The following is a 144179-nucleotide window of genomic DNA, read 5'->3' as shown; positions in this document are numbered from 1 at the left end:
TTTCAGCAGGAATCAGCCAAAATCGCAATCCATCTATGGATATGCTGGTTGTACAGAAGTTGATCTCTCGATCGACTTCTGCACAACCAGCCTGTTGTTTTTTTTTTTCCCAATTAGTGCCGCCGGCTATAGCCAGCAACACTGATCATTGTATTCTGATGGCAGGGAAGGTTTGCCACCAAAAGAACACAATAGCACTGCGCGAATGGTTCCCCCATCCACCTCTAATGTGTGAATGGGGCAATAGGCACAGTTTTTTCCATTCAGCCTGCTGATTGAGCTAAAGAAAATGTATAATGTATAGTCTGCTTTAGGGAACACAGCCGTACGCTGTAAACAGTCTATCAACAACAGCTGAAGAACTAAGCTGGGTCAGGAGAAAGCTTTTCAACTGCCATGCAAGATGTAGATATCCTGAAAAATGATCTGCACAGAAAGGATATTTTAAGACCTTCTCAGTCTACATCTGTTGTTTTAAGTCATTCCACTAAAGTATCTTTATCCTTTGGTAGTTTCTGGGTGATATAAGAATTCACTAGACTACACTGATACCAGCAATTATTCGAAAGCTACATGCCAGCACCAGCGCAGCTCTTGTAGATATACATATTCCATCCTAGTCATTTAATATTGAAGGAGATATCTTTTAGCTTTATATGGTCAGTCCACCTAAAATGTATATCATTTGTGTGTGAACTGACCCTTTATGTCTGAAATATGTCTGTCTGGAGGTTAAATAACTGGGGATAAGGATGCATATATATAATAACTGTGTTGACACACATGTGTGGTTTTCAAATGATTGCTGTTATCCTCCACTAAATTACAAAATATATGGACACTTGGCATTTGGCAGGACTACCCGTATTTATTCTAATATTCAATTCTAACCAAATCTGTTGCAATCTGAGCTGCCCACCTTGAAGGAGAAGCCACGGCAACCTGTTTTGCCAGCGCATGAAAATATTTAACCTGATCCAAGCACCTTGCTTTAGCCAGAATTACACTATGATTACACTAGATATGAAAATGTTTCAGTATATAACCCATCAGGTTTTAACCATTTTCTTTTCAACATTTTGGAAGTCCAAAGATAATGCCAGAAAATCCAAGTTTAGATACAGCACCATAGTCTCAATTTAGTAATACCAGTAAGATGAAGGTTTATATTTAATAGAAACGTCCCTTCCATAATTTATTATGTTAATAATTTAATAATTGCTGGAAATATTCCAGCCAAGCTTGGCCGCTATCAAAGTCTTAGTAATAAACTCATCATTTCTTAATTAGTGGAAATTTGTGCAAGCCTGTTTGATGGAACATTTGGATAAAGAGGTGTTTACACTGGAGACACAGTGAGCAGAATTAGAGTTGCTGTGTTCTGCTAAGTTTTAGATTTAGCATCAATTCCCACTGCAGTTCCTATTTTTGAGGGGTGGGAAAAGGGACCTAATGCTAATTTACATAAAGGAATAATACATCTTTTACTAGAAATTAAAGTATCAGAAAAAAAGTTAAAGCGGTGTTCCAGCCAAAGAAAATAAATAAAAAGTCAGCAGCTACACATACTGCAGCTGCTGGCTTTTAATAATAGGACACTTACCTGCCCTGGAGTCCAGCGATGTTGGCACCGCAGCTGATGTTTCCATCAGCTGTGGGGTGCTGCTGCCGCCATTGCGGGTAAGGGTACCTGGCAGTGCTTCACGCTGGGAACCCTACTGAGCATGTGCGAGGCCCCGCTCCTCTCTCCTACTGGCCCCGCGACAGGGAGAGGAGGAGGGAGCCCCACGGTGATGTCACTGGCCACGGCCCGGACTTCCGGAAGTGGGAACAGGTTCCTGTCCCCCCTCCCCCCCGAAAGGTGCCAATTGAGGAACCGGAGGGGGAGAGGAGACAAATGAGCAGAAGTTCCACTTTTGGGTGGAACTCCGCTTTAAGTTATTTTATGTTGTGCCTCTCCTTAAGCTACGTTTTGTGCATTGCAGCGCAGCACAAAACATAGCACAGAAATAAGATGCTTTGCTTTGCACTGGCAGAAATTATACATGCTCATTTTTTGATGACTTGCCTTGATAAGTCCCCCCTCACTTGAGACTTCTCTTTCACTTCCATCTTTCCGCCTGTTCTTGTTCCCTAAAGAATTCGGTTTAAAACAACTATAACTTCAGGAAAGAATTTAGGTGGTGGATTTTAATAAGGGTAGAACAGGTAACTGGTCATTTGAATTCAGAGGGGGGCCAAAAAAAGTATAAAAAAAGCTGCCTCGCTGTTGTTTATAGTTAGTCAATTTCAGCTTTTTAAGCCTTTAGACTTTTTTCTTCAGAAGAAGCCATCATATTCTTCTCATTAAACGTTTCCTTAAAAAGGAACTGCAGTCTGCTCACATAATTTGTAATAAAAACATCTTTGCCAATCTGAAGCTTCCCTCCAACCACTTTGCATATTATTTTATAAGTATCTCACAAAAGTTAGTATACCCCTCACAATTTTGTAAATATTTTATTATATCTTGTCATGTGACAGCACTGATGAAATTACACTTTGCTACAATGTAAAGTAGTGAGTGTACAGCTTGTATAACAGTGTAAATTTGCTGTCCCCTCAAAATAACTCAACACACAGCCATTAATGTCTAAACTGCTGGCAACAAAAGTGAGTACACCCCTAAGTGAAAATGTCCAAATTGGGCCCAAAGTGTCAATATTTTGTGTGGCCACCATTTCTTTCCAGCACTGCCTTAACCCTCTTGGGCATGGAGTTCACCAGAGCTTCACAGGTTGCCACTGGATTCCTCTTTCACTCCTCCATGATGATATCACAGAGCTGGTGGAAGTTAGAGATCTTGCTCTCCTCCAATTTCTGTTTGAGGATGCCCCACAGATGCTCAGTAGGGTTTAGGTCTGGAGACATGCTTGGACAGTCCATCACCTTTACCTTCAGCTTCTTTAGCAAGACAGTGCTAAAGAAGCTGGAGGTGTGTTTGGGGTCATTATCATGTTGGAATACTGCCCTGTGGCCCAGACTCCAAAGAGAGGGTATCATGCTCTGCTTCAGTATGTCACAATACATTTTGGCTTTGATGGTTCCCTCAATAAACTGTAGCTCCCCAGTGCCAGCAGCACTCATGCAGCCCCAGACCATGACACTCCCACCACAATGCTTGAGTGTAAGCAAGACACACTTGTCTTTGTACTCCTCACCTGGTTGCCACCACACACGCTTGACACCATCTGAACCAAATAAGTTTATCTTGGTCTCATCAAACCACAGGAAATGGTTCCAGTAATCCATGTCCTTGGTCTGCTTGTCTTCAGCAAACTGTTTGTAGGCTTTCTGTGCATCATCTTTAGAAGAGGCTTCCTTCTGGGATGACAGCCATGCAGACCAATTTGATGCAGTGTGTGGCATATGGTCTGAGCACTGACAGGCTGACCCCCCACCCCTTCAACCTCTGCAGCAATGCTGGCAGCACTCATACATCTATTTCCCAAAGACAACCTCTGGATATGACACTGAGCACATGCACTCAACTTCTTTGGTCGACCATGGCAAGGCCTGTTCTGAGCGGGACCTGTCCTGTTAAACCGCTTTATGGTCTTGGCCACCATGCTGCAGCTCAGTTTCAGGGTCTTGGCAATCTTCTTATAGCCTAGGCCAACTTTATGTAGAGCAACAATTCTTTTTTTCAGATCCTCAGAGAGTTCTTTGCCATGTGGTGCCATGTTGAACTTTCAGTGACTAGTGTGAGAGAGTGAGAGCTATAACACCAAATTAAACACACCTGCTTCCCATTCACACCTGAGACCTTGTAACACTAATGAGTCACATGACATTGGGGTGGGAAAATGGCTAATTGGGCCCAATTTGGACATTTTCACTTAGGGTTGTACTCACTTTTGTTGCTAGCGGTTTAGACATTAATGGCTGTGTGTTGAGTTATTTTGAGGGGACGACAAATTTACACTGTTATACAAGCTGTACACACACTACTTTACATTGTAGCAAAGTGTAATTTCTTCAGTGTTGTCACATTAAAAGATATAATAAAATATTTACAAAAATGTGAGGGGTGTACTCACTTTTGTGAGATACTGTATATACTGTGATTCTGTACTTGCTGCAGAAATCTCCCTCCACTGAGTCTGGCTGCATCCATTTTAACTGTGGGCAGCTGAAGCTGCTGCCTGTTCACTTCCTGGATTTACACAGACACACAGAGGCACATCCCCAGCTCTGCAGCTCTCATTGGCCCTCTTATGACTTATTCCCCCTCCCTTCCTGGCAAACTCTCATGAGAGTGAGAGAGCTGTGCATTATGTCATAAGCCTAGGCCTTTTTACCAGACAAGAAACAGGAAGTGGGCTGTATAAGGTATTTACTGGCAGAGAACAAATGTTTTACTATCCAAAGTTAAAACAACAAGGGCAGAAGATTTAATAGATGGAAAGATGAAAAATGACTGAAGTTCCACTTTAAGGACAAATAAATGATCACACATTAAACGCATAGTAGCTTCCTTGTGCCTGGAGTCATCATATCAAAATATCGGTCACCGTAGCATGTGTGGTTTGCAAAGTGTTTATCGCTGCATAAGATTCAACTTGACATTTAAAGCCTGTAATAATGCTTCACAAATGCATGTCAGAGTCAAAACAATAGAACTTTATACACCAAGGTCTATGCATGTTCACATTATGCTGGCTGGAGGTCCAGGATCCTAAAGTTGAAATTATCCATTGCTCAAGCCAAACTTTTTTACTTTTTATTTTGGATACAGTAAGGGTTAAAAAAACAAAAAAAAAACAACATTTTTTGGTTGTCTTTGTACCATTGGGAAGATCTCTCTTCATTTCCTGTCTCATAAATATCACAGGCAATAAGAGGAAATGTCTCCAAAGTAATGGAACCCCACTCTAGACAATTGCCACTGGAACAAATGTTGCCTTTAAATGGTTTCCCCCATATTCCTGTTCCAGTGGCAATTAAAAAATCCCCATTAATGGGGACACAGAGAGCAATAAAAATCTGATGGAGATTCAAACCCTACCCTACTATACCCAGGTGAGAGCATGTCAGTGTACATGTGCTGTGCATAAGGTTGCCACCTCATCCAAGTGAGTTTAATTACCACCTTAATCAGCCACAGAACCTGTGTAATTAATATGTGTTTGGTTTTAAAGGGATGAGGTGGCAACCCTAGCTGTGCGGGCTTTCACAGTGGGCGTGGCTGCACTCTAGGCGGCAGTGCGCTCTAGGCAGCTGCCTAGTTCGCCTAGTGGTAGCGCCAGTCACCCAATGTAAGTTAGTGTCAGATTGCCCACTGCACTCATATCATAGTCCCACTATAAGTGTCTGATCATTGCCATTATTAGTATAAAAATAAATAAATAAAAATTCCAGTATATATACCATAGTTTGTAGACGCTATAACTTTCACACAAACCAATCAATATACACTTATTGGGATTTCTTTTACCAAAGACATGTAGCAGAATACATTTCGGCCTAAATCTATGATGGAAGCAGAAAGTAAAAAATAATGGGGGTTTTTTTCAGTCTTTTTTCATTTATATAATAAAAAAACCCAGTGGTGATCAAATACCACCTAAAGAAAGCCCTATTTGTGTGAAAAAAAAATCATTTGCGTGCAGCATTGCATAAACACGCAATTACCAGTTAAAGTAGCGTGGTGCTAAATAGCAAAATCATTAAGGGGGTAAAACCTTCCAGAGCTCAAGTGGGTAACCATTGTGTGTATAACTCAATTGTTAATAAATATTCTGATAAATTTCATTTAATTTCCACATTAGTGAACAACTAATATGTAAATAACAGCAAAGCAGATTGAAGCCTAAAGATTTTTTACCTTAATGTATTCCTTTCATTAAGGTTAAAAATGTTTAGGTATGAGCATCCCCCCTCAACCCCCCCCCTTTTACTTACCTGAGCCCTCATTTGATCCAGTGTCATGCACAACTGTAGCTCTTTTCTCCCCTCACTTCTTGGTCTCGCTGGCTTTGCTGGGGTACTGAGAGCCATTGGCTTCTAGTGCTGTCGATCAATGTCAGTGACAAGAGAGTGGGGGGCAAGGCTGAGTCCCGCTGTCTGTGTCAATGGACACAGCAGCTTGGCTCAGGTGAGAACAAGCATGAGTGCTCCCATGCCAAACGGCTTCCCATGGGGGCACTGGACAGAGGAGAGGGGCTAGGAGCGTCAGCAGGGAAGCCGAAAAGAGGAGGTTAGCACCCGCTCTGTGCAATTCCATTGCACAGAGCAGGTAAGTATAGACATGTTTGTTATTTAAAAGAAAACAAAAATGACCTTTACAATCACTTTATGTGTAATGAGGAAGATGACCAATGCTATAGAGCTGAAATCATTGCAATATCCAGTCCTCAAGAGGTTGACTCTAGTTAACCACTTGAGCCCCGGACCATTATGCTGCCTAAGGACCAGAGGTCTTTTTCCAATTTGGCACTGCGTCGCTTTAACTGCTAATTGCGCGGTTATGCAATGCTGTACCCAAACGAAATTTGCGTCCTTTTCTTCCCACAAATAGAGCTTTCTTTTGATGGTATTTGATCACCTCTGCAGTTTTTATTTTTTGCGCTATAAACGGAAAAAGACCGAAAATTTTGAAAAAAAATGATATTTTCTACTTTTTGTTATAAAAAAAATCCAATAAACTCAATTTTAGTCATACATTTAGGCCAAAATGTATTCGGCCACATGTCTTTGGTAAAAAAAATGTCAATAAGCGTATATTTATTGGTTTGCGCAAAAGTTATAGCGTCTACAAACTAGGGTACATTTTCTGGAATTTACACAGCTTTTAGTTTATGACTGCCTATGTCATTTCTTGAGGTGCTAAAATGGCAGGGCAGTACAAACCCCCCCCCAAATGACCCCATTTTGGAAAGTAGACACCCCAAGGAAATTGCTGATAGGCATGTTGAACCCATTGAATATTTATTTTTTTTGTCCCAAGTGATTGAATAATGACAAAAAAAAAAGAAAATATTTACAAAAAGTTGTCACTAAATGATATATTGCTCACACAGGCCATGGGCCTATGTGGAATTGCACCCCAAAATATATTCAGCTACTTCTCCTGAGTACGGGGATACCACATGTGTGGGACTTTTTGGTAGCCTAGCCGCGTATGGGACCCCGAAAACCAATCACCGCCTTCAGGATTTCTAAGGGTGTAACTTTTTGATTTCACTCTTCACTGCCTATCACAGTTTCGGAGGCCATGGAATGCCCAGGTGGCACAACCCCCCCCAAATGACCCCATTTTGGAAAGTAGACACCCCAAGCTATTTGCTGAGAGGCATATTGAGTCCATGGAATATTTTATATTTTGACACAAGTTGCGGGAAAGTGACACTTTTTTTTTTTTTTTTTTTTTTTTTTGCACAAAGTTGTCACTAAATGATATATTGCTCACACAGGCCATGGGCCTATGTGGAATTGCACCCCAAAATACATTTAGCTGCTTCTCCTGAGTATGGGGATACCACATGTGTGGGACTTTTTGGGAGCCTAGCCGCGTACGGGGCCCCGAAAACCAATCACTGCCTTCAGCGTTTTTAAGGGCGTGAATTTTTGATTTTACTCTTCACTGCCTAACACCGTTTCGGAGGCCATGGAATGCCCAGGTGGCACAAAACCCCCCCAAATGACCCCATTTTGGAAAGTAGACACCCCAAGCTATTTGCTGAGAGGCATGGTGAGTATTTTGCAGCTCTCATTTGTTTTTGAAAATGAAGAAAGACAAGAAAAAACTTTTTTTTTTTTTCTTTTTTCAAATTTCAAAACTTTGTGACAAAAAGTGAGGTCTGCAAAATACTCACTATACCTCTCAGCAAATAGCTTGGGGTGTCTACTTTCCAAAATGGGGTCATTTGGGGGGGTTTTGTGCCACCTGGGCATTCCATGGCCTCCGAAACTGTGATAGGCAGTGAAGAGTGAAATCAAAAATTCACGCCCCTTAGAAAGCCTGAAGGCGGTGCTTGGTTTTCGGGGTCCCGTACACGGCTAGGCTCCCAAAAAGTCCCACACATGTGGTATCCCCATACTCAGGAGAAGCAGCAGAATGTATTTTGGGGTGTAATTTCACATATTCCCATGGCATGTTTGAGCAATATATCATTTAGTGACAACTTTGTGCAAAAAAAAAAAAAAAAAATTTGTCTCTTTCCCGCAACTTGTGTCGCAATATAAAATATTCCATGGACTCGACATGCCTCTCAGCAAATAGCTTGGGGTGTCTACTTTCCAAAATGGGGTCATTTGGGGGGGTTTTGAACTGTCCTGGCATTTTATGCACAACATTTAGAAGCTTATGTCACACATCACCCACTCTTCTAACCACTTGAAGACAAAGCCCTTTCTGACACTTATTTTTTACATGAAAAAGTTTTTTTTTTTTTGCAAGAAAATTACTTTGAACCCCCAAACATTATATATTTTTTTTAAAGCAAATGCCCTACAGATTAAAATGGTGGGTGTTTCATTTTTTTTTTTCACACAGTATTTGCGCAGCGATTTTTCAAACGCATTTTTTGGGGAAAAAACACACTTTTTTAAATTTTAATGCACTAAAACACACTATATTGCCCAAATGTTTGATGAAATAAAAAAGATGATCTTAGACCGAGTACATGGATACCAAACATGACATGCTTTACAATTGCGCACAAACGTGCAGTGGCAACAAAATAAATACATTTTTAAAAGCCTTTAAAAGCCTTTACAGGTTACCACTTTAGATTTGCAGAGGAGGTCTACTGCAAAAATTACTGCCCTCGATCTGACCTTCGCGGCGATACCTCACATGCATGGTGCAATTGCTGTTTACGTTTGACGACAGACCGCCGCTTGCGTTCGCCTTAGCGCAAGAGCAGGGGGCGACAGGGGTGCTTTTTTTTTTTTTTTTTTTTTTCTTTATTATTTTTTTGCTTTTTTATCTTATTTTTAAACTGTTCCTTTCATTTTTTTTTTTTTAAATCATTTTTATTGTTATCTCGGGGAATGTAAATATCCCCTATGATAGCAATAGGTAGTGACAGGTACTCTTTTTTGAAAAAATTGGGGTCTATTAGACCCTAGATCTCTCCTCTGCCCTCAAAGCATCTGACCACACCAAGATCGGTGTGATAAAATGCTTCCCCAATTTCCCAATGGCGCTATTTACATCCGGCGAAATCTAAGTCATAAAATGCTCGTAGCTTCCGGTTTCTTAGGCCATAGAGATGTTTGGAGCCACTCTTGTCTCTGATCAGCTCTATGGTCAGCTGGCTGAATCACCGGCTGCATTCTCAGGTTCCCTGTTGAGACAGGAGAGCCAGAGAAAAACACGGAAGACGGTGGGGGGGGGGCATTCCCTCCCACGGCTTGTAAAGGCAGTCTAGAGGCTAATTAGCCGCTAGGATTGCTTTTACATGAAAGCCGACCGCTGGCTGAAAAGAATGATACCAAGATGATACCTAAACCTGCAGGCATCATTCTGGTATAACCACTCAAAGTTGTGAATGGCGTACCTGAAGACAAAAAAATGGTTAACAATAAAGCACAGTAAACAGTAAAGTATAAATAATTACATACCTGAAAAACAAACATGATAAAACATAATAACAATAACAATAACAATAAAACACTGCAGAATAGAATACAGTAAAAAAAGAGCAGAACAATAGAGAGAGAGAATAGAGAGAGAGAACAATAAAACGACAACTATTTTTTTTTAATTTATATATATATTTTTTTTTTTTTACACTTTTTTTGTAACTAACTTTTATAACTGTAACCGGTTCCAGGTTCGGGTCTCTCAAAATGCGATGTCATCTGGAGAGACCCTGTGAAAGTGTGCCTAGTCTGTGCAATGCTGTACCCTACGCTAATACTCAACTAGTGTATGGTAGCGTTCAAAACATTCACCAATGCAAAGACCAGGATTGTCAGGACAGGAGGGACAATAATAGCGGGTGTCACGCCTATATCCGCGCTTGCTGCAGACACAACATCTTTTTTGGGGGGAACGTTGGGTAGGGGTACTCGGGAGCACATAAAAATGCCTCTCATGCAGCCGACTGCATTTGGTTGGGGATGTGAATGGGGGAAGTACGGGCGCTGCAGAAGTGGTGGGTTCCCAATTAGGATTGGCGAATGCAGCAGGAAGGGCACTATGGGCACGACGGGCCTGTGTTTGTCTTTTTGGTGGCAGCGGGACACTACTTGTGCTTGCCACCTCACCAGCTTGAACTGCACTTATGGGACTCGCCACGTCACCACGTGTTACTGCAGCGCTGGTTTGACTACGACCGGGGTATACTAGGCCGCTGGTGCTTGCCAGTTCAATAAAAAGCTTCCAAAAAAACTGTTAGCGATCGCAGGGATCAGGCCTGACTCTGCGAACGCTGCAGTTATGCGTTTAGTGTTTTGTAAGTGTCAGTGATCGATCGATACTGCACTTGGGTGGGCTGGACTGGGCCGGGCGGAGGGGCAAAACGCAGGTGCTAGCAGGTATCTGGGTTGATCCCGCTAACACTGCATTTTTGGGAACCCTAAACTGCTGGGGACGCTAGTATAGATCTGATCGGATCAGATATTGATCCGTTCAGATACTATACCACTAAAGGAGGCGTATGCTGCGTGCGTGGGTGTTAGCGGTACTGGCGCTAACCTGACGCTGCCTGGGGCCGGTGCTTGCTAGTTCACCAAAATGCTACCAAAAAAACTGTTAGCGATCGCAGGGATCAGGCCTGACTCTGCGAACGCTGCAGTTATGCGTTTAGTGCCTTGTAAGTGTCAGTGATCGATCGATACTGCACTTGGGTGGGCTGGGCTGGGCCGGGCGGAGGGGCACAACGCAGGTGCTAGCAGGTATCTGGGCTGATCTCGCTAACACTGCGTTTTTGGGAACCCTAAACTGCTGGGGACGCTAGTATAGATCTGATCGGACCAGATATTGATCCGATCAGATACTATACCACTAAGGGAGGTGTACGGTGCGTGCGTGGGTGTTAGCGGTACTGGCGCTAACCTGACGCTGCCTGGTGCTTGCTTGCCAGTTCACCAAAATGCTACCAAAAAAACTGTTAGCGATCGCAGGGATCAGGCCTGACTCTGCGAACGCTGCAGTTATGCGTTTAGTGTTTTGTAAGTGACAGTGATCGATCGATACTGCACTTGGGTGGGCTGGGCGGAGGGGCAAAACGCAGGTGCTAGCGGGTATCTGGGCTGATCCCGCTAACACTGTGTTTTTGGGAACCCTAAACTGCTGGGGACGCTAGTATAGATCTGATCAGATCAGATATTGATCCGATCAGATACTATACCACTAAGGGAGGCGTATGCTGCGTGCGTGGGTGTTAGCGGTACTGGCGCTAATCTGACGCTGCCTGGGGCGACGCATATCACCGCCGGGCGATCAGGGGGCTAAACCTTTATTAGGTAATAAACGGCGGGTGCCCTGACACTATAAAAAATAAACGAACTAACCAGCGTCATCCGTAACGGTTATACGGTGATCAGTGGTGAAAGGGTTAACTAGGGGGCAATCAAGGGGTTAAAACATTTATTAGATAGTATATGGGGGTCCCTGTCACTATAAAACGCTGACGGCGAACCTAAATATTTACCTCACTAACTAGCGTCACCAGCGACACTAATACAGCGATCAGAAAAATGATCGCTTAGCGACACTGGTGAAAGGGGGTGATCAAGGGGTTAAAACTTTATTAGGGGGGGTTAGGGGGGTACCCTAGACCTAAAGGGGGGTAATACTCACTGTCCCAACACTGTAACTGTCACAAACTGACACCAATACAGTAATCAGAAAAAAAAAAAAAAAAAAAAACCTGCTGGTGTCAGTTTGTGACAGGGGGGGGGGGATGATTGGGGGGGGATCGGGGGGCGATCGGGGGGGGGATCGGGGTGTTTTGTGTGCCTGGCATGTTCTACTGTGTGTGTAGTGTGTTGTGCACTCACATTGATGTCTTCTCCCCTCGGCGCTGGAACGGAAACTACCGAGCCGAGGGGAGATGACATCATTTCCTTTGCTGCTGTTTAGCATACAGCAGCAAAGGAGTGTTCCCATTGGCCGGCGGCGATCGCGAGGGGGGGGCCACGAACGGATGGCCTCCCCCTCATCTCGGATCGCCGGGGAACAGAACGGGACCGCTTCGGGCACCGGGGGGGGGTCCGATCGGACCCCCCACCCGCTAGAGGCAAATCACGTACATGTACGTGATTTTGCCTGCCCGTGCCGCCTTGCCGACGTAAATCGGCGTTAGGCGGTCCTTAAGTGGTTAAGTTGACTTTATCAATGTTTCATTAAAAGCGGAGCTCCACCCAAAAGGGGAAGCTCCGCTTATCTGCCCCACCCCCCTCTGCTGCCACATTTGGCACCTTTCAGAGGGGAGCGGGTACCTGTTTTTGACAGGTACCCGCTCCACTTCTGGCTAAGTTCGGCTATGGTGGAAGTTTGCCCCCCACCCCCTTCCCCAGCTGCCAGCCCAGCGAGATTCGTACATGTGCAGTAGGGAACTGGCTGCAAGGCGTTTTAGCATATCCTAAAATAATAAACTGTAAATATTGTATTAATTAATGAGACTTCATTATGACTAAGAAGGTTGATACCCAACTGCGTAAATACAGAGTGAATAATGAGTTGAAAATGATTGTACAATATTCTTCCCAGGCCATAACCTTGCAACTGCATTTAATGCATCCTAATAAACACACACACAATCTACAGTGTTTTGAAAAAAATATTCATACCCCTTGAAATTTTCCACATTTTGTTATGTTACAACCAAAAACGTAAATGTATGTTATTGGGATTTTATGTGATAGACCAACACAAAGTGGCACATAATTGTGAAGTGGAAGGAAAATGATAAATGCTTTTCCACATTTTTACAAATAAATATATGAAAAGTGTGACGTGCATTTGTATTCAGCCCCCTTTACTCTAATGCCCCGTACACACGGTCGGATTTTCCGATGGAAAATGTCCGATCGGAGCGTGTTGTCGGAAATTCCGACTGTGTGTGGGCTCCATTGGACATTTTCCATCGGATTTTCCGACACACAAAGTTGGAGAGCAGGAGATAAAATTTTCCGACAACAAAATCCGTTGTCGGAAATTCCGATCGTGTGTACACAAATCCGACGGACAAAGTGCCACGCATGCTCAGAATAAATAAAGAGATGAAAGCTATTGGCCACTGCCCCGTTTATAGTCCCGACGTACGTGTTTTACGTCACCGCGTTTAGAACGATCGGATTTTCCGACAACTTTGTGTGACCGTGTGTATGCAAGACAAGTTTGAGCCAACATCCGTCGGAAAAAATCCTAGGATTTTGTTGTCGGAATGTCCGAACAAAGTCCGACCGTGTGTACGGGGCATAATACTGCAACTAAAATCTAGTGGAACCAATTGCTTTCAGAAGTCACCTAATTAGTAAACAGAGTCCACCTGTGTGTAATTTCATCTCAGTATAAATACAGCTACTGTGTGAAGCCCTCAGAGGTTTGTTAGAGAACCTTAGTGAACAAACAGCATCATGAAGGCCAAGGAACACACCAGACAGGTCAGGGATAAAGTTTTGTAAAAGTTTAAAGCAGGGTTAGGTTATAAGAAAACTATCCCAGGCTCATCTCACAGAGCACTGTTCAATCAATCAAATGAAAATGGAAAGAGTATGGCACTACTGCAAACCTACCAAGACATGGCCGTCCACCTAAACTGACATGCCGGGCAAGGAGAGCATTAATCAGAGAAGCAGCCAAGAGGCCCATGGTAACTCTGGAGGAGCTGCTGAGATCCACAGCTCAGGTGGGAGAATCTAAAAAGGAAAAGAAAGATGCCTCTAAGTGCAGTATGCAAAATTAAAAAAAATGTGCATGAAGGGTTAAAAGCACTTACAAGATGGTTGAGTGTTAAAAAACACGATAAAATCAGGAGTCCTCATCTGTGGCATGTGTCCATCCTCGGCACGCTGGTAGAGAGCAGTGTAGAGCCGTCCAGCAGCTGTAAAGCATTCTCGTACGTGCTGGAAAGAAGAGGCAGCAGGGAAGCCCGTGTTCACTGCAGGACACATGAGGCTGATGGCATCAGTGGTGAGAAAGGGACGGTAACGCATTTCAGAGCATGTGCAGCTCCTTCGTCAGACCTACGCCCATACTCCTCAAGCTGGGTTATGAATGGTGAGGGGGAGGAGTAAGGGGAGGAGTGTGGGTGGATGTTGGATACAAAATGATAAGGGAAGTGACAGGTGTATTACGAGGACGGCCAAGACAACCAGGCACCCGCAAATATACAGCCGTGTTACAAGGGCGGCCGAGCAGCTATACATCTATACACATGTGTTACGGGGACGGCCAGGTGTCTCTACACATGCAAATGAGGTAATAAATCTGTTAAAGGGGATTTTAAAAATAGGAATAAGCAATAGGCTGTAGTGGATGTTGTGTGAATTGTACTGATTATGGCTGTAACAATGATAGAACAATGCTGAATATTACTTGACTATGAATAAGTGTATAGAGGTGTTACAAGGGCGAACACCCTTGTGGAAAGTAGTGGATGCTTTTACAAATTGTACGAATTATCTCCTCTTAGGTGGGAGAATCTGTCCACAGGACAACTATCAGTCATGCACTCCACCAATCTGGCCTCTATGGAACAGTGGCAAGAAGAAAGCCATTGTTGATAGAAAGCCATCAGAGGTCCCATTTGCAGTTTGCGAGGAGCCATGTGGGGGACACAGCAAACATGTGGAAGAAGGTGCTCTGGTCAGATGAGACCAAAATTTTTACTTTTTTGGCCTAAAAGAAAAACGATATGTGTGGTGGAAAATTAACACTGCACATTACCCTGAACACACCATCTTCACCGTGAAACATGGTGGTGGCAGCATTATATTGTGGGGATGTTTTTCTTCAGGAGGGACAGGGAAGCTGGTCAGAGTTGATGGGAAGATGGATGGAGCCAAATACAGAGCAATCTTATGCCCCGTACACACGGTCGGACTTTGTTCGGACATTCCGACAACAAAATCCTCGGATTTTTTCCGATGGATGTTGGCTCAAACTTGTTTTGCCTACACACGGTCGCACAAAGTTGTCGGAATTTCCAATCGCCAAGAACGCGGTGACGTCAAGCACGTACGACGAGACTAGAAAAGGCCAGTTCAGAACCAAGCGAGGCACCCTTTGGGCTCCTTTTGCTAATCTCGTGTTAGTAAAAGTTTGGTGAGAGACGATTCGCACTTTTTCAGACTCGTGGCTTTCAGATCGTTTTCTGCCGTTCAGTTTGTGCTTGTGGGTTTGTATCTGCTCTTCAGTGCGTGCAGTCAGTTCGTATTGGAGTTTTCTGTGCGATCTTGTCTGCTCGTTGCTGTTTTTCAGGTCGCTCTTCACAGGCCTTGCTGTTCTTCAGTGCGTTCTGTTACTTCGTTCTGAGCAGCCGACCGTTTTCTAGCCATGTTGCGTATGCGTACTCCTCGTAGAGTTCGTGCTGTGCGGGGGCTTGGTGTTGGGGTCCTGACCTTGACACAAGTCCAGTCCATGAACAGGGTGGGGAGGAGTTCATGGACCAAGAATTGGTTGCTTCAGCGTGACCAGTTCTGTCATATGCCTTTGCTCCGTGAGATCCGTGAGAATAATCCTGATGATTTCAGGAACTTTCTCAGGATGACGGACCCCGTATTTCACCGTTTGTTGGCTTCGCTGACCCCCTATATCAGCAGGCAGGATACCTGCATGAGGCAAGCCATCACTCCGGGGCAGAGGTTGGTCGCTACCTTGCGGTATTTGGCCACAGGGAGAAGCCTGCAGGACCTCAAGTTCTCGACAGGCATCTCCCCCCAGGCTCTGGGGATCATTATCCCAGAGACCTGTTCTGCCATCATCCAGGTCCTACAGAAGGAGTATATGAAGGTAAGATTTTTATCCTTTTATATCACATTTTATTGTATTGAATGTTTGATAATATATTGTATTTCTTTCCTCATTCCCTAATTACCATGATTGTATTATGCTGTGAATGTCCCCTTTGTCCTCATGCATGCTGGATTTTTATGTAATTATTATTTTAGGTCCTTCATACATATTTGCCCTTCAATAACCTCCCCAGCATGGTGTCTCCTGCCCTATATTCACCTCATGTAGTTACTTAACAATGTATTTTATCAGCTCCATAGTAGTGCTTTACCCCAAACACCCCCTAAAATGTTTTGAAATGTTATTTTTGATTTAAATTCAGGCAGAGGGCCAGAGGCTTTTTTTTGTGGTGTCCCCAAATTTTTTGTAACCCTCCCTCCCCCAACTGCTAAGTCAGCTGATCCCAATTCTCTATCCTCAATCATCTATCTGCTGACTTTGCCAAACCCATACACACTATACCCATCTCTTTAGTGCTCAGATTTATGGATGAATTCCCCAAAGCATGTAGTGCAAGGGCCTGCCTGTATACTTTCCAATGGTACTGTTTAAAGTTCTTGTATCCTATTATGATCTTGATAGGTAATAGCAGAATGTCCAAATGTGCTCAAATGTGTACAATGTGTATTTATATCTTTGTATTATGACACTTCTTACCTGTCCAGTGGGCTGCCAATAGTGTAACTAAGGAGGGGCTGTTCCAAGTAATACCCTGTATTTAGGCATTCATCTCTCAATGAAGTGAAGAGGGTTACCTGTCCAAGAGTTTCCCCCCCCTATAATGTTAGAAATGGCCCATGAGAGGGGGGGGGGGAAATATGATAGGTGTACCTTATACTTTGTTGTTGTTAAATTCCCCTTAATAAATGCTATCTGGAGGTTGACCCATAATGTTTGTGTCTAATCTGCTTGCCAGGTTTCTGTGAAAAAATAGTAATGTTTATTGTTTTTTCCTCAACAGTTTCCTTCCACGCCACAGGAATGGCAGACTGTGGCCTCCCACTTTGCCCAGCGGTGGGACTTTCCTAACTGCGGAGGGGCAATTGATGGGAAACACGTCCACATCGTCCCACCACCCAACTCGGGGCGTACTATTATAATTACAAGGGGTTTAATAGTATAGTGATGTTGGCGGTGGTGTCGGCTAATTACGACTTCTTGTATGTGGACGTGGGGAAGAATGGCCAGATGTCCGATGGTGGAGTGATCGCCTAGACGGAGTTCTACAGGCGTCTCCAGAATGGCAGCTTGGACTTGCCACGTCCAGAGGACAATGTTGAAGGTCTCCCATTTGTGTTCGTTGCTGATGAAGCATTTGCGCTGGGGGACCACCTGATGCGGCCATTCCCGATGAGGACCCTCACCCCGGAACAGAGGGTTTTTAATTACCGGCTGGCCAGAGCCCGAAGAGTGGTGGAGAACACATTTGGAATCCTGGCCAGCCGGTTCCGATTATTTATGACACCCATCCATATGGCGGAGTATAAACTGAACCATATAATACTTGCCTGCTGTGTTCTCCATAATTTTCTACGAAAACATTCAGCCAACTATGCTGGCTCAGTTGGGCCTGAGGCCGGAATCCCAAATACATCAACAATGACGGCACTTGAAAGCGGCCGTCCTGGCTTGCCCTCCCTGAATGCCCGTGATGTCCGGTTACGATACCTGGAGTTCTTTGCGGGTAGGGGGGCTATCAATATGCCAGACAATATGTGACACCTTTTTCAAATAAAAAACAACCAAAAGAAATTCTTGGTGGACATTTACTGCTTGTGTTTGTTTTAGCTGACCCTGACAGAAATGTGTTGAGTGCAGAAAATGTCGTGATTGGGTAACCTTATAAAAAACAGTGTTGGCTGGTACTTCCTAAATGCAAAAACACATTTCACTACAAGTGCACTTGCAACTGCACTGAACCTGCACTTGTAGTGCAAAGAGGATTTGCCCTTAGGAAATAACCCCCATTTGTGCATAAAACAACAATTACATCACCCCAAAAGTGTTGTAGTGTTGAGACAATAATCCACATATTCTTGAGTAAGGCACTTTTTTATACCTGCACAATCACATGCGCATTTACCAAAGGTTTTTAAAACAAACCAACATGTTTGTTGTATAACAATGTTTGCAGTAGCATTATGAAAAATCAAAATATCCATTTCAGATAAAACAGGCCTGTGTAAAACCAACAAGAAAGCCAAAAAACTTACAAAGTTCACATTAGGTAAAACCTGAAGGCTATATCAGACATCAGTATTTAGGAACTGGGTTTGATATAGCGTTCAGATGGGGGGAAATCACCCCTGGAAAAGCCAAATTTGGAAGATGCACACCAATTTACAAATGTCCACATGTGCTATCTGCCATCATGGGGGATCAAGGGACGTGTTTGGGGGGAGCAAGCCCTTCCTCAACGCTACTTTATAATTGAGGAAGGGGTTGCCCCCCCAAAACGCGTCCATTGATCTCCCGTGATGGCAGATAGCACATGTTGGCACACTGTGTGCATCCTCCAAATTTGGCTTTTCTAAACATTGAAAAAAGTTTGGTACGATAAAACAGGTGATTTTGTGGGGTTTAAATTTGCCCCAAAACATCAATGATGTTATTATTTTTTTTAATAACATCACTGATTTGTTGATGTATGTTTTGCAATTGGAGATTACACCCCATGATCTCCCCGATGAGTATCTGGTGTAAAGCGTTCTGGATCCCTCACATCACGATCACCTAAAAAGAGATAAAGAACAAAAAAAAGGGTTCTCAAAAATCTGCCACCAGCCATCTCTTTTACCTGAGTCTGTGGTCGCAGACACTCACCTGTTGTGGTGCCAATCTCCACCACGTCTTCTTCTTCCTCCTGCTCAGCTTCTTGGGTTGGTATTTCCCCTTCTTCCAGAGAGGGGGGGTCTCTGGTCTCCTGGGATGAGGGGTGTCCGAGTCTTTTCTCCCCTATGTAAAACAAAAATGGTATACTTAGCACACAGATATTTGATGGCAGAACTATAGAAATAGGAAACATTGCTTGGAAGTGGGGTACAATTGTCTATTTTAGCCGAGTTCCAAGATGTATATTTTTTATTGCCCTTTGTCAAGCTGCAATACTTTACCTGTTTGGTACAAGCTTCACAGATGGAGACCCCCCTATAGTATACACTGGAGCACCTGTGTGGCCCCCTAATAAAAATGGTGTTCTTGTGTCCCACACTAGTGCTCCAGTGTCCAGATGTGAAAACAGCTGCTCAGTGTCCTCTCCTTACACACAATCTAGTTTGCATTTCATTCTAGTAACAAACCCATCTACACAAACAAATATTTGGCATCCAAGTAGGCCCCCAAAAATGTGTGAAAATGCATATGGCCTAAACAATGGTGTTCTAGAGGCCGAAAGGAAAATGTTTGATACGAACGAATAATGTGCCCATGAACATTAAAGTTGACCTTTGGAAACGTTACAACTAATCAAAGCATATGGAGCAGAACGAACGTAATAAAGACAGAAAGAATAGGAACACAGCACAACTACTTACTTTTTTGCAGCACTCTCCGGATCTTTCGGTACTGCTCTGGCTCTCTCAACTTCAGGTCCGACCACCGCTTCCTGAGCTGATCTTTAGACCTTCGTACCCCGAAATTCCGCTCTAGACTCCTGACCACTTTCGCCATGATTTTGGCCTTTCGGATATTGGGGTTGGGGTAAGGCCCATATTTTCCGTCATAGTCGGACTTCCTCATGATGTCGACCATCTCCAACATCTCCCCAAACGACATATTTGTGGCCTTAAAACGTCTCCTTCTGGATCGGGACGTGCCTGGATACGCCCTTTCCTCCTCCTCCTCCTCCTCGTTGCTACAATTAGCCCGCACCTGCTGTATGTCCGCCATCATGCTCTTCCCCCACTGCGCCGAACGAAAAGGGGCGGGGAATACACTAGAAAGAACGTCAGGGGCGGGCGGAGTTACACGCATGCACAGTGTATATAAAGCGTAACATGCGTGCGTATTACGTTTGATCTGTGAGCGGAGGAAGGAGCATTGAACGCGGCGATCGTAAGAACGAAGGTAAGAGACAAACTTGGGCCTATACTGCTTCTATAGATTGAGGCCTATATTGTAACAAGATTAGGAGAGTTTGGTGTGACATTAGGCTTTGTCTTGTGTTGTGTCTTGCAGTGAACATGGATATGGTACTGAAAGATCAGGACTTCATTTCAGTCTTCATAGAGATGCTAAGGGAGCTGCCCTGTCTGTGGGAGATTAAACACCCCCATTACAAGAACCAAGCAAAGAGGAAGGCAGCACTGGAGCAATTGTGTGAAATTGTGAAGCAGGTGATCCCCACGGCAGACATCACTTATTTAAAGATTTTCATTGGTGGCCTGAGGAGCGCATATCTGAGGGAGCGCAATAAAGTCCTGGATTCACAGAGATCCGGAGCAGCAGATGACATCTATGTCCCCAGGATGTTGTACTACGACAGGCTGCACTTTCTGGCAGGCCAGACTGAACCCAGGTCATCACTCTCCAGTCTTCCTTCCACGCTTCCTTCCCCCCCGGCTGAGGCTTCTGACGCCCAACCTGGGCCTTCCAGGCCACATGTGGAGGAGCCCAGATTGGGCCAGGTATAGCATTCCTCTAAATATTTCTGCTTGTCCAATCAATGATGTTAACTAGATGTTAGTTGGGAGTACTAATTTATGATTGTGATTGATGATGCAAAAACTAAAACCATGTCCCTTTTTCATACACAGGGAAGTCTCAGCCAGGAGGTGGCCGGGCCGAGCCGGCTGGCTGATCTGCAGGTCCCTCCACCCCCCCTGGAAACAGAAAGTGGCAGTAGGAGGAGTACCCTAGAGGAGGCTGCTATCAGATTTTTTTGTAGGGCTACAGAGGTCCTGGGAGCACCCCACACCAGGCAGGAGAACATTGCTGCATTCATAGCCTATAAAATGCAGAGGATGGAGGAGGGCCAAAAAGCCATGTGTGAGGCCCTCATATCAGAGGCTCTGGCGAAAGGTATGAGGGGCCAAATTACACCTCAAACACACCTTCGCGATGGTCCTCCTCCTCCTCCTGCAGGTCCTACTCCTCCTCCAGGTCCTACTCCTCCTCCTGCCACATCTCCAACTGCACAGCCACAGCCCGGAAGGAAGTGTGAAAGGAAGACCAGACAGTGAGGACCCTGGATCCAGTCTGGTCGGCCAAAAGATGCAGCCTCTTGTGGTACCACAGCCTGGGGACACTGATGTCATCTGCTGCTATCCGGATCTCTGTGAATCCCGGACCAGACTGCCCTCCCTTACATATGGACTCCTCAGGCCACCAATTTTGATGTTCAAGAATTGATGTCTGCCGTGGGGGTCCCAGGCTTCACTAATTTCTCCTGTTGATCCAGTGTTGCCTTCCTCTTTGTTTGGTTCTGAGCCCTTAATAAAGGATTTTTGTTTTGAATTATACTCTCCTATGTGTTTTACTTCAAAAATGATGGTTTGTTTGTGAGGATTCAGGTACATTTCTAATATACAATGTGAAATGAACAAGGGACACCAACAACAAAAAATCTCATGGAGATTAAATAATAAAAGATATCAATGGTGTTGGGGTAACTTGCCACACAAAACACACACAAAAATATTCTGGAGTAAAAATAAAAATAACATTGAACAAAGATCAGCCTTGGAAAAAATCCAAACATTAAAGAAAAAAAAAGGCTTAAAAACAAAAAAAAAAAAACATAAAAAATATAAAACTGTCAGATGTGACAACTAATAACAATATATTGAGGGAATCCCACTAAAAAAACACAAATAAAACTTTGTGAGAAGTGTGTGTGAATATGAGCATCAAAACTACTTAATTCTTGTCACATTATAAAGAAGAAGAGAGTGTGCTGTATTAAACCATTTTTTACATTGCAGCGTGACGAAAGTGCTGTATCCATTGCGAATGCTAAGTTTACCAGAACGAGCTGTCCCGTGTCGGAATTTCTTCTGAGCATGCGTGGCACTTTGTGCGTCGAAACAGGCCACACACGGTCGGAATTGACGCGATCGGATTTTGTTGTCGGAAAATTTTATCTCCTGCTGTCCAACTTTGTGTGTCGGAAAATCCGATGGAAAATGTCCGATGGCGCCCACACACGGTCGGAATTTCCGACAACACGCTCCGATCAGACAATGTCGATCGGAAAATCCGACCGTGTGTACGGGGCATTAGAAGAAAACCTGTTAGAGTCTGCAAAAGGCTTGAGACTGGGGCAGAGGTTCACCTTCCACCAGGACAACAACCCTAAACATACAGCAAGAGCTACAATGGAATGATTTAGATCAAAGCATATTCTCGTGTGTTAGAATGGCCCAGTCAAAGTCCAGACCTAAATCCAATTGAAAATCTGTGGAAAGATTCTTTAATTAACCCATTCATTTTAAAATAAAAAGGAGGTGGAAAAACCCAATGTTTTGGGATGCAAGAACCCCCTTTCTCAGAACCTCCTACCTAATTTACCATCGAAACACATGTTCCTTATATACAGTGGCTGCAACTAGCAGCAATACTTTTTCTGGTCAGCCATATGTGACATCACTTCTGGTTCCTAGTTCCAGGAATGACATCACTTCTGGCTCCTCCCTGCTCCCAAGACTTGCCAATTACAGCGTGGCTGGGCAAGGTGCCAACCAGCTTCTGATAAAAAGATGAATGTAATGTAATACAAATATTGCTTAGCCAGAACTCTGATGGGGAGTTTCAGGGAGCAGCTTTCAAAAGATGGTTTGTTGAAATTTAGGACACTGCATATGTAGCAGAGAGAGAACCCCTCTCTATAGCTGGACATACACCATGCAATCTGATCTGATAGCTGCACAATCCCCTAATAGGTTCATACAGACTGAGCATAATGTAGAATAGCTTATATAATACTAACAATTAGCAAGTATATGTGCAAAAAATCTGCGCTACAGGCGTAGCAATCTTCCTGGCAGTCCAATCGCCAGGAGTCCCAAATGTACAAATCTTCCACCTTAAACAACCCAAAATTGAACACTGTAAGCATCCACCCACTTGAACCACCAATATGTGCACTGGAGCCTTGCTGCCCTCTTCAATTCAGGGGAAAACTGGGGCTATAAACAAACATAAGAAGGAGGCTCACCAGCCTAGTGCATTACCGTATAACTATTTATTGAATAAGAATATATATACCAAAATACTCACAAAAGGAGAAATAACACAGGCGTAACATATACCAATCACCACCAGACGCATCACCAACAGATATGGCACAGTTTGCGCGTTTCGAGGGACAACCCCTCTTCCTCAGAGCTCAAGGAGCTCAGAATACACCGATCAGCATTTCAGGCTACAGCCTGCAGTGAGGAATATTCAAAAGATGGCTGTACAAAAGTCGAATTTTACATCGACTTCTATACAACCTCAGTGTCCAAAATTTGGCCAGTTCAGCATGTATGGCTGGCTTTACATATGAATGCATTAAAGTATCTTGAGTTAAAAATTGTAAAAAAAATATCTTCAATTAAACAGGAGGTTTTGAAACCCCTTATTTTACACAGAGAGGGCCATCACTAGAAGTTTAATTTATGATGGCATCTTTGATAAAGTTGCTTGTTCTTCTTCTGTTCTACAGAAAACATCTTCTTTAAAAATTAATCTAGAAAATAAAGTTAGCACACTCATGTAAATGTAAAATACATGATCCAGCATATCTGATTTTATTAGCTGCAAACTGGAGACAAGGCAGATATTTTTTAAACCATTTTTTGGATCCTTACATACATTAACTTTTCAGAATCTTCTAGAATTTAAACATTTAAAAAACATACAGCCATCCCAATACCATCGTCTGCTTCTTTGTATCATTGGAGGCATAGGATGCTCTTGTAAGATGTCACCAAACAGTTGAATAAAATGATGGGTATCTAAGCCAGTAGTAACAACATCTGAAAGTTATTGTAAAAGGGGTTAAAGGTCATTAAAGAGGAGCTCCAGGCACCTGCAGAAAAAATGTAAAGTCATCAGCTACAAATACTGTAGCTGCTGACTTTTTTAGTATTAGGACACTTAACTGTCCAGGAATCCAGCAGTGTCTTCACCCGAGCCGATTTTTCAATCAGATGCTGACGTCGCCATCTCCACTTTCACTCTGATGTTTCTGGTGATACCTCATATTTGTGGTGCAATCACCATTTACATATGTGTGCGGACCTACATGCTACGGACCTATGCTCATTACGTGGGGTGAGGGGGTCACTTTAATTGTTTCTTTTATTATTTATTTTCTTTATAAAAAAAAAAAAATCACTTTTTTGATTCAACTTTATTGCTAACACAAGGGATGAACATCCCTTGTGATAGCTTGGGCAGTGTCAGGTGCTCTTTATTGAGAGATGTGGGGTCTATAAGACCCCTGATCTCTCCTCTGCCCTCCAAGGCAGCCAATTAACCACTTCCCTACCCACATATAGTCATATGACGTCCTGGGATGGGATCTCCCATCCTGAGTGGACGTCATATGACGTCCTGGGATTCCTGGCCGTCTAGGGGGCACGCGCGCACCGCCGGGGGCGCGCGCGCCGCATTGCTCGGGACCCGGTGCGTGTGCCCGGCGGCCGCGGTGTCCGCCGGGCACACGCGATTGCCCATTAACCGGGCCGGACCGTGGATCTGTGTGTGTAAACACACAGATCCACAGCCTGTCAGGTGAGAGGAGAGCGATCTGTGTTCCCAGAACGGAGGAACTCTGATCGGTCTCCTCCCCTTGAGCGTCCCCTCCCCCTACAGTTAGAAGCATTCCCTAGGAAACATATTAACCCCTCCCCGCCCCCTAGTGGTTAACCCCTTCACTGCCTGTCACATTTACACAGTAATCAATGCAATTTTATAGCATTGATCGCTGTATAAATGTGAATGGTCCCAAAAATGTGTCAAAAGTGTCCGATGTGTCCGCCATAATGTCGCAGTCATGAAAAAAAATTGCGATCGCCGCTAAAAAAATAAATAAATATTTTTTTTTTTAAATGCCATAAATCTATCCCGTATTTTGTAGACGCTATAACTTTTGCACAGACCAATCAATATACACTTATTGCGATTTTTTTTACAAAAAATATGTAGAAGAATACGTATCGACTGAAACTGAGGAAAAAATTATTATTTTTTTTTTTAAATTGGGATATTTATTATAGCAAAAAGTAAAAAATATTGTGTTTTTTACAAAATTGTTGCTCTTCTTTTGTTTATAGCGCAAAAAATAAAAACCGCAGAGGCGATCAAATACCACCAAAAGAAAGCTCTATTTGTGGGGAAAAAAGGACGTAAATTTTTTTTGGGTACAACGTTGCACGACCGCGCAATTGTCGTTTAAAGTGCGACAGAGCTGAAAACTAAAAATTGGCCAGGGAAGGAAGGGGGTGAAAATGCCCTGTATTGAACCGGTTAAACAGAGATCGGTTTAATTGCCTGCTTCACTGGCCGGTACACGCCAAAAAAACAGAGAACCAAAATAGGACGTGGGCCTCATTCATCACAGAGGAGGGGGAGAATGGATGTTCCTCCTCCTCTGTTCTCAGATGACCAAATTGCTGTTCTTGGTCGACCTGCAGCACCATCTTGTACACATGGAGCTGTATACGGACAAATGAAACATCCCTTTGCCATCAGACCCTTTTTGAATGTGGTACTCTTGAGGGCAGTTATCCTCCAGTGGTACTATTTATGTAATTTTCTCTACAGGGTACATAGCAAGTGAGTAAAAACGTGTTTATGGAAACGAAAAATGCTGCAAGTAAGCATTAAAAATACTTTCTGTCCTTTTTGTGTTCAATGTTTAAGTTGGTGACGGAGTCTCTTCAGGTAGGACCATTTAATATCAGACACCTGATAATCTTTTCGAGAATTTAAACCACAACTTATACTAATAAGTTTAAACTATCAATTATATCTTTGATATAGTAATCCATTACATAGTACGCATGTTCCTCAATAATGAGGCAAATTATGAATTAGCCCTTCTAGAAAAAAAATGAAGCCTTTGTAAAGCCATCAGGAAAAGTATTGGAGCATCTGAAAAATATAAATCTGTTATACTAGCAACACAAATCTGATAATGAGCTTAAGAGCCAAAACAAAATATTACCTGCAATGTACAAAGCAAGGAAATACATTTGAGGCCTTTTTTATATTCTGTCACACCTGGGTTATTTGGGAGAACAAGGTTATGTTATCTACAGTTATATACTGTAGTTAACAATAAAAACACTCATGCTGAAGAACTAATCCTACTGTGATGGCAGCTGTGCATATTATTGATTTAGACTGTCTTCCTTTGTATTGCAGTCATGTACCCTCTGACTTTATTCCAGTGCTACAGGCTGAAAAAAATCACCTGTAACCTTATGTATTATCAAGTTATGTCCAACTCATCCCTAATTTTGTGGTTTTATTTTATGCAGAAGGGTTCACTGCTGGCTGGAATTTAATGCTAGACATACAGATGCTTTTCAGCACTGCAAGGAACAGTGCCGACGTACAGTGTGATGTGGTCCTTGAGTTCTATTGGCAGTGATGCTGTGGATTGCTCACTGCCATATGTTATTTTAGTGTACACCACCACAGCGCAGATTTGGAATGATAGAGAGCAAGGTTTTTGTCTTGTCTTGCATTGGGTTTCCCAGCACAATGCAAGTGCACCTGGTGTGAATGGGCCCTTGAGAATCTTGTGCCATGGAAGTACTACTGCAATGGTGAGTAGCTCCAAATAAACATTACCTCCAAACCTTTTTATTTGAGACTGACCATTTCTATCATCAAGCATCTCTAGGAGCTACAAATCCCCAGTATAAAATATTTAGTCCTCATTAAAAACATAAACGGCAAAATGCAAAATTACTGGTTTTGTGTGACTTTAGAAGGTATATGAAGTGTATCTCTATAATGTAACATTCTGTCTCACCAAGCCCAGTACAACCCAGTAAACCCAGTACAGAAGTACATTAAAATTTCCTTTTCTGAAAGGAAACAAAAAACATAAGCTCACAACTAGAGCCTAGACCAGTGGTCTCTAAACTGTGGCCCGGGGGCCAGATGCAGCCTTTTGCTTGCCTTTATCTGGCCTTTGGGGCACCATTCCATTCACTTACTCCAACAATAGGGCATTATACTTCCCACTGACACTAATGATGGGGCACTATTCCTCCCACTAATACCAATGATAAGGCACTATTCCTCCCACTAATACTAATGATAAGGCACTATTCCTCCCACTAATACTAATGATAAGGCACTATTCCTCCCACTGACACCAATGATGTGGCACTATTCCTTCCACTGATATGAATGATGGAGCACTATTTCTTTTACTGACACCAATAATGGGGCACTATTCCTTCCACTGACATGAATGATGGGGTACTATTTCTTCTACGATGCCAACAATGGGGCACTATTCCTTCCACTGATTTAAATGATGGAGCACTATTTTTTCCACTGACACTACCAATAGGGCACTGTTCCTCTCACTGACAACAGCAATGGCACACTGTTCCTCTCACTGACAACAACAATGGCACACTGTTCCTCTCACTGACAACAACAATGGCACACTGTTCCTCTCACTGACAACAACAATGGCACACTGTTCCTCTCACTGACAACAACAATGGCACACTGTTCCTCCCACTGACAACAACAATGGCACACTGTTCCTCCCACTGACAACAACAATGGCTCACTGTTCCTCTCACTGACAACAACAATGGCGCACTATTCTTCTCACTGACACCAATGATGGGGCCTATTCCTTCCACTAACACAAATGATGGGGCACTATTCCTCCCACTGACACCAACAACAGGACACTATTCCTCCCATAATACCAAAGATGAAGCATTTTTTGCTCCCACTAGCCACAGTGCGGCCCTTCTAAGGTCTGAAGGACAGTAAACTGGCCTTTTCTTTAGTAAGTTTTTAGAGACCCCTGGCCTAGACCATCTATGATTGAAACAAACTAAAAATGTGTGTGTATAAAAAATACTACCATAAGCCAGACATATAACAAGTCCCAAGAATATTTTACTATTTTTTTAGATGGTAGAAAAATGGTAGAAACGATAATTCTGCAAATCTTACACCTACTCACATACATACAGCTCTTTTGAAGATCAGAGTACTCTTTGGCTAACAATAAGTGGGTAAAAAGGGCGCAAACTAAAAAAAAAAAAAAAAGCTGTTGCTGTAATTGCTTAAAAAATATTATTCAGGGCTTGGTTGCAATTTGTTAGTGTAATTAAATCTGCTAGTACATCTAACACACACCCCAAATTGACAATACTTCTGTCCAAAGGTGCCCCTGTGTCCAAAGGTACCCCTGTTGCTGTAATTGCTTAAAAATATTATTCAGGGCTTTGTTATGCCGCGTACACACGGTCGGACTTTTCGTCTACAAAAGTCCGACGGACACCGACAGACTAAAGCCGGCTGACAATCCGATCGTGTGTGGGCTTCCCCGGACTTTCAGCGGACTTTTCCAGCCGCAAATCTGATGGACTTTAGATTTGAAACATGCTTCAAATCTTTACGTCGTAACTACGTCAGACCCAGAAATCCGCTCGTCTGTATGCTAGTCCGACGGACAAAAACCCACGCTAGGGCAGCTATTGGTTACTGGCTATCAACTTCCTTATTTTAGTCCGGTGTACGTCATCACGTACAAATCCGTCGGACTTTTGTGTGATCGTATGTAGGCAAGTCCATTCGTTAGAAAGTCTGCCGCAAGTCCGCCAAAAGTCCGCCAAATGTCCGTCGAAAGTCTGTCGGATGGGCTGTCGGACTTTTGTAGCCAAAAAGTCTGACCGTGTGTACGCGGCATTAGTGTAATTAAATCTGCTAGCACATCTAACACACACCCAAATTGACAATACTTCTGTCTAAAGGTGCCCCTGTGCCTCTTATTCATCCAGAGTGGGGGCACTGCAATACAGGAGGTGTGTTACTGGCCAGCTCACCAGGTGAAAACAGAGCAAAAAAAAGCCTAAAAAGAAAACCCAATGCAGCCACCACATTTCAGGATTGGTAAGCTGCAATATATTACATTTTTGGTTTGGGGTTTCTTATGCCGCGTACACACGAGCGGATTTTCCGTTGGAAAAACTTGGATGGTTTTTCCAACGGAATTCCGCTCAAGCTTGCTTTGCATACACACGGTCACACAAAAGTTCTCTGAACTTTCAATTGTCAAGAACGCAGTGACGTACAACGCTACGACAAGCCGAGAAAATGAAGTTCAATGCTTCCGAGCTTGCGTAGCAATTTCGTACGTCGGAATTTGTACAGACGATCGCATTTTCGGATAGGAACGCTTTCTGACCAAAAAATTGAGAACCTGCTCTCAATCTTTTGCTGGCGGGAATTCCGCCAGCAAAATCTGATGGAGCATACACACGGTCGCATTTTCCTACCAAAAGCTCTCATCGGTCTTTTGCTGGCCGAATTTCTGATCATGTGTACGGGGCATTACTGCTTTAAAAAATAGGTATGTGTACTTTTTAACTGATAGGTTTATTGAGTTTTTTACAATGTAAACCAAGAGAACACAAAAAACCTTAATGGCACACAAGGAGATTGGTCAGAAACCAATATAAGGTTACATGTCACAATTGCATAGAAGCCTACAGGCACAATTCTAGCTGTACAGTAACAAAGTGTAACAATTAATACAGTCATGTTCCACATGCTACAGTGACCCGGTGGCTGCCAGTAGTAGGCATATTAGCTCCTGTACCAGTTATTGGAGCTTCCAGTCAGTTAGCTAAGGGGGGAAAAACCAGAAACATTAGGACCAAAAGATAGAGACAGCCTGAGAGAAGTACAGGGGGGGAAAAAAAGACAAACAGGGCGGAAGGGGGTGGGGGAGTCTTCAAGGGAAAAGAGGGAAAGAATTGGATGGGAAGAAGAAGCAGAGGAAAGATAAATTAGGCACAAGAAGAGAACAGACAGCAGGCAACACTAAGTAAATAAACAAAAACACCAAGCGCAATAATGTTCTAGCATGACATATACAATCAAATAAGTGTAAAACAAATGTATGTGAATGCACGTGCAATTAATTAAATAAAAAAAATAATAAAATTTGTTGGATTGACAATGATATCAAGCTGCTATCAATTATATAGTGGTCAGAATCCCCTAAAAATTAAAGCATATCACATAGATTGATGCGCTCTGATACAAAGTTCAATCAATGTGAGAAAATAATTTTTTTGTGCTAAAAAACTAATGTGAAAAAAATTGCTACCAAATCACTAAAAAATTGCATATATATAAAATTGCAAATATATGAAAAAATCGCAAATATTTAAAAACAGTGTTCCTCCAGTTATACAAATCCACTGGAAGTGGTGCAATATCTCCAAAGCAAACTAAGCAACAATTGTGTATAAATATACTAAAAATGCGTTTACAAATAGTAATCAATCCAAATTAGTGCCAATAAATAAATAAATTAGATATATTCCCTGTGATAAGTGTTGAATCCTCCGTAATAAAAAATAAATAAATGATAAACTTATAAAGGTGCAATATATATACAATTGATGAGTATAAATAGATAAATAGTGCCAATAGAATCTGATTAAATATAGATGATTAAATTCATGAGATAGGATAAGTAACAGGCGACAGTTCAATCCTCAGTAATCTGGGATATCTGAATTTCTGCAGTACTTATTTGTTCATCCTCTGAGCTATTTCTTCCACAGCCACAATGAATGGTCATTTTCTCAGAATCAAGTGGTTTTATGTAAAATAAACAAAGAGAGAAAACAATGCGCAATATTGTTACAATAAAAGTTCACAGGCAAAACAGCACAGTGATACACTCACGTGTGCCTAACTTGTTTTAGGCATGCAGATAAGCAGATAGGCAGATCTCAGCTGGCTTGTAAGGACAAGGCTTGCTACGCAAGCTGCTGCTGCTTGATGCAATGTATTCAGCAGACTGTGTCCTAGGCTCCTCCCACGCGTTACATCACTGACACGTGACTTTCTCAAGGCCTGCCCACAGATAGGGCCATTCTACTGACTCAAAGGCCTTCTCTGCGTCCAGTGAGGCTATCACACCTATGGATGGCATAGACACGGAGGAGGCTAAAACAGTCAACAGCCTATGGAGTTTGATGTCCGTGCCCTTGCCAGGCATAAATCCCAACTTGTTTAATCCAGAAATCTCACCTTGCAATATTCCATTCCTTGATGTAATGATCACCAGATCTCAAGGTTCATTAACCACATCTCTATATACTAAACCTACGGACAGGAACACGCTACTACATTATCAAAGTGCGCATCCTAAGCACCTTCTCAATAGCCTTCCTATTTCTCAGTTCATGTGGGTTTCACGGATCTGTTCAGATCTGAATGATAGACAACAACAGCTGGATAGATTGTACAATACATTTTTAGAACGAGGATACCCTGTCAGGGTACTGGATCAGACATTGGCTAAGTCCATAGCCGGTCATACTAAAGCCACTAAACAAGCTGACTGACCGATGTTTATACACACATTCAATCTCAAGCCGGAACAGATAAGGAAGGCCATAACACATAATCAGCACATACTGCAAGCTGACAGCACTCTAACACCGAATCTCAAAAAGATGCCTCTGTTCGCGTATAAGCGTAGCAAGACGCTACGTGATTCTCTGGTACAGGCTGACACCTAGGTACAAGAACTCACAGACTCCACCCAGAATTTCTTGGAAAAAAGGCTGCTACAAATGTCATAACTGCAATATTTGCAACACACTTATCTGTGGTGAACACTTCACACACCCATACAAGGGTAAACAATACTGTATTAGAAAATATCTGAACTGCAACACTGAGTATTGCGTCTATATTCTTAAATGTCCTTGTGCACTCACATATGAGGGCAAAACCATTGAACCTGTTAAAAACCGATTTCAGAAAGACAGGAGTGACATCAGGGTGGCACTTACAAAAGCTAAGAATAATGAACAGATTGATATGAATAAACCAGTTGCTGTGCACTTTGTGGACCGCAAGCATCAGATACACGAATTGAGGGGCATAGCTATTGAACATGTTTAACAACAGATGAGAGGCGAAGATTATGACTGCCTCCTTCTGCAACGTGAGGTTATCTGGATTCACACCCTTGGTACAATACACCCCAGGTGACTAAAGACCAACCTATCTTTTTCATGTTTCCTAGACGAGAGGGGAACCAAACAGCAACTTTGAACGCTATATATGATTATTAGTATAATCAGGGCCAACTCTCTTACTTTTGTTTAACTGATAGCAGTAAAGGAATGCTATGTGTTTATCTTGGGACATTGACGGTGGTAATAGGGATAGAACCCCCCCCCCTCAAATTTTCCCTTCCCTCTTTTCCCTTTCCTCTCTCTACTCCCCTCCAATCCTGGGGATTTATAGTACAACCCCCCCCCCCAATGACCCCATTTTGGAAAGTAGACACCCCAATGAATTTGCTGAGAGGCATGTTGAGCACATTGAATATTTTATTTTTTTGTCACAAGTGATTGAAAAATGAAAAAAAAAATAATTTACACAAAGTTGTCACTAAAATTATATATTGCTCACACATGCCATGGGCATATGTGAAATTACACCCCAAAATACATTCTGCTGCTTCTCCTGAGTACAGGGATACCACATGTGTGAGACTTTTTGGGAGCCTAGCCGCGTACAGGACCGCAAAAGCCAATCACCACCTTCAGGCTTTCTCCTTGGCCATGATATGTCAAGATAGCACAACCCCCCCCCCCCTCCAAATGACCCCATTTTTTAAAGTAGACAACCCAAGCTATTTGCTGAGAGGCATGTTGAGTCTATGGAATATTTTATATTTTGCCACAAGTTTCGGGAAAATTCCAAAAACATTTTTTTTTCCAAAAAGTTGTCACTAAATGATATATTGCTCAAACATGCCATGGTCATATGTGGAATTACACCCCAAAATACATTCTGCTGCTTTTCCTGAGTACAGGGATAGCACATGTGTGAGACTTTTTGGGAGCCTAGCTGTGTACAGGATCCCGAAAACAAAGCAAAATAAAATTGTGATTTCACTCCTCACTACCTATCACAGTTTCAGAGGCCATGATATGCCAAGATAGCACAACCCCCCCCCCCCCCCCCATGACCCCATTTTAGAAAGTAGACACCCCAAGCTATTTGCTGAGAGACATGTTGAGTATTTTGCAGATCACACTTTTTGTCACAAAGTTTTGAAAATTGAAAAAAGAAAAAAAAATACATTTTCCTTTTTCTTCATTTTAAAAAACAAATGAGAGCTGCAAAATACTCCCCATGCCTTTTAGCAAATAGGGGTGTCTACTTTCCAAAATAGGGTCATTTGGGGGGGTTTGTGCCATCTTGACATTTCAGGGCCTCCGAAACTGTGATAGGTAATGAGGAGTAAAATCACTATTTTACGCCCTTGATAATCCTGAAGGCGGTAATTGGTTTTCGGGGTCCTGTACGCGGCTATGCTCCCAAAAAGTCCCACACCTGTGGTATCCCCATACTCATTAGAAGCATCAGAATGTATTTTTGTGTGAAATTCCACATATACCCATGTCATGTGTGAGCAATATATCATTTAGTGACAACTTTGTGTAAAAAAAAAAAAAAAATTATAATTTTCGCAAAACTTGTGGCAAAATATAAAATATTCCATGGACTCAACATGCCTATCAGAAAATAGCTTGGACTGTCTACTTTCCAAAAAGGGGTCATTTGGGGGGGGGTTGAACTGTCCTGGTATTTTATTCACAACAGTAGTAGCTTATGCCACACATCACCCACTCTTCTAACCACTTGAAGACAAAGCCTTTTCTGACACTTTTTGTTTACATGAAAACATATTTTTTTTTTGCTAGAAAATTACTTTCAACCCCCAAATATTATATATTTTTTTAAAGCAAAGGCCCTACAGATTAAAATGGTGGATGTTGCAATTTTTTTTTTCACACAGTTTTTTGCGCAGCGATTTTTCAAATGCAATTTTTTGGGGAAAAAAAACACTTTTTTAATTTAAATGCACTAAAACACACTATATTGCCCAAATGTTTGGTAAAATATGAAAGATAATCTTATGCCAGGTACATAGATACCAAAAACGACATGCTTTAAAATTGCGCACAACCGTGCAGTGGTGACACACTACATACATTTTTAAAAGCCTTTAAAAGCCTTTACAGGTTACCACTTTAGATGTATAGAGGAGGTCTACTTCTAGAATTACTGCCCTCGATCAGACATTTGCAGTGATACCTCACATGCATGGTGCAATTGCTGTTTACATATGACACGCGACAGATGCTTGCATTCGCCTTTGGGCGCGAGCATGGGGGGGGTGTAGGGGTGCTTTTTTAAAAAAATGTTATTATTATTTATTTTGCTTTTTTATTTTATTTTTACACGGTTCCTTTCATTTGTTTCCTTTATATTATTTTTATTGTTATCACAGGGAATGTAAATATCCCCTATGATAGCAATAAGTAGTGACAGGTACTCTTTAAAAAAAAACAATAATTGGGGTCTATTAGACTCTAGATCTCTCCACTGCTCTCAAAGTATCTGACCACACCAAGATCGGTTTGATAAGATGCTTTTTCAATTTCCCAATTGCGCTGTTTATATCCAGTGAAACCGAAGTCATGAAATGCTCATAGCTTCCTGTTTCTTAGGCCATAAAGATGATTGGAGCCATTCTGGTCTTCAATCAGCTCTATGGTCAGCTGGCGGAACCACCGACTGCATTCTCAGGTTCCCTGGTGGGACAGGAGAGCTAGAGATAACTATGGAAGATGGCGGGGGGAAGGAACATTCCCTCCCACTGCTTCTAAAAGCAGTCTAGTGGCTAATTGGCTGCTACAATTGCTTTTACATGAAAGCCGACCACTGACTGAAAAGAATGATACCAAGATGATACCTAAACCTGCAGGCATCATTCTGGTATAACCATTCAAAGTCCAGCAACATACCAGTACATTGCTGGTCCTTGTTGGGCATATATTGTAATGTTCTTTTTTTCATTCAGCCTGTGGGCTGAATGAAAAAAGAGATCGATTGGTGGGTATGCCCACCATTAGAATACCAGCCTGCATCTACCCACTTCCAATATGGGCATACATGCACCGTTTTTTTAACTGTGGTGGTGAAACCACCTCCTACAGCGATGGAGTCACTGATTTATGTATCGTGAGAGCAAATGCTGTCAAGATAAATAAATCAGTGCTGCAGCTGAATGGCGTACCTGAAAAGCAAACATTGGTAGCAATAAAACATTAACTCAATAAAACAACAACAATCTGTGCCAAAAAAGAGTAAAAAATATATGCAGAAGCATGGGGGCAATCCACCACTAATGTTAGGGGCAAATTTCCCCTCCATCCCTGACCCCATGCTTTGGCATATATGCTTTTTTTTTTAACTGTGGTGGTGAAATCACCTCCTACAGCACTGGAGTCGCTGACTTACGTATCGTGAGAGCAAACACTATTGCTGTCAAGATAAATAAATCAGTGCTGCAGCTGAATGGCGTACCTGAAAAGAAAATAATGGTTAACAATAAAACACAGTAAACAGTAAAGTATAAAAGAATTACATACCTGAAAAGCAAACATGATAAAACATAGTAACAATAAAACATTGCAGTTAAAAAATACAGTTAAACAAAGCAGAACAATAGAGAGAGAACAATAGAGAGAGAATAGAGAGAGAACAATAAAAAGACATCTATTTTTGGCTTTTTTATTTTATTTTTTTTTTACTTTTGCTTTTGTTTTTGTTTTATTTTTTTACACTTTTATTAACAGTAACTGTAACGGTTCCAGGTTCGGGTCTCTCAAAATGCGATGGCATCTTTGGAGACCCTGTGAAAGTGTGTCCTAGACTGTGCAGTTCTGTACCCTACGCTAATACTCCCCTAGTGCGTGGTAGTGTCTGAAACATTCACCAATGCAAAGACCAGGTTGGGCAGGACAGGAGGGACAATAATAGCAGGTGTCACGCATATATCCGCGCTTGCTACAGACACAACATCTTCTTTGGGGTGATCGTTGGGTAGGGGTACCAGGGAGGACATACGTAAAATGCCTCTCATGCAGCCGGCTCACTGCATTTGCATTGGGAAGTTGGGCCACAGCACCGTCTGGAAACAGAAGGGCTGTGATGATCTCTTCCTGGAATTTAAGGAAGGATCCAGTTCGTCCTGATGCTTTGTATAGCACATAAGCGTTCAGCAGAGCCAATTGAAATCGGTATACAGACAATTTTTTGTAACAGCATCTGGCCTTACAGGCAATTAAGTACGGCGCCATCAACTGGTCGTTAAGGTCCACCCCTCCAATATTAAGGTTGTATACTTGAACACAGAGGGGTTTCTCCACAACACCAGTCGCCGTTGGAATTTGGACTGTCGTATCTGTGTGAAGGGAGAACAGAACATAAACATTCCGATTATCCCTCCACTTCACTGCGAGCAAATTATTACACTTAAAGCAGGCTCTCTCCCCCAGTCTAAGTCAGGATAATACAAGCTCTTGGGGGAAGCCCCAGCGATAAGATCGCACCGTGCCACATGCGCCAATTCCATGATCAAACAAGTGACCAAAAAGTGGCACGCTCATGTAATAATTTCCCACGTACAGGTAGTACCCCTTTCAGAATAAGGGTGAAACCAAGTCCCAAACAATCTTTCCAATGCTCCCTATGTAGTCTGGGCCGTTCTCGGGCTCCACATGACTATCTCTTCCCTCGAAAATCATAAAACTATATGTATAGCCTGTTGCCCTGTCACAGAGCTTATACAACTTGACCCTATATCTGGCAGGCTTGCTGAGAAGATACTGTTTGAAAGACAAGTGGCCAGAAAACTTAATCAGGGACTCATCAACGCAGACAACTTGATCGGGAGTAAACAAGGCTGTGAACTGTTGGTTAAGTTGGTTTACGAGGGGGCGAATTTTGTGGAGCCGCTCAAATTCAGGGTCACTCCGAGAACCAAAGAGTTCATTGTCATTGAAATGCATGAACCGCAAGATCTGCTCCTATCGTGTCCTGGTCATGGAAGCAGAGAACACGAGCATATGGTGAATTGGGTCAGTGGACCAATATGACTGCAACTCACTTTTTTTAGTTATGCCCATAAGGAGGGATAGGCCCAGTAAGGTCTTAAATTCCGAAACCGTAATAGGTTTCCAATCTCTGTCAAGGGTCAACTGGGGATTAGCAGCGATGAATTGACCAGCATACAAATTGCTTTGGTCCACAATAGATCTATAGAGATCTTCCGTGAAAAACAGTGAATAAAAATCAAGTGATTTAAAATCAACTGTTTCCACCTGAATTCCAGGTTGGCCAGTGAATGGGAGAAGTACAGGTGCTGCAGAAGTGGTGGGCTCCCAATCAGGGTTGGCATATTCTGCAGGGACTCGCCACGTCACCATGTGATACTGCATTAATGTACGACCAGGATGTACGAGGTCGCTGGTGCTTGCCAGTTCATCAGAAGGATGAGCGGTACTAGTACTGGCTCTCTGCTCTATATACGAGAGCCCTGTGGTTTTTGCACCTCAACAACAGAAGAGCAGGGTCGGGTAAACCTGACCTTAGCAGGGACCACTACTCCATCGTCAGAGCTATCTGTCAGCATGCCGCTGCTGTCTACCGGTTTGTATACTGAGCCTGAATTTGACAGATGGGTGACTTCCCCTTCACTCTCATCTGTCATGCTCAGCAACGTGTAAGCCTCTTCACCAGTGTACCCCTGGACATTTTGGCCTTTAAATTTATAGGTACAACTAGTGCGACTCACGGGCAAAAAAAGCACCTGATTCTCAGAGTCTGCTTCAATTGCTATCAAAAAAACTGTTAGCAGTCGCAGGGATCAGGCCTGACTCTGCGAACGCTGCAGTTATGTGTGTTGTGTATTATAAGTGACAGTGATCAATTGATAATATACTTGGTTGGGCTGGGCGGAGGGGCTAAATGCAGGTGCTAGCAGGTGTCTGGGCTGATCTCGCTAACGCTGCATTTTTGGGAACCCTAAACTACTGGGGACACTAGTATAGATCTATAAAAGAAATTAGAATTGCGCGAAAAATTATAATTCTATAAATCAGTCCATCAGATATAGAAGCATAACATTTTTATAAACGTCCACCAGTGATTGTAACTAGGAGCCTTGATGATTCCTGATGATAGAAACCACCATCAGTCACCCTATGTGAAGAGTCCCCCACCAAATAGTAAGGTTTGCTTCTTTCCAGCACCAGGTGATCCCCCTGTTACAGGGTATCAAACAGCACATTTGGTTTATACCCAGCTTGGGTCTTTCTCCCAACTAAATCGTTCCCCTATTCACAGGGCGCCACTCACTCACTCATATGGATGGATGGATGGATGGATGGTTTTTAAACTCTAAAAGTCAAAAGCTCCATATGGCATAAAACCTTTTAAAAAGTTTATTCAAAAATAAAGTAATGCACTTACATGTTATAAGTATATTAAAAGCCTTAAGTCTGGTGTGCCGGGCGGCGCACAACCAGAACAAACCCATCCTTCCGGGACACAAGGGGATAGGTGACGTCATCACTTCGCTCCTCCCTAAGCATTTAATTAGAGATTACGTCGTCCAGGGGCACAGGTGGCGTGCTGCGTCACCTCCTTAAATAATAAACAAAATAACCAAGCCCCTATCTGAGCCGTGACTCGCTATTCCAATATCCACATCGGCGTGTACCAAGCCTCTTTTATGGACATCCTCCATGCCGATGCATTCTTTAAAGTTATTTTAATAACAAAAAAGAAAAAACATTCCTCTATTGGCCACATTTGTAAAAGAGAGCTCTGAGAGATAGCAGCATCAGAGACCTCCTCTCCCATAGCCACCAATTGCAAATGTTAACCTATTACACAAACTCCACCTTCCTGATCAAACTCACAGGAAATGGCAAAATTTGTACATTGGTGTCACAGACATGAAAACCCAACACAGTGACATCTAGCAGTTGAAAATAAGAATGTCACTGTTACAAAAATTCCCAATCCCAAAAAATATGTACTAGAAAAATTGACTAATGCCAAAACCTAAAAATGTATGGGTCTATATTCATATATAACTTTAGTTATTGAATTACAAGAAACTTAGTAATAGTTTTAAGATGATTACATATATATATATATATATACATATATATATATATATATATATATATATATATATATATATATATATATATATATATATATATATATATATATATATATATATATTTCGCGCCTTCCGTCTAGCCTTTAAAAGGTCAGACAATAGAGCAGGCCGGTGAACTTCGTTGAGGAACGTTAGTGGTCCTAGATCTTGAACAGGCTGTCGGCTTCCAGAACTATCTGAAAATTCAGAAGTTGAGGGGTTCCCTGGATTGAATGCTGAATTTATCCTGTATTGTAACATCTGTAATACATCTTTAATCAAAGCTAAGTAAATCTCTTTTATTACATTCTTTGTTTTGTGTGTTTTAATCATTGCATTTGCTGACCACATATCTAAAAGGGTAAATATATAAATGAATCTATGAATAAATGTAACACAGAATTTAACCCCTTGTTACATAATGGCGCTGTGAGCAGGATGCATTTAAAGTGGAAGACCCCCGCCACTGTCTCCTGAATCTTGACTTGTCTCGATATTAACAGAAAGCTGCATCTTTATTAGGATGGATATTTTTGCAGGCACTGAGACAAAAAGGGGGTAGATGGTCGAATGTTTCCACTCATTGTGTGCTTAGCGAACCCCCGGCAAGCTTTAGATTTTTTGAGATATAGAACAGATGAGCTGATGACCGCGTTAGGTGGACGAGTGGCCCTTTCGCTGGTGCTCACATAATTGTTCTTTGAGGTTTGAAAACGATGAGCAGAAAACAGGCAGGAAAAGGAAAAACATGACCTGTGTTGATGTTTAGATTGTGATTACTGCAGTAATATATGTGTTGAGTTTAAATGTTGAGCTCTTTTGTTGGTTGTTTAGCTAGCTATTGGTGAGGAAAATTTGTTGTATGGATGATATGTAAAAATGCATTTGGCTACTGATGTTTAAATGAGTTTTTTTAAGTTTAACTGAAAAGATCAGTAGTTAGCAGGAATGGCTGCAGCTTACAGCATCCACCTCCCCCCCGGACAATGGACAACAGTCCAGCATTTTGTGAAAAGAAGAGCTGCAGCTGTAGACTGTATTTGTGAGAGTCTGCTTGAATGAGACGATCCCTTAAGAGAGGGAGATTCCCCCTTAACCCCCCCCTTAAGAAAAGCTTGTGCCTGTGAAAAGCAGGACAGTGCTGAACATCTGAGAAATGTCTAATCATGTTGAATAAATAGCATCCTAGTTGAAATTGTTAGTTTTGTTAAAATCTAGGATTATTTGAAACAAAGAAAGTAAATGGCTGATTGATGTTAACACCCTTTAAAATCCTGAATAGCAGTCATGATTATTATAATTCTATTGGTGAATGTAATAGTGTCATCTTCTAGGATACAACACTAATGTTTTTTTCGTTAATGCAGAAGGAACCAGATCTATTCCTAGAAGTTTCGTAGATCTGTATGGTATTGAACAAGAGGTTGCAATAGAAACATCAATATGAGTTTGGTGATGTATAATGTTTGTGCACAAATGTAATGAACACCATATAATGTTCTTGTGAATTATTTCAACCATGGTTAATGACAACTTTGAATGGCTGTCCTTTAATGAAAATCCACGTGGTGATAATTAATTAAGTAATATGAGCTCAATTAATAAGGGTAATGAAAGTGCACTCATGAATAACAGAAATAATGGCCATATGTTTTGTTGTTTGTGGAAAGTGTTGGTTAAATGTGTTTGTTGCTAAATATTTGTTACTTTCTAGGAAGCAACTGTAATAACATCACACTAAATAACCTTTTTGTTTTGTTTAGTTCCTAGACAATATTAAACAGCATCAATCCACCTGTCTGATATGGTTTGATGTCCAAGAACTAAAGATGAAGATTACAGTCAAACTGAATCATTTATGTTGTTTTTGTTGTTATTTTTATGCAATATGCAAATGTACTGAAAGTTTTCATTGGAACTGATTGTAAACCAGAGCAGCTAATACTCTCGATGCTGCATAATAGATTTATAAGGGTTTCCTCTGATTGAGTTGAATATAAAATGATATAGAACAAATAATGTTTGAATATTGACAGCAAGATTGTTTTGATATCTGGAATTATATAATACTTGTAATGGTTTGAAGGGTGTAAGAATACCCAAACATTTACATATTGTTCTTTTCTGTGTATATGCAAGTTAAATTATGGCGGCATCTACTTCTGTATATTCTGCCATAATTATTTTGGTACCACTGTGGGAGTGTGCCTGGGGTTTTACATATAAAGTACATTTTTCTGCATGATTGACAGTTTAAATTTAAAGTAATCATTTTGTTTTTCAAGGAAAAAAAAGTACTTATGTCTACTTAAAACTGTACATTTAGGTTAATATTATTGCACTGAACACAATTTTTAAGTCTTTCAACATGAGGTGTTCTAGTGTTATATAGTCAGTTATATCTGACACTCAGTGATTCTTTGACTACCCTGTTCTATACACCTGGTTGAGTTTTCATAAAATTTTCTTGGTAAAGAAAAAGAGTTATAAAATAGGTTCTCAGGTTTTGTTTTCCTCAATTCTCCTTGATTGCTTGGGGTGAGGCTGGCATGTAGAATACAGTGACACATATGCATGGGCATATTATATGCACATATTGGGATCAGTGTAGACAAGAGCCAGTTAGCCTGCCAGAATGTCTTTAGAGTGTGGAAGGAGATCAAAGTGCTTAGAGGAAACACACATGAAGTAGTTTAAAGTTGGGCCTATAATTTGAGACAGAGTAGTGTATAGTTCAGGTGGGGGATGAGTAATATACCTGTAATAATATTTCACCTTTAATGTAGAAAGCTGAGTTTTTCAGTGTTAAGACAGGTCACTAATGATTATCGATTTGCCTGTTCAGAAATCTATAATGGGCTATATGGGCATTGTTGTTAATTAAGGAATGATGGACTGACATATTTGGTAACACACCTGTCATGATGTCAACTAGAAGCATATTGGAGAAAGAAGACAAACACTTTTGACAGCAGCAACGGTCTATAAAGTCTTTACCAATGATCAGCAGCTGAACTGTTGGTGCAAGTTCCACCTGTTCTGAGGGTCAAGTACCTGAACTGTTCCATCCGCTATCATGGTTAAGTACCTGAATCTGATGGTGAAGTACTTGAACTGTTTTATCTGCTCTGATGGTCATGTGCCTGAACTGTCTGTAGAAGTTCCAGCTACTATGTGGTTATGTGCCTGCACGTCTATGACTTGTGAGCTGCAATAGTCCGAAGGATATGGACATTGTATTCGACAGTTCTTTCAGTTCTACAGTGTTGCAAGTGTTATGCTGCAGCTGCGATCTGGTAACCGGATGTCTAAGACTCTGCTGTCCATCACCAGATATGGAGGACTTTGACAAGTATCTATGCGTTTAAACTCTTGGAAAGGAAATTTTGATGCTCATGCCTGTACTTTCAAAAGGAAGTTTGGTGTTATTCTGTTAGTCCAACATATAGTTGTTTTTATAAGCCTGGACATTTTTTATATTTTTCAGCCCTAACATAGCAGAATGAGATTTCCTGGACAGGTAAATCAGACAGAGAAAGTGGTTCAAGAGATAGAACTTTAGATAAATAAGACGAGGTGTGGAAGGATGTAAAACTGTTATACATTGATTTACATGTGGAAAATACCCAAGGGGTGGGATATATGGGACCATATTTAATAATGAGGAGTGTTTCGCATACATACTCATAATACTGGAAATGTGAAGGATGAAATTAATGAAGTCAGAATTGTTTATATTGGAGTACAAGTGAAAGGGCTACCTTGAGTAGAACATCTTGATATATCTATAAGTAATCTTGAGTATTATGAACTAAACTAAGAATCTTGTAAGTCAAGGGGTGGAATGTAGTATGGGTCTATATTCATATATAACTTTAGTTATTGAATTACAAGAAACTTAGTAATAGTTTTAAGATGATTACATATATATATATATATATATATATATATATATATATATATTTCTATATATGTATAATGTATGTTTCTGAGCTCACAGACGGTCATTCACAGATGGTCACATTGTCTTGGGCTTGGCTTTGTTAGTACCAGATAAAACCAGCTTTTTCGCGCCTTCCATCTAGCCTTTAAAAGGTCAGACAATAGAGCAGGCCGGTGAACTTCGTTGAGGGACGTTAGTGGTCCTAGATCTTGAACAGGCTGTCGGCTTCCAGAACTATCTGAAAATTCAGAAGTTGAGGGGTTCCCTGGATTGAATGCTGAATTTATCCTGTATTGTAACATCTGTAATACATCTTTAATCAAAGCTAAGTAAATCTCTTTTATTACATTCTTTGTTTTGTGTGTTTTAATCATTGCATTTGCTGACCACATATCTAAAAGGGTAAATATATAAATGAATCTATGAATAAATGTAACACAGAATTTAACCCCTTGTTACAATGTATTATATATACTATTGGCACAATAACAAATTAATCAAAAATTGATATTAAAAAATAGATAATAAAGATTAATGCTAAAAAATTAATTTGAACCGGATTGTCAAACAGAAGCAACTCAAGGCTCAGAACCAGGTACACACATTGAAATAATTAGACCTAAAAAACAGGGGGGGGGGGGGGTAACCCCTTAATCACAATCTCAAATCTACATACAGTAAACATAATTATTTACCCTAAGATTCATAGGCGTTACCCAGGCCCAATAAATATCCCATAATTGGTATACCAAAAAACCCATGATTGTCTAATAGTATTCCAGTATTCAGATCCACAGTGTTGCACACCAAATGGCATTCTTAAACAGTATTATCAGACCGTGTCATATAGAACAATTATTATTAAATACATAGGCACAGGGTATCTGAAATGTCCCTATCATACATCAAATCTTAGAACCTAAATGCATTCATCTAAGAGTTGTTAATGAATGCATTGACATCGGTGTCTACATTGAGGCCATAGGGGACGTAAGATTTGAACCTATATATCCAGGCCATCTCCTGTTTTGAAATCTCCCTCGCCAGAGAGCTTCCTCTCCAGTGGGGTCTATGGTTATCGATGCCCAAAAACAGGGTGTTTGAGGGGTCCCTGTCATGCATCAAGTCATAATGTCTTGATACGGAATGATTTTTAAAACCTTTTATAATATTATTTATGTTCTCATTGAGCCTCACCTGAAGGGCCCTCTTGGTCCTGCCCACATATTAGAGCCCACTGGGGCACTGCAGCATCTAATAAATGGCTCTATCTCGAATGACCGAGATGTGCTCGTTGACAAAGCCACAAATCTTCCTATCCTTACACTTATTAAGGGAGCATACCTGACATTTTTTACAGCGATAATATCCCGAAAGATTTTGGAAAAAACATCTGTTTTCTTTTGGTGGGTCCTGTACACTTAGGGTTATCCTATCTCTCAAGGAAGAGGCGCCCCTAAATACTATCTGTGGCTTCTTGGATAAGACTGTGCCAAGTACCTGGTCACTACCCAAAGCATGCCAATGTTTTTGTATTAGCCTCTTAATATTCCAATGTTGCACAAAAAAGGTAGTTATAAATGGAAGAGAGACCTTAGTATTAGTTACATCTGGCTGTTTTTCCACTAACAGCATCCTGTCTAACTCCCGTATAGACTTTATTGTGTCACGTAATGATTCTGAATTATACCCCTTCTCTATAAACCTATCAAAGAGGACAGCTTCCTGGGTGTCAAACTCATCTATCGCAGTACAATTACGCCTGAGGCGCATAAATTGACTCTGAGGTACCGATCTCAACCAAGGTTCATAATGGCAGCTGTCCAAAGCAATGTAAGAATTCCTATGGGTGGGTTTGAAGAAAATAGTCCTAACAAACTTCTCCACCTTCACCGAAATCTTAAGGTCCAAAAAATTAATTTCCTCCATGCTGGACTCAAAATTAAATTTGAAGCCCTTATTGTTATTATTAAGCATCTCCATAAATTCACAAAGTTTGGAGTTTCTACCCTCCCATAGGAGGAGGACATCAGCTATATATCTAGCCCATAAGACCACCTAGGGTCTTTGTTGAGCATAGATGACATCCTCCTCCCACTTAGCCATGAACAGGTTGGCTAGACTCGGGGCATATTTAGCCCCCATAGCCACCCTCCTGTCCTGGCGATAAAACTGGTGATCGAACCAGAAGAAATTATGGGTCGCATCATATTCTAATAGTTCCATAATGAATTCCAATTGGGATACCGCAAGACCAGATTCACCTAGTTAGATACAACCTAACCCCCTCCAAACCCAAAAAATGGGGAATGTACAATGAAGTTACACCAGCAGTAACTAACCACAAACCCTTTTGGGAATAATTCCAGACAGTAAATTAATAACATGCCTAGTATCTTTAATATACGACGGCCTCTTCTGCACTAGTGGCTGCAGGTAGTGGTCAATATACTTGCCCACCGGAACGTAACAGAGTCAATCCCACTCACTATAGGGCGTCCCGGGGGGCAAGTCTGATTTTTATGGACTTTTGGTAGATAATAAATAATAGGGGTGCGTGGGGCACTCGGCACCAAGAATAACTTCTCCTTCTTATTTATAATACCTCTCTTAAACCCTCTCTCTACAATACTCTCTAAATCTTACTTATATTTAACAACAGGGTCCCTTTTCAAAGGGGTAAACAGTTGTATGCAAAAGTTTAGGAACTCCTGACAATTTCCATGATTGTCATTTATAAATATTTGAGTGTTTGGATCAGCAATTTCATTTTAATCTATCAAATAACTGAAGGACACAGTAATATTTCAGTAGTGAAGTGAGGTTTATTGGATTAATGGATCAAAACGAAATTAGACAGGTGCATAAATTTGGGCACCCCAACAGAAAAATCATATTAATATTTAGTAGAGCCTCCTTTAGCAGAAATAACAGCCTCTAGATGCTTCCTATAGCCTATAATGAGTGTCTGGATTCTGGATGAATGTATTTTGGACCATTCCTCCTTACAAAACATCTCCAGTTCAGTTAGGTTTGATGGTTGCCGAGCATGGACAGCCCGCTTCAAATCACCCCATAGATATTCAATGATATTCAGGTCTGGGGACTGGGATGGCCATTCCAAAACATTGTACTTGTACCTCTGCATAAATGCCCGAGTAGATTTTGAGCAGTGTTTTGGGTCGTTGTCTTGTTGAAATATCCAGCCCGGGCATAACTTCAACTTTGTGACTGATTCCTCAACATTATTCTCAAGCATCTGCTGATACTGAGTGGAATTCATGCAACCCTCAACTTTAACCAGATTCCCAGTACTGGCACTGGCCACACAGCCCCACAGCATGATGGAACCTCCACCAAATTTTACTGTGGGTAGCAAGTGCTTTTCTTGGAATGCTGTGTTCTTTTGCCGCCATACATAACGCCTCTTGTTATGACCAAAAACTCAATATTTGTTTCATCAGTCCACAGCACCTTATTCCAAAATGGAGCTGGCTTGTCCAAATGTGCGTTTGCATACCTTCAACAACTCCGTTTGTGGCATGTGTGCAGAAAAGGCTTCTTTCGCATCACTCTCCCATACAGCTTCTCCCTATGCAAAGTGCACTGAATTGTTGAAGGGTGCACAGTGACACCATCTGCAGCAAGTTGATGTTGTAGTTCTTTGGAGGTGGTCCGTGGGCTGTTTTTGACCTTTCTCACCATCCTTCGCCTTTGCCTCTCCAATATTTTATGTGGCCTGCCTCTTCTGGCCTTAACAAGAACTGTACCTGTGGTCTTCCATTTCCTCACTATGTTCCTCACAGTGGACACTGACAGCTTATATCTCTGCGATAACTTTTTGTAGCCTTCCCCTAAACCATAATGTAGAACAATCTTTGTTTTCAGGTCATTTGAGAGTCGTTTTGAGGCCCCCATGTTGCCACTCTCAGAGGAGAGTCAAAGAGAACAACAACTTGCAAATGGCCACCTTAAATACCTTTTCTCATGATTGGATGCACCTGTCTATGAAGTTCAAGGCTTAATGAGGTCACCAAACCAATTGTGTGTTCCAATTATTCAGTGCTAAGTAGTTACAGGTATTTAAATCAACAAAATGACAAGGGTGCCCAAATGTATGCACCCGTCTAATTTTGTTTTGATGCATATTGCGCATTTTCTGTTAATCCAATAAACCTCATTTCACTACTGAAATATTACTGTGTCCTTCAGTGATTTGATAGACCAAAATGAAATTGCTTATCCAAACACCCAAATATTAATAAATTACATCTATGGAAATTGTCAGAGGTTCCTAAACTTTTGCATACAACTGTAGGTTTCACAGTCCCCCACTATATGATACATTTCCGTCAGGTAATCGCACTGGTCAAGCACAACTGTCCCCCCTCCCTTATCTGCCGGTCTTATGACTAGCGCTTTGTTGTTACACAGGGAATCCAATCCCATCTCTAAATCCCTCTGCATCTTAACATTCTTCACCCTAATCTGATCCAAGTCCCGTAGGACAAAATCCCTAAAAACCCTAATAGAGGGTGCTAGTGTGCCTGGGGGATTAAATAAAGAGGCATTAGAGAGATTGGAGTGCTGAAACTCCGATGATGTGACTGTATGATGTATTCTCTTTAATAGGATTGGACAACACGTATCGTTTGATATTGAGTTTTCACACGTACTTGTGTACATCCATATAGGTCTGGAATTTGCTCAGCTTCCTAGGTAGAGAAAACTTCAGACCCTTGTCCAAAAGTCTCTTTTCCGGGTCAGTTAAAGTTTGTCCTGTTAATCCGCTGTATGGTCTTGGCCACCATGCTGCAGCTCAGTTTCTTGGTCTTGGCAATCTTCTAATAGCCTAGGTCATCTTTATGTAGAGCAACAATTTTTTTTTTCAGATCCTCAGAGAGTTCTTTGCCATGAGGTGCCATGTTGAACTTCCAGTGACCAGTATGAGAGAGTGAGAGAAATTACCCCAAATTTAACACACCTGCTCCCCATTCACACCTGAGACCTTGTAACACTAACGAGTCACGTGACATTGGGGAGGGAAAATGGCTAATTGGGCCCAATTTGGACATTTACACTTAGGCTCGGTTCACACGGGGGCGACTTGTCAGGCGACCTAGCCGCCTGACAAGTCGCCTCCCGTTCTGTACAATGGAACCGTTCTAATCGGAGCGACGCAAGTCGCTCCGACTTAGAAGAAAGGTTCCTGTACTACTTTGGGGGCGACTTGCATAGACTTCTATACAGAAGTCCTCTTGCAAGTCGCCCCGGCAGTCGTGTGCAGGTCGCCTCGTTGAGGCGACCTGCAAGTCGTGCCGCGTCTAGTGTGAACCGGCACTTAGGGGTGTACTCACTTTTGTTGCCAGCGGTTTAGACATTAATAGCTGTGTGTTGAGTTATTTTGAGGGGACAGCACATTTACACTGTTATACAAGCTGTACACTCACTACTTTACGTTGTAGCAAAGTGTCATTTCTTTAGTGTTGTCACATGAAAAGATTTAATAAAATATTTACAAAAATGTGAGGGGTGTACTCCCTTTTGTGAGATACTGTATATACTTCTCTTTTAAGTGCTGTTTCCTGCAGGTAAGCTTAACCCTCGTGGGACCAGCGTCCCCGTAATCAAAGGGTGGAGGTTCTTTCCCAACCAAATGTCTCTCTGAATCTCCAAAATTCTGGTTTTCACATAGGAAATTGTTAATGCTGAAAGAACTTTGTCAGTCCTCTCCGTTAAGATTGAGCTGTCCCTGTTTTCCTGGAATTCAACTTTACTGGCAAAAAGAGCAACAATGGACCACAAAGAATTACTGAATATGACTTTAGTAAGCACAGCTTTCCATGCTAAGAGCTCAGTAAAGGCAGACACTTGGATCCGGTGTACTCTTACATCACAAACTCATCTGCAACGTCCTTGGGGACTGCTGACTGGGAATAAATATATACACCTGAGAATAGTGTCACAATCACAAGACATCAACGTGATTTATTTTTAGTTATTTGGCATAAGAAATTATGTCTTTCTAACCTCTTCCCTGATGGCTGTTTACTGACAAGCTTGAACACTTCGGAGGTTATGTTAGCTCAGTGTCAAGTATGGATTACCAGCTGCGTTCTTATCAATTTTCAAGGTTATGCAGAGATGTTCTATATAATATGGAAACAATACATGAATAAAACACACGTCTAGTAAAAGATAACAATGTAACAATGTGGTGCCCTTGTAAGCAGCTTAGTATTCTGTTTCATCGGTAGTTCAGAGCAGTTGGGGAGAATTACCATAAACTACTAGTATTTTTTTGGTTTAGAATGCATAGACAACACCTGAATATATAAATAATCTATTTTTTTTAGTACATAGTCCTCTAAATAATCATTATCATTATATTGAGTTAATTCAGTGCCAGCCTTTATATAAAGTACCAAAAGTAAATTACGCTGGTTTGATTTTAATAATCAGCAATACAGTTTGTACTTGTTCCCAGGGGCGGACTGACCCATTGTGCACTCGGGCACAGCCTGAGGGCCCGAGGCCATTGGGGGCCCGGACCCGGCCCCATGAGAGGCCACTTGAAGCGGCTGTAATAAAGCCGATAATAATACCGCTAACAGTGTGCTGCCCCTCCTACCCTCCCGTCCGTCCCTGGGGCTTGTACTGTATGCGTTGTGACATTACCTGGGACAGATGAGAAGAGAGGAGGGCCCGGCGGGGAGCAGCGCGCCGTTAGCGGTATTATTAGAGGCATCGGGTGAGTGAAGCTGAAACACCAGGGCCATCATTGGAGGAAGGGGGGGCGAGTACAGATGTATGGGGCCCGGGCCCCAACATGACCGCAGGAAGGCCCATGATACTCTCCTGGTCCACCCAGTGTCCCCCTGTGTGCTCTCCCTCCAGTGTCCCCTTGTGTGCTCTCCCTCCAGTGTCCCCCTGTGTGCTCCCTCCAGTACCCCCCTGTGTGCTCTCCCTCCAGTGCCCGCCCCATGTCCTCTCCCTCCAGTGTCCCCCTGTGTGCTCTCCCTCCAGTGTCCCCCTGTGTGCTCTCCCTCTAGTGTCCACCTATGTGCTCCCTCCAGCGTCCCCCCGTGTGCTCTTCCTCTCCAGTGTCCCCCCATGTGCTCTCCCTCCCCAGTGTCCCATCGTGTGCTCTCCCTCCCCAGTGTCCCCCCATGTGCTCTCCCTCCTCAGTGTCTCCCCATGTGCCCCCCAGTGTCCCCCTGTGTGCTCTCCCCCCCAGTGTCCCCCATTGTGTTCTCCCTCCTCCAGTGCCCCCCTGTGTGCTTCCCCCCCGTGTCTCCCTGTGCAGGTGTGACTTGAGTATGGGCGGGGACACAGGGGGCCCCATGATCTTCTATTGCCCGGGGGCCCCATGAGTTGTCAGTCCACCCCTGCTTGTTCCTCTACATTACATGTAAAAGCATACCTCTCAACCTCTACAGATGGTAAGAAACAGATATGTTAAGTCTCTTTCAACTTTTGAAAATTGGTGTTCCTGCTTGTGCTATGGGAGTTCTGGTGCCAGAAAGCACACATACTCAGGCCCAAAATACCTAGAAGGTGATAACTGGGGCCATTGAATGGTACACCTAGCTGATGACAGCCAGGGCCATTTAGGTGTATCCGTAGGAGGTGTTAACCAGGATTATTTAGAGGTACTTATAGGAGAAAAGAAGCCCTCCCCGCTTTACAAGTGCTCATGCTTACACTAAGGCTACTTTCACACTGGCTTTTTTGCACTAAAAAAAAAGCACCTGTAAAGTGCCTGAAAAGCACCTCTCAAGCCACCCCAGTGTGAAATCCGGAGTGTTTTCACACTGGGTCGGTGCATTTGCAGGACGAGAAAAAAAGTCCTGCAAGCAGTATCTTTGGGGCATTGCGTGAGTGGTGAATCCACCACTCCTAAAATGCCCCTGCCATTGAATCAATGGCCTGCAAAGCGCTTTTCGGCAGCGGCGCTTTGAGGGCACTTTTAACCCTTTGTTCAGCCACTAGCGGGGGTTAAAAGCGCCCCACTAGCAGCCGAAAAGCACAGCTAAAATTACGGTAAAGCGCCCCCTGCCCCAGTGTGAAAGAGTCTTTTAACCTGTTGTAAAATTACCATGCAACCCAGTTATTCCTTCCCTATTCTCAGGCAAGTCACACAATCACCCAAATCGCATTGGAGAGGGTGGTCAAATTTCTCCCCACTTATAGCTAAGGCTTATTTCTGGGATTATATGTTGGGGGTTATGTAATAAAGGCTAATTTTAGAGGATAGTTAGGTACTAAACAGGTGAAGGTTAGGTTAGGGATGTGCTTTAGGATGTGGGAAAATTCAAAATTTTAGGACACTTCAATAAAGTTGGTTTTTTTTTCCTTTCACTTTTTCAAGGCCTTAAAACAGTCAGAGGCACTCTGCCAACCCCCGAGTAGATTTATATGACTGGATCATAACAGCCTACAAAAAAAACCTTCTTTCTTGGTGCCTTGCTTTTCAGACCTGTTCTTGGGGTTATTGTGGTCACTGAAAATTACACTGAGTAGCCCCTGAAGATGCACGTTTGTGACGAAACGTCGGGTTACACAAGGGACGCGTGACGTAGCGCTGTGGACGAGAGAGTGGCCGCCATATCGTTGGTAGGAAGCGCTGGACGCTTTCCTATTACTTGTACCTTATCTTTTACATGTGAGTTTTAGATACAATTTTATACCAATAAATTGACCTTTCTGTCGGATGTCTGCACAATGAGAGTATTTCTTCAATTTTTCTACATATGTGGCCGCCGTGCTATACCTTTGGGAACATTCTGCTTAGCCAAGTGTTTGCTGAGATTGGGCTGATCACATCTGGTGGGTCAGTGGAAGGAGGACCTCTGTAATGCAGTGAGCCATGTGAAGTGTGGATCTGGCCAACTATACATCTTTACACTGTGTATATCCAATGCACTGGCGGTAAGAGTCAGTTATATTGTGTTGGTGACGGCTCTTCTTATTTCTGAATATTCCTGATAGATTTCTGAATTTTTCTGATAGACTATGCTTTCTATCAGTTTATTGAAAATTATATGTTTATGAACTTTTTGTTTATTACCACCACTCTTTAGGGCTACACCCCTTACCCCCTATTTTTTATTATTGCATCCAACAATATTGTGTCAGCAGCTATTTGTAATTCATTCATTTTTTAGTTTAGCGCAACAAATCCTCTTCTTTTGATGGAGTAGACTGCATCAGCTCTAGTTTCTTAATTATGGTTGAATTTATAAAATTTTTTAGTCAGTTTTTGAAAAGATCTTGCTGATCAACTTTGTTCTTATGTTAACTAGTTTGTGTCTTTGCATACAAGTTAGCAGATATAGCGAGGGTGTTTATGTGCTTCCAACTGTAATTTTGCATTGGAAACATTATATTCTAGGGTGTAAGTTATTAACTGCATTATCTTTTTGACTGTATAGGAGGAGTGTGTGTGTATAATGCCACTCATATCATTTACTATTTGCAGATTGAGCACCATAGGGGTTATGGCTACTTCACAACAGTGCTGCCTGAATCATCCTGAAGTATTTTGCTATATATTTATATATTGATTTTTTTCAAGAGTGAAGAATGGTGTACTGCATGTATGTTGTATCTCAAAAACTAGAGCTGATAGGGAAAAATTGGTGTCATTTTTGTAATCAGTGGGTCAAATATACCCAGGAACTGGTCTAACATTCAAGGCGCCAAAATGTGTGTTGGCCTGTGATAACTTATCAGGAAATCAAATTGACAATGAATAAGCTTATGTGTGACAACCCTTAAGAGTGCAATAAATATAACACATAGCATAAAGGGAACACCTCGCTATATGGCCTCTTTTCTGCTCTGAAACTGTACCTGTCTATCTGGGATATTCAGAACTGCATTGAGCTAAAATAAACTGACATTAGAGAAAAGCATAAGGATTTGAAAACAAAAAAAAAGGAAAATCACAGTATATTCATCATACAGTATAAAAAAGAGAATACAAAAGCAGGTGTTATGTTATAGAGAAACTGTATATAAATATAATTGTTATCTTATTGCTCACTTAAAAAATGTGTTTGCATACTTTGCATATTGTTTTGAGTTGTTCATAGAAATTGCTAGCTATTGTAATAATGAAAGTTTGCCACTAGATGGCTTTCTTTAGCAAAGAAACATTCCTAAACAGTTTCTACTTCAGATTACACAGCAACGAACAAAGGTTAGGTACTGCTATCCAATTTATTACCATGCATTTATGTAGATGGTGTTTAAATTACACATTTTGAAAAAAATATATCATTAGTAAAACTGAAAACTTTAATGAAGAGATTATTGTACTGGTACTTATCTCTGACATTTGCAACTTTTCACTTTACTTGGAATTCAAGAAATAAGAGACTGAAGGCAAGACATACATTTACACTCTAATAAATACACAGACACAAAGATAAATGTAACGACTTCAAAGACCATGATATTTTATAAAGGGTCAATCCATCAACAGCATAGCAAATGCATAAATAAAACCTTAAAAGTAATCAAATAGTGTAGCCTTTAAAACACAGGCTAACCAGAGCCGTCTTTAACGCAGGGCAAATGGAGCATCTGCCCAGGGCCCATTCATTGTTGGAGGGCCCCAAACACCGATAAGTCAAGTGCATTTGTTTTCTCCTCCTTTCTATCCAGCTCAGCATGGGTTAAGTGAAGTCACATCCCCGCAGTGTCTCTTCTACTGGCCCGTACCTTCCCCTTATCTCAGTCTGAATGGATTGAGTCTCTTCCCCCGCGATGTGCTGCATTCCGCCCCTCCCATCCCTCCTCTGCGGGCTGCCGGTGTCTTGCCGAATAAGTTCCTTCGGCGGATAGGTTCCCCCCTGTACTGCGCAGGCGCAGCGCCTGCGCAGTACGAACTACTAACAGCCGCCGGAGATAGCCGAAGCTCAAGATCGACAATCAACTGTACACGGCGCCTGCGCTCTGGGTCCAGGTTCCTTCCCTAATATCCAAGTGGACCTAGAGGGGGAATCTAAAAGAGCCGAGCGAAGCAAGGCCGTGCCCGAAGCGTGGCGAGCGAAGCGAGCCCGCGAGGGGCCCTCTTACAGGCGCCGTGTACAGCTGATTTTCATTCCGCTTCGGAGTAGAGGGGGGAACTTATCAGCCGAGCGGAACTTTCTCGGCAGAACACCGGACTACATCGCTCTTCACAGTGAGTATACTGTCTCCCTCGGAGACACTATGTGCAGTCCTGAGCCCGGCTCCCCCTCCCACCAGCTCTGATAACTTTTCAGGGAGTCTCAGCTGCTGCAAAACTTCTTCGGGAGGAGTGCAGGGTTGCTGTATGTTGTAGTGCAGGGCAGTGATTGGCTGCTGCTGCAGAACTTCTTGGAGGGGGGAGGGCAGGGTTGCTGGGTGTTGTAGTGCAGGGCAGTGCTTGACAGCTATGGGCTCAACAATAACCCCCCTCCCCGCTTCTTTACCCTCAATAATAACCCGCCTTCCCGCTTCTTCACCCTCAAAAATAACCCCCCTCCCCACTTCTCCACCCTTAGCAATAACTCCCTCCCGCTTCTCCACCCTCAACAATAACCCGCCTCCCTGCTTCTCCACCCTGAGCAATAACCCCCCTCATCACTTCTTCACCCATAGCAATAACCGCCCTCCTGCTTCTCCACCCTCAGCAATAACCCACCTCCCCGCTTCTCCACCCTCAACAATAACCCGCCTCCCCGCTTCTCCACCCTCAGCAATAACCCCCTCCCCGCTTCTCCACCCTCAACAATAACCCCCCTCTCCACTTCTCCACCCTCAGCAATAACCCCCTCCCCGCTTCTCCACCCTCAATAATTACCCCCTCTCCACTCCTCCACCTTCAACAATAACCCGCCTCTCCACCCTCAGCAATAACCCCCTCCTCGCTTCTCCACCCTCAATAATTGCCCCCCTCTCCACTTCTCCACCTTCAACAATAACCCGCCTCCCCACTTCACCTTCAACAATAACCCCGTCCCCGCTTCTCCACCCTCAACAATAACCCCCCTCTCCACTTCTCCACCCTCAACAATAACCCACCTCCCCGCTTCTCCACCCTCAACAATAATCCACCTCCCCGTTTCTCCACCCTCAACAATAACCCCCCTCCCCGCTTTTCCACCCTCAACAATAACCCACCTCCCCGCTTCTCCACCCTCAATAACAACCTCCTCCCCGCTTCTCCACCCTCAACAATAATCCCCCTCCCCGCTTCTCCACTTCTCCACCCTAAACAATAAACCCCTGAATAATAACCTCCCTCCCCGCTTCTCCACCCTCAACAATAACCCCTCTCCCCACATCTCTACCCTCAACAATAACCCCCCGCTTCTCCACCCTCAATAATAACCCCTCTCCTCACTCCTCCACCGTTAATAATAACCCCGCTTCTCCACCCTCAGCAATAACCCCCCTCCACGCTTCTCCACCATCAACAATAACCCGCCTCCCCACTTCTCCACCCTCAACAATAACCCCCATCTCCGCTTCTCCACCCTCAATAATAACCCCACTTCTCCACCCGCAACAATAACCCCCTCCCAGCTTCTCCACCCTCAACAATAACCCGCCTCCCCGCTTCTCCACCCTCAGCAATAACCCCCCGCTTCTCCACCTTCAATAATAACCCCCCTTCCCGCTTCTCCACCCTTAATATTAACCCCTCCTCCCTACTTCTCCTCCCCTAATAAAAAAAAATCCTCCCCTCTTCTCCACCCTGAGCAATAACCCGCCTCACTGCTTCTCCACCCTGAGCAATAACCCCCCTCCTCACTTCTTCACCCATAGCAATAACCCCCCTCCCGCTTCTCCACCCTCAACAATAACCCGCCTCCCTGCTTCTCCACCCTGAGCAATAACCCCCCTCCCCACTTCTTCACCCATAGCAATAACCCCCCTCCCGCTTCTCCACCCTCAAAAATAACCCGCCTCCCCGCTTCTCCACCCTCAGCAATAACCCCCTCCCCGCTTCTCCACCCTTAATAATAACCCCCCTCTCCACTTCTCCACCTTCAACAATAACCCGCCTCTCCACTTCTCCACCTTCAACAATAACCCCCTCCCCGCTTCTCCACCCTCAACAATAACCCCCCTCTCCGCTTCTCCACCCTCAACAATAACCTCCCTACCCACTTCTCCACCCTGAATAATAACCCCCCTCCCCGCTTTTCCACCCTCAACAATAACCCCCCTCTCTGCTTCTCCATCCTCAACAATAACCCCCCTCCCAGCTTCTCCACCCTCAACAATAACCCCCCTCCCCGCTTCTACACCCTCAACAATAACCCCCCTCCCCGCTTCTCCACCCTCAACAATAACCCACCTCCCCGCTTCTCCACCCTCAATAACAACCCCCTCCTCGCTTCTCCACCCTCAACAATAATCCCCCTCCCCGCTTCTCCACCCTCAAAAATAACCCCCCTCCCCACTTCTCCACCCTCAACAATAACCCCCCTCAATAATAACCCCCTTCCCCGCTTCTCCACCCTCAACAATAACCCCCCTCCCCACTTCTCTACCCTCAACAATAACCCCCCCGCTTCTCCACCCTCAATAATAACCCCGCTCCTCACTCCTCCACCGTTAATAATAACCCCCCTCCCCGCTTCTCCACCCTCAGCAATAACCCCCCCTCCCCGCTTCTCCACCCTCAACAACAACCCGCCTCCCCGCTTCTCCACCCTCAACAATAATCCCCTCTCCGCTTCTCCACCCTCAATAATAACCCCTCTCCCCACTTCTCCACCCGCAACAATAACCCCCTCCCAACTTCTCCACCCTCAACAATAACCCGCCTCCCCGCTTCTCCACCCTCAGCAATAACCCCCTCCCCGCTTTTACACCTTCAATAATAACTCCCCTCCCCGCTTCTCCACCCTTAATATTAACCCCTCCTCCCTACTTCTCCTCCCCTAATAAAAAAAACCTTCCCCGCTTCTCCACCCTCAGCAATAACACCCCTCCCCGCTTCTCCACCCTCAACAATAACCCCCTCTCCACTTCTCCACCCTCAACAATAACCCCCTCCCAGCTTCTCCACCCTCAACAATAACCCGCCTCCCCGCTTCTCCACCCTCAGCAATAACCCCCCACTTCTCCACCCTCAATAATAACCCTCTTCCCTCCCCAATTCTCTACCCTCAATAATAACCCGCCTCCCCGCTTCTTCACCCTCAACAATAACCCACCTCCCCACTTCTCCACCCTCAGCAATAACCCCCTCCCGCTTCTCCACCCTCAACAATAACCCGCCTCTCTGCTTCTCCACCCTGAGCAATAACCCCCCTCCCCACTTCTTCACCCATAACAATAATCCCCCTCCCGCTTCTCCACCCTCAACAATAACCCGCCTCCCTGCTTCTCCACCCTGAGCAATAACCCCCCTCCCCACTTCTTCACCCATAGCAATAACCCCCCTCCCGCTTCTCCACACTCAACAATAACCCGCCTCCCCGCTTCTCCACCCTCAGCAATAACCCCCTCCCCGCTTCTCCAACCTCAATAATAACGCCCCTCTCCACTTCTCCACCTTCAACAATAACCCCCTGCCCGCTTCTCCACCCTCAACAATAACCCCCCTCTCCGCTTCTCCACCCTGAATAATAACCCCTCTCCCCGCTTTTCCACCCTCAACAATAACCCCCCTCTCCGCTTCTCCACCCTCAACAATAACTTCCCTCCCAGCTTCTCCACCCTCAACAATAACCCCCCTCCCCGCTGCTCCACCCTCAACAATAACCCACCTCCCCGCTTCTCCACCCTCAACAATAACCCCCCTCCCCGCTTCTCCACCCTCAACAATAACCCACCTCCCCACTTCTCCACCCTCAATAACAACCCCATCCCCGCTTCTCCACCCTCAACAATAATCCCCCTCCCCGCTTCTCCACCCTCAAAAATAACCCCCCTCCCCACTTCTCCACCCTAAACAATAACCCCCTCAACAATAACCCCCTCCCCGCTTCTCCACCCTCAACAATAACCCCCCTCCCCACTTCCCTACCCCCAACAATAACCCACCCGCTTCTCCACCCTCAATAATAACCCCCCTCCTCACTCCTCCACCGCTAATAATAACCCCCCTCCCGCTTCTCCACCCTCAGCAATAACCCCCCTCCCCGCTTCTCCACCCTCACCAATAACCCGCCTCCCCGCATCTCCACCCTCAACAATAAACCCCCTCTCCGCTTCTCCACCCTCAATAATAACCCCCCTCCCCACTTCTCCACCCTCAACAATAACCCCCTCCCAGCTTCTCCACCCTCAACAATAACCCACCTCCCCGCTTCTCCACCCTCAGCAATAACCCCCTCCCCGCTTCTCCACCTTCAATAATAACCCCCTCCCCGCTTCTCCACCCTTAATATTAACCCCTCCTCCCTGCTTCTCCACCCTTAATAAAAAAAAACTCCCCACTTCTCCACCCTTAGCAATAACCCCCCTCCCCGCTTCTCCACCCTCAACATTAACCCCCCTCTCCGCTTCACCACTCTCAACAATAACACACCTCTCCGCTTCTCCACCCTTAATATTAACCCCTCCTCCCTGCTTCTCCACCTTTAATAAAAAAAACCGCTCCCCGCTTCTCCACCCTCAGCAATAACTCCTCTCCCCACTTCTCCACCCTCAACAATAACACCCCCTCTCCGCTTCTCCACCCTCAACAATAACCCCCCTCCCCGCTTTTACACCCTCAACAATAACCACCCTCCCCTCTTCACCCTCAACAATAACCCCCCTCCCCACTTCTCCAGCTTAACAATAACCCCCCTCTCCACTTCTCCACCCTCAACAATAACCCCCCTCCCTGCTTCTCCACCCTCAACAATAACCCCCTCTCTGCTTCTCCACCCTTAATAATAACCCTCCTCCCCGCTTCTCCACCCTCAACAATAACCCCCCTCCCCACTTCTCTACCCTCAACAATAACCCACCCGCTTCTCCACCCTCAATAATAACCCCCCTCCTCACTCCTCCACCGCTAATAATAACCTCCCTCCCGCTTCTCCACCCTCAGCAATAACCCCCCTCCCCGCTTCTCCACCCTCAACAATAACCCGCCTCCCCGCTTCTCCACCCTCAACAATAACCCCCCTCTCCGCTTCTCCACCCTCAATAATAACCCCCCTCCCCACTTCTCCACCCTCAACAATAACCCCCTCCCAGCTTCTCCACCCTCAACAATAACCCACCTCCCCGCTTCTCCACCCTCAGCAATAATCCCCTCCCCGCTTCTCCACCTTCAATAATAACCCCCCTCCCCGCTTCTCCACCTTTAATATTAACCCCTCCTCCCTGCTTCTCCACCCTTAATAAAAAAAAACCCTCCCCACTTCTCCACCCTTAGCAATAACCCCCCTCCCCGCTTCTCCACCCTCAACAATAACCCCCCTCTCCGCTTCACCACCCTCAACAATAACACACCTCTCCGCTTCTCCACCCTCAACAATAACCCCCTCTCTGCTTCTCCACCCTAAACAATAACCCCCTCTCTGCTTCTCCACCCTTAATAATAACCCTCCTCCCCGCTTCTCCACCCTCAACAATAACCCCCCTCCCCACTTCTCTACCCTCAACAATAACCCACCCGCTTCTCCACCCTCAATAATAACCCCCCTCCTCACTCCTCCACCGCTAATAATAACCTTCCTCCCGCTTCTCCACCCTCAGCAATAACCCCCCTCCCCGCTTCTCCACCCTCAACAATAACCCGCCTCCCCGCTTCTCCACCCTCAACAATAACCCCCCTCTCCGCTTCTCCACCCTCAATAATAACCCCCCTCCCCACTTCTCCACCCTCAGCAATAATCCCCTCCCCGCTTCACCACCTTCAATAATAACCCCCCTCCCCGCTTCTCCACCCTTAATATTAACCCCTCCTCCCTGTTTCTCCACCCTTAATAAAAAAAAACCCTCCCCACTTCTCCACCCTTAGCAATAACCCCCCTCCCCGCTTCTCCACCCTCAACAATAACCCCCCTCTCCGCTTCACCACCCTCAACAATAACACACCTCTCCGCTTCTCCACCCTTAATATTAATCCCTCCTCCCTGCTTCTCCACCTTTAATAAAAAAAAAACGCTCCCCGCTTCTCCACCCTCAGCAATAACTCCCCTCCCCACTTCTCCACCCTCAACAATAACACCCCCTCTTCGCTTCTCCACCCTCAACAATAACCCCCCTCCCCGTTTTTACACCCTCAACAATAACCACCCTCCCCGCTTCACCCTCAACAATAACCCCCCTCCCCACTTCTCCAGCTTAACAATAACCCCCCTCTCCACTTCTCCACCCTCAACAATAACCCCCCTCCCTGCTTCTCCACCCTCAACAATAACCCCCTCTCTGCTTCTCCACCCTTAATAATAACCCTCCTCCCTGCTTCTCCACCCTCAATAATAACCCGCCTCCCCACTTCTCCACCCTCATCAATAAGCCCCCTCACCGCTTCTCCACCCTCAACAATAAGCCCCCTCTCCACTTCTCCACCCTCAACAATAACCCCCCTCCCCACTTCTCCACCCTCAACAATAACCCCCTCTCAGCTTCTCCACCCTTAATAATAACCCTCTTTCCGCTTCTCCACCCTCAATAATAACCCGCCTCCCCGCTTCTCCACCCTCAGCAATAAGCCCCCTCGCGGCTTCACCACCCTCAACAATAACCCCCCTCCCCGCCTCTCCACCCTCAACAATAACCCCCTTTCCGCTTCTCCACCCACAACAATAACCCCCCTCCCCGCTTCACCCTCAACAATAACCCCCTCCCAGCTTCTCCACCCTCAACAATAACCCCCCTCTCCACTTCTCCACCCTCAACAATAACCCCCCTCCCTGCTTCTTCACCCTCAACAATAACCCCCTCTCTCAGCTTCTCCACCCTTAATAATAACCCTCCCCCCTGCTTCTCCACCCTCAATAATAACCCACCTCCCCGCTTCTCCACCCTCAGCAATAAGCCCCCTCCCCGCTTCTCCACCCTCAGCAATAAGCCCCCTCCCCGCTTCTCTACCCTCAAAAATAAGCCCCCTCCCCACTTCTCCACCCTCAACAATAACCCCCCTCCCCACTTCTCCACCCTCAACAATAACCCCCTCTCAGCTTCTCCACTCTTAATAACCCTCTTTCCGCTTCTCCACCCTCAATAATAACCCGCCTCCCCGCTTCTCCACCCTCAACAATAAGCCCCTTCGCGGCTTCTCCACCCTCAACAATAACCACCCTCAACAATAACCCCCCTCCCTGCTTCTCCACCCTCAACAATAACCCCCTCTCCACTTCTCCACCCACAACAATAACCCCCCTCCCCGCTTCTCCACCCTCAACAATAACCTCTCTCCGCTTCTCCACCCTTAATTATAACTCTCTCCCTGCTTCTCCACCCTCAATAATAACCCGCCTCCCTGCTTCTCCACCCTCAGCAATAAGCCCCCTCCCCACTTCTTCACTCTTAACAATAACCCCCGTCCCCGCTTCTCCACCCTCAGCAATAGCCCCCCCTCCCCGCTTTTCCACCCTCAACAATATCCCCCCTCCCTGCTTCTCCAACCTCAATAATAACCCGTCTCCCCGCTTCTCCACCCTCAGCAATAAGCCCCCTCCCCACTTCTCCACCCTCAACAATAACCCCCTCCCAGCTTCTCCACCCTCAACAATAACGCGCCTCCCCGCTTCTCCATCCTCAGCAATAACCCCCCCACTTCTCCATTCTCCACCCTCAATAATAACCCTCCTCCCTCCCCACTTCTCTACCCTCAGCAATAACCCCCTCCCGCTTCTCCACCCTCAACAATAACCCGCCTCCCTGCTTCTCCACCCTGAGCAATAACCCCCCTCCCCACTTCTTCACCCATAGCAATTACCCCCCCTTCCGCTTCTCCACCCTCAACAATAACCCACCTCCCCGCTTCTCCACCCTCAGCAATATCCCCCTCCCCGCTTCTCCACCCTCAATAATAACCCCCCTCTCTACTTCTCCACCTTCAACAATAACCCACCTCCCCACTTCTCCACCTTCAACAATAACCCCCTCCCCGCTTCTCCACCCTCAACAATAACCCCCCTCTACGCTTCTCCACCCTCAACAATAACCCCCCTCCCCACTTCTCCACCCTGAATAATAACCCCCTCCCGCTTTTCCACCCTCAACAATAACCCCTTTCTCTGCTTCTCCACCCTCAACAATAACTCCCCTCCCAGCTTCTCCACCCTCAACAATAACCCTCTTCCCCACTTCTCCACCCTCAACAATAACCCGCCTCCCCGCTTCTCCACCCTCAACAATAACCCCCCTCTCCGCTTCTCCACCCTCAATAATAACCCCCCCCACTTCTCCACCCTCAAAAATAACCCCCTCCCAGCTTCTCCACCCTCAACAATAACCCGCCTCCCCACTTCTCCACCCTCAGGAATAACCCCCTCCCTGCTTCTCTACCTTCAATAATAACCCCCCTCCCCGCTTCTCCACCCTTAATATTAACCCCTCCTCCCTGCTTCTCCACCCTTAATAAAAAAAACCCTCCCCGCTTCTCCACCCTCAGCAATAACCCCCCTCCCCGCTTTTCCCCTCTCAACAATAACCCCCCTCTCCGCTTCTCCACCCTCAATAATAACCGCCCTCCCCACTTCTCCACCCTCAGCAATAACCCCCCCCCCCACTTCTCCACCCTCAATAATAACCCTCCTCCCTCCCCACTTCTCTACTCTCAATAATAACCCGCCTCCCCGCTTCTTCACCCTCAACAATAACCCCCCTCCCCACTTCTCCACCCTCAGCAATAACCCCCTTCCGCTTCTCCACCCTCAACAATAACCCACCTCTCTGCTTCTCCACCCTGAGCAATAACCCCCCTCCCCACTTCTTCACCCATAGCAATAACCCCCCTCCCACTTCTCCACCCTCAACATTAACCCGCCTCCCCGCTTCTCCACCCTTAGCAATAACCCCTCCCCGCTTCTCCACCCTCAATAATAACCCCCCTCCCCACTTCTCCACCTTCAACAATAACCCCCTCCCCGCTTCTCCACCCTCAACAATAACCCCCCTCTCTGCTTCTCCACCCTCAACAATAACCCCCCTCCCCACTTCTCCACCCTGAATAATAACCCCCCTCCCCGCTTTTCCACCCTCAGCAATAACCCCCCTCCCCGCTTCTCCACCCTCAACAATAACCCGCCTCCCCGCTTCTCCACCCTCAACAATAACCCCCCTCTCCGCTTCTCCACCCTCAATAATAACCCCCTCCCCACTTCTCTACCCTCAACAATAACCCCCTCCCAGCTTCTCCACCCTCAACAATAACCCGCCTCCCCACTTCTCCACCCTCAGCAATAACCCCCTCCCCGCTTCTCTACCTTCAATAATAACCCCCCTCCCTGCTTCTCCGCCCTTAATATGAACCCCTCCTCCCTGCTTCTCCACCCTTAATAAAAAACCCCTCCCCGCTTCTCCACCCTCAGCAACAACCCCCCTCCCCGCTTCTCCACCCTCAACAATAACCCCCTCTCCGCTTTTCCACCCTCAATAATAACCCCCCTCCCCACTTCTCCACCCTCAGCAATAACCCCCCCTCCACTTCTCCACCCTCAATAATAACCCTCCTCCCTCCCCACTTCTCTACCCTCAATAATAACCCGCCTCCCCGCTTCTTCACCCTCAACAATAACCCCCCTCCCCACTTCTCCACCCTGAGCAATAACCCCCCTCCCCACTTCTTCACCCATAGCAATAACCCCCCTCCCGCTTCCCCACCCTCAACAATAACCCCCTCCCAGCTTCTCCACCCTCAACAATAACCCGCCTCCCCACTTCTCCACCCTCAGCAATAACCCCCTCCCCGCTTCTCCACCTTCAATAATAACCCCCCTCCCCACTTCTCCACCCTTAATAATAACCCCTCCTCCCTGCTTCTCCACCCTTAATAAAAAAAACCCCTCCCCGCTTCTCCACCCTCAGCAATAACTCCCCTCCCCGCTTCTCCACCCTCAACAATAACACCCCCTCTCCGCTTCTCCACCCTCAACAATAACCCCCCTCCCCGCTTCTACACCCTCAACAATAGCCACTCTCCCCACTTCACCCTCAACAATAACCCTCCTCCCCGCTTCTCCACCCTCAACAATAACCCCCCTCTCCACTTCTCCATCCTCAACAATAACCCCCCTCCCTGCTTCTCCACCCTCAACAATAACCCCCTCTCCGCTTCTCCACCCTTAATAATAACCCTCCTCCCTGCTTCTACACCCTCAATAATAACCTGCCTCCCTGCTTCTCCACCCTCAGCAATAAGCCCCCTCCCCGCTTCTCCACCTCCACCCTGAACAATAATCCCCCTCTCCACTTCTCCACCCTCAACAATAACCCCCCTCCCCACTTCTCCACCCTCAACAATAACCCCCTCTCAGCTTCTCCAACCTTAATAATAACCCTCTTTCCGCTTCTTCACCCTCAATAATAACCCACCTCCCCGCTTCTCCACCCTCAGCAATAAGCCCCCTCGCGGCTTCTCCACCCTCAACAATAACCACCCTCAACAATAACCCCCCTCCCCGCCTCTCCAACCTCAACAATTACCCCCTCTCCGCTTCTCCACCCACAACAATAACCCCCCTCCCCGCTTCACCCTCAACAATAACCCCCCTCCCAGCTTCTCCACCCTCAACAATAACCCCCCTCTCCACTTCTCCACCCTCAACAATAACCCCTTCTCCGCTTCTACACCCTTAATAATAACCCTCCCCCCTGCTTCTCCACCCTCAATAATAACCCGCCTCCCCGCTTCTCCACCCTCAGCAATAAGTCCCCTCCCCACTTCTCCACCCTCAGCAATAAGCCCCCTCCCCGCTTCTCCACCCTCAGCAATAAGCCACCTCCCCGCTTCTCCACCCTCAACAATAAGCCCCCTCTCCACTTCTCCACCCTCCACAATAACCCCCCTCCCCACTTCTCCACCCACAACAATAACCCCCTCTCAGCTTCTCCACCCTTAATAATAACCCGCCTCCCCCCTTCTCCACCCTCAGCAATAAGCCCCCTCGCGGCTTCTCCACCCTCAACAATAACCACCCTCAACAATAACCCCCCTCCCTGCTTCTCCACCCTCAACAATAACCCCCCTCTCCGCTTCTCCACCCACAACAATAACCCCCCTCCCCGCTTCTCCACCCTCAACAATAACCTCTCTCTGCTTCTCCACCCTCAATAATAACCCGCCTCCCTGCTTCTCCACCCTCAGCAATAAGCCCCCTCCCCACTTCTTCACTCTTAATAATAACCCCCGTCCCCGCTTCTCCAGCCTCAGCAATAGCCCCCCCTCCCCGCTTCTCCACCCTCAACAATAACCCCCCTCCCTGCTTCTCCAACCTCAATAATAACCCGTCTCCCCGCTTCTCCACCCTCTGCAATAAGCCCCCTCCCCACTTCTCCACCCTCAACAATAACCCCCCTCAACAATAACCCCCCCCCGCTTCTCCATCCTCAATAATAACCCCCCTCCCCGCTTCTCCACCCTTAATAATAACAAAAAGAACAACCACAGCTTAACATAATTAGGCCCATTTGCCCAGTTTTCAGGAAGCTCAGTATTACAAATATACCCTCTCACCTTAGGTTGTATTGTATAAACAGGGAATACCCTATTTTGTTTGTCTGTTGTGTACATACTTAAAGCAATCATATCAGCAAGATATATACATTGCATAGGCAACTTGCAGACATATAAAGCCCAGGCCAAATGTTGGGAGACATCAGCTGGTTCAAAAAAAACGTCCGACATTCAGACCGTGTGTATGCCACCCTGTCCAACAGAAGCCCGCTTCTGCCTGACATGTATACTGGAATGCCAGCAGCCGACCAGCTCCCGATCAACAATCTCCATAGAGTTGCCACCTCCTCCCTTTAAACCCAAACACATATTAATTAGACAGGTTCTGTGGGTGATAAAGGTGGTAATTAATCTTACTTGGTGACTTACCTGCATTAAATTAGCTTCAGAACCTGTGTAATTCATATGTGTTCGGGTTTATAGGGATGAGGTAGCAACCCTAGCTCTCCATCAATGGTGGAGAGCGCTGATTGGAGTGTTCCGCCCCCCTTCATCTGGGGAACCCTAGATGAAGTCACGAGCAGTGACGTAATGTGTAGGGAGTGGCCGTGGAGAGACGTAAACCGGAAGTCACGTGAGGAGGCACCCTAGATACCGCTGTATCTGTATTTTGCTTGTTTTTAATTGATTCCATGTAAGAGTACACCTTGAAGCCCTTAATAAATTCACATTTTATTACCTAATATACTACATTATTGGAGGCTTTCTTCCTTTTTTCCTCTTGTACCACCGGCCATTTGTGCCTCGGAGGTATATATTGTGACAGGCTAGTGAGCTGTACTGGGAGCTGAGAGGAAATTGTCTAAGCCGTGGTGAATGGATGAGGACCATCTGGGCTTCACTTTGACACTGTACACAGATCTACAATTTGATGCCAATAAGCAACGCTTGTTTTAATACACACTAAGGTGAGAGTTCTGAGAGACTGATGCTAACAGGAGATCATCTATGAAGACATACAAGAACTTTATGCAGTTTTTACTGTTTGAACTGAGCCTTTCACCTATTCATCTCTGATGTTTCACTTTTATTGCACAGATAGAGAGCACCTTTAATCTATATATTCATCCTTTATTTTATACATTTATTGTGATGTCATTAATTGCTATGCACTTTATATACGTATAAGTCACTTTATTATGTGTGAATAGATTTGATTGCGCAAGATCACTTTTATCTTACACCTGTTCAATTGCTTGGTAACACAAATTGCTAATCAGCCAATCAGATGGCAGCAACTCAATGCATTTAGGCATCTAGATGTGGTGAAGACGACTTGCTAAAGATCAAACTGAACATCAGAATGGGGAAGAAAGGCAATTTAAGTGACTTTGAACGTGGCATGGTTGTTGGTGCCAGACGCACTGGTCTAAATATCAAAAACTGCTGATCTACTGGGATTTTCACACACAATTATCTCTAGGGTTTACAGAGAATGGTCCGAAAAAGAGAAAATATCCAGTGAGCTGCAGTTTTTGGGACGAAAATGCCTTGTTGATGTCAGAGAAGAATGGGCAGACTGATTTGAGATGATAGAAAGGCAATAGTAACTAAAATAACCACTTGTTACAACCAAGGTATGCAGAATACCATCTCTGAATGCACAACAAATCAAACCTTGAAGCAGATGGGCTACAGCAGCAGAAGGCCACTCCTGTCAGCTAAGAACAGGAAACTTAGGCTACAATTCGCACAGGCTCACCAAAAGTGGACAATAGAGAAATGGAAAAATGTTGTCCGGTCTGATGAGTCTTGATTTCAGCTGCAACATTCAGATGGTAGGGTTAGAATTTGGCGTAAACAACATGAAAGCATGGATCCGTCCTGCCTTGGATTAACGGTTCAGGCTGGTGGTGGTGTAATGGTGTGGGGGATATTTTCTTGGCACGCTTTGGGCCCCTTACTACCAACTGAGCATCATTTAAAAGCCACGGCCTACCTGAATATTGTTTCTGACCATGTCCATCCCTTTATGACTACAGTGTACACATCTTCTGATGGCTACTTCCAGCAGGATAATTGCACCAAGTCACAAAGCTCAAATCATCTCACCACTGGTTTCTGGAACATGATAATGGGTTCATTGTACTCCAATGGCCTCCACAGACACCAGATCTCAATCCAATAGAGCACCTTTTGGGATGTGGTAGAACGGGAGATTCATATCATGAATGTGCAGCAACTGCGTGATGTTATCATGTCAATATAGACCAAAATCTCTGAGGAATGTCTCCAACACCTTGTTGAATCTATGACACGAAGAATTAGGTCAGTTCTGAAGGCAAAAGGGGGTCCAACCAGGTACTATCAAGGTGTACCTAATACAGTGGCCGGTGAGTGTATATATTTGAACTATGTGTCTAGCTGTGGGTCTGGAGCCTTGCATTTATTCTTAATGCAACTCCTTTAGGTTTATATATCACTGAAAAAGGTAAAAAGGATAATAATCATGACATCCAAGATGTGATTTGTATTGAGCTCTACAAACATCCTAACAACAGAATCGTTGTTTTGGTGGCACATATATTGCTTCTGTGGTGACAGTTTGTACAAGTACGTATTTATATTTAATAATTTATGTATATAATGAGTCACATTAATGGCTTAATTGCAATTTATTGTCATGACATGAGTATACAGTATAATACTTTATTTAACCTGATTATAATTCATTTGGAAACTTTTACATTTGTACATGTTTCTTGTATTATCTTTTTCAAGCACAATGGTACTAATATATATATACAGTATTTGTTGCTGGTGTTTATGTATAGTTTTAATAGCATTTGGGTATGTTTATTGTGTGTGATATATTTGACATTTTTCATTGCTTTTTTCATATTGTCAGCACATAGGGATTGCATTTTCCCTTTGTTACACAGGAACAGATTGCCAGCCTTTACTGCCAGGCACTTTTTTTTTAGCAGATTTATGTCAATGTCTGCTATCAGTGAGTACAAATAGTGTACAATGTGCTTGGGAAGAGTACAAGCATGTGTGCAGTCAGATAACCTTGCTCCCCTGAAATAAATAAAGTAAACATTTGGAAGCACAAATCCACAATGCACCACCTAATCAATTAAGTTAAAAAGCTTCTACATGCATTTTATTCTTAGCAGTTACTACTATAATTATTAATTGAAAAAAATAATGAAACTAAATTCTGATCCTCTAGAATAGATTGTAAGCTCTAAAGAGCAGAGCCCTCTGATTCCTCCTGTATTGATCTGTATTGTAAGTGTACTGTCTGCCCTCATGTTGTAAAGTGCTGCGCAAACTGTTGGCGCTATATAAATCCTGTTTATTAATAATAATAATATTAAAGCACAATTAAAGTCACAGAAATAGATATGCAGCCAAATAGACATTGGGGTTGATTTAATAAAACCGGACAGTGCAAATCAAAATCTGGTGCAGCTCTGCATAAAAACCAATCGGCTTCCAGATTTTTTTTTGTCAAAGCTTAATTGAACAAGCTGAAGATAGAAGCTGATTGTCTACCATACACAGCAGCACCAGATTTTGCACTCTTCAGTTTTATTAAATCAACCCCATTGCACCTCCATTTGTATAGCCTTCCCTGAGTTTTCTTAATATAGCAGCCAATTACTGTGCCTAAATACGAATGTGCAGCCCAACAGGCATTTAGTTAGACCCCATGCTCTTAGTAATTGTTTGCGGAGATAAAAGTTAAAGCAACTGTTATAATGCCAAAGTGTTACATGTGTTCATTTATTCAAATATGTAGTTGAGGCAGCAACAGCCTGCAATTCTGGATTTGTCCTCAACCAGCAAAAGATGGAAATAATGTTTGATGTAGATGGCTATCTATGAAGGCATTGTCAGAAGGATGCTTTAAGAACAGAACTGAGAGTCATTGGTGGATCAGGTACTCTGGAGGACAACTTTCCATAGAGGATGTAATGTCCCTCTCAGCACGGCAAGGCTTTAGTAATGAATTTAGTACACAGCCATCCATATTTTCTGAGGTATAAATTATGAAATTAAGGACAGGGGGAGATCTCGCCATAAGTCATTGTCAATAAATGATTTGCCAGGCTAAGGAAAGCCTTAGGTTATATTTCTTTTAAAAAATCGTACGGCCAAACAGTACTCTAATCACTAGTAAGAATTTTGGATGATAGGAAAGTGTGGTTTTGAACGCATTAACTCGTTATTCTGTCTGTGTGCTTCTAGATCTCACATATATGTTTCTATGTATAATAAATATCACCAAATACAGTAGTTCTTTCTTCACTCACAGTAAAAGACATAAGAACTGACCATTCCACTAATGATAACTAAGGTATGGCTTCCTACTGTTGAGCCTTATTTGAATGTCTCTCTTCTATTGCAAGCAAATTCACCTCAACTTCTTGCTGCTCACAGTAACAGTACAATTCTCAATTTGCTTTTCTTCCCTAGAAATTGAGATTCTTTCAGCCAGTGAGGGAGCAGCAACCATAGGTGACAGTTGTGTTTCGTTGATTTGTCCCCAGCTGGGGTGCCATCAGCAGCAGAATCACCAGTAAAATGATACTTTCTAACCTCTTTTAAGCTCCTATTGTACTGAGTAGATGGTGCAAAAAAAGTTACAGTATGTTGGCAATTCATACGATTTTATCCAAATTGTGTGGTCTTTAAGTCATCTTCTGCCAGACAATCTCGAATTATACCCAGATCTCAAGATTAGATCACATAATGTCAAAAACAAAGTGTCTGAAATAGAACTGTTAGTATACTGCTGGAGCAATACCTTGGAATAAAACCTACCCTGCAATAGAATATCTGGAGCAGGGGACATAAAGGAGGAACTGGTTTGCTTGGCACAGGGCAACAAAAAAATGTAAGGTGTATTTAAAGCCAAAAACTTTTTTCTAATTTTGGGTAGAGGGGGAAGGATTAGAACCTCTATAATTATGTTACTGTTTGTGACCCACTGGGGGAATCAACCCAATCAAGAGAAAATGTGAAGTCTACAATTTTACAGTTCCCAGAAAAGCAATAGAGAAAAAATCTTCCAGTGGGTATAACCGTCTAAAGCTGGTCATACCTGGTTCAGTTTGTTTTTCGTTCAGCCAGCGGACTGAACAAAAAAACTGAAACAATTCCCCCATCCACACATTGGAGGATGCTTTACTATAGTATTCTGACAGTGGGAAGACTCCCCTGCTATCAGAACACATAAATTACGATCCATCTTTGGCCAGCTTAAGAGGGGATTTTCCCTTACGTTTTAGAGACTTTCACTCACTTCCTGGCTCATCTTCATGACAGGATGTGAAGAAAAATCTCCCCAACAGGAGCCAGACAGCAAAAAACACACTAGAAGGGATTTCAACCCTTTGCTTCTCTATCCAAAACTGAAAAAAAGTTATGGGTAGTCATACACGTCAGTTGGGGTACTTTAATAAGTTAGTTTAAATAACTAATAACTTTTGCTGCTAGGTGTACAGAGTAAGTAAGTAATGACCAGCAATCCATCAATCTCTGTATATTGTCAGTATAGGGATGGCTTGTTCTTCTTTCCAGCAAAACATGACAGCCATGTGCAGATGAGCATAGCAACTGCTGCTCCACCTCCTGTACAATAATATGCCCAGCCAAGCTTGCAGGTGCCTGGAACATAAGACAAAATAAATGTGTTACATTTTATAATAAATACATTGGCTCACTAACCAATCAGGTAAACAGGCTTGACAGAATATATGAGACAAGTAAGCTCATTGTCTCATTTTTTCAGGTTCTCACTTTGCTATAAACCTGTTGTTTACAAAATTCAATAGCTCAAGCTAAAATGACACTAGTGCTTTCAGATTAAAAGTCACAATGGGTTGCACTGCTTGAAAAGTTTTGTCTTTGATTTGGTTTATCTCTACAGATAAATTGGAGATTGATTCTCGGCTTCTGAATGAGTTAATATTTCTTAATTTGTTTTACAACTAACCTAGGGACTTTTGCATGGCCAAGAACAGTTTGAGCTTGGAATTACATTAATGTACCAGCCCTAAGGGAATCATTGACAGTGTCCAGGGTGTTCCAGACTCTTTAGTAATTATGCAGATGAAGTTTAATGTCTTATAGAGGACAGGAATAATGTACCCGGGTGGTAAATGCAAGAATTAATTTTTAATGTTGTGTAATATAGCCTTCTACTTTACCTAAGCTTCCCTTCCACTTCATTGCTTGCATATATTATAATATTTATGTTCTCTGCTCTGCATCATTTTGATGCTTGAATCACCTATTCTTTTTTCCTTTTTTAGAATAGGCAAAGGCAATGTGCTATATATCCAGTTGAGAAATTTTCATTTCATACATCATTTACAGAGCAAATATACTGTGATTTAAAATTGTACACATAATGTTCACTTTGCAAGGGAAGTTGCACTTTGCAAGAGAGTTTTCCCTAAACCGAAGGGAATGTGGTAAATATTCACTATGCAAAGAATACCTAATCACATGCAAATATAAGTAAGATACAAAATTAAAAACAGCATTTTTGCTTGCACATGATCGGATGATGGACGTCAGCAGAGCTTCTCTTCAATCACTGAGCTCTGGGAAAACTTCCGTTGCAAAGTGAACAGCATATTTGCCTTTAGTAAATCAGCCGCAATGTCTTTTTGTAATAGTGTTATCTCAAAACCAAGGTTTTTTTTACTGATATGCAAAAGATAGACATTATGTTATCACCAGCCCCTAATGGATTTTTCTATGGAAATGTACAGGGGTTGCATTCTGGAAAAAGGAACTAAGTTCAAATCACAAGCACTTCTCGAGACAATGGAAGGAGATCTGCCTGCTATGTTCACCGACACCAAAAGGAAGGTCAAGGGAAAGGGGAGGAGGTAATCCCTGAAGCCACATGGGCATCCCCATGATTATTCTCAGAGGGGTGAAGCGAAACAGATTGGGGGCATGGCCTGGTTGGAGCCCAGGCTGAGGTTGCCACTCTGACACTAACCACAGGACGAGACGGATGTGCGGCTTCAGGAATTACCTCTTCCCTTTTCCTTTGAGCTACAGCAGGAGCCAGGATGAGCTCCATCCCTTACTGGTACTCCCAGCAGTTGCAAAATGACCATATACACTCCACAAAGAGCCTGAGCGGCACACCAGGATATCATAGGTCACCAAAAGAGAGGTGGTAGGTTGAACTCAGCATATTTTCTCCCAAATAAAAATAAAAAGGTTTTGCTTGCGTTCAAATGCAACTTCATACTAATGTGAACTACATGATACAGCAGATCTTCCAGGTACACAGATACTGAGCAGTAGTAGAAATGGTGCTAAAAGTCATATATAGCTAGATGGGGTTGTGGGGGGGCATTTTCCTCTTAACTGCTTAGGAACTCCAATATCAAATATGTGAAAGGACCACACTGGGTGGGGTGGGGGCAACATTAGAATAGCATAGGGGGCTTTAGAAATTATTTTGTTTCGAATGCACCACCATCCTGTCTTTCACTTTCAGCCTGCCAGCAAATTACATTTATGGTAAGATTCGGGAGCTTTGTGCTGAGCTAGATAAGAAATGCTATGCCCCAGAGCAGCAAGTGAGATGATGGGCCTGGAGCTGAAATCTCCTTGGTAATAGTGTCTACTTCCCATCAGCAATAATCTGCAGCTCCTAATTACTATTTTCATTACACAGAACCTGCCTGTTCTGGAGTTTAAAGCTGTATTAAACCCAAAAATAAAAATGTATTATATTGTAGTTTACCGATTGTAGATGTTATGATTGCATTATTTTTCTTTTGTTAGGCTTTATTTCTTTTATTTTCATCTGGTGGTCCAGCCAATAAGTTTGTTATTTTTCAGTTTCGAAAAACAGACCAAACTGTCAAGCAAACGTGTCAGTTAGAGGGCTGAAAGTAACCATTTACCACCATCAGGGGCCTTTACAATGGCCAGCATTTTTATGAGGAACCTTTATCCCAAAGGGAAAGAAACTGTTGCTGTAACTGCTTAAAAGGTGTAAACTGCAGGTTGGCTTTAATTTGTTAGCGGAGTCCATCTAAATCTTCTAGTACAGTTCAGCAGGGACCAGATTAATTTTGATCTGTATGTTGCCATCCTGGTTCAACAGAAGCCAATTATTAAAACGAGACAGCTGGAAAACCTTGTTCAATCAGCAGCTTTCAGCCAATCAGTTGCAGGGCTGATCAGTGTATTTTGACAGAGGGAAGTTCCAGTGGGGGGGATTCCTGCATCCATGTTACTTGTGTGAATGCAGGAATTTGTTAGATTGTCTTTTGTCAAACGGAACTGTTGGAAAACCTTATTCAAATGTATTCTAACAAGGAGTCCTGGGGGAGGGAGTGGATTCCTGCATCCATATAACTTGTGTGGATGCAGGAATCTGTTAGGCTGAATGAAAAAAACTGACAGCGTGTTTCCAGCTTAACAATACCCTCTCCCAAGATGGACAATGCTGTTATCCAATGGTGTCTCAGTTGCTCCTTCATCAAGAGTAGAGACACCATAAGACAGTAAATGCATTACTGGTAAGACCAATAAAGCAAAAAGTCCTAAATAAAATAATCAGGCTACAAATATACAGTTAATAAAATGTATATAGCTGCTTGTTAATGCAATTTTGACAGCTGTAGTAAAGACCAAAATGCTCACCCTGGATATCAGATGCACCGTAGATGTAAAACCCAGTGAACTGAAGGTCACAGAAAGTTCCCCCACAGGAGAGTGTGGGAGCAAGCAAAGAAAACCACCAAAGGCTATGTGAGTAAAATAACAATATTAATTTGGTGTCATATATAGTATGGTAGTAAGAAATACAAAAGAAAACTTTCTAAAATAGCATAGTGAGATGGACAGATATTCCATACATACCAAGTGCTAATGGTGGTAATTATCAATTATAAATAATTACATTTATTTAGAATGGCTGCTGATTGAGAAGCCTAAGCACAAGGTCAAGGCCTGGGATGAGTGAAATGTATGCAGAAAATAGAAGCCCCTGGAGCATCTCTGTGTTTTCTACAGCTGTCAATATACAAGTGTCTATATACATTTTATTCACTGTATATTTGTATATCTATATTCTATCTTTGTAGGATTACTGTCCCCCCATTTTTGAACTCCTGAGGAAGTGGTTCCAACTGCGAAACATGTTGAGTATGAGTATGCTAACTGTACATACCAACTAAACTATGTGTTGTGCTTTATAGTCTTGGTAAAAACATTATAGTTACAGTTAAGCCTCCTCAGTGGGTTACTTTTACCCTTGCTCTTATTGTACTGTAATTGTATGTTCTTTCATATGATATAATAAAGACTTTTGTTGATTTTATGTGACTGTTACGCTTTTGCTGGTACCAAGAAAAGCTTCTCTGCCCCCCCCCTCCCTCCCTTTCCTTCTCTTGGCCTTATGGCTTAAAAAAACAGCACCTGCAAATTTTCTCTGTGCAAGACTGAAGGTAAGGCTGGGGTTCAGCCTTAAGTACACTGCTGACAAAAACAAATTTCTTGGTTGCTATGGGATACTGTAGTATTAGCTGATGCATTGTTCCTGACACTGTAATACTAAAAAGTCTGTTAGTGATCAGCAGGGGATGAGTTAATTACATATTGAAGCCATGTAAATATTCTGTGTATCTTGTACTGTACAAATGGAAAGTCGGCTGTATTGATTTCAATCCCTCTCAGCTATAATGAGTTTTACTCTGATGCACAGCTAGTGCTCCTCGTATACACACTTTCACAGGCCACGATTGGTGATTGTGAGTCACTTGTTACCTAATTGGAACTGACTGGATGCGTTGCCACATGCCTGTTGGATTTCAGGGCTGTTCCACCCCAGTGGATACAGGGCACATCCGGAGCTAATGAGGAGTCCTACAGAGAATCACATAAGGAAAAAAGAGCATGTTTGTTTACTCAGTGTGAGCTACACAGCAATCTGCAATATTCATTACAACCAATTACACAGCTACATCTATGCAAAATGCTCTTTTCGAGGCATATTTGGCACTTGAGAAACAACAAATATTTCATTTAGTGGAAACAAAGCAAAAAAAAAAAAAAGGAAAACATTTAATATTAGAATTTTTTATTCCAGGAAATGCCACGCAATTGTAGAAATAGAATACTAGGCAGGTTAGTCAGGCTGAACAATTGATGTCACCTCAAGCAAAGATTAATAAGGCCACAGAACTGTTGCTGAGTTTAGACCGAATTCTTCCAATTCACCTAAAAACACATTTATATATGGACAGAGAAAAATGTTCAAAAGTTTTTAGGTTCCCCCCTTTTATCCTAATTATGAAAACTTTCTGGCATTCAGTTTTGGTGTTCAGCTATTGTGTTTGTTGCCACTGCTTGAAGTCCAGTTGAACCTCTTAGTGCTGACAGCACACAAATATGCAGCCTCTCGGCGGGTGGGCCTTGGCGCCAAGCGGCTGCATACTTGCGTGCAATATTGCAAAAACAACTGTGCCGAGAGCACACTTCCAGCACAGTTACAGATGGCTAAATGTGGTTACATGATCATAAACCCTGCTGCTCCTCCTGGCATCTTAAACCCCTTAAAGGGCCGGGAGGAGCCGGCATCAAGGCTTTAAATCAGTTAATAAATTCCAGATGCATAAAAAAAAAAAAAAAGAATATGTTCAATGTTTTGCAGTTTTCTTTCTTAAGCAGCCAGAGTTAAAAAAGCCTGTCCTCTGCCAGCAGCTCCAGAAAGCTGTAGTCTCATTTCAAAGGTGCAATGTGTCCCCTACTGTGCCAGACTTATAGCTTTGCAGTTGGCTCATGTTCAGCAGAGGGTGTCAAACCTCTTTGTAGAGATAATTTCTTCCCTACAGACAGCAAGGGTCCCACTCTGCAGCATGCTGGCAGGACACAGGCTTTTCTACTCAGGATATGACTTTCTGTGAGAAAACTAACTGTAATAGTTTGTGCACCTTTTGTTTTGTTTCCCTTGAAATGCATCTAGCTAACTTAAACTGAAAGTTTATTTGGGCTTTAAGAATGTGACTTAGACCTAGTATACTAAATGTATTTTAAGAATGCAAAATCAGTGGTGAATTTTTATCAAAATTTGGGATCTTCCTATCCCAAAAGCCCACAGACCTGGTGTACAAGTCTGGTAGATCTCTGTAAGGGTCCATTCATTGTATTGTCTTGTATTAACATATTGCCATGCATTGCAATGTGATGCATTACCAGAAATACAGCAGGCACAAGTGTGATTGAGAGTGTGAATAGGCCCTAAAAGGGGAATACAGTGCATTGTATTTGAAGTTACCGTGAATTTAACATAAATTCAATTATCATTGCTTAGTGCCATGGTAGTTTTCCAACAGCAGTTTCTGGCATCCTGATATAGAGAAAAGCAATGCTTAAACACAGTGCTTAAACACACCTTAAAACATTTCTATGGCAGTCACATGAACTTGCAGGCAGTGGGTGTATGCCTTCTGACTCTCTAAAAAAGTAGGATTTTCATACAGGTTTTTGAGGGATCCTAAGGTACAATGTACAGGAATTTTAGCAAGCCAGAGGTAAATGTGTAAATGTCGGGCGGTGCCTGCTATTATGCTTTAAAACTCACATTTATTACCTTTCTGCATACAAAGCTTAGGACTCATTCACGCAGGTCTATCTAAGCATATGTTTGTGCGAAGGGCCAGATATGTCTTTATAGGATGTACAAAAGTTTTGTGCATCTATGTGCAGGCAGTCCCATTCATTTTATTGTGACTCAGCAGCTGCACAGACACAGCTGATGGTCCCAAGTTGATGCATCTGTGCATGGTATCCAATCAGTTTCTAACTTCAGCTTGTCTAAATAGGCTTTGATATAAAAAAAAAAAAAAAACTGAAGCTAATTGGTTTCTACACACAGCGATTTTGCACTCTCCAGTTTTAGTAAATCAATCCCGCTGTTTGCTTTTGTGGACGTGCACCCACACCTACACAACTGTCAAATTTGGACCAGTGGCTGTGTCTGTGCAGCAACTGCATCCCAATAGACATGAACTGGACCGTCTGCACACTGATGGATGCATCACACACAGGCAAACACAGCCCTTCCACAGATACACCCTTGTGAATGAATCCTTACTACTTCTGTTTTTTATGTCAACTTTTATTTACTACAGTCATATAGCTGAACATTTCCATATTCTAATTTCACAGTTCTGTCCTAATAACCCAATTAAAAGGCAATGTATAAAAATATACCCTGTGACTATACACATTTAGAGGCTCAAAAGTGCTCAAGCATAAAATTTCCATCGCTTTCCAGCGCCTGGGAAGCCACAGGTGGCATGTACAGGTATATGGATGTCTGAACATGGCTATACTGGTATAAACCCTGATGCACCTGCACCTATAGCATATTCAGCGTTTGGAAACATTGGCCATATGTGCATTCCCAGGTATCATGTAAGGCTGCCTTCCTTGTAGGGCTGGCTGTGCACACTACCTGTTGCTCCATGGGCATGGGAATTTTATGTCTGAGTACTTTTAAGCATCTAAATATCTGTGTGCATGAGGCTTAAATTCATGTCAACTTTAACCACTTCCCAACCGGCGCACGCCGATGTACGTCGGCAAAATGGAACGGCTGGGCAAATGGGCGTACAGGTAAGTCCCATTGAATTTCCCACCGTGCCATTGCGTGCGCGCCGGCCGGGAGCTCCGTGAGACGGGTCGCGTGGACTAGATCGCCGCGGGGATACCTGCAATCGCCTCACGGAGAGGACGAACGGGGAGATGCTGATGTAAACAGCATCTCCCCGTTCTGCCTAGTGACAGTGTCACTGGATCTCTGCTCCCTGTCATCGGGAGCAGAGATCAGTGTTGTGTCACAGCTAGCCCATTCCTCTACAGTTAGAAAACACTCCCTAGTACTGACTTAACCCCTCCCCGCCCCCTAGTGGTTAACCCCTTCACTGCCAGTGTCATTTACACAGGAATCAGTGCATTTTTATAGCACTGATTGCTATATAAATGACAATGGTCCCAAAAATGTGTCAAAAATGTCCGACGTGTCCGCCATAATGTAGCAGTCACAATAAAAAAATCGCTGATCGCCGCCATTACTAGTAAAAAAAAAAATGATTAATAAAAATGCCATAAAACTATCCCCTATTTTGTAGACGCTATAACTTTTGCGCAAACCAATCAATAAACGCTTATTGCGATTTTTTTTTTAACAAAAATATGTAGAAGAATGTAGATCGGCCTAAACTGAGGAAAAAAATGTTTTTTAATTATTTTTTGGGGATATTTATTATCGCAAAAAGTAAAAAATAATGCGTTTTTTTCAAAATTGTCGCTATTTTTTTTGTTTATAGCGCAAAAAATAAAAACCGCAGAGGTGATCAAATACCACCAAAAGAAAGCTCTATTTGTGGGAAAAAAAGGACGTTAGTTTTGTTTGGGAGCCAAGTCGCACGACCGCGCAATTGTCGGTTAAAGCGACGCAGTGCCGAATCGCAAAAAAACGCTCTGGTCAGAAAGGGGGAAAATTCTTCCGGGGCTGAAGTGGTTGAAATAATACTTGTTTTTGTCAAGCAGATTATAACATTCAGGCATTTGGGACTAATTACTAAAGAAATTTTTTGGTGAAGTTAAACTTTGTTAATAAAAACCTCAAACAAGTGAAGAGGAAAATAAAAAGTACATTTCTAAAGATAAATGAATGTTGTAAACAAATAAAGATTCTTTTTACCCAGAATAAAAAGTGACTCATTCAGTAAATAACCCTTTTAATAAATCATTAGTATTAGAGAGGATATTAACATTTAATGGTCTATCATTATTGACCACACCCGGAACATTTGGACAGACAGTGGTTGTTCCTTAATGTGAAATACTCTTTGAAAACCTCACAAAGGGATTATGCAGAGTTCTCTCAACAAACTCAGATTGTTAATACCAATGCCTCACTCGTTATACACCACCCCCTCCCCCCCCCATTTCTTGTACAAGGAAAAGAAGTAAGGCTATATCTTCCCCACGGAGTCACAAACAGAAATAATAATAATAATATAATGTCTATAAGTTTAGGAAATATTTATTTGTTTTCCAGTGTAAAAACAACCCGACCAGGGCTGTTGTGTTGCACTTAGGAGAAGAAAAAAATCCATATAACTCCTGGGGAGTTTTGCTGTAGGTTGCACTTAGCACAGCACAGTGGGAAGGTAGGGCTGTGTGGAGTATTATCTCTTTGTATCCACTGGGGATTAGTGTGACACATACCTGGTGGAAGGTCCCTGCACATTCAGGAAATGCTGACTTTCTATGTGATCATGCAATAACGTAGAGCTTTGTTCTTTGAAACAAGCTTGTTGGTGTGCTAATGACTTATTTTTCACAGAAAATGATCCATGATTATGCATTGTTCATCACATACTAAGTTTGTAGCAGGTTTGTTTTGAAGCGCATGTAAGTGCAAAACTTTATTTCTTGTTTTAGATTAAGGTAGGGAAGGTAAGGGTTAAAGCCCCTATCAGTAGATTTTTTTCTCTGGTTGCTGCTGGGGAGATTTTCCTTAATTTCCTTCGTTTGGAGAGGCAACCGGAAGTAAGAGTGTAGGAGAAAATTTCCCTAATGTGATGAGCAGTTCTATCTTGAACAGTTGTTACTGGAATTGTTGTCCCCATTTGGAAAATTCCCCCTCTTGCCCTCATGACAACTCTAATATTTAAGATTTTTTTTCTCACTTTCTGTCTCAGTGACAATGGTCACAAGGTCATTTAAAGGAGTGAATCTCCCCACCAAGGACACAGACTGCAATAAATATTTGTCCGAGGCGTTAAACTTTCCATGCTCTATTCAAAACAAAAAAATCTTTTGCCTTTACATACACTAAATATATTATCAACCAATCTTCTTTTTATCTATCATCAATTTATAGCCACCAGAACAATGAAAGATAACTGTGTCATAGCTACAGGACAAACATTTTAATAGGCTTTAATTATACAAAACATTTCACAAGTCTTACCTCCAATGAATTGTATAGCACCATAAAACCTCCCAGTCATTCTGGAAATAAGATCACCAATACAGCAGCCTAATACAGAAGCTATGGACACTACGAGCAGTAAAGCACAGCCAATACCAGTCACCAGGGTGCAGATCTGCCAGGATAAGCTGGGGATGGAACTAAAGCTGGCATATCTTCCACACTCTTCCAACATCACCATGTTCCTTTCGTCCATTTGAACTGGGTAGGTGCACCTGCGAAAAGTGCTGAATGAAACCGGTTTTCCCATTTGGAAGCCATAGAGCCAGTAGGGCATGAAAAAGCTTGTACAGCTTGTGGCTGCTGAGAGAAATGACAGCAGTGCCCAGAGGGTACCAAGTACAGTCAAGCTGTTTGCCATCTTTTACACCTGTCCTTCACAGCTCAATGCTTTTACAAACAAACTCTACAAGGGTTTGTATAGTTATGCAACTCCATTAGCACTCATTTGTCTTTCCTTGCTCCTCCTGAGTCCTGAAGTAGCACAATGATCTTCTGCTGTGAGCTGGGTTAATCTTTTTCTTTCTTGCCCTAATGTCAAGTGTTAAAGTATATGCAGGTCTGTAGAGAAATCATCCTGAGGCATAATTGTCTTCATCCTCCACTGGCTGGCAGTTCTGTAGTCTCAGAGAAAATTAGCATCTCTTCTTTCCAGCATTGTTTTATAAAACTCTTTTTTTGTAACCACTAAAGCAGATTCTTCCTGTTGAGGGGCAACATAAGGACACTGGGTTAAATGACTCCATAGCAATTCAAAGAAAATTCACTGCAGGTGCAGAGTCTATAGGATCAGTCAAAGAGATGTACTCTATAGTCTTTCTTCGAGCTATAAATACAAATGCCATACAGCTGTCACCTGCCATAGATAACTATTACTTGTAAAGTATTTTTTTTTTCTATATTGAATGGATTGAAATAAACTGCAAGAAATAATGGAATACGATAAAGGGTCAGACCACCCAATTACAAGTTGTGCTTGATTGACTAAGATGGCCCCTTGGTTCATGTGTGTTTTGGATACTCCAATTTTAAGATTTCGGTGCTACAATTTCTTCCCCCATAAAGGCTGCAGCAGGTGTGCAGTCCTAGGAACGTGGAAGTATACTTATAGGCACCTCAAGGATCATAATAAACCTAAAATACAATGTTTTATTGAATACTATTGATAAAAACTTGGTCTTAAAAAATAGACATTCTGTCTTTATGGAAGGAAGTAATAGGAACTCATCATGTGTGATGTAACGTGTGATGCTGACTATTTACTCTGATAGCTGATGATAATTATTGACTCCTGATGCTGACTATTGTCACATACCTGGTAGGAGACTAAATTGATGAGATTGTCTTGTATCTCCAGCCCAGGCCCCCACTGAAGGTGGAACAGATGGTGCCCAGGGACAGGAGGAACACGAGTGGCAGCAGGGGTTGAAAGCAGAACTTTCAGCAAGAGATGCAGGCTTGAGAAGTCAGGCAGGAGCGCAGGCCAGTCCTTAAATGCCAGCCTTTAAATAGCCTGTCTGATGCCAGAAACTGTGGACACGCTCCCGTGTGCATGCATTTCTGCGCATGCACACATGTGCGCATCTATGCTCATTCCTATGAGCGATGCTATATGCATGCCCATATCAATGCACCAGCCTCCGTACTGGAATTCATTTACATTATTGACTTTAACAATTGATCCTGACACTTTATGCTGACTATTGACTCATACTCCTGAGTTTGATTGTTTACTAGATATTTCACTGCCCCAGGCACACTGGAATGTACCCTTTTGTATAATTTTCGCACTTTGTCGTGTGATCAAAACATTTTTATCTGAGGTAAATAAGGGTCTGTTTTATATGTGGGCAATGGCATTCTACTATTTAACTGTGTAGACTACCCAACAAGAGAAAGAAAAGATAGTTTCATGTGTCCAGAACTATAAGGAGCCTTGTGACTCCTCTTAGTATTCCCCAAACTCCTAACCCTATGTGTTGGAGTTATTTAGTTGCAAAACCTATGCCCTCATGTATTAGGAGCTTAATGTATTAGGGGGCATCTAGCCACCGTCTTGTTAAGGAACAATTTTGTTTCCAGTATACAGCTTATTTCATAGTTCAAATATGCTCTGCTAATTTACAACACACTTTTTTTTTTAACTCCTGAACTATTCATATTTCAAAATATTCCAAGTGACATGACAGTGGTTGCCTAAACTTCCTCAAATTTTCAAAGTAGAATTTCATTTTTTGATCTCTATCAGGCATTGGCAGACTAATACAAAATAGGTGTCAACTTACGTCAATTTATGGTAAAATTGTGTTTAGGAGATGGTTAACCTTCTAGCTTCTGGACGAATTGTATTTTTCTTTTTGGTTATTTTATTTATGATGTATTTTGTGCCTACCCAATGTGGGATGTAACTCATTATTTAAGCTAATGTACCTGCCTTATAATCTCATGTACCTTATATACTCGAGTATAAGTCATTCCGAGTATAAGTCGAGGCCCTAATTTACCACAAAAAAATGGGAAAACTTATTGACCCAAGTATAAGACGAGGGTGAGAAATGCACAGCTACTGTAAGTGGAAAAGAGGGTCAACAATGCCCATTTGCAGCCTCACTGTGCCCATTTGCATGCCTCACTGTGCCCATTTGCAGCCACAGGTCCCCCGAACTTCAAACTCGGTAGTTAAGGGTTCCTAGATGCCCCCTAGCTGCAGCCAAAATTTGGGGTCTCTGAACCCAAAGGGTCCCAAAATGACATTGCTGCAGATGGACACAGTTGACCGAATTTGGGGCCCCGTATCTTGGAGCCACTTAGTGCTAAGAACCCCAAATTTTGTGTGCAAACCCAGTGGAACTAGCACCATACAATATCCAAAGCTGGGGTTCCTAGCACTAAGTGGCCCTGAAATACAGGGCCCCAAAAATCAGTTCAGAAAATGTCAAGCACTTTTCTGTAGCAGAGAATGACATTTTCCGAACCGGCTTTGGGGCCCCGTATCTCGGGGCCACTTGGTGCTAGGAACGCCATCTGGTTGTGTTATGGTACCAGTTCCACTGGGTTTGCACACCAAATTTGGAGTTCCTAGCACTAAGTGGCCCTGAGATACGGGGCCCCGAAGTCGGTTCAGAAAATGAAATTTTTTGCTGCAGAAAAGTGCTTGACTCGAGTATATGTCGAGAGGGGCACTTTCAGCACGAAAAAATGTGCTGAAAAACTCGACTTATACTCGAGTATATACGGTACCTGCTGTAACAAACCAGAACAATTTCCCCTTTCTAATTGTTCTAATGCATGTGTTGAAATAAAGCATTGATCAAAAATGACAAGGGGTCTTTGGTCCCTGAAAGAAAAGAATGTGGTCTACTTTGCCAGGACACCTACAGTTCTCTGTCTGAATTTAGCCACATATGTCCAGAGGTGGACAAACAAGGAAAGTGATAGGGTTGAAATAATGACTTAGAGTTCCACTTAAATTGTGTACGTATCAATTGTTCTATTTAAATTGTTTGTGCTCCTTTCTTACCTGTGTACGTATCAATTGTTCTATTTAAATTGTTTGTGCTTTTCTCTTCTGTGTACGTATCAATCTGTATCTAGATGGAATTTGGAACTGCTGAATAATCATTACATGTTCGCTGATAAGAAACTCTTTGTACCTTAACCTCATTTGGTAATGCCGATAAGATTACTGCTTGTAGAGCTGCCTATAAAAGGCCTTTGAAAGAAGTAAAAGGGTGCAGTTCTCTCTTGCTCCGGACTGTGACACAGACTAATCTGACTCCGTGTCATTATTCTTATAGAAGCAATAATTTGACAAAGCAATATAAACTTAAAGCAACTTATTTAAGAGTTGCCCCTAACAAAAGCAAAACAAAGAAGGTGTTATCACAATCTGTGTGCCTTAAAGTGGTTGTAACCCTAAAAAAAAGAGAGATCTTGTTTCCTTATAGCAGGTTAAAAAGCACAGTGCTTGTGTTGTCTAACCTGCCACTCTGGAAGCTATAAAAAACCTGGCTGAACCTGCCTGTTTCTGCCCTCCTCTTTGTAAACTAACCACGGTTTATCATGGCTGCTGAGCCCTGATACCATGATCAGTTTACGTGCCTCTGTCATCCGCAGCTCTTCTCTCTGCTCTCCCCTATCCCCCCCCCCCGTCATCTTGGGAGTCTGTGTGAGGTGTCTCTGCTCCCCCCTGCCACTGTTAGTAGAAAACTAAAGTTTTAAAAGATTTCAAGGATCAAAGATCTTTAACAAACTGGCCCTTCGTTCTGCCTACAATCTCATTAGGATCAAAGCAGGAGACGAATGGAAGACCGCTTTCAATACTTGTACAGGGCATTATTTAAGAGTTGCCCCTAACATTTTGGCGCCCGAACAGGGACTCACCGATGATACTACAAGAGGTGGACGAACGCGGCTGAGGGAACAAAAAGGAATAGGCATTCCAGGAACCACAGATCAAAAACCTGGCCAGGTAAGAAACGCTTTATTTTTCTTATATTCTGTGCTCCCCTGATTTGTGCCTATCCGTTCTGTCAGTTACGGTTCTCCTGGTTTTAAAACACCAGCCTCTATAGTGGTGAGTCTAGAATTACTGCATATTTTGGTTTATATTGCTGGAATTATTTGTTTGTTTGTTTGTCTGTCTTGTTGAGAAAGTGAATGAGCCTTGCCAAGGTTGGTATGAATTGAAAGAATATCATCCCAATGAGCAACGGAATGCGCCCTTCCTGGGGGTCTGACGCTTAAGTTTGATATTCAATTTAGTTCATAAACCATAGACGGGTTGAGAGTATAAGCCCTGTCTGCTCCATAAAGCAGGGATAAGAGTGCATGAGAGGGATCCCAGATACGGGGAGGGAATAAGGTCTCCATAAAGTCCGGAGATCTAGTCGGATACCTGGCCACTTAAAGGAATGCTTGTATATGTTGTAGCCGCATTTTTGTATATGTTGTAGCCGCATTCTGGTTTGTTATTGGGCTAGCATATAAAGTAATTATTTGTTATTGGGCTAGCATATAAAGTAATTCGATTTCAGAAATCTCATTCCGGAGAGATTTTTAGTATTCTAGCACCCTAGGAGGAAGGCAACGAGGAACTAGTGTAACTTAGCTAAGTGTTTTATATTGTACACTAAGTGTCCCACACGCTACCTAGGCAGGACTGTTAGAATGGGCCAGAGGAACACAAAACCCCGTCAGGGAATTGTGGCGCACTATACGGTGCCACAGATAATTAAGGACATTTATGGGAAAACCGAAGCACAGGACTTAAAGGATGTTCTTCGTAAATTTAAGGTGAAAGGAGCAGCGGGCTTAGACCCGGATGTATGGAGTGAAATAAAAAGGGACAGACAAGGAGAGGTGTTAGAGAAGCAATGGATGTGTCAGGTTCAATGCTTAATTAAGGTCTCAAATAGAGCGAAAGAAGAGGGGTGGAAATATAATCCAGATTGTGATGGTTGGGATATGAAAGATAGAAGAACAAAAAATGTCGAGGCTCCCAGCTCAGCCATCCCACCCCCATACACTGACGTAGAACGCAAACCACACAAGATATATCCTGTACTTGAGGGGAGAGGATGGGTTTGTCAGGTTTGTGGAGCACAAAACCCAGAATGGGCAGTAGAATGTGTGCATTGTGGGGCACAAAAACCTCATCCAGAAACTGTAGCTCCTGTACGCACTGATACACGCATTGTTCAGGTAAACAATCCAGAATTTGGACAAGCAGCCCATCCAAATGCCCCGCCTACTGTCACTCGTAGAATGCAAATAAGGACTTGGGCACCATGGTCGGCAGACACCCTTATGGCATTAATACAGAGCGCCCCAGACCCGGTGGCAAAGCCAGCTGCTTTCTGTAGATTTGTGACACAGTTAATGAATACACATGAAGCGACCTGGCAGGATGGGGAGGATCTATGCAGACACAAAATGACTCTGACCCTGTTTAACCAGTTTATGACAGAAATAGGTCCACACAGACCTGCAGGACAAGTTGATGGGGATGGCAACCTGGAGGCAGGACATGTCAGACATATAGACTCAAGGGCCCCTTTTATTGCTAGATTAGAAGCTTTTTGTCAGGCAAAACAACAGGAGAGGGGGTCCATATCACCCATGAAGCAAATGCCAGGACAGACTGTATCGGAATTTTACTTATCTATAGAAAGTATGATGGCAGATGAGGGATTGGACTTGGCCCTGCCAGTCACAATCCGAGCCTTCAATAGACAATTTATGGAGGGATTAATTCCACAGATAAGTGAGAGACTGAAAGCCTGCACACCAGAGTGGAGGGCAACTAGAGAGAGGGACGTTGTTACAAAAAGCGCAAGGCATAGAGGCGGACTTAGCAGAAACCAAAGGGAGGAAATCTCATGCTATCAACGCACTCGGGGGTTCCCAAGAGCAAGGTAGAGGTTCCTTTCGCAAACCCCTTACCTGTCACTACTGTAACAAGATTGGTCACATCAGACGCAACTGTAGGAAAAGAATAAGGGATGAAGGAGAGGAAGGTGTTGATTCTCCAGTTAATCAGAGAAGGAACCAGCCCAGGGACAACAAAAATAGTCATATCAGGCAGCAGGGAGATGGTCCACGAGCATGACTCGCCCCGGTTTTAGAAAAATCCAAAACAACAATGCTTAAGACAAATATAACGGTTGGTAATAAGAAAATCTCTTGTTTAGTTGATACAGGAGCTTCACGCTCGTTACTTTCTGATTCTGAACTACTCCCTGGCCAAAAATCACCTGACACTTTACTAATAACTGGATATGATGGCATTTTAGCCGACGCCCCGCTTACAAAACCTGTGAAAGTTAAAGTAGGAAACCACATGTTCCTTTCACGCTTTCTGGTATCCAGAGGAGCCCCCACTAATTTGTTAGGAGCTGACATTTTGCAGAAAATAGGAGCTAACATTACCTATCACCCAGATGGCACTGTCACCTTAGCTATAGGGGATAATCAAGAACACATGGAGATGTGTAACCTGATACAATACCTAGAGGAGGAATCGGAATTGTCCGGCCCACCTCCTTCAGACTTAGATCAGATTTTGTCGTCCCTTCCAGGAGAACTATGGGAGAAACATCCAGCTGATGTTGGACTTTTGCCCATACCTCCGGTTACCCTACAGCTGATTCCAGGAGCAGTGCTTCCCCAACAAAAACAGTATCCACTCAGTGCACCCCAAGAGGCGGCCATAGAAATGCAGGTCCAATCCTTCTTAAAAAGTGGAGTTCTAAAAGAGGTAAAATCACCGGCAAACACTCCCTTGTACCCGGTTAAAAAGAAATCAGTAGCCGGTAGTCCGGTTAAGTATAGAATGGTCCAAGACCTTAGAGCGGTCAACAAAATACTAGCCCCGATGACACCTTTAGTACCCAATCCACATACATTACTGTCACAAATACCATCAACCAGTATGTACTTTACGGTTATAGATTTAGCGAACGCTTTCTTTTCCGTCCCGCTTGCTGAAGAATGCCAACTTTGGTTCGCATTTTCAATCAAAAATCGGCAACTAACCTGGACACGCCTACCTCAGGGTATGGCACATTCACCTACCTTGTATTCGCAAGCATTGCAAACGGTGTTGGGAGAATGGGTACCACCAGATTCCTGTGTATTGTTACAATATGTGGATGATTTATTGTTATGCTGCCCTGACAAGGAAACTTGTTTGGCCACCACCCTTAATTTGTTGCGATTTTTGGCAGAAAAAGGTTGCAAGGTTAATAAGAAAAAGTTGCAAGTGTGTCATGAAAAAGTTATCTTTTTGGGACATTGTATATCACAGGGTACGAGACATCTCACTGAGGAGAGGGTTCAAGTGATAAAGGGAATGTTACCCCCACGGAATTTCAAACAATTGCGTATGTTTTTAGGTATCGTGTCATATTGTAGACAGTGGATACCACATGCTAGCGCTTTGATGCAGCCATTATACAATTGTTTGAAAATTGTACCGTATATGTTTACAGAAGTAGCTTATGAATCGTTTGTCACTTTGAAAAAGTTGTTGATTTCTGCCCCGGCTATTGGTATACCAGATTACACCAAGATATTTAATCTGTACATTGCTGAGATCGCTGGACACGCCACAGGTGTTCTGACACAGGCACATGTAAAACAAAGACCAGTCGCTTACTTTTCAGCAGCATTAGATCCAGTATCTAGAGGTTCACCGTCTTGTGTACGGGCGGTAGCTGCAGTGTCAATTATCATAGATAAGTCATCAGAGATTGTTCTAGACAATCCAGTCGTAGTGCATACCACACATGACATACATGCAATCTTGTCTCAGGTACAGCCCAAACACATTTCAATGGCTAGGCAATTAAGGTTACAGTGTACTTTACTCTTACCTCCAAATGTCACTTTTCAGCGCTGTACAACCTTAAATTTGGCCACCTTTTTGCCTCTTCAGTCACCAGATTTGGCAAGGGGGAATGATAGTACTAATAGTACTAGTGAGAAAAGAAATGAGGACACTGACACTCTTTTGTTTAAAGAAGTAGATGAACACGATTGTTTTCAGCTCATGGAACAGGAGACAATGGGATTCCCACACGTTACAGATACACCAATTTTAAACGCTGAGTACACTTTGTATATAGATGGTAGCAGGTTTGCTGATGACAAAGGTAAATATCACACAGGGTATGCTGTAGTGACTGATACCCGGGTGATTGAAGCACAGCCTTTACCAGCCCACATGTCAGCACAGGAAGCAGAATTAAAAGCTTTAGAACAAGCCCTAGAATACTTAAAAGGACGAGAAGGGAATATTTACACTGACTCTGCCTACGCTTATGGTGTAGCGCACGATTATGGCCACATATGGAGGGCTAGAGGTTATCTGACAGCAGCAGGTACACCTGTAAAACATGGAGAAGGGATTAAGAGAGTCCTGAACAATCTTCAAAAGGTTAAACGAGTGGCCATCATGAAGATAGCGGCACAGACGAGCGCAAAAACAATTGAGGCAAAAGGAAATGCATTTGCAGATTTGACTGCAAAACAGGCAGCTCTAGGGGAAGGAAGCCCTGAGACCTTAGCAGCGGTAGAGGTGAGTATCCCAGAACCAACATGGCAGCAGCTGAGTAAATTACAGGAGCAAGCAGGGGAGAGCGAGAAAGATAAGTGGGTCAGGATGGGAGCAGCACCAGACCTTGACAATGTATGGAGGGAAGGAGGCAAAATATGCCTACCTGCCTCTCTGTACCCAGCAATGGCAGCGGCAGGTCACCTACCCACACACGTCAGTTCCAATTCCATGTATAGGATTGTCAACCAAGGATGGCTCGCCCCTGGATTCAGTAGCACTGCAAGAAACTACTGTGCAGCCTGCCAAATCTGTCTCCTGAATAACCCAGGGCAGAAAGTGAAAACCCCACGAAAACACCAGGTCCAGGCCCAATACCCCTTCCAGAGACTGCAAATTGATTACATACAAATGCCTAAGAGCGGCCCCTTTGAATTTGTCCTCGTGTGTATCGATTTATTCTCAGGTTGGCCCGAAAGTTATCCAGTAAAATCAGCTACAGCAAAAGCCACAGCCAAGAAACTGATCACTGAGTTAATACCTAGGTTTGGTCTTCCTGAAACCATAGAATCAGATAGGGGGACACACTTTACAGGAGAAATCATGCAGAATGTGATGACCATGTTAGGGGTTCAACAAAGTTTTCACACCCCTTACCACCCACAGAGTTCAGGATCAGTGGAGAGAGTAAATGGGACAATAAAGCTAAAAATACAAAAAGCCATGCAAGAGTTAAACAAGCCTTGGCCAGAATGCCTGCCTCTGGCTTTATTCTCTATAAGGTACACTCCAACAGGAAAAACAGGATTATCCCCATACGAAATACTTTTTGGGAATGCACCTAGATTAGGTTTATACTTTCCACAGAGTATGCAATTGCAATGTGATAGTTTGACTGCATATGTGATACAATTACAACAACGTCTAACTAAGATCCACAAAAGTGTGTATTCTTCTCTTCCAGACCCTAATTCAATAACAGGTACACATACGCTGCTCCAAAAGAAGAAGCAAAAAATACTCTTGCGCACAGGTGTATTGGCTAAAAAGTCCCGAGGGTTCAAGAAGGACTATGGATTTCGGCCTTGCTGCTCTCAAAGGATGGGATTGTCCTAGTGTTAAATGAAAAGAAGAAAAAGAGCGCACCAGCCTAGTGCATTATCCTTGACAGATTTATTAATTAAAAACAAGATAAAAACTACTCACAAAGGTCGAAGAAAAAAATCGCATGGTATATGGCACAGAGGCAATTATTCCAGTGGTAGCAGTTTTCCAGGTCCCAGGAAGGAGGCATACAGACTACTGCTGGCTAACGCGTTTCGAAGGTTACCCTTCTTCATCAGAGCCTTAGTAGTGTTGGTCTCATGCTGGCTTTTTATACACATGTCAAACTAAACCAGACTGGTCGGGTTGGTTCTAGGGCTCCTCCCTTAATTGATGGGCGGTCCTCTAGGGAGGGTGGGTCTTGGCTTGGTTGTCATTATTAAAGGGCCATAGTATATTGATTTATTTATTTATTTATTTAATTGGTTTTTATTATTATTATTATTATTGTTAATGAATTTCGTTGTGTATACTAGAATTTGGGTTATAGTTATAATTTCTAGTCCCTAATTCTAGCTCTAGTATTAATTTAAAATTGAAATTAAAATTGAACTTTAGTTTTTAAGTTTTTTTAAGGTTTTTTAAGTTTTTTGAGTTTTTAAGTTTTTAAGTTTTAAGTTTCTTCTCAAATATTTTTATATATGCATGTGTATGATCTGAAGTACAAACATCCCATAACAGGTAGGCTGAAAGGATAATGCCAATGGTTATCTATAGACAAGCCAAGGCATCCCAGAAGATCTGCTCATCTCCCCTCTCATCAATACATTACTAATAACAGAGAACGCTGAACACTGTTTAGGAGTTTAAAATCAGGGATGTACCTTATGGTGTATGGATCAGATGGCATCTCCTCTGCTCGAGTGCGTTGTCTCTGTGGGGGCTGTGACTGTGTGGGCTTCCATTGCTGACAGGTCCTGGCCAGTAGCACGTTCCTGTGCCCCGTAGGACCTGGTGAAACGCACGCCGCTACTTTACTTCCGGGTTGCGGTCCACAGGGCGGAAGTGCAGTCGTGATGTCATATCCCGTGCGCCCTTTGGTGCACGAGAATGACTCAATATGGTAAACAGTGGCCTCCATTTTGCCGTAGGCATAGATAGAGGCCAAAGTCAGACAGAAACCGTCTGACTTTAGGCTAGAAGGAGATGGACTGATGAACCAACTAATAGCTGGGCAACAATTTTTGACCAAAAAGGTTGCTACAAATGCGGTATTAAGAACTGTGGCACATGCATGTACATGTGGCATAGGAAAAAAACTGTAGTAGGGAGAGACGGGAGAATTCACCTAATCAAGCAATTCATTAACTGTGGAACAGAGTATGTGATCTACGGTATAGTATGTCCATGCGGGCGTCTATACGTAGGCCGTACACAACGCCCAATGCGAGTTAGAATTGGTGAGCATAAATGCGGTATCATAAACTTAAGAGACAAATACCCAGTCCCTCGACACTTTGTAGAGGCCCATCAAGGGGACCCCGCAGGCATGAAAGTATTTGGGATTGAGTTGATTGGAAGGGAGCTGGATACAGGAAGGAGATACCAGAGGCTTTGCAAAAGAGAAGCCTTCTGGATCTTTACCCTTGGTAGTCTCGCTCCAGGAGGCCTAAATGAGGACCCAGAAGTACATAAAATAGTATAATGCTGCCACTAAGCCACTGTGGAGGGCTAATCTTTTAATCAATTATTTAATTTTTTTTTTAATTTTTTTATATATTTATTCTATTATATGTATATTCAATTGATTAAATCTACTATTGCTGTGACAGTCATATATTACCTGGCCCTATATATCACTCTTTCTACGCTCCCGTAGACGTCCTAACGACGAAACGCGTAGGGCGTGGCCTAATCTGTGCTTCCCAAACATCACCTCCTGTACCAGCGCTGAAGGATATTAATGACGGTTTTGACGTTTTCACCATTTCGCTTGATTTTTACCGTAAAAGTGTGAGTACCCTTTCATTTTGTGTAATAAAACTTTTTTAAAGCAATTTTACGCTATGGGCACTCCCTCTCTTTTTATATATGATATACCACGATCCTGAGCCCGCCAGCGATCGCTGTACAGTGGCGATAAAACTGTAACTGCCTACTACCCCCGCAGGGGTGAAGTGATCTGGTGAGTGGCTGCACTTTTAGAGCAAAGAGATATTATAAGTGAAGGATTATCACCACAGCACAAGAATATGACACAAGAGACTTACTAAAGAATTTTGAAGCACGTTTGCACTTTTATCTTGTCACTGTTGCCTTTTGGATTGCACCAGCACATTTGCACTTTATTTTGTTATTGTAATTTTCCTTAGGAACAGATTTCCTACACCCCTCCCCACCTCCCTATCTCACTCCCTTCTCCCTTCCCCCCCCCCCTTTCTTCCCTCCCTAGCAATATTACTATGTAAGCATTTAAGTTATGTCTATGTATCACCTATGATTGCACAATATTGCAACAGAATATTTAATTGACACATGCACGGTATACTTGGGAATTCATATTGTTAATTTGTATTTAATATTTGATATATGCACGGTGCACCTAAGAATTTATTTTAATCTAGTAACCTATATGAAGGTAGGAAACTAAATAGGAACAGCGCCAAACCCTTCTATCATTTCTAATATATCTCAGCTGTCCCCATTTTAGGGGACATGTCCACTGCGCGGGTTCACCATCCCTTTACTAACCACGGTTTATCATGGCTGCTGAGCCCTGATACCATGATCAGTTTACGTGCCTCTGTCATCCGCAGCTCTTCTCTCTGCTCTCCCCTATCCCCCCCCCCCCCGTCATCTTGGGAGTCTGTGTGAGGTGTCTCTGCTCCCCCCTGCCACTGTTAGTAGAAAACTAAAGTTTTAAAAGATTTCAAGGATCAAAGATCTTTAACAAACTGGCCCTTCGTTCTGCCTACAATCTCATTAGGATCAAAGCAGGAGACGAATGGAAGACCGCTTTCAATACTTGTACAGGGCATTATGAGTGCCGTGTGATGCCATTTGGCATTTGCAACGCCCCCGCTGTATTCCAGGAGTTCATAAACAAGATTTTCAGAGATCTACTCGACACTTTTGTTGTATGCTTGGACGATATACTCATTCACTCTAAGGTTATACAGCATCATCGCTGCCATCTACGCACTGTTCTCCAACATTTAAGGGATCATAGGTTGTACGCCAAAAGTGCTCCTTTTAACTACCAGAAATACCCTTCCTGGGTTATATAATTTCATCCAATGTATTCCAAGAAGCTCAATGCCATCTTACTATGACCCAGACCTACTATTTTAAAAGAAATTTTTGTAAGAATAGCTTCTACCCTTTAGATGTCCTTCTCCGATCTCGGTGGATGACCATCAGGAATACAAAGTTAGTAAAATCCTGGATTCCCGACGCTGGGGTAGATAATTGCAGTATCTAGTGGACTGGAAGGGCTACTCCATTGCAGAAATGACTTGTAATGTTCATGCCCCTCGGCAGGTCAAGTCTTTCCACGATGCACCTGATCCACGGAAAAGAAGACTACCGGTCAGCAAACCAGAGGGACGGTTGGAGTCTCCTGGCAGACCTGACAAAAACAATATTCCTTTTTTTTTTAAATAAGCATTATAAAAGTATTTTTTTCTGAAATTTGTCCTGAAATTTCTGGCACCAAAACCCCTACGTCAAAAACAGCCAGTTTGCCAGGAGCTAAAAATTAACATAGCCCAGTGCTACCATTAAGTAAGAGATTCCAAAAGTATAGATTGCTCCAGGTTGCCAAAATTCAAACACTTTTAAACAGACTTACTTGATGTGTAAGGTTTTTTGGATATTGGGTTATAAGTTAACCTAGTATTGTAATGCTATGATGGTCATAGCACATTCTTTGCAAAAACCAACATCACAAAAGCTACTCATTTGGGACATGACTTTTCCATGTTCTGAGGAGCACCTTAGGCAAACGCATTGCTCTTAGGTTTTCTGGCTTGATTGTACTGTACTGGTGACTGGGCATATTATTCTATGTATACTTTATCTCATTAGGCAATCAGGAAAGCAACAAGGGCCCTGTGTATCAACACATTCTTCTTACTAAGAACTTCAGACATTTTCCCAGAGCCACGAATCAGCTTCAGACTTTTAGGTCAGGTCTGATGGCAGTGGGTGGTTTCTAAGGGGTAGCACCCATTTTTAGTAAAAAGTGATACAAAAAGTAATATGTGGGGGCGCATGCGCGGTGGCTCCATGAGTGGTCGCCCGTTCTGAGAGCTCCGCTCCGCTCCAGCCTAATTCCACCGCTACAGCTACCATCAGCGGAGGAATCAGTAGACCGGACCCCCTCCTTACTCCCCGGAGACCTGAGGAACCCCCTCGTATGACCGGTGGCTCTGCTAGACAGGATTTTTCCCGACTTCTTGATCCCGGCCCTCAGATCGCGACCTCAGCGAAAATGGCGACCGCCAGCGCGGCTCGAGGCCTCACACAGCAGCCAGAGGAATCCTTAGAAGATTTCCCACCATTGCCCTCACACAACGACAGGATGCAGCTCCAAACAGTGAGTAACCTCAGGATGGGCTTTTATCTCCCTCCACCTCAGACTCTATAAGCTGCAGTCCCATGGATGGTCCCCCCTCACTCAGATGGGTGATTGCTGTTATATCCCAGGCGCTCAAAATGGTTCCCCTGCCTCCATTCCCACAGACTTTTCATCATTAATGGAAACTTTCTCCAATATGCTTTCAAGGGGTCTTGCTCACGCCTCAGATGACGTCTTGATGACGAAACGCGTAAGGCGTGGCCTCGTGGTACGCATACGTCAACCTTTCGTTTTTGTTTACGAGCAGTTCCAGTTTCAGACAGGCGGGCGGTGGAACGCACGCTTCACCACGCTGCCCTCCAGGCTCTGAACCGGCTTGTGCAGCATTGCTAGCTCTTGTGTCTATGTTTCACTACTTTTTTGGATAATAAATTTATTTTTACGGACTCACGCTATGAGACATATCTTTTTTCTTGATGTACATGGATATTTAATACTGGGGATATCGTGACACCTTTGACACCATTGAAGGATACACTACAGTGGGCTGAGGACTTCTCTCCTGGATTCAACATCGCTGGAGTCTACCTACATGCCTTTTACCCCTGCAGGGGTTGGGCTGTCTGGTGAGTGAGAGCACGAGTGGGGGTGCGGTGGAAGACAGGGGACACCTGCAACATTAATTTCACAGTTTTTTCATACAAGGGACACATTTAAGAAGTCTTTTTTCATATAGAATAAAGTTTTTTCCTGGGATGTAAAATATTTTTTCTGAGACTTTTTTAAAAACTATATTTTTTTTTTTTTTTTTTTTTTTTTTGGGTTTGGACCATTGTTTTCACTTAGCACTTTTTATTCATCACTGGAGTTGCTATTTGGATTTTTTACTTATTTATGCTGGGGATTTCACAATATTGGTCTAATTAGTAGATCACCATTTGTTCCGTTTTGTATTGTTTACGCATTTTGGGTACGCATATGCATATTCATATTTATATAACTTTCAGCACATTGCACTTTTATTGTATAGCACTGGGTGGACGAGCCCTTTTTGCACTATACCACGGCTATCTATGAGCACATTGGATATACTCACATACAATTGTGTCATATTTGTGTTGTATATATGTTTTCTATGAATTACATTCTATGCACATTTAGTAGAACAGCGCCAATTCCCCTTCTCCTAAGACATTTTCTTGCTCACACTGCCTCACAAATCACCACCACTATTCAGGCTGACCTACAGCATCTGGGTGCAAGAATTGAAGCGATTGAAGCTAAGACCGATCAAACTGCTGCAGCTGCCAATCAGAATACGGATAGGATCCATGATTTACATGAACAACTAGATATGGCGTACTCAAAACTCGATGACCTCAAAAATCGCGCAGATATAACTTCAGATTGAGAGGCCTGCCTGAATCGTTCAAGGACACAGACAAAATCGTTCGCTCTTTTATCAAAAATCTTTCTGACATACCAGATTATAGACTGGAACTAGATCGAGCGCACAGGGCTCTACAACCCCCCCGCCAAGACGGTCTTCCCAGAGACATAGTGGTGAAACCCCACTTCTTCAGAGTTAAAGAGGAAGTCATGCACAAAGCTAGGGAAACGGAACACCTCTCCATCCAAGGACACCCCATCCAAATTTTTGCAGATCTCTCCCCCTTCACGATTCAACGACGGAGATCTTTAAAACCACTCCTGCTCATCCTGTCGCAAAATTCGATCTCTTACAGATGGTCGTTTCCATTTCGCCTCAATTTTGCTTATTTAAACAAATCCTACAGCTTCACGAACTTTGGTGATGGGGAACGCTTGTTGCTTCAACTGGGTCTTATTTCCCACTCCCCAGCATCAGCCGCTGCTCTGGACCCCAGAACACCTCAATCTGCGAAAAGACCACCTCCAATGAGCCCCATCCAACCCTTATGGCACAAACATCAAGCTAAGAGATCCAAAGATGGACGCCCACCTTAATGAGAAGTCTGCAATCAACATTGTTTTTTTTTCCCCACGTTCTTTTGCTGTTATCTCCTGACATTGGGACACTGACTTTCCAAGCCCCCATTTCCCTTCTGGCAGGGTTTGGGCCTGATTTACAACTGATGCTGAGACGCTTCTGTTTTGCCTCTAATTTTCACCGGTCTCTTTTAATTTTGTTTTTCTGATTCTATATTCGTTTTTTTCTGGCGGTATGGCTGGAGCGGCTGCACTTCGCCTCCACCAGTTTCAGAGTGGTATTTTCCCCCACTCAGAGACGACTCCATAACCCACTTATTTGGGGTTTTGCTCCTTGGGAAAAACTTGCGGGGGGTGGCGCAGAGCCCCCTCCTCCTGCAAGTGAACTTAGATTGTTCTTAGGCTACATGACGAATGTATGGTTTGTTACAGTTATTTTTTACATTGTTCTTAACATGTCCTGTCTCTTCTTCTCAGGGATGACCTTTCCCCACTGCCTCCTTCCCCCCTCTTGCCTATCCTCAGGGTTACTCAGACGCCCGACAACACAACTACAATATAGATTCCGAAACTCCCCGGCTATGGAGGCTTGGACGTGTACCCAAATCTTGAAATCTCAGGTAAGCATTTATTATGTGATGCGCATATCCCCCCTCTGATCCATGCAATCTGACACCATCACTCCTCCTCCCCTCCTCTGTATAGCTACGCACAATGTGCAAGGGATGAATTCTCCGGTCAAAAGACGTAAACTATTTAATCACTACAAATCACAAGAAATCGCAGTCCTTTTATTACAAGAAACACACTTCCCGTCCTCTTACAACCCCTCCTTCATACCTGGGAACTACCCTCAGTTTTTTCTCTCCAAAGCTGACAATAAAACTAAGGGGGTTGCCATCTGTTTTGCAAAACACCTTCATTTTTCCCCCTCCGAAGTCATTAAAGACCACGCGGGCAGGTTTATTTTAGTAAAAGGTACGATTGAGGGTACATCGTACTCCTTTATTTCTTATTATGCCCCAAACAAGGGTCAGGCTTCCTTTTTTTCCGCTATGATGTCCACACTAGGTCCGCAACTGGAAGGAAAAATAATAATGGGTGGAGATACAAATCTCCCTTTTGATTTTTCACTAGACAAATTGGGGCCTGGCCCCTCTCGGTCTAGGAAACCTCCAAAACAGAGTACTAAGATAGCCTCCACACTGTGTTCCCTAGGCCTTGTGGACATTTGGAGAGAAATGAATCCCAGATCCAAAGATTACACACACTATTCGGCCCCCCATAACCTCTACACCAGAATTGATCATATCTTTATTCAATCCCACAATATCCCCTCGGCTACTAAAGTGGGCATCAGGGACACCACCATCTCGGATCACTCTTTGGTCCTTTTATATATGCAACAATCTCCCAACCCAGGCAAAAAATTCATATGGCGCCTCAACGAAGGGCTTTTAAGCGACCCAATCCAATGCACGATACTAGCGAAGGAAATACAGGAATACTCCGATTAAACAATACTGGGGAGGTCTCTCCAGAAACATTGTGGGCAGCCCACAAAGCAGTACTCAGAGGAAAGATCATTCGTTGGTCAGGAGCCCGCTTCTACTATCAAACTGATAAAATAGGAGCTAAATTGGCAGCCAAATTGTCTCCCAGACCGCTATCCTTCACCTTCCCCAAAATTCGCACTCGAAGGGGAGAACTCTCTCAAAACCCTCGACACATTATGGAAGCATTTCATGATTTCTATACCTCCCTATATAAAAAAGAGCAAGCAGCACCTAGCCACCCCATCTCGGATTTCCTGAACAGCCTCCCTCTTCCCAAACTATCCCCTGAACATTCAGAGCTCCTAGATGAACCGATTTCGGAATCGGAAGTTCTCAGGGTGATTAAGCAACTTAAACAAAACTCAGCCCCGGGACCAGACGGTTTTTCCGTCGGGTATTACAAAAAATGTGGCCCTATATTAACCCCGTACCTGGTCAGGTTATTCAACTCTCTCAGGTCTGGTTCTCCCCTGGATAAAGCCCTAAACCTTGCATTCATATCGGTCATCCCGAAACCAGGTAAAGATACCTCTTTGGTCTCCAATTACCGTCCTATCTCTTTAATCAACAACGATCTAAAAATTTTGACAAAAGTTCTATCCAATAGACTAGCGTCTTGCATAGCTCTTTACATTCATAAGGACCAGGTGGGCTTCATCCCGGGGAGACAAGGACCTGACCAGATTAGAAGAGCAGTTGACATCATCTCCCTTCTCAATTCTCAATGGGATGGGGGCCCCCAACAAAACGGTTATTTGTTATCGATCGACTTGCAAAAAGCTTTTGACACGGTAACCTGGCCATATCTATTCAGTGTCTTAGAACGCTGGGGTTTTGGTCCACGTTTCCTGGGCATACTACGTGCCCTGTACTCTGACCCAAGTGCACAGGTCAGACTGCAGGGCTACTATTCTGAGCCGCTAGCTATAGAAAAGGGAACTAGACAGGGGTGTCCTCTTTCCCCCCTTTTCTTCGCTATAGCTATGGAGTCTTTGGCTATTGCTATCAGAAATCACCCTGATATTAAGGGGGTGTTATATGGTAAACAAGAGCATAAATGCATGCTTTTTGCTGACGATTTGCTGCTTTTGTAACTTCCCCTCTGATTTCTACACCTAATATTTTCTCTCTGCTTGATAAGTTTGGAGCGGTTTCCGGCCTTTGAGTTAATGTGTCCAAATCATCAGCCTTGAACATTACGGTCCCTCCCAATATTTTAATTAGCTCACAAAATCATTTCCCGTTTTCCTGGAATGCGACTTCCCTTCCTTACTTAGGGGTTAATCTCTCCACTAGTATAGCCTCCCTCTACTCATCTAATTACCCAGCCATCTTCCGCAAACTGATATCAGACCTCTCCCTTTGGGATAAGCATAACTTATCCCGGCTAGGCCGTATTAATGCAGTCAAAATGACCCTCCTCCCCCGCATACTTTACTTTTTTAGGTCCCTACCCATCCCTATCCAGAAATCGCAAATACAGCTGCTCCAATCCAAAATTGTAAAATTTATATGGGGCTCGAAGGGTAGTTGTTGCTCACAGAACATCCTATTCCGACCTAAATCGCAAGGTGGTCTAGCCTTACTTAACATCTGGTGGTACTACCAGGCCGCTCAGTTGGCCCAGATTTCCATTGTGTACTCAAAAGGCCCGAAACCAGATTGGGTATCAATGGAACGCCATGCAGTCCCTCTCCACACTATTGACTTTTTGCTTTGGTCCCCAACTAAACTGAGGCCGCCTATTCTAGCCCCCACATTATCCCACTTGTTGGCTTTGTGTGATCGACTTCACAGAAATCCCTCCCTGATCTCCGCCCTCAAACCCCTGACACATATATTCCATAATCCCGACTTCCCGCCGGGAATGAATATTCTAGCGTTTAGCTGGTGGCTGAATAAGGGCTTACTTAGAATAGGAAATTACTTCACATCCACAGGCCCGTTATCTCTGGCGTTTTGTACCAGTAAGCTTGAGATGCCTCCAGTTGAACGTTTCAGATTTATACAAATACAACATTTCCTTCAATCCATTTGGCCAAATAAATCGGACCCTCCCAAGGTCACTAACTATGAATCATGGTGTGCGGATGCAACGGATCAGAGAGGGGGAATTTCCATCATTTTTGCATCGCTAGCTTCAGTGGTGTCCAAGCCTCCATACGCCTTGTCCTGGAAAAAAGACCTTGATATTTCCTGGGAACGGGATAAATGGTTCTCCTGCTTTCAACATTCCTTTAAAGGAATCTTAAATGTCTCATTGATTGAGGCTAGAATTAAGATACTCATGAGGTGGTATAGGGTCCCCTCTCTTCTTGCGAAGATATACATGCTTCCCCATTGTGTTTCCGCATGTGTAACCATATAGGCACACTGTACCATGTATGGTGGTCCTGCCCACGAATAAGGAGCTGATGGAACAAAGTTTTCTCAGTGAATCGTAAAGTAACCACCATTCAGATCCCCCAAAATCCAGAGATTGCTCTACTGAATCTGCAGGTGGAAAAGGTTGACAAATATACCCAAAAACTGATCTTTTTTATTTTGCTGGGCACCAAAATTACAATAGCATCTTGTTGGAAAAAACACAGAGTCCCTTTCGCAGCGGTGAAGCATAAAATATCCTGGATTATGGCGCAAGAGAAGATAGTAAGCATTATACAAGACAAAGTTCGCTTGTTCGAACTTACCTGGGAGCCCTGGGCTAATTTCTGCCACATTCCATTATATCCTGGCGTCAGCCCACCAGACCAACATGTGCTCTGAGTGACTCTATTGTTAACCATTCCTACATGCAAATCTTTTTCTCTCTCTCCCCTCTTCTCCCCCCTTTTTTGGTCTCCCTTTCTTATCCTCGTATTCTCTCATTGAGTCTTGTTGAATCCTCTAAATCAGTGGTTCTCAACTCCGGTCCTCAGGACCCACTAACAGGCCAGGTTTGCAAGATAACTGAAATACATTGCAGGTGATATCATTTGCTGCTCAGTGATTGCAGTATTCTTGTCTGCATCTCCCCAAGGTAATACTTAAAATCTGGCCTGTTGGTGGGTCCTGAGGACTGGAGTTGAGAACCACTGCTCTAAATGTTGGTTTACCCTGAGACTTTAATTGTAATTTATCTTAGAGATGTAGGGATCTACCTCTACAATCCTTGGGCTCCTCGGAGTCCAGGGTTGCTTAGCCGTATAGGCCTCCCCCCAAGCCTGCCAATTTCTCGCAATGTTTGAGAGGTCACTTGACCATGGGCATTAGTAGGGTAGAATTTTCAAGTTAACATATTAGTATAAAGTTATAGGGTACGCCCATTTAGGGCGAATTTGTCTGGGATCTGGGGTTCGGGGGGGGGGCCATGCCCGCAGCGTGCTCCCTTATGGGGCGGATGTGGGTGCCTCACCCGACCCTAGTAACCTCACGGATCCAAGAGTCTTCTTTTCTACATTTCCAGATGTACCTCTTTCCCCCAACCAAGTGTTCTCTCTGTCTCATATTGTTGATGGAACTTGCAGAGTATATATTTTAATTCATTCTTGCTCATGGGATACGATATTCCTGGTTGCAATTCTTGGCATGAATACTGGTACTGTACAATATGCTGTTCAATGAAAACTATTATGCGAGGCTTCGCACTGAACTTACATGTACTTGTTGTTCCTTTATACCTTCCTTTTTGAAATGTACGCTAGAATTGTTAAGACTAAAACTTCTATTAATAAAAATTTATTGAAAGCAAAAAAAAAAAAAAAAAGTAATATGTGCAACAACTAGTATTTTGGTGAATTAGCAGGCCAGATTTATCTTTCTATTTGACTACATTAGATGTCATTATACTGCCCATGTGCTGCATCCATATTAAAAGAGTGAATGTAAAATTATCCAAGTATTGTGCTAACAATACATCAATTTTATATATGGCAACATGGCACCTCCATTATAGCAGATGTTTCAGCAACAAATCTAAATACACTATTTTAATTGGACCTGTACCCCCATCACCATCATTTTTCCCCAAGAACATCGGAAATGTCACCAGGTCACAAGCACCCATACCAAACCAGACCACTTTTTTTTATATATTTGCATAAGAAAAGTAGATGTGGGAACTAGCTATACTGTATAATGCCACACCTGGGAAGGGCTTTTGTGTTACCTTATCAAACTAGGTGTGGTAAAATCCCAATATATTAACAATCACCAACACAATGATACATGTCTGGGGCCTGTTCTTCCTAAAATCTGTTTGTTTTTTTCACCATAATGATGTTGCTGCTAAGGGACAGTCTGAAATAGGTGACCTTGTTTCAATTTCTGTCGCTGTACAATAAAGTATTATATGCGTTTGCTGAAGTTTATATGCTGTTATATGCAGTTACTTCCTTATTTCTTTCTAGTTTCTTTTTTTCCATCTGATTTTTTTAAATATACAAGGAAAATGTTAAACATAAATATAAAAATACTTTTTCTAACAGCATGTGTCCAGAAAATCCATATCCACAATAACTGTACATCTCATTAACATTATAATGGTAGCATTACTAACTCAGTTTCTCAGTATTACACCATTACAGCACTGTTAATAAAATAACAATTATCTTACCAGGATAGTTTACTGGGGTATTTTCCTTACATTAAGGGCACTACTGGGAGTTCTAATGATATAAAACTATTAAAAGAAGATCTGACTGAATGAGTACACATTAGTGGAATGTTTAAACTACATGTAAAACTCCAGATTCCAAAATATCATTTGTATTTAACCCAGTTCTCTCCAATGCTTTGTTTTAATTGAGGTTACCGGAGATATGTCACACATGTGACGGTTATAATATTGTGTTAAAGGGCTTAGCTGACAATCAAGAGCTCATTAATACTATTGTGCTGCTTTAGCACAACTGCATTAATGTGCAATATGCTGCACATTAGCATGCATTGCATTAAGGCAGCCTGTTCGTTTGACTGGACTGAATAAAATATCAAAAGGTGCATTTAGCTTTTCTGGCACTGCACTGCTCTGCAATGCAATGCCTGCTTGTTGGCAAGATGCATGGGGGTGCTGTAATGAAACGTCCCACACTCCGCTTGAGTGCTTTCGTCATATACCTCTTCCTCCAGTCTGAAAATTGATATCAGATATTAAAACTGCTGACAACCAATAACTAGGCAGTACTCGTTTTGGCTGCTGAACATGAACTGTTTATTTGAACACAGGCACACAGAGATATTCAAACTTCTCATCAGTAGACTAATCAACAGGGAGAGCTGTTGGAGGTTCCTCCCCTCCCCTCTCACAGTTAATCCACATAGAAATATACATCCCATAATAGGTTGCTCCCAAGACAGATAGACACAATAGAACAATGGGATACGGCCACTCCTAACAAACATATATCAACCCCCACCCCACCTCAAACCAGTAGCAATGGTCTCTGATGCACAGTGGACTTTATCTTCATATATTCTTTAGGTCAGACTGGAGTTCTCGATCACCCTGTGCCCCTAATAGACACAGGATGACTTACACATAGGAGGGGCTGGGGAGCTGGACAAAGAGCTTCCAGTGCTCTGCAAGGTAACTTGGGTTCCCCCCGCCCAAAGTGACTCCCGTCACAGGTGCCATTCAGAATGAATGGCACCGCATCGAACCAATACATATAACATTCAATGTTTACATTCACACAGTATGAATTAGCCCTAATGAAAAATGTAAAATAATACATATGATAGACCTTTTCAGTAACACAGGGGATAATGAACCTTACATTATATCTGCCTAAAACATTATTTAAGTCAACCTGTATTTTGCCCACATTCCTCTGCAGGAATGTGTATGTCAAGACAAATAAAAAAAACAAAAACACATCTCTCCAATACATGTACATTTTCCCACCTTAAAAGATGCTTCATGCCCAGAAAAATAATGGCTAAGCTGCCAGAAATACAGTGTGCACCAAACTTCCTGTTTAGGCTGACAACACAGTAAGGCTGATTTACTAAATGGTTTGAGAACATTCACTCAATAAATTGTGCCTCTTGTGCACTAAAATCCCAATCAGCTTTGCCAACCCTGCCTGCTGGAATACAGAACTCTGCCTATCCCTATCCTCCTTGTCCCCCTCCATGTACATTGATTTTTGTACCAGGAAATATTGCTTGTGTCTTGACTTCCAAAGGCCTGCCTACACATCATGTAGGGAAAGGGGTCTTGGGGGATGTGGTTCTGTAGGAGATGTCTTCGTCCGTAGTAACTGACCTCCCAGCAACTATCTCTGCAAAAATCTTACAAGCTTCGTAATGTCATAGGGAGTAATAAAAGCAATTTCTCACTTTAGGAACAAGAAAAAAAGAAAAAATGCTGGGATATGCTCTAGAGATGGAGAAAGAGATTTAGAATTAAAATTAGGTAATGCCTGTATACAGCATATTCTTTAAGATGATATTCTTATCTAATTGCTTCCCCTCTGTCCTGCTGTACTCAGAGTGCCCCAAAGTACTGTGTGAGATCTGATTTTGATGAATCCTACACCATCTGTGCACACTTCCATAGAGAGCCATAGAAAATATCACATGTTCCCCAAATTTACAAAGTACAACTATACCTCTGGGATTTGGAGACAGATTGATGCATTGAATGATACTGACAAAGTGGAAGGCAAGTAAATCCCCTTATGGATCCCTGTTGTAAAATGAGTCTGATGAACAATGATAAATATTAGATGGCTTTGCAAATAAAATAAATATGTCTCTTGACACATCAGGCTTCCGTGTCTGGCTTATATATACTGTATATAGCCAGACATATGATTTGAGATATATACAGCCTTGGCCAAAAATTTTGAGAATCACACAAATATTAATTTTCACAAAGTCTGCTTCCGTGTTTTTAGATTGTTTTGTCAGATGTTACTATAGTATACTGAAGTATAATTACAAGCATTTCATAAGTGTTAAAGGATTTTACTGAAAATTACATTAAGTTTATGCAAAGAGTCAATATTTGCAGTGTTGACCCTTCTTTTTTAAGACCTCTGCCATTCGTCCTGGCATGCTGTCAATCAAGTTCTGGGCCACATCCTGACTGATGGCAGCGCATTCTTGCATAATCAATGCTTGGCGTTTGTCAGAATTTGTGGGGTTTTTTTGTTTACCTGTCTCTTGAGGATTGACCACAAGTTCTCAATGGGATTAAGGTCTGGGGAGTTTCCTAGCCATGTACCCAAAATTTCGATGTTTTGTTCCCCAAGTCACTTAGTTATCACTTGTGCCCAATGGAAAGGTGCTCCATCATGCTTGAAAAGGCATTGTTCCTCACCAAAATGTTCTTGGATGGTTGGGAAAAGTTGCTCTCAGAGGATGTTTTCATACCATTCTTTATTCAGGGATGTGTTCTTAGGCAAAATTGGGAGTGAGTGACACTCCCTTGACTGAGAAGCAACCCCACATATGAATGGTCTCAAGGTGCTTTACTGTTGGCGTGACACAGGACTGATGGTAGCACTCACCTTTTCTTCTCCGGACAAGGTTTTTTCGAGATGCCCCAAACAATCGGAAAGGGGATTCATCAGAGAAAAGGACTTTACCCCCGTCCTCAGCAATCCAGTCCCTGTACATTTTGCAGAATATCAGTCTGTCCCTTATGGTTTTTCCTGAAGAGAAGTGGCTTCTTTGCTGCCCTTCTTAACACCAGGCCATCCTCCAAAAGTCTTCTCCTTACTGTGCGTGCAAATGCACTCACACCTGCATGCTGCCATTCCTGAGCAAGCTCTGCACTGGTGGTACCCCAATCTCACAGCTGAATCATCTGTAGGAGACAGTCCTGGCGCTTGCTGGACTTTCTTGGGCGCCCTGAAGCCTTCTTCACAAATGCAGTGGAAATGTTTTTTACGGAATTAAGTTCATTTTAATGGCAAAGAGGGACTTTGCAATTAATTGCAATTTATCTGATCTCTCTTTATAAGATTCTTGAGTATGTGTAAATTGCCATCATAAAAATTGAAGCAGCAGACTTTGTAAAAATGTATATTTGTGTCATTCTCAAAACTTTTGGCCACAAGGGTGTATAGATAGATAGAGAGATATATAACATTTTTTAACCATTCAAAACTTTTAGCAAAATAGTCAAAACGTCCACAAAATAATGTCACATGTGATGCATTATCAATTATCATAAGGCTAGAGAACATTTTGATAGAGCATAGAAATGGTGTTCTCATTCCAGATTTGCACTGCTATTGATAAGTAATCAGAAGTGGGTTACTGCATGTCAATATTTCTACGGGAGATGGAGATGTCCTTTTGATAACTGAATTTTCTGTCGTTTAGACAGTAAGTGGTTTCCTGCAAATTGATCATATACATTAAGGGAGTGAGCGCAACAAAATCAAGCAACTTATGACCCGACAATTTCTGGGGAACTACTATTCCCAACAATCCCATACTGAGGTATACTATTGTGTCCAAATGTGGCAGACAGCATATAACCTATGTCAGTAGTACTGAATATGTAACATGAGAAATAGTGAGGCTCGCTTCTTGCTGATCTGCATCTAAGAATGCTATTTACAGTGCTATAATTCTCATCCATTAGCTTCAATATTTTGAAACACACATGCAGATTGGGAGATCTAAAGAAAGTCAGAATGTCTGATTTGCCAACTTGCTCCAGATCAGTAGCTCAAAAGGCATTAAAGCTAGTGGATCAAAATGTCAGCCAAGCAATTAGCATTTTCAGAAGTCAGGAAAAATAGACTCCATACTATCTCAAAATATATTTCCTTTAAATAATTACAATGCATATTAATTCAAATTCATAATATACTACTAACATCCATCAGATTAGTGATACAAGGAAAAAGTAATATAATCTGTTAAATTATTCATCTAAAATTAAATGGAAACACGGCATTATTATTTATGTTATTGCAATGAATATAATAAACTAACACGCTAGAGTAGCAATTCATTATTAATATTATTATTACTCTTTACGCTTGACTATATTTAAGGGAAGTAATGAATTTACAAAAGAATGTTCTTACCAGAATGCCCTATAATTGCTTTTGAATACTGGCTTTGTCCTCTGCTATAACCAGAGCAGTCGGTTCACCTTGCAAAGAGAGGTGGAGTTTGTTACAAAGAAAATCCAATAAATTACAATGATGATGAACCTAAGAGGTGCGTCTGACAGCCCTGGGAATCTGCCTTCTCCAGTATGTAAAGCAGAACAATAAGCAGGAATGGTAGCTGCTCTGTAAAGGGAGGACACATTTGTACAAGCAGACAAAAGTTTAATCTTTTAAAGCTTTGTGCTAATGTTTAAAATGTAATTTACTCTTTTAATCTCTAAAAAGAGAAAATTACTATTTTAAATAATATTTTTTTCTATTCCTTTGCTCTTCGTCTCAAAGGCATTAGAAACTGAAAAAAATAGCTCTTACCCACACAAACTTTAAAATCTGATTGCTGACTTCATTTTTCCAGGGCAATCTGTTAACCAAGGGCAACTCTACTTTTTACCGAAATTAAAAAAGAGTACAGATAAGGCCACATGAGAGAATAATCCATCATCTAATTTTCATTACACCGAAAAAAGTGTGATCAGAATACTTGTCTTGCAGCTCTAGGCTTTGGATTCAGTTTCCACCAAGAACCCTACTTGAATGGAGATTGTATACTCTCCCCACATCTGATTACATTTACTTCCAAAAACTATTAGCTATACTGATATGTTAAATGGCTTCCACTCGAAAGTTTGTTTATGACATTGTATTTTGAACTCCTTTGTGAGATGGGGACTGAAGTGAATGTTTCCACATTCTCTGCAATGCATTGTGGAAAAGTCCGTACTCTGTAAAGTGAGTGCGGGAGCAAAAAAAGCATGTTGCAGATGTACCTCCCAACTTTCAGAAATTATTAAAAATCAATAGACTTGTACTCCTGTAAGGATAGAAGACACTAGCTGTTCTCACTAAACGTTGCCCTATGTGTAGATTGACAGACATGCAAAAACAATGACAAACAGTGGCGCTAGACTGATGTATATAGATAAATGGCAACTTGGATAAATTAGGTTAAAAAAACAATTAAAAACTCATATAGGTTATGTAACAGAACGTCACACACTCCGCTTGAGTGATATCAGATATTCCAACCGCTCACAAGCACAAAACAAGATGGTACTTGCTTATTTACTGAACATGGACTCTCTTATTAGAACCAAAATTACAAGTCTTTACATACAGTTAAAGAGGAGGTTCCCCCCTCCTGCTCATATTACTCTAACAATACAACTGTAATCAGAAACCTAATTAACATGAGCTAGTTTACTAAATCATTTACCCAGACTAGGTGACTCAGAGACATGATGTCAGGGTCCTTACCTCGGCAGGCGGGGCGCCCGCGGTGGTGTGCGTCAGGGTGCGTCGGCGCGCGTTGGCGCGCGCGTTCTTGCGGACCTCGCCGTGCGGGCTCCTCGCGGCGCCGGTGTGTGTGTCCAGGATCGTTCCACTGTGCACGCCTGTGTGCGGGGGCGCGCGGGCGGGCGTTGGCGGGCGCGCGTGCCTGTGTGTGCCGGGGCGCGCGCGTGCACGTCGTTTGGCGCCAAAAGCCCTATTTAAGCCAGTGAGTTCTGGTGACCAGTGCTGCCTAATCAACAGCTAGTCGTTCCAGAGCCTGACCGTGTACCTTGTCTGTTCCTGCTATACCTGTTGACCCGGCCTTGTCCCCCGACCTCTCTCTGAACTCTGCCTGCACCGACCTTTGCTTGTCTGACCATCCGCTTGCCTGTTCCACTGTACCTCTGCCGTCTGCCTGTTGTCAAACCCGGCCTGCCTCCTGACCATCCATCTGCCTGCTCCCTGGGATCCTATCAGCCTGTCTGCAGACTTCCTGCCTGTTGTCCACACCAGCCTGCTCAGCTCAGTGAAGGTGCTCCAGCCTACTCCAGTCTTTCCAGCTGTTAACCCTGTGACTCCCGGACTGCAATACCAGGACAGCCATACAGGCCTTCATACCACTCCGTACTGTCGCACCCCCTGTTTACTCTACCAGGGGGCCGATATCGGAGGGTAAGGGAGCCTACCCTCTGCCCGACAGGACTCGCCGGTCTGGTAAGTAGGAGCCTGATAGTATTAGGCAGCCATGACCGAGTCCGGGCAGGGGGCCTCCCCCATGGATGAACTTTGCCGACATCTGGCGGGTCTAACCCAGGCGGTGAAAAGCCTACAAGAGGGATATTCCAGCTTGGAAGAACGTGTACAGGCCTTGTCCGCACCTTCCGGTCCACCAGGGTCCGCAGCAGCCACCTCAACACCTTCTGTGGTCATGTTACCTCCTGAGCCAAAAGTACCAGTACCCGAAAGATTTCTCGGAGACCGAAGTAGGTATCGTGCCTTCCGGAATGCTTGCAACCTTTACTTCGCCCTACTGCCACGCACGTTCTCCCTGGAAGCCACTAAGGTGGGCTTTGTTATTTCCTTACTTTCTGGTGAACCTCAAACATGGGCCCACCGACTCTTGGAGCAAAAATCAGTCGCCTTGGATAGTCTGGAGGCCTTTTTTGGAGCCATGTCCCAACTATACGAAGACCCCCAGCTCACTGCCACCGCGGAAGCCACCTTACAGGCCCTTCGTCAAGGCCGTCGAGCAGCTGAAGACTATGCCGTCGAGTTCAGACGCTGGAGTTCTGACACGGCGTGGAATGACGCTGCGTTGCGCCATCAGTTCAGGATGGGGTTGTCAGAACCCCTCAAAGATGAGTTGGCACGAGTAGGGGTACCACAGACCTTGGAAGAGCTTATCAATCTGTCCATCCAAATAGACCGTAGACTGCGAGAACGACGTACTGAAAGAACCACCAGTACCTTTTGTCCCACCTGGATGATTCCACAAGTACCCTGTCCTCCCAGCAGATCTCCCGCTCCACCACCTGCCTCGACCTATGATGCACCTGAACCAATGCAGCTTGGTCTATTCCGTCCTTCTTTGACCCCAGAGGAGAAGACACGTAGGCGGGCACACAACCTCTGCCTCTACTGCGGGGAATCTGGGCACTACGCCAGCGGTTGCCCCAACAAGATGCGTAAGTGTCGTTCTGATGTTCGTACCTGTGCTACTATTGTACCCACTATGGGCACGCACCTAACCATTTCTGTCACTTTACAGCTTCCCGGAAAGGCCATCCAAGTCCCAGCTATCATTGATTCTGGAGCCTGCAGCTGTTTTATCGACCGGACCTTTGCCTCTCAACATGCCATTCCTCTCCAAACCAAAACTCAAAGCCTTGCTGTTCATCTTGCTGACGGTTCTGCTCTCCGCTCCGGCCCGGTCACTCAGGAGACCGTCCCCTTAGAAGCCATCATGGGCCAGCAACACCATGAATATCTCTGTCTGGACGCCATCTCGTCCCCCCTCTTTCCAGTCATTCTTGGAATACCTTGGCTACAGGTGCACAACCCCCAAATCAACTGGGCTTCAGGTAATGTCGAGTTCCTCTCTGGATATTGTCTTCAACACTGCATGCAAGGGACAGGCCGTGAGGTTACCCAACTCCTCTGTCTACATCCAGATGTTGATCTGCTTCAAGCTATCCCTGAGCCTTACCGAGACTTTGCGGATGTGTTTAGCAAAAAGGGGGTAGAATTGCTACCTCCACACAGGCCCTACGACTGCCCAATCGAATTGCTTCCTGGAACCGAGGTACCTTTTGGCCGGATCTTCCCCCTGACTGAGCAGGAGCTGGGCACCCTGAAGCAGTACTTAGATGAAAATCTGAAAAAGAAATTTATCCGCCCGTCCACCTCCCCGGCCGGTGCGGGCTTATTTTTTGTGGAAAAGAAGGATCATTCCCTGCGGCCATGTATCGATTACCGCGAATTGAATAAGATAACGATTAAAAATCGCTACCCGCTCCCTCTGGTACCTGAGTTATTCCAAAGGCTGGACACTGCCAGAATCTTTACTAAATTGGATCTCCGGGGTGCTTACAACTTAATCCGCATCCGAGAGGGTGACGAGTGGAAGACTGCGTTTCGCACTCGTTTCGGGCATTTCGAGTACCAGGTCATGCCCTTCGGTCTTTGTAATGCCCCAGCTACGTTCCAGCACTTTGTGAACGACATCTTTAGAGATATCCTGGACCTCTACGTCATCGTTTATCTGGACGACATACTCATCTTCTCCTCTTCTTTGGCGGATCATCGCAGGCACGTCAGGAATGTTCTCGTCCGGCTCAGGCAACATGGCTTATACGCTAAACTGGATAAATGTGAGTTCGAACGCCAGAGTATCCAGTTCTTGGGACTCATTATTTCTGTTGAAGGAATCAAGATGGACCCACAAAAAGTATCGGCCATCCTGGACTGGCCTGCTCCTACAGACAAGAAAGGGGTCCAACGTTTCGTAGGATTTTCCAACTTCTACAGGAAATTTATTAAAGACTTCTCTAAGATCATTGCACCAATAACGGAACTTACTAGACAGGGGGCACGATTCTGTTGGTCGTCCCGAGCACAGGCAGCGTTCGAGAAATTAAAGGGACTGTTTACTTCTGCTTCTATTCTCAAGCACCCGGACCCTGCGTTACCGTTTGTGCTGGAAGTGGATGCTTCTGAGATCGCAGTGGGGGCAGTACTTTCTCAACGTCAGGGCCCCAAGGCCCTCTTGTTTCCTGTAGCATTCTTTTCCCGTAAACTCTCGTCATCTGAGAAAAATTATGATGTCGGAGACCGGGAACTGTTGGCCATCAAAGCGGCTTTGGAAGAATGGCGCTATCTACTAGAGGGTGCGGTACATCTGGTTCTCATCTTTACCGACCACAAGAACTTGGAATACCTAAGAGCAGCCAAGCGACTCAGACCATGACAGGCTAGATGGGCACTTTTTTTTTTCCCGCTTCTCCTTTCATATCACGTACAGGCCCGGATCCAAGAATGGAAAACCTGATGCCCTATCACGAATGTTTCACGACTCCAAGGAAAGTACTCCTCCTGATACTATTTTGCCTGCAGGTAGTTTCTTACTTCTCCAGGGAGATTTAATTTCCAGGATTAAACAGGCCTCCTCTGAAATTCCTCTACCTACTGGAACCAGTTTAAGCGATGGGTTGCTCTGGCATGAAGGCAAGATTTTTGTACCTGAAAGATGTAGGGTACTGGTACTGGAACTATGTCATGACCACAAGCTGGCGGGTCACTTCGGAGCCCGGAAAACCTCAGAATTGGTGCTACGCACCTTTTGGTGGCCATGTCTCCTGGAGGACTGTAAGAGGTATGTGGGTTCTTGCCGCACTTGTGCCCGGAATAAATGCAACCGCTCAAAGGCCTGGGGTTTATTGAGACCCTTACCGATTCCTGACAGACCTTGGAGAATGCTATCAATGGACTTCATTGTGGAGTTACCTCCCTCTGAAGGTTTCTCAACCATCTTTGTGGTGATCGATAGGCTGTCCAAGATGGCACACTTCATCCCTATGAAGGGTACTCCCACAGCCGTAGAAACGGCGAAGATATTCGTCAAGGAAGTAGTAAGGTTACATGGGGTGCCCGCGAATATTGTATCCGACCGGGGTGTTCAATTTACCTCCCGGTTTTGGAGAGCACTGTGTGCCTCTTTGGAAATTGAATTGGCGTTCTCCTCAGCCTACCACCCTCAGACGAACGGCCAGACAGAAAGAACTAACCAGACGCTGGAGCAATACCTCCGTTGTTTTTCTGTATTTACGCAAGACGACTGGGTGTCCTTGTTACCAGTCGCTGAATTCTCGTATAACAACTCCCTACACTCTGCCATCAACCAGACTCCTTTCTTTGCGAATTATGGATTCAACCCTTCTTTCCTTCCCAGTTCTATCCCGGAATGTTCTCTACCCGCAGTAACGGAAACAATGGAGTTCTTTTCTAGTAACTGTAAGATCTTGCAGGAAACCATGGCCCAATCCCAGGCTTCCTTCAAGAGGATGTTCGACAAGAAAAGGCGAGGAGAACTCGTCCTTGAGCCTGGCAACCAAGTGTGGCTCTCTACAACTAACCTAAAGTTGGCTTGTCCCTCCAGGAAGTTGAGACCTAAGTTCCTGGGCCCGTTTCGGGTGAAAAGAAAGGTGAATCATGTTGCCTTTGAACTTAGTCTGCCTGAGTCCCTTAGAATCCACCCGGTCTTCCACGTTTCGTTACTGAAACCAGTTATCCACGATCCTTTTCCTGACCGTAAGGCCAAGCCACCGGAGGCTGTTTTGGTCAACAATGAGGAGGAGTTCGAAGTCGAGGCAATCTTGGATTGTAGGAAGAGGCAGAATCAGCTCCAGTACCTCATTAAGTGGAAGGGGTATGGACCCGAGGATAATTCTTGGGAACCCGAAGGTAACCTACATGCCAACGAATTGCTACGAGCCTTCAAGAACTCCCATGCACCCAGGCTGGCCCAGCTGGGCATCCGGAGGCTGCCCTTGAGGGGGGGGCACTGTCAGGGTCCTTACCTCGGCAGGCGGGGCGCCCGCGGTGGTGTGCGTCAGGGTGCGTCGGCGCGCGTTGGCGCGCGCGTTCCTGCGGACCTCGCCGTGCGGGCTCCTCGCGGCGCCGGTGTGTGTGTCCAGGATCGTTCCACTGTGCACACCGGTGTGCGGGGGCGCGCGCGCGGGCGTTGGCGGGCGCGCGTGCCTGTGTGTGCCGGCGCGCGCGCGTGCACGTCGTTTGGCGCCAAAAGCCCTATTTAAGCCAGTGAGTTCTGGTGACCAGTGCTGCCTAATCAACAGCTAGTCGTTCCAGAGCCTGACCGTGTACCTTGTCTGTTCCTGCTATACCTGTTGACCCGGCCTTGTCCCCCGACCTCTCTCTGAACTCTGCCTGCACCGACCTTTGCTTGTCTGACCATCCGCTTGCCTGTTCCACTGTACCTCTGCCGTCTGCCTGTTGTCAAACCCGGCCTGCCTCCTGACCATCCATCTGCCTGCTCCCTGGGATCCTATCAGCCTGTCTGCAGACTTCCTGCCTGTTGTCCACACCAGCCTGCTCAGCTCAGTGAAGGTGCTCCAGCCTACTCCAGTCTTTCCAGCTGTTAACCCTGTGACTCCCGGACTGCAATACCAGGACAGCCATACAGGCCTTCATACCACTCCGTACTGTCGCACCCCCTGTTTACTCTACCAGGGGGCCGATAGTCGGAGGGTAAGGGAGCCTACCCTCTGCCCGACAGGACTCGCCGGTCTGGTAAGTAGGAGCCTGATACATGACCTTTAGGACAGACTTGTGGTCGCCGAGCTTCACACAGTAGTATAAACACAGGACACCTTCTCACAATAGCAGGAGCTCATTAAAATTAATAATACAAAGAGTGATCTCCCCTCTCCTCAGCCTAGTAAGCAACAAACTATAGTAGGAGTAGACTGTCCTGCTCCTACCCAGTTCTACAGGCCAGGTGATCAGCTTTCTCCACTAACATGTTGAGTTCAGAATCAAGCAAACCAAGAATAGTCTTTACATATATCCTGGGAGATATTGTGGATAAATATTACTGTCCCATTTTAAGCAATCCAAGACATACCCTCCCAGTCACCATTTCCAATATGGCATCCACAGGGTTCCCAGAGTCTGTGAGTCCTGGGGGACAAGGACCTGAATCCAAAGTAACACCACCTCAAGGGTCCCCAGGCATACAGCTCACAAAGCGCACCATTCCCCCAAATGCCAGGGCCCATAATCGGTAGGCAAGAGGCTGACATTCAGTCCCCTCCAAAAGCCTCTGTCCCGGGTGAGTCTGTCACATTTTTTCCCCATCAAAAGTTGACTAACAAGGTCCCAGACCTCCGCCTGGTCTGGACATGCGTTCGTGAGGCAAAGTGAACTCACATAGTCTGTCCACGTGACCTCCTTTCTTGGCTGCAAGGAATAGTTGACCTCAGTAGGTGTGGGGAAGAGGTCATTGACTCTCTGTCTGGCTGTCAGCGCTTCAGCTGGGTGGTGTTTACCATTCCATGGCTTGGCCTGTTGCTGGGCAGAGGGGCCCACTGCCCCAGTTCCCTGAAGCTGAGAAGAAACTGTAGGTGCTAGGCAGAGGCCAGCGGCGCTCTGCCCTTTTGCCAGCAATTCAGCTGGGAGTAGCAGCTTCACTACATCAGCTTGTCGCCGGAGAGAGGGGCTGACTGCCCCAGCTCCCTGGATCTCCACAGTTGTTGCCGGTGCTGAGCAGAGGCTGGTAGCACTCTGCCCTGTTGCCAGCACTTCTGCTGGGGACTCCACAACCTCTGCTCTGGCTAACCGTTGGGGCAGGAGGCTGGATTCCTCCACTCCCAAACTATGTAGCTGCCATTGGGGAGGTGAGCTGGCTGCTTCCTGTTCCGTTCCCTCATCTGGCTGCTGGGACGACATGTCTATGGTACTGTCTCCCAGGTGCACGGATCTTTGCTGGGGAGAAAAGACCGCTTCCCCAACCCTGGCCAACTGTTGGGGAGGGACGACTAACACCTCCTCTCCCTTCTCCCCCTGTATCTGCTGCTGGGAAGTGATTGCCACCTTCTCACCCTGAGCCTCCGACACTGCCACAGGTGTGGGGCAGAGGTCTTGGACCCTCTGTCCGGTGACCAGCGCTTCAGCTGGGGAAGTTACTTGTAACTCCACAGATACTACTGTTGGTGCTGGGCAGGGCACAGTGAAGTTTGGCCCTAATACCAGCTCTTATGCTGGAGGCTCATCAGGTTGTTCTTCCTCAGCAGAAAAGTCTATCAAATCCCCTGTCTCTGCAACTGGTGTCTGGGGATAGAGGTTCACCATCTCCTGTCCGTGGAACCCAGAAGATGCTATCGGTGCTGAGCAGAGGTTAGCAGAGCTCTGCCCTGTTGTCAGCACTTCAGCTTTGGGGATGGCAATCTCCAAATTTTCCACTGCCGATTTTCTGGCATGTTGCTGGACAGGCACATTACTCCATCCAAGATCATCCCATGCAGAAACAGGATCATCAACATGAGTCAGCACTTGCTGCATCCGCCATAAGACCTCTGCATCCATAGCTGCGGGGGCAGGTTGGCAAAGCACCCTGTTACTCTGCCAACTCTTCAGCCAGGATCTCAGAGTTGTCAACTGGTATTTGCTGATAGTCCCAGGCAAAGGGAGCCCAGCCCTGGCGCTGAGCAGAGTCTAGCAGCCGTCTGTAGGCGATCTCAAGCTCCCATTCCTGAACGGCCAGAAACTCTATATCTTCCAGTGCCCAGTGCACCTCCGAGATGTTCAGTAGCCCTTCTCTGTAATCCATGATTTCGTCCAACCACCATTCCAAATCACTCCCAAAGTTAGGGTCCCCTGTCAGCTTCACATACAACAGTCCCAGGCCACCGTAGCCAAAGCCTTCCATTGAGCTGTCATCCGCTATCCAAGGGCATGCTTGGGATACATGCCACCGGAGGGCTCTGTAGCTCTCATCCAGCCGCATCTCTGCCCAGACCAGCCTGCTTAATTCAGCTGTCTGCTCCTTTTGTGGTTTTTCTCCCAAAAACAGCACCCGCAATCCAAACTGCGACCAGTACCTTTCCTCGATGGAGGGGAGAACTTTTCCCTGGTGTTGCTGCTCACGGGCTAGCACTTCCTTCCAGAGTTCGCAGCGGATAAAATCAAACTATCCCAGCAGGACCTGCTCTGATTCTGGTCTTCTGTACTGTATCTGCATCTCTCGCAACCTTCTGAATTCCTCTTCCATGGCGGCTGGTATCTGTACCTTTCCTATCCACTCCTGCTATCCGGACCTTGGATCCAGGTGTAAGTTTGGATGTCCCAGACTGCAGGAAGCATCCCGATGCTTGCCACCAGGTAGGGATGAGCTTCCAGTTCGAGTTGAACTCATGTTCAACTCGAACATCGGCCAGTTCACCCAACAGAGAACAATTTGGGGTGCTTGCGGCAAATTCGAAAGCCGCGGAACACCCTTTAAAAGTCTATGGGAGAAATCAAAAGTGCTAATTTTAAAGGCTTATATGCATGTTATTGTTATAAAAAGTGTTTGAGGACCTGGGTCCTGCGTCAGGGGACATGTATCAATGCAAAAAAAAGTTTTAAAAACGGCCGTTTTTTCGGGAGCAGTGATTTTAATAATGCTTAAAGTGAAACAATAAAAGTGTAATATTCCTTTAAATTTCGTACCTGGGAGGTGTCTATAGTATAAAGGGGTGCATGTTTCCCGTGTTTAGAACAGTCTGACAGCAAAATGACATTTCACAGGAAAAAAAGAAATTTAAAACTACTCATGGCTATTAATGAATTGTCGGTCTGACAATACACATAAAAGTTCATTGATAAAAACGGCATGGGATTTCCCCACAGGGGAACCCCAAACCAGAATTTTTTTTAAAAATGGCGTGGGGGTCCCCCTAAATTTCATACCAGGACCTTCAGGTCTGGTATAGATTTTAAGGGGAACCCCGCGCCAACATTTTTTTAAAAAATGGCGTGGGGTCCCCCAAAAATCCATACCAGACCCTTATCCGAGCACGCAACCTGGCAGGCCGCAGGAAAAAAGGGGGGAACGAGAGAGCGCCCCCCTCCTGAACAGTACCAGGCCACATGCCCTCAACATTGGGAGGGTGCTTTGGGGTAGCGGCCCCCCAAAGCACCTTGTTCCCATGTTGATGAGGACAAGGGCCTCATCCCCACAACCCTTGGCCGGTGGTTGTGGGGGTCTGCGGGCGGGGGGCTTATCGGAATCTGGAAGCCCCCTTTAACAAGGGGACCCCCAGAACCCGCCCCCCCCTTGTGAAATGGTAATGAGTTACAAAAGTACCCCTACCATTTCACAAAAAAGTGTCAAAGATGTTAAAAATTACAAGAGACAGTTTTTGACAATTCTTTTATTTAAAGTCTTCTTCTTTCCATCTTCTTCGGGTTTTCTTCCTTCCTTCTTCCTTCCTTCCTTCCATGTTGATGCGGCCCTTGTCCGCATCAACATGGGGACAAGGTGCTTTGGGGGGCCACTACCCCAAAGCACCCTCCCATTGTTGAGGGTATGTGGCCTGGTACAGTAAAGGAGGGGGGGGCGCTCTCTCATCCCCCCCCTCTTTTCCTGTGGCCTGCCAGGTTGCGTGCTTGGATAAGGGTCTGGTATGGATTTTTGGGGAGACCCCACGCCATTTTTTTTTTTTGGCACGGGGTTCCCCTTAAAATCCATACCAGACCTGAAGGGCCTAGTATGGAATTTAGGGGGACCCCCATGCCATTTTTTTTTAAATTTTGGTTCGGAGTTCCCCTGTGGGGAAATCCCATGCCGTTTTTATCAATGAACTTTTATGTGTATTGTCGGACCGACAATTCATTAATAGCCGCGAGTAGTTTTAAATTACTTTTTTTCCTGTTTTTTTTACTGTTCTAAACACGGGAAACATGCGCCCCTTTACAGGCATACTATAGACACCCCCCAGGTACGAAATTTAAAGGAATATTACACTTTTATTGTTTCACTTTAAGCATTATTAAAATCACTGCTCCCAAAAAAAGTCCGTTTTTAAAACTTTTTTTTCATTGATACATGTCCCCTGGGGCAGGACCCAGGTCCCCAAACACTTTTTATGACAATAACTTGCATATAAGCCTTTAAAATTAGCACTTTTGATTATTCATGTTCGAGTCCCATAGACTTTAACGGTTTTTGCGTGTTCGAACACATTTTTTGCCTGTTCGCATGTTTTGGTGTGAACCGAACAGTGGGGTGTTCGGCTCATCCCTACCACCAGGGGTCCCCAGGCATACAGCTCACAAAGTGCACCATTCCCCAAATGCCAGGGCCCATAATCGTTAGGCAAGAGGCTGGCATTCAGTCCCCTCCAAAAGCCTCTGTCCCGGGTGAGTGTCACAGGTTATCATAGTCCATAGATTACGTCAGTGATAAGTGTTCAATCAGCACTTGGAGGCAGCACCCTTAGAGCGAAGCAGTGGACTACTGTAGATTGACATGCAGCTAACCTTCCTATCCTCCAATAAACCAGACAGTACATGCAATTTCCACGGCTTTATTTAAATGAGCAGGGTGAGGTGAAACTGGAACAAATAGAAAGAAACATACAGTAAGAATACCATTAGATATAACAATAGTGTCTTCTGTTGCTGAAGTTTGTGGCAGACACTGTCAGGGCCGTCTTTAACGCAGGGCAAAAGGGGCAGCTGCCCTGGGCCCTGTCATTGCTGTGCGGCCCAAAGCAGCTGCCACTTAAGCCCTGCGCTGCCCGCAGTTTTTGCAGAGTAGCGGGGGGAGCCGATCCCCCCTGCTCTCCCAAGCGGCTACATTCATTATACAGGAGAGCGGGACAGCTGCGGGCTTCATGTGTTTGAGCCCGCTCGTCCCGCTTCTCCCTCTGTCAAGAGCTGCGGACCCTAGTCAATGACAGTGCGAGAGCGGCGCTCTGTGTTCCTCCCGCCCCCACCCCTGCCTGGCAGACCTGTGTAGCACACAGCCGAGTGAAGTTTTCTGGCTGTGTGCTGGGTCTGATAGGTTGGGACTGTGTTCGTTGCACCGCCGTGTGATCAGGTAAGAAAGAACAAGGTGGAGAGAAGGGGAAGAGGATTCATTTGTGCAGACTGCAGAGAATTGCTGGTACAGAGGTAGACATGGGGGGTACAGAAGTGAGAAGACATGGGGGTACAGAAGTGGACACGGGGGGGGTACAGAGGTGGACATGGGGGTACAGAGGTGGACATGGGGGGTACAGAGATGGACATGGGGGGGTACAGAGGTGGACATGGGGGGGTACAGAGATGGACATGGGGGGGTACAGAGATGGACATGGGGGGTACAGAGGTGGACACGGGGGGTACAGAAGTGAGAAGACATAGTAGGTACAGAGGTGGACATGGGGGGTACAGAGGTGGACATGGGGGGTACAGAAGTGAGAAGACATAGTAGGTACAGAGGTGGACATGGTTTGGTACAGAGGTGGACATGAGGGGTACAGAGGTGGACATGGGGGGGTACAGAGATGGACATGGGGGTACAGAGGTGGACATGGGGGTACAGAGGTGGACACGGGGGGTACAGAAGTGAGAAGACATAGTAGGTACAGAGGTGGACATGGGGGGTACAGAGGTGGACATGGGGGGTACAGAGATGGACATGGGGGGTACAGAGGTGGACATGGGGGGTACAGAGATGGACATGGGGGGTACAGAGATGGACATGGGGGGTACAGAGGTGGACATGGGGGGTACAGAGATGGACATGGGGGGTACAGAGGTGGACATGGGGGGTACAGAGGTGGACATGGGGGGTACAGAGGTGGACATGGGGGGTACAGAGATGGACATGGGGGGGTACAGAGGTGGACATGGGGGGTACAGAGGTGGACATGGGGGGTACAGAGATGGACATGGGGGGTACAGAGATGGACATGAGGGGTACAGAGATGGACATGGGGGGTACAGAGGTGGACACGGGGGGTACAGAGGTGGACACGGGGGGTACAGAAGTGAGAAGACATGGTAGGTACAGAGGTGGACATGGGGGGTACAGAGGTGGACATGGGGGTACAGAGGTGGACATGGGGGGTACAGAGGTGGACATGGGGGGGTACAGAGATGGACATGGGGGTTACAGAGGTGGACATGGGGGTACAGAGGTGGACATGGGGGTACAGAAGTGAGAAGACATAGTAGGTACAGAGGTGGACATGGGGGGTACAGAGGTGGACATGGGGGGTACAGAGATGGACATGGGGGGTACAGAGGTGGACATGGGGGTACAGAGGTGGACATGGGGGGTACAGAGATGGACATGGGGGGTACAGAGATGGACATGGGGGTTACAGAGGTGGACATGGGGGGTACAGAGATGGACATGGGGGTACGGAGGTGAACAGAGGCGGTGGGGGGGTACAGAGGTGAACATGGATGGGGGGTACTACAGAGGTGGATAGGGGGTACAAAGGTGGATATTGGGGGGGGTACAGAGGTGGACGGAAAGATATAGAAGTGAACGTGGATGGGGGTACAGAGCTGAACACAGAGGTGGATGTGGGGTACAAAGGTGGACGGAAAGATATAGAGGTGGACATGGGGGGGGGTACAGAGGTGGATGGGGGATACAGAAGTGAGCTGTGGATGGGGGGGGCAGAGGTAGACAGGGGATACAGAAGTGAGCTGTGGATAGAGGGGTACAGAGGTGAGCTGTGTATGGGGGGGGACAGAGATAGACAGGGAATACAGAAGTGAGCTGTGGATGAGGAAGCAGAGGTAAGCAAAGTTATGTGCAGAGGTGACCAATAGATAGTTACTTTGCGGGAAGGAGGAGGATATGCAAGTACCCCCCCTTGTGCTGATTTTTTTCTGTGCCCTGTATGATACAAACACCTCAAAGTACACACCCCCAATCCCTGTGTGTCATCCTGGACTCCTATCTCCCCCTTCCCCCATTATCTTGAATTCCCCCATCTCCCCCCCCCCAATCATCCTGGACTCCCATATCTCCCCCCCACCCATCATCCTGGACTTCTCTATCTCTTCCCCCCATCATTATTATTATTATTATACAGGATTTACATAGCGCCAACAGTTTGTGCAGTGCTTTACAACATGGGGCAGACAGTACAAGTAGAATACAATGCAATACATAAGTTTACGTGTTTGTTTTGTTTTTTCGAATGTTGGGGTGGAGAGACAATTTGCATGGGGGGGGGGGGCCCAAGAATTTTTTTTGCCCAGGGCCCAATCAATAGTAAAGACGGCCCTGGACACTGTAGAGTAGCAGTAGATCCGGTTCTTGCCAGTGATGCTGCCACTTAGAAAAGACAGGGATGTAGCTGTCCACTGTAGACATGTGTTAAGTTGATGGCTGGGCTTTGCAACTGTTTCTTTTCCACATGTGCTCCTGAAATGGAGCCGAAGCTTCCCAGGATGCATGGGATGACTACTTTTTGGAGTGAGGGATAATAGGAGGATAGAGCCTTCACAGGTTCAAACACCAACACCTCTGTTCCGGCTACTGCAAGTGTGCTGTGTGTCATTGTTTGTATGGAACATTCAATAAATGGACTTCAAGAACGTTGGTGTGCAGCCAATTTCTTTCCTTAACCAACAAACAAGTCTATCCATTGTTGTAGGGTAGGGATGCACACATTGACCACTAGGTGGAGCCCAAAACAAATTCAACAGGCAAACAACAAAACATTAAAGCGGGGTTCCACTCAAATTTTTAACTTAATCTTACCCCCTTCAGTTAATTGCATAGATGTTCAAATGCAGCACAAATTTTTTTTTTAATCGCTGTAATTACCTTTATATTGTACTTTATTGTGGCACTCTCCTCCCATGGGAGAAGGCCTGTTTATTGCCTTTCCCCGGCACAGCACTGTCTCCTGGGAGCTTAGTGTCAGGCTTCCCAAGATTCAGTGCGGAAACAATGATCATGCGCGTGAACAAGCTGTGAATGAACAGCATTCACCACATCCAGGAAATCAATGCTTGTGGGCTTCACATGCCCACAAGCAAGATGGAAACAGCCAGCATCACATTTTTTAAGTTATTCTTCAGTACGAAAACAGACAGAGGCGGAAATATTACACCCAAACTGTGAATATTATTTTGGGATTAGCAAAGTGTCTCAATGACCTAAAAAAAAAAAAAAAAAGTATTGGTCGCCGGACTCCCGCTTTAAAAACTGTGTACTTGGGAGACGAGAGACAATACCATCAGGGTCATAAACCTTATGCATGAAGCTCGATATACTCTCAACAGACGCAGAGAAGGCTTTCGACAGGGTGGCTTGGCATTTTATGCGAGCGACCCTGGAACACATTGGTTTGGGGTCCAATATGCTTAATTGGATCATGTCTCTATATTCTGTCCCCTCGGCGGTGGTGCGGGTCAATGAGTGGCACTCAGACTTTTTCACCATCTCAAATGGGACGAGACAGGGGTGCCCCCTTTCTCCGCTCGTCTTTATTCTGACTCTTGAGCCGTTCCTGTGTTCTGTTAGAGGAAATCCCAATATCACCGGGCTTATGAAGCCCTCAGGTCACCACAAAATTGCGGCTTTCGCCGACGACCTAATTTTTTTCGTATCAAATCCATGGGTCTCATTACCTAACATTTTAGCTGCTCTGCGGTCGTACGGCGACGTTTCCAATTTCAAGGTCAACTGTGCCAAGTCCGCGGTGCTAAATGTTACAATACCAGATTCAGAAGCGCAGACCATATGCAAATCCTTTCCATTCAGATGGGCAGAGAAATCTATAAGCTACCTGGGAATAGACATCACACCGGACTTGACACATTTGTATACCCACAATTATCTACCCCTATTACAAAGACTTAAGGTAGACCTACAGACTTGGCATAATCTAACTTTGACCTGGTTTGGTCGATGTAATGCCCTGAAAATGACGGCCCTTCCACGGGTTTTATATGTACTCCAAACGTTGCCAATAAGGATACCACCGACTTTCTTTAAGCAAATTCAGACAATAGTTCGGGATTTCATTTGGGCCCATAAGTCGCCCAGGATGCCAGGATGAAAATGCAAACTCTGACTAGACCCAAGGAGAGGGGGGGCATCGGCCTTCCTGACTTTCTTCGTTACCACAAGGCAGTGCACCTTGCTAGGATTGTGGATTGCCACTGTAACAAAGATTCAAAACAATGGGTCAGAATGGAAGTTGAAGATGCCCCCATCCCTTTGCTCTCGTCCCCGTGGCTTTCGTCTCCACCTCCGGATGATTTGAAAACTCATCCTTTGATAGGGGCTACTTTCATGGTAGCGAGGAGAATATTCCGCAATACAGATATATCACCGTTACCGTCCCCCATGACTCCTGTCATAGGAAACCCAGATTTCATCCCCGGTTTAACCAGCCGTAGACTAAGACAACTGACCGCCTTTGGGAGACAATCCCTGGGTGAGATCTGGCCCCAAGGAGAGCTTCCCTCTGCCTCCACCATCTCTAGACTCACGGAACCTCCTCTAGACGTTCTTAGCACCCTGCAACTTAGACACTTTCTGACGACTCTTCAGAAAACTCCATATACTCCCCGAGACCTCACCCCCTGGAATCTCTTTGCAAATCTGGGGAACCTACGAGACATACACTCTCATTCATATACAGCCTCCTTACTATCCAGAAGGAAGAACCGACCCCGGAGTTCCTATTGAAGTGGGGAAGGGACTTGGGGATTCAGTTATCTACACAACAAATAGAGAAAATGTTACTCCTAGCCCACAAATCCTCGATTGCGAGTCATCAGGAATCGGGATATAAAATTATGACAGGATGGTATAGAGTCCCATATTTGTTACACAAAATGAACCCTACGTTATCAGATAGATGTTGGAGATGCAACGCAGAGGTAGGAAGTATGCTACATGTCTTCTGGGCGTGTCCAGTGTTGAGGCCTTTTTGGGAGGAGGTGATATCAACCATACATAGTTTGACCTCAGTTGACCTTAAAGACAATCCGGCTGCCTGTCTTTTGCACTTGACCTCGAGACCGATCCGAAAGTATAAAAAAAACCCTGACAATGCAACTCCTTAATGCGGCGAGGGCGTGTATCCCTGCAATGTGGCGAGAACCCCTTCCACCAACCAGGGTCCTGTGGTACTCTAAAGTCAACTGTATTCTCCGTATGGAGGAACTAACTGCAACTTTACATAATATGGAGGAACAATTTAACGACAAGTGGAGGCCCTGGAGATACTTTGTGAGTACTAACACATACCTACAAGAGATAGCGCAGGCACAAATCCCGGATGCATAAAGTGACGACTTTGTATCTTTGATCTAAGCAGGGATCTATACTCATTTTATAGAGGCTATTGGGGTAGTCTCTCTGAGCGGGACGGTGTCGTAGCCATGTTTCCCCCAATCCCTTCTGGCCCTTCCCCTCTCCCCTTCCTTCTCTCTTTTCCTCTTACCCTATCTACACTTAGATATGTGTTTTGTTTCTATTTTCTTCTCTGTTCTTATATCCTCTGTAATATTGTGCTCGCTATTATAGCCGTAATGACGGCGGAAACGCTTATACTGTGATTACTTAATATCTGGCGAGCAGGAAATGCATGTTAATATACTATGCGTTGTTATACTTGTTTAAAGTGGTTTAAACACTTGGATGCATTCCCCTATTGTTTACGACCAGTTTGATGTTTATGAAAGGAGGCCCCTTTCTAGGCCACCTTGATTCTCGGTTTATGTAAAATATAACATTGGCTAGATCTTATCCACAACATTCTGTAAGTTTGTGTACACTCGATATTAGTTATCAGTCTCATTGAATATAAGCATAAATATGTATATGTCAGAAAATGTTAGACTGGACTTGTTTTGGTATATGTATCTCTGCCATGTAATAACGAAATAAAGGAATTAAAAAAAAACAAAAACTGTGTACTTGAGCCATGACACTAACCCTGCAGGTTATGCAGCAGTTATGGTACTAGGACGGTGGCTTATGACGATTGTACTAAAGAACATTTTTTCTTATGTGACCCATGCCAAAAGAATTACCATTAGGAAGAAAGGCGGTGCTTATAGGAGGCCAAGGCAAAGAGGCAGCTTTTCCTTGTATACTTATCAGCTACACATTTTGCCCCAATCATCATATGACTTTATTTAAATAGTTACATTATTCTAATATAGGTAAAGACCAGTAAAAGTGGTGATCCTTGCAGAGGTAGGTTTCTTTGAACACCAAAGGCAATATGTTCACAGGCTCTAGTGATGGAAATTCGACCCTGTCTTTGGAAGATCATTCTTTCACTGAGAACATGATTGAGTTTTATGGGACATATTTTTGTATAGGAACATAATAGTTGGTACATAAACAAAGTTGACTGGTCTAGACAGGAGCCTTAATAAAACCTATTAAATTTAGCACTCCACAAAGGCTGAATAGGCTGAACCTAAGGGCACTTTAATATGCTTACAAATAGTAATATGCGCAGACTGTACTTTTATTTCTCATGTATTGATTCTGCTAATGGATGTGAATAAAGCAAGAAAGAAAAGCTATTTTGGCTCCATGTGGACTATGGTCATAATTGCCGAGAAGTTTAAACAGCTTCTTAATATTTAATAAGATCTGAGAGGCTGAGGGGAAGATTTACACACGTCTTCAAAGTGATGGTGTAGCTTAGATGTTCTCTCATTATTTAATAATACAGTGTACAGAGCAATGAACTGCTGTAACAGATAGTGACGTGATATTTGCTTTTAGTAATGCTAGTGTACTCATTAAAGTAACAATGCTGTTTAGTAGTGGATTAATCCTAGGGATGCCACCCTCTCACCAACCTTTGTGGAGTAGATATGCCCATTTTATGGGGCAATTTAGAGTTAATCTATCATAACTGGCACAGCACTATCACAACGTCTGGTAAGAGTGTTTACCCCCTACCCCGAGTGGAGGACACAGCACCCCTGGTGTTCTTTTTGCTGTTGTGGCTATTCCATTTGCCCTCGCTTCTGAATACACTTCTTTCTTCAAGTGCGGACTGTTTCCATATATTTGGTCATCATTTTACCTTTATATGAACTCACCTCATCATCCAGTGACTTTTTTCATATTGGTTCCGGCCATTGGAATTTGCACATTTGCACTTAGTACTTTACATTTATCACTGTTGTATAATTCATATGCACTGTATGATATATTGCACTTGTTATATGTTTTATTGTTGCCCTTCAGCGCTACACTGTGTTTCAAATTTATATCAATGCCTGAAGTATATTTTTTAGTCTCAGAACAAAATCTTAATCCAGAAAATTTACAACTAGTTTAAAGCAGTAGTAAAGTCTCTTTTATAATATAAAATAATATGCACCCCTGCAGGTTTAGTACTGGTTCACACCTATGTATTTTTTTGTGCATTTTCCGTTTTGCAGAAACACACTACAGTCCATTCAACATGGTTTCCTATGGATGTAGTTCACATCTGAGCATTTTATGGAAAGGGCCAGTGATTTTTTTCTGGTTTTTGGTTCCATAGACTTCAATTAAAAACATGTATTGAAAAATGCAAAATGCACCTGCAATATGCAAACTGCAACCTGCATAGGTGTGAATCAGGCCTTAAGCCATATTGTACTAGTATGCACTGCATACTAGAACATTATGACAGACTTGCCTATAAACAGAGCCCTCCAGCGATGCACTGTCAGGGCTCTCCCCAACGCTTCCACCTTTACCCAGACTTCGTTCTGGGTTGTGCATCCCCAGCCGCTTGATTGGCCGAGCCGATATGACATCACTCCCGCGCATGAGCACCAGAGTAACAACGCTGCAGCACACAGACCGGGCCGTAAATGTGGTCTGAGCTGCGCAGGTGCGGCTCAGATCACATTACCCACTGACAGGCAGGGGGACATGTATGACAGAAGAGACCTCTAGGGCCTTTTCTGTTATAAAAAGCCTGCCAGTCAGTGAATTTGAACAATGTGAGTTATTTACGAAAGGCAAATCCACTCATTCGGAAAGTCCGTCGAAAAGTCCGCCGGACCAAGTCTGCCGTAAAGTCTGCTCGTGTGTACGTGGCATAACACTTATTTAAAGTGGCAGTAAAGTCAGCATTGGGGGTTATTTACTAAAAGCAAATCCACTTTGCACTACAAGTGCACTGCAAGTGCAGTTGCTGTAGATCTGAGGGGAAGATCTGAAATGAGGGGAAGCTCTGCTGATTCTATCATCCAATCATGTGCAAGCTAAAATGCTGTTTTTTATTTTCCTTGCATGTCCCCCTCAGGTCTACAGCGACTGCAATTCCAAGTGCACTTGCAGTGCACTTGTAGTGCAAAGTGGATTTGCCTTTGGTAAATGACCCCCAATGTTGACCTTACTGCCACTTTAAATAAGTGTTATGCCGCATACACACAAGTGGACTTTACGGCAGACTAGGTCCGGCGGACTTTTCAACTGACTTTCCAACGGACTGTCCGAATGAGCGGACTTGCCTACACACGATCAACCAAAGTCCGGCGGATTCCTACGTGATGACGTACGACCGGACTAAAACAAGGAAGTTCATAGCCAGTAGCCAATAGCTGCCCTAGCGTCGGTTTTTGTCCGTCGGACAAGCATACAGACGAGCAGACTTTTCGACAGGACTCGAGTCCGTCGGAAAGATTTGAAACATGTTTCATTTCTATGTCCGTCAAACTTTTGGGAAAAAAAAGTCCGCTGGAGCCCACACACGATCGAATTGTCCGGACCAAGTATGCCGTAAAGCCCGATCGTGTGTACGTGGCATAAAAAGTGCTAAAAGTGTTCCTGTTTTGTTAAATAATAACTCCACTTTTGTGGAGAAAAAACATCCCCCTCTGGTTGATCTATGTACATTGCAAGGATTTTTACAAACTTTGTTGCAGATTTCTAACTTTTGTTATTCTGAAGAAATAGCTGTTTGTCTGTGTCCATGTGAGTGCTCTAATGAAGAAAGCTGCAGGTTCTGCGTTCCTTTAGATGTGATTTTCCTTTGAGTGCATCTCGCCAGAAGTGGCATTTTTATTACAGGGGATGCTCAAAATCTGACTTAGTTCAGACTTCTGGGAAAATCAGTAAGCCAATCACACAAGCAGGAAATGACATTTTCAGGCAGTGTTATGTACATCATCTGTGAACAGAATGCCTCTAGGTAGCCATATTGCATTGCATTTTACAGAAAATTACAGAGCTGAAGGTTGAAAAGGAAAGGCAATTTTTAAGTAATTTTCAATTACAATATGACTTAGAAACATAGAAAAGTGACAGCAGAAACAGACTGTGTAGTCCATTGAGTCTGCCCATTTTTTTTTATTTTTTTGTTTTGTTTTCTTTTCTTTGCTTGTTTTTTTTTTTTTTTCATTACCTCGTTGTCTGACTATAGATTTATGTTTATCCAAAGCATGTTTGAAGGTCTTTACTGCTGACTGTCTCACTACCTCTGCTGGTAGTTTATTCCAATCTTCAGCCACCCTTTCAGTAAAATAATACTTTCTAAGATTAGTTTTAAACTTTGAAGAAGATGATATATATACAGCGGTTATAGGATATCTGTAAAACCAAGTGTCAAAAACATGGATCAGTTGATATAACTCTGCAGTGATACTTTCAACATGATAATAAAAATACATTTTCAATGATTAAAGTGATAAGTGCTCCAAATCAAGTGCATATGTGCTCCAAGGAAATAGCTGGTGCCGTGTGCCACACTCGTGTCCTGTGTGCCTTGGAGCACATATGCACTTTATTTGGATCACTTTAATCATTGAAAATATATTTTTATCATCATGTTGAAAGTATCACTGCAGGGTTATATCAGTTGATCCCTGTTTTTGCCACATGGTTTACAGATATCCTATAAGTGCTGTAATTATACCATCTTCTACTTTTTGAGTTTAGCACTGTTAGGTCTTAGTATAGGGTTGGTATAAGGTTCACACACTCATATTTGTATGTATATTTAATGTAGGGTTATCCAGCTAGCGCTATATGTATAACATTTTAGTTTTAAATTTTGTAAATGCTATATTTTTTTTTTTTTTTTGTTATTTGCTCATTTTTTCCCACGAAAGTGGAGTTACCCTTTAAGGCTAGGTTCACTTTTGTGCAATGTGGAAACCTGCACAATTCCACTTCATTTCACTCACTGGCAGTTCACACTGCCCCTGTGAACCACTGCTGGTGTCAGTGTAAAGTTAATGACATCCCCCAGCTCGGTTCAAGGATCGCAGTGCGAACTGTGAAATGGTGCAGGAATCGGCTTGCATGAGTGTGAAAACCCATGTGATCCGATTCCAGTGCAGACCAAAAAAAGGGTCCTGCACCATTTTTGTGTGATTGTGATGCAATTTCATCCATACAGTTTGGCTGAATTTGCATCGCACAGACATCGCATGTGATCTGCGCAGCAATGCAGTGCGAATCACATGTGAACTCTGTGATCGCACAAGTGTGAACCCAGCCTTAATATTGAGATGCAAAAAAAAACCTTTTGAGTGTAAGTACTAAGTGTAAGAATGAGCTTCAGTATGCCAAGGTTGTTTTATTGGGGAGACAGTGAAAAGTGTCTGTAAAGGCCCGTACATGGATCAGACTTTCCGACGGGAAATGATCGATGTTAGGGTGTTGGCGGTAAATCCGACCGTGTGTATGCTCCATCGGACAATTGTTGTCGGATTTTCCGTGGACAAATGTTGGCTAGCAGGTTTTCAAATGTTCCGCGGACAAATGTCTGTTGTCGGATTTTCTGAGCGTGTGTACACAAGTCTGTCGTACAAAAGTACAAACACGCATGCTCAGAAGCAAGGACGAGCCAGAAGCAGTCGGTCTTGTAAGCTAGCATTCGTAATGGAGAATTAACATTTGTGACGTGGCAAATTATGAAATGTTGAAATGAATCGCACATTCTCTTCTTCTTTATTGGGATAATAATGAAGCTGCTTTGCTGGTTATACTGATGGAGTTATTGCAAACAAATTTTCAAAGGCTTTTTTTTTCTTGTGATATCAAGAATGGTATTATTATGCTTCTTTTTTTTTTTTTTTATTTGGGAAAGTTACCACAACACCATTATCCTGTAGTTTTTAAGATCAAAGATACAACTATGTTGGTGTCTCTTGTCAATTTTACATTGTATTTTTTAAAATGTAACTGCCTACTCCCAAAATGTCATTTGAAGTAAAACACATAGCCAAGTATTTTTTTTATTGTGCATTAAAAAAGAGAAAACAAATAAAATTAGACATGCTATCTGCCAATAGAACTTAACCAAAAAGTGCATTCTATGCATCCAAAAATATAGAAAATATACCAAATCAAATCATTATTCAACCAAAAAAATAAGGCCAAAGCAATAACTCCAAGGCCAATAATAAATAACACGTTATCTCCTCCGATTCTACAACATGTCTGGTTGACGAACGGCTGTTCAGAAACGAACTGAAATGTGTGAAATGAAAAGTGCGAATCAACACTCACCAAAACTTCTACTAACATGAAATTAGCAGGAGGAGCCCAAAGGGTGGTGCTAAAGAGCTGAAAACCCACGTAGTACGTCACACCTTGTATCGACACATGTAGGGGAAGGGGACAGGATGGCACGCTTAGCAGATCAGCTGTTAGGAACGATCAGTATACCATCCCGTTACCGGTCGTTTTCAACCATTCGTTTTTTTGCTTGATGTAGAATGGTGCACTGAAGCGCCTGGATATTGTGAGTACCCTGTGTGGGACCTGTTTATTTTTTGTTTTAATAAATTACATAAGCATACTACACTATGAGATCCTTTTTTTAATTGATTTACTGAGGCACATTGGCGATTGATCCAGGATTCCGGACGCACTGCTGAACCACGTAGCGGTTCCAAAGCGTGTATTGACCAAGCTTAACAGCAAGGTCACACACCTTAAGGTGGGCCTTCATTTCATGGGGGGAGCACCTAAGTGAGAACACAGCGTCTGATTATCGCATCACTTTCACAGCATACTGAATCGCATGGAGTGTGGAGCACCTGTAAATTGGATTAATTTGAACTTTGCACAGTGCACTTAAGCACTTTTTTTTTTAATAATTCCAGTATTTGGATCTATTTAAATTTCCACTGACTTATTTGCTTTAATATTTTTTCATCACTATATGAATGCACATTGTCACTTTATTAATTGGCTATTAAGCACTTGTTATTTTATATATTTTTCATCATATATTTTATACATTATTATTATTATCACGGTGTAGAGGATATAATTTTACCAGTTCAGAGGCTTCATGCTTATACCTTTGATAGCGCAGCGTTTTTAATGCGATTGCAGTACATCACTACGTTCGTAATTGTTGGCCGACAATTGTGTGTCCATGTGTATGCAAGACAAGTTTGGGCCAACGCCCTTCGGACAAAATTCCACGGTTTTGTTGGCCAACAATGTGATTGTGTGTATGAGGCTTTACCCCATCGCAATGTTTTGTTTAATAGGATGTCACACATTTACACAGACACTCCTTGTGCAAAATATATATAAAATAAATACAAAATAAAATTGTATTATGCTACAACTACCACTGGAGGGAGACAAATAGTCACAAAACATTACTATTCGCTGGCTGGCTCAGAATACAGCCTCTGTTATTTTACTAAACTTAATCTACATGTTTTATTTAGAAGAAAGGGGACGCATTAACTAATAGGTAATATATCTTGTTTGCACAGGTAAACACATTTACAAAATCTCAAAGTAAACCCACATTGAGATAAACAGTGGAAATGACTCTTTCTGAAAATGCCAGTTGCCTGTTTGTCATGCTGATCCCGTTAGCTTGGGTAAACTAGAAATGCATGCTTCGGTCACTTGTTCAGATATCAGACCTGTGACTGGGGCAGTCATTTCTTTACATAAACTAATCTCTTTTGGATTTCTGATTTCCATCCAGATTAGGGTTGCCACCTCATCTCTTTAAACCCGAACACATATTAACCACTTCAGCCCCGGGCCATTTGGCTAACCAAAGACCAGAGCACTTTTTGCGATTTGGCACTGCGTCGCTTTAACTGACAATTGCGCGGTCGTGCGACGTGGCTTCCAAACAAAATCAACGTCCTTTTTCCGCACAAATAGAGCTTTCTTTTGGTGGTATTTGATCACCTCTGCAGTTTTTATTTTTTGCGCTATAAACAAAAAAAGAGCGACAACTTTGAAAAAAGCGCATCATTTTTTACTTTTTGCTATAATAAATATCCCCAAAAAATATATAAAAAAACGTTTTTTTCCTCACTTTAGGTCGATGCATATTCTTCTACATATTTTTGGTAAAAAAAAAAAATCGCAATAAGCGTATATTGATTGGTTTGCACAAAAGTTATAACGTCTACAAAATAGGGGATAGTTTTATGGCATTTTTATGAATAATTTTTTTTTTTACTAGTAATGGCGGCAATCAGCGATTTTTATCGTGACTGCGACATTATGGCGGACACGTCGGACAATTTTAACACATTTTTGGGACCATTGGCATTAATACAGCGATCAGTGCGATTAAAAAATGCATTGATTACTGTAAAAATGTCACTGGCAGTGAAGGGGGTTAATGTGTGTCCTAGGAAGTGTTCTAACTGAAGGGGGATGTGGACTGTGCAGGGAAACTAACAGATCCTCTGTTCATACTATGTATGAACAGAGGATCTGTCAGTTCTCCCCTCAGAGAACCAGAAACTGTGTGTTTACACACACAGTTCCGGGTTCCCCGTGTGCCCCGAGAGATCGTGGGAGCCCGGCGGTGATCGAGAACGCCGGGCACTTGCATCGGTTTGGGGGGGCGAGCGGGGGGGCGCATGCCTCTGGCGGCGTGCATGCGCCCCCTAGTGGCTATCAATGGTACCAACGTACCATGACGGCGATTCGCGCAGCCGAGCCATGTTGCCGCAGTATAACTGTGGTGGCTGGTCGGCAGGTGGTAAAATACACAGGTTCTGAGGCTAATTTAATGCAGATGTAGCACTACCCTTGTGAGGGCCGCTAGTAGAATCTGTACCCCACTGGTTGCCCCGACTCTGCAAGTTCACTGACACCTCTGACACCCTGGATTCAGTCATTTTTTTACCAGTTGATACCAATAAGAATATACTTATACAATGCAGGTGAATCAGTTTAAATTTGTTTACTGTAGCAAAAGGAACACATAGAAATGCATAACATAAAAATATACATTGTAAAAACTATACATTATAAAAACTGTAGAACCGTACTGTGACTTGTCTGGAAACAATATAGCACTAGTATGAAATGTGATTGTGCAATCTAGAGATTTCTAATTAGCAAGACAAAATGCCAAGAAACACATGGGTTTATTTACTAAAGGTAAATCCACTTTGCACTGAAAGTGCACTTGGAAGTGCAGTCGCTGTAGATCTGAGGGGGACATGCAAGGAAAATAAAAAACAGCATTTTAGCTTGCACATGATTGGATGATAAAATCAGCAGAGCTTCCACTCATTTCAGATCTACCCCTTAGATTTAGACCGACTGTACTTCTAAGTGCACTGTCAGTGCAAAGTGGATTTACCTTTCGTAAAAAAGCCCCACAGTGCAATGCAACCCTGTTAGGTCACTGAGGCCTTTGTGAACAGGCAGCAGTGGGCCGACACATAATAGAACTATGTCAGGCCACTCCCCTCTGTCTCCTCAGCCCACAGGCACTTAACATCAAACAAATGACAAACATTCAGCAAACTGTTGTGTTTAAATTGGCTGGCTCCTTTAAAGTGGTTGTAAACCTTTACAGAGCACTTGGACCTACAGGTAAGCCTAGATTAAGGCTTACCTGTAGGTCCAAGAAATATCTCCTAAACCTACACCGTTTAGGAGATATTTGCAAAAAGACAGACACCGCTGTCTATGGCGCATGCACCGTGCGCACTGGCATGCTGTGCGCACTGAGCATGCCACTGCTAACGGCGATATGCCGTTAGTGGTGGCTCCCATGCGCATGCGCGGTAGTGACGTCATCGCGGCTCCGGCCAATCACAGCGCCAGAGCCATGATACCCAGAAAGAAGATGGACGCTCCATAGCAGAGGGGACAGCGGTGACATCGCAGGCTCCTGTGTCAGGTAAGTGACACATAATGGGCTACTATGCGATACATAGTAGCCCATTATGCTTTACCTTTGCAGGGAAACAAAGAGGAAATAAACCTATCAGGGTTTACTTCCTCTTTAAGCAGAGTTCCAGAGAAGTGAGAGCAGACTTCTTGTGTTTGACACATTCAGTCACTTGTGGAGATGAGGAGAGGTTAAGACCCCTTTCACACTGGGGTGCTTTTCAGGCCTTTTTGCTCTAAAAATAGCATTTGTAAAGTGCCCGAAAAGCGCCCCTCAAGCCACCCCAGTGTGAAAGCCCGAGTGCTTTCACACTGGGGCATTGCGCTTGCAGGACGGGAAAAAAAGTCCTGCAAGCAGCATCTTTGAGGCAGTGCGGAAGCGGTGTATACACCGTTCCTCCACCGCCCCTGCCATTGAAATCAATGGGCAGCGCTGCCAAAGCTCCTACAAAGTGCTACGACAGCGGTACTTTGCAGGCACTTTTAACCCCTTATTCACCACTATAACAGCAGTAAAGTAGCGGCGCTTTACCGCTAAAGCCCCTCCGCCCCAGTGCGAAAGTAGCCTAATAGTATCTCCTTGTAATCCGGTAATCTTCAGCCAGCTTAAAGTATGGTGTTATTATTATTATGATATTAAATCATTTATGATGGTAGAGCAAAGCAAATTTAGCTGGTATGTGATTAACCCTTTGAGACTGCAGACTTTTCCTGTATGACCTAAGCACACGCGGCCCACCCGGATCCGAAGTGCAGGTAGCATGAAGGATCAGAGACAGCCTCCGGACCACTGTAGATAGAAAGCAATGCAGTCCGCAGATGTCCCTCTGGATGCAGCTGTATAACTCTCTCCTATGCCAGCCGCGACTCAACCGCAGCTCACACTGGCACCAAGCTCCTGCTGGCAGATCCAGGCCAACATCCCAAGAGAACGATCCAGGCCTAAACCAGGCTTTTTATATCCTCTCCCAGCGGTCTGTTCTTCTCTCCTCAACAATCTGGTGGTTGTAGCTCAGGCCAGTCTTGATGGAATTGAAACCCCAGCATTCTGAACTAAACATCCCACGATGCTTTGCTCTGCTCTAAGTTCTGTCTTCAGGAAATGACACATGGAGTCTAAGCCAACACTAGAGGGAGACAGCTTCACATTAACAGTACTGCATACTGTCCCTGAATTGCAGGTACAATAGCCGGCTCCTGGCCACACAGATAAGGCACTGAGTTTAATTGCTACCTTAACCAGCCACAGAACCTGTGTAATTAATATGTGTTCGGGTTTAAAGGGATAAGGTGGCAACCCTGATCCAAATCTCTCAGTCACAGTTTTGTCTCTGGTCACAGTGACCAGAACACAATTCTAAAACTGGCCACTAGGAATTTGTGGCATTTCCACGGGAAATTCACTCAGTAGGTGGCTCTCTCTCTGGAATACCGAACATCCCACCCCCCAAATTTTATGGTGATGAGGAGAGGTAGAGGTGTTATGAAGTCCTAGCATACATCCTGTACTACAACACTGTTCCTCTATAGATACAGTATGGTGAGTGAGCATTATTATCCAAAAGGAAACATGTTAGCAGCAGGATCACCAGGTGAAAATAAAGGGAAAAATGCCAGAAAATAATGCAGCCATTGTTACATTGTGTACTTTTGGATTTAGATACACTTTAACTATAGTACAATTTAAAGGCAAATCCAAAGATAAATTTGCTATGCAGAGAGAGAGAACAAGCTACCTTCTGAGTAGTTACATTTTTTTCTTCCAGGAATTGTTTTACTGCACCAGTCCACCACACTTCCTTATGTCTGGAATCTGATGGTCCTGGAACACACCTTTTGGTGATGCGGGAACACCCTCCCTGCTTGCTCTCACATACTAAAAGTCTATTATAAAAAATATTTAGCAGTTTCTCTTGGTCACCATCAAATTCTTTGGGAGTTTGAATGTGATTGGTGGCTCAATAAAGCAAAGGACTTTCTCTTTGTGCACAGTCGCAGTATATGCTGTATCGCAGGAACTCACTGGAAGCTTCCATCTGCTGCTTGGAATTGCTCTTTAAAACAGCTTATTTCAAATCATAGTATCACACCTTGACCTTCAATAGTGTACCATCTGTTAAAATATCAACTATATTGTGGCTATAAAGTTATCCTGTTCAAGCGTATTGATTTAATGTTAAATGCGCAGAGGATTCCATTATAAATTATTAAGTGCAAATTGCAAAACTGTGTTGACTCTGTAGAGTGAATTCCCCCATTATACTGACATACACAATTTTGTTGTTTTTAGTCAGCAAAATGATTAAAATTGGGATTGAAATGGATAGAAAAGATGTTCAGGTGGCATTGACATGAATGCCACTTGAATATGGCACCCCTCCATCAATCTACTAGTTTACTTTAACACCTTAAAGTACAACCAGTGGTAATCCTATAGAGAATGGGATTAGAAGACCTGTCAGGTATTTATTACCGTCTGTGTCTCAATTAGGATTTACCCTCTCTGTTTGTTCTGTTTACTGCTGTTATCACAGGGAGTGGAAGTAAAAGAAAATCAATTTTTTTTTAGGTTGTCACAGGAAAGTATGGGTACACTAGTTTTGGGGACATCCAGGGATTTCCCTCCATTTAGAGGCCTTTCCTTACACGTCATGTTTGGTCATAGGTTTAGGAAATGAAGGGAAATCTCTCCAATGGAACACACATGGCAAAAAAACTGACAGGTTATAACCCTCCTTTATTCTAAAATGGAAAAAAAAGTATTACTACTGTTTTTTGTTTTTTTTTGTTCTTCTTTAAAGGACCATAACTGTTGGTAGTGGGCTGCCCTATTCAGTCATTCTTATAATTGTAAACTAGTTGAAATATCCTGAAAATTAGAACACAGAAAGGGGACAGCAAGAAAAGCATGAGTGGCCCATCAAGTCTCCCATTTTTAGCATGGGGTGGGGGAAATATATATTTATTTTCTACTGGGTTTTTTTTTTTTTCCTTTTTTTCTGAATATAGACCTATGTTTATCCCAAGTATTAAGTGTTATTGGTCATCAAAAAACGGAAAATTGTATACTCACCTTTCCGTAATTTTCCTTTCCTGGTGCATCTTCATGGCAGCATACATATGGGTTGTGACTCCGCCCCCACAACCTGATAGGACTGGTTAACTATAAATCAAAGACAGACCCGGCTCACAGCATTCTCTGTAACTCTCACCATTTGGGTGGGCATCTGTATGTTGCCATGAAGATGCACCAGGAAAGGAAAATTACAGAAAGATGAGTATACAATTTTCCGTTTTCCTGGTGCATCATGACAGCATACATATGGGGAATAACTCGCCATACAGGAGGGTGCAAGGAAAATTTTGTAATCATCAGTAGCGCAAGTATGTACTATGAATTTTTCCAAATTTTACTGTCGCGAGCCGGGTTCACCTATAAAAGTGTAATGAAGGTGTCCTGGGAGGACCATATTGCTGACTTGCAAATAACCTCAGGAGACACTCAGTGCTGAGCTGTCCACAGAGCTGGCACTGCCCTAGTTAAATGTGCTCTTAAGACCTCCAAAACAGGAAGGCCTTGAAGAGTAGGCTCTTTTAATTGTCTTAACAATCTAGGAGGTGACTGAACGTGTTGATGCTGACTGACCCGGTCTTAAGCCATGCTAAGCCATGCTGGAACCAAGTACATATTTTAGCTTTCCTGAATGAAAGGGTAGCTGCCAAGCAGGTCACCAGCGTTAGCTCAGGGGATGTGGTTCCCCCACTCAACCAAGAAAGACGGGAAATTGACTTCCTGGTTAAATTGGAAGGATAAAGACACCCCATGGATAAAAGTGGTCTGGAGTTTTAGGACTATTCTGTTCTGTCCGGGTATAATGTTAAGTGAGGCTCCTTGAGTGCAAAGCCTGCAGTTCTAACATCCTTCTTCACAGAGATTGTAGCAACCAGAAATACGGCCTTTAGGGTTTGCAGAGTGTAGTCAATTCTGTAGAATAGAAATGAGTCTTTGATAGAAATGGGGACCATAAGCTAGTTCCACATATGGAACAGTGGTTTCCTGGGAGGCCTATAACTTCATGCAAGCCTTTTAAGAATTGCATCACTAAGGGTTAAGGATTCCTGAAACCTCTGCAAGTACAGACAAAGCTGAACTTTGAGCTTTAAACATATTTGAACCTAGGCCCCTGTTCAGCCCCAGTTGTAAGAACTGTGGAACCTTGGCTGATTTAGGTGATAAAGGACTCCGGGCTTTTGTTGTGTGAGATCTGCATAATTTTCCCATATTCTTAGGTAAATCTTATTCATGAAGACCTCTCTGGTTTGACACAAGGTAGGCACTACCTGCACTGAGCATACTTGACTTGGTAGCCACTGCCTCTCAACTTCCATGCCATCAAAAGTAGTCTCTTGGAGCTGGATGGCAAAACTGTACATGAGAGAGTGAATCCGTCATCACTGGAAGGGTCAGTAGTGATTCAATGCTTAAGAGTAGGAGAGAGAGAGAGAGACACTAGAGCCTCCTAAGCCCAAATGGTACATTTGCAATTATTGATACAGGAAGCTCCACTGACAGCCCAGGAATTCTACCCTTTCAGTGCTGCCTAGGCACAGTACAAATCTTGCTCCTCTTGCTAAAAGGAGTGAATGACAGAAGTGCTTTGAACACTACTCGGTTCAAGAAATTCAATACTATTCCTCATAAGCTTAAGATCCCATGACCTTAAGCAGCCTGGTCTTTGAAATTAGTCCCCCAACCTTTCTAGCTGGGGTCTGATGTGATAATGTTCCATCTGAGAATAATTGGTCAGTTACGAAGAGCCAAGGATACCCCAGCACTGTTCTGCTGGAAGAGACTTCACTCCCAAAGTACCTTTGGCTTTCTCTATCAGAGCATGGAAATTCCCTTGTGTAAGTGCTACTGAATTTTTCCCGTCGCTATTGCAGACAATAAGACCTTTGTGAATGCCCTGGGAGAGATGTACAGACCGAAGGGGAGGAACTCAATTGGTAGAGAAATTGAGGATGAATTGGAACAAGTAGGTGTCTGATAAACCTACAGGAGAATCCAGTCTCCCAGATTTATGAATAATATAATTGATTGAAGGTTTTCCATCTTGCACGACTCTAACTTCCTGTGCTGCTTGTCAATTTTTTATTTTTTTTTTTAAACTTTAACACTGGGCACAGATTACCTGGTTTTCATTTTTGCTAAGTCTGCACCAAGATAAAAGTCAGATTTTTTTGGCATCCACTGCAATAAAATTTTCATTTTTGATAAGATACTCTCAAAAGGGAATCACCTCTAAAGGGATGAGGACCCTGCCACTTTCCTCAGAGTCCTGCAGGTACATCAGCTGGTTGACAATTATGAAACCACTCCCATTAAGACTCATTCAGCACATAGGCTGGTTATTGCTGGTGTGCCAACACCTGCAGATGCTACAGTATGAAGGAGCACTTCAGATCTAGATCTAATTTTTGGACTAGAGCCTCCTTGAATGTGCCATGTCTTGCCAGCTACATTCATGATGCATCCATCATCGGAGAAGACTGCAGCAGGTTGACCTCTAGCTTTTTCAGGGTATACAGTTTTGACAGCCTGTTTATAAGGACATTTTTCTCTGATCCCTTCAATGCTTCCTGGATTAACTCTTCCAGTTGTTCAGTGAAGGAAATTAGTACTTTCTAACCTTGTGGAGAGTTTCCTCCACTTCAACCCAGGCAATTGCGTCCTTAGCTGTCCTTGCAAAAAAAGTCTCTATTGGGCAATCTTCAAAGCTTGTGCAAGCTTTCCTATCTGGACACCACCTACTGGTTCTGGTTGGAAGTGCTAGGCAATTTATGCACTGTAGCTTGTCAAGCATTGACTTTCCACCACAAATGCAGCAACCATTAGGGCTGGTAATCTGTGGTGTTCGTAAACGGGGAGCAAACAAAATGAGAGGTGAGAAGATGACATTGATCAATGTTGCCTGTATGTCTGCGCTTTGAACGGTGACTGTTCTGGCTTTTAGCAGGCTCTCTTCACCTTGAGGTCCTTGCAGGGCTGTATAGTGCTTGCTCCAGGCAGATTTGACATACTAGCTTGGCAGGCAATGACCTTCCACAACAAATGCAGCGACTATTAGGGCTGGTAACTTGTGATGTTTGTAAACGGGGAGCAATGATGAGGGGTGAAATGATGAACTTAATCAACATTGCCTCAATGTCTGTTCTTAGATGGTGACTTCGTCTTGACTGTCAGAAGGCTCCCTCCATCTTGTAGTCCTTACAGAACTATAGATATTGCCTCTCTTTTTCTCAATCTTCACTACTTATCTAATCCCTATACCCTATACCTTAAAAGCAATGGGTGGTCTGGCTGGACAGCGTTTTACATAGAAACAGAGCAAAGCAGCAGACTGAAATGAAAAACAGCATAAGCTAAGTCTCCACTATTGCGATCTGAAAGTCGCAAGATTTTGCTGCAATTTGATGCCACTTGAAGCAATGCCTGTGTATTCTTAAGGTCTATGAACACATATATAAACGGTACTCATTGGAAATCATGGGGTACGGCTTGACATGAGACTTTGCAGTGACAAGTCGCACTAGTGGAAACTGAGCCCAACACAGTGATCCCAGAGCAAGCATAGAAAAGGGGATAGGAAGAGCCCAGGTGAATACCATAAGGAGCACAATGATCCTAGAGCAACACTGAGAAGGAGATAGGAAAAAACACAGGTGAATGTCATAAATAATAGGGAAAACTTACTTGCAAACAATGACCACATAAGCATCCATGAGTAGAGAGCTCCACCATTTGTTGCCCAAAAATGCCATAAAACCATTTAGAACTCACATTTGCCATTAGCGATGATATCAGTGCCTGAGCATGTTCAGATCACCATCCTGGAAAAGCTCTAGCCAGGAAACACAAAGGCCGCATCACTTTCTGCCTCTCATGCTTAGAGTGTACTTGCACTGCTGCAGCCATCTTGGAAATGGCAAACGCCCATAACACAGAGAAAAGAAGTAAAAAGCATATGGAAAGCATAAGGAAACGCTGTCACTTATGTCAAAGCTTGTTTAAAGCTTTCTTTGAGAAGACTGCACCACCAGAATGGGGCTCCAACCATATAGCTCATTTAGAGGCTGTACAGGAAGGACTTCCACCCAGGAGAGGCTGACATATGCCCCCCCAGACCACCAGAATGGAGCTCCAACCATATAGCTCATTTAGAGGCTGTACAGGAAGGACTTCCACCCAGGAGAGGCTGAACCTGGCTGGGGCGACAAGCGGTAAGGGATACCTCGCGACTCCAGTCTTGATCGGGTGAGGAAAAAAAGGAGAATGCTGTGAGCCGGGTCTGTCTTTGATTTATAGTTAACCGGTCCTATCAGGTTGTAGGGGCGGAGTCACAACCCATATGTATGCTGCCGTGATGCACCAGGAAATATTGTTATTAACCTTTTTTTTCTTTGCAGTAAACGTGGTTTCTGATAACCTAGAATTAGGCTTCTGACTACAATGAGTAAATGAAGAGTTTTAGGGTCTCCATATCGGCACACACGCCTGGGTTCTCACAGATGCCACTGATCTCCATTATCTAGGTCACAACAAAGCCCTCATGGTGTCTGTGTGCATGTGCAAGAACCCCCAGCACGTGCGCAGATGTGCCTTCAGGTCCTGACGGATGCCGGATACCCAGTCTGCGCATGTGCACAATCTTGCACCCTTAGTAAAACTACATACTAGGAATGTGTGTCCTGGCAGTCCCCAGTTGTATATATGTATTTCTCACCTGTGCGAGAAAGAAGAAAGTTCTGCATTGCAGCTCAAAAACTGCACTGTAATTTGCCATTAACCACTTCCATACCGGGCCTATTCTGGCACTCCTCTCCTACATGTAAAAATCATCATATTTTTGCTAGAAAATTACTCAGAACCCCCAAACATTATATATGGTTTTTTAGCAGATACCCTAGGGAATTAAATGACAGTCATTGCAACTTTTTATGTCACACGGTATTTGCGCAACAATTTTTTAAACACTTTAAAGTTAGCCCAATTTTTTTGTATAATGTGAAAGATGATGTTATGCCAAGTATATGGATACCCAACATGTCACTCTTTAAAATTGCGCACACTTGTAGAATGGTGCCAAACTTCGGTACTTAAAAATCTCCATAGGTGACGCTTTAACATTTTTTACAGGTTACATTTTTAGAGTTACAGAGGAGGTCTAGTACTAGAATGGTTGCTCTCGCTCTAATGCACGCGGTGATACCTCACATGTGTGGTTTGATTGGTGTTTACATATGGGGGTGGGATTTAGATGTGCGTTCGCTTCTGTGCGCGAGCACAAAGGGACGAGGGCACTTTAAATTTTTTTTTATTATTGTTTATTTTATTGTAATTAAAAAAAAAAAAAATTTTGATCACTTTTATTCCTATTACAAGGAAAGTAAACATCCCTTGTAATAGGAATGGTGTGTGACAAGTCTTCTTTATGGAGAGATGTGGGGTCTAAAAGACCCCACATCTCTCCTCCAGGCTGAAAAGCATCAGAACAAAAAGACAGATCTGATACTTTCCAGCCGAGATCGCCGCTTTGTTGACATCCGCGGCCCAGACATCATAAAGTTGCGCCCGGGCCTCCGACGGTAATAGAGATGACTAGTCACCAGAAATTTCTATGCCCTTCATCTGG

General features: G+C 43.8%; 1 protein-coding gene across 1 annotated transcript; it reads right to left on the bottom strand.

Moving 5' to 3' along the window:
- Nucleotides 1-69417: 69417 nt before the first annotated feature.
- Nucleotides 69418-108189, bottom strand: LHFPL1 (LHFPL tetraspan subfamily member 1). The gene is made up of 4 exons (XM_073599346.1): nt 108009-108189; nt 80754-81477; nt 75533-75631; nt 69418-71392 (listed from the first exon to the last, which is right to left on the bottom strand). The coding sequence occupies exons 2-4, from the start codon at nt 81133-81135 to the stop codon at nt 71274-71276; spliced, it is 600 nt and encodes a 199-aa protein (XP_073455447.1). The 5' UTR covers nt 81136-81477; nt 108009-108189; the 3' UTR covers nt 69418-71273.
- Between the last annotated feature and the right edge of the window lie 35990 nt (nt 108190-144179).

The sequence above is a fragment of the Aquarana catesbeiana genome, linkage group LG09 (assembly GCF_042186555.1).
Source record: "Aquarana catesbeiana isolate 2022-GZ linkage group LG09, ASM4218655v1, whole genome shotgun sequence".
In the NCBI taxonomy this organism is placed as follows: domain Eukaryota; kingdom Metazoa; phylum Chordata; class Amphibia; order Anura; family Ranidae; genus Aquarana; species Aquarana catesbeiana.
The sequence above is the reverse complement of the archived record's forward strand: the minus strand, read 5'-3'. Positions and strand labels throughout refer to the sequence as shown.

Excerpts from the sequence above, each read along its gene's own strand:
- LHFPL1 (XM_073599346.1), bottom strand. The coding sequence starts at position 81,135 with ATGGCAAACAGCTTGACTGTACTTGGTACCCTCTGGGCACTGCTGTCA. Across the intron at positions 75,632-80,753 it reads TGCTATACAATTCATTGGAG|GACTCCTCATTAGCTCCGGA; the intron begins GTAAGACTTGTG and ends GATTCTCTGTAG. Across the intron at positions 71,393-75,532 it reads ATCCAGTCAGTTCCAATTAG|GCACCTGCAAGCTTGGCTGG; the intron begins GTAACAAGTGAC and ends CTTATGTTCCAG.